The 112,088-nt window shown below is 44.8% G+C and overlaps 1 protein-coding gene across 4 annotated transcripts; it reads left to right on the top strand.

Annotated features, from left to right (window-relative positions):
• Positions 1-851: 851 nt before the first annotated feature.
• On the top strand, positions 852-100,154 carry SPAG1 (sperm associated antigen 1). 4 transcript variants are annotated; one of them, XM_077270908.1, is made up of 19 exons: positions 852-1,001; positions 4,235-4,358; positions 6,294-6,453; positions 9,363-9,473; positions 11,990-12,054; positions 25,047-25,162; positions 27,602-27,707; positions 40,610-40,740; positions 41,732-41,838; positions 43,637-43,769; positions 62,507-62,896; positions 63,094-63,193; positions 85,126-85,278; positions 87,243-87,388; positions 89,695-89,836; positions 91,234-91,360; positions 93,443-93,589; positions 97,582-97,914; positions 98,519-100,154. In XM_077270908.1, the coding sequence occupies exons 2-19, from the start codon at positions 4,237-4,239 to the stop codon at positions 98,648-98,650; spliced, it is 2,721 nt and encodes a 906-aa protein (XP_077127023.1). In that variant the 5' UTR covers positions 852-1,001; positions 4,235-4,236; the 3' UTR covers positions 98,651-100,154. The 4 variants fall into 4 exon arrangements, with proteins under 4 accessions (XP_077127023.1, XP_077127026.1, XP_077127025.1 ...); XM_077270911.1 differs by having other exon boundaries at positions 918-1,001; positions 4,185-4,358; XM_077270910.1 differs by having other exon boundaries at positions 946-1,065.
• The last annotated feature ends 11,934 nt before the right edge of the window (positions 100,155-112,088 follow it).

Below are 112,088 nucleotides of genomic sequence, written 5' to 3' on the forward strand. Positions count from 1 at the left end.
GGGGGGGGGGGGTGACAGGTTCTTAAGGGGTTAATAGTGTGCTTAGACACACACTGCTGAGAGGAAATGCACTTTATCCCCCCAGCAGTGATTGATATTCAGTCACCCGTGTACAGAGAGTGGCCGCTGTAACTACACCCCGGCACTGACTGACAGCAGCTCAGCGTTAGGGCCGGCTGTCAGTGCCACGGTCACTCAATAGTAATTGGAAGGCAAAAAAAAAAAATGTCTGGGAGGCACCTGGGTGTCAGTTTATTTATCTATTTTTTTTCCCCCTCAAAAACCTCTTCTGCTTTATTAATTTCTTAATAGATTTTGAAAACGGCAAATAAAGACCCCGAAATGCAAAAAAATCCCCTCTGGATCAGAAAACGCCGGCTAAAAGCAGCGACTTGGAGCATTTGCTGAAAGGTTTTTGATCGCTGCATTTTTTTTGTGGCCCCTGGATTATTTGGCTTTATCGCGATCCATTTTATGTGCTTATTACAGGCAGGGAATATTGTACAGTGAAATCTGAAAGCGTTTTTTTTCCCAGCATAATTTTCGGATTTTGCAAACAATACACGTCCTAAAAACTGTAGTGATCAAAACCACATTGCAAAGTCACAGAAAAATGCCAAAGAAAGAAGAAAAAAAAGAGAAGGAAAAAAAAAAAACCAACCCTCCTCGCTTTCTGGCTCTTGGTCGTTCAGCTCGATAGAACTTTGCGGCACCAGAAGCAGCCTGTGATAAGAGCTCCTGACACTAGAGGGCGGTATTCTGATCACAATTCACACGTGTTCTTGTCTTCGATCTCCAACAAAATGGCGTCCGTCCATTCACTCCTATGTGTCCTCCGAAGCTCCTCTTCTGTCGTTACACGTACTTCTTTCCCCTAGTAACCTGATGATCTGCTCCGCTATTGGCTGAGGCAGAGTGGCTGTTGAATCACCATAGCAACGGCAAGCGGCCGCCACTTGTGTTCTCGCCGTGTGTCCTGGACTGTCCCCGTCTCCACGCAGGTAAATAGATGGGAATACACCGGAGCTGCCCTGCGATCCCTTCTGCCGCTGCTGCTTGTGCTAGGTACTGTTATGTTACCATTTGGGAGGCTATAGAAAGTCCCGAAGTTTGGGTATTTCCTCCTTGTTGTGCTTACCGTATGCAGCCACTGGGTGGCGCCAGACTCACAGCTCGGAGTGACGTGTATGTCCAGCAGCTTGTGTGCGGGGTGCTGCTGCCGGGCCAGACTTCCTGCAGATCATGGGTCTCTATGGGAAGGTGCTGGAGGACTGGAGTTGTTCCCTTGTTCCTAGTCGCAGGCCGGGGCATCTATGAGTGACAACATGGCCCCCGCGCATGACCATGGAGAGCTGCAGTTGTCAGCACATGCAGGGACACTGAGGCGAAGCTGGAGATCTGCAAGATCACGCCGCTAGATCAATGACTTGCCTAGGTTATTGGCCACTCTCTGACGCTGCTATAGTGTGCAGCTGGTTGCCTAGGTTACCGGCTACTCTCTGACGCTGCTATAGTGTGCAGCTGGTTGCCTAGGTTACCGGCTACTCTGAAGCTGCTATAGTGTGCAGCTGGTTGCCTAGGTTACTGGCCACTCTTGACACTGCTATAGGGTGCAGCTGGTTGCCTAGGTTACCGGCCACTCTGACGCTGCTATAGGGTGCAGCTGGTTGCCTAGGTTATCGGCCACTCTCTGACGCTGCTATAGTGTGCAGCTGGTTGCCTAGGTTACTGGCCACTCTGATGCTGCTATAGTGTGCGGCTGGTTGCCTAGGTTACTGGCCTCTCTTGACGCTGCTATAGGGTGCAGCTGGTTGCCTAGGTTACAGGCCACTCTGACGCTGCTATAGGGTGCAGCTGGTTGCCTAGGTTACCGGCCACTCTGATGCTGCTATAGTGTGCGGCTGGTTGCCTAGGTTACCAGCCACTCTGACGCTGCTATAGGGTGCAGCTGGTTGCCTAGTTTACCAGCCACTCTGACGCTGCTGTAGGGTGCAGCTGGTTGCCTAGGTTACCGGCCACCCTAACACTGCTAAAGTGTGCAGCTGGTTGCCTAGGTTACCAGCCACCCTGCAGTCTCAATAGTTGGACAGTTACCTAGGTAAGGATCACTTGGCACAAGCAGGCTCTGGGTCTGACCAGCCTCAGTCTCCCAAGCTGCACTGGCAAAGCTGTTTCTGCTGGGAGAGAGATCAGCGACATGACTGTTCTGAGTGCGATCTACTGAAGATACAACTTGAGAAACCCCCTTTAACTTTGCATTTAGGAAACAAGTAAAGCAATTTTATAATAAAAATGTGCAACATTCCCACACAATTGAAAAAATTTAAGTTTTTTTAATTTTTTTTAAAAATATATTTTTTTATTTTTTAAATTTAGATTTTTTTATTGATAAAATAAGAAATTTCATTAACATTTTAAATTGTTTAACTATTAAAAACACTAGGGGGCGCAGCTGCTGAAATAACAATGAAAACCTAGTGTACTGCTGCTAGCTCGCTTTACGACTACAGTAAAAGTGTGGGCTCTGCTCATGTGTGTGATGTCACTTCTCCCCTCCTGCGTGTGCAACAGGATAAGTGAGGATGAAGTTTAGGAACAAGGAACACAATGCAGAGACATCACTGGTGACTACTAAGTGATACTGAGATGTGGACAGTCACTGAGGACGGCCGACAGCACTGATTCTGTTACAATAAGCAGCGCAGCGCCATCTATCACACGTGATAGGATTAGGTACACGGCCTCTGTCACGTGATAGGATTAGGTACACGGCCTCTGTCACACGAGATAGGATGAGGTACACGGCCTGTGTCACTTGTGATAGGATTAGGTACACGGCCTCTGTCACGTGATAGGATTAGGTACACGGCCTGTGTCACATGTGATAGGATTAGGTACACGGCCTCTGTCACACGAGATAGGATGAGGTACACGGCCTGTGTCACTTGTGATAGGATTAGGTACACGGCCTCTGTCACGTGATAGGATTAGGTACACGGCCTGTGTCACATGTGATAGGATTAGGTACACGGCCTGTGTCACTTGTGATAGGATTAGGTACACGGCCTCTGTCACATGTGATAGGATTAGATACACGGCCTGTGGCAGACGATGGGATTAGGTACACGGACCATGTCACATTTGATAGGATTAGGTACACGGACCGTGTCACATGTGATAGGATTAGGTACACGGACCGTGTCACATGTGATAGGATTAGGTACACGGACCGTGTCACATGTGATAGGATTAGGTACACGGACCGTGTCACATGTGATAGGATTAGGTACACGGACCGTGTCACATGTGATAGGATTAGGTACACGGACCGTGTCACATGTGATAGGATTAGGTACACGGACCGTGTCACATGTGATAGGATTAGGTACACGGACCGTGTCACATGTGATAGGATTAGGTACACGGACCGTGTCACATGTGATAGGATTAGGTACACGGACCGTGTCACGTGATAGGATTAGGTACACGGACCGTGTCACGTGATAGGATTAGGTACACGGACCGTGTCACATGTGATAGGATTAGGTACACGGACCGTGTCACGTGATAGGATTAGGTACACGGACCGTGTCACGTGATAGGATTAGGTACACGGACCGTGTCACACGTGATAGGATTAGGTACACGGCCTGTGGCAGATGATGGGATTGGGTACACAGACTGTGTCACATGTGATAGGATTAGGTACATGGCCTGTGTCACATGTGATAGGATTAGGTACACAGCCTCTGTCACACGTGATAGGATTAGGTACACGGCCTCTGTCACACGTGATAGGATTAGGTACACGGCCTGTGGCAGACGATGGGATTAGGTACACGGTTAGGGAAACTGCATCACTCATGATGTTCTTAGATACAACGTTAGCGTGGAAGACATGACCTTCGCAGTTCTCCTCTCACCGCTCAGAACATGGCGTATTTGCGTTGTGTGTGGTGCGCAGACATTTACACAACTGCAAGTCTGCATCAGATATTCAGGGGTCGGCCTCAGATCATGGTTTATTCCACGGTAGACACAACTGATTTTTCCTCAGTGACATCCGTCGTTGACTGTTTTCTGCAACATATTGGAAAATGCGCATTATGTGACTGCCAGGTGCCATCGCCGGGGGGAAGCTCGCCCCATGTTTTTACCTTTAGACTGTAAATTCTGCTTTTCAGTGTTTGTGAACCCAAAGAATTACCGTACTCAATTTTTCCATTTATCCAAGCCATGAGTGGGATCTACCAAGGAACGACCAAAACCTGTGATGTCCCAGTGGAGCATCTCGATTACAAGTTCATTGAAGAATGTAAGGACATCAAACACCTTGAAAAGATTTTGCGAGTGTTGAGGTAACGCTTCATCTATTCACCTAGACTTGGTTTAGACGTGCGCCCTCGCTGTGATTTTCACAGAGCACGTGCCCATTACAGTTTATGCGGTCATTGAGTTGTTTGTGTAAAATATATATATATGGACAGCATGTGTGCAAACCCCCCTCTACACCCCAAAAATGGAAACATCAGCTTTTATATAGAGGAATTGTCTGTCGTTTCAAGCTAGTTTACTAACTACTAAAATAATCTTATATACAGATTGATAGAAATATGTCACTGAGATATATAATCAGTGCTTTGCACGTGTAGTTATCTGTACATGTATTAAGCTAATAAATCAATAAATAAAAGAAACCTTTTTTTCTGGGGTCCTCCTTATTTTATTAACCAGCTGATGGAAAGCAGACAGCTGAGATGTGGTGAAAATAGTCTGGGAAAGGAGCAATGCATTTGAAGCTTCCCAGGCTATTAATATCAGCTTAAAGCTGTCTACTTAGCCTTTACTGGTTATTAAACAGGATGGACCCCCCCCAAAGAAAAAATGATGTAGGGGTCCCCCCCTATTTTTAGTAGCCAGCAAAGGCTTAGCAGACAACTGCATGCCAATATTAATAGGCTGGGAAGGGGCCATTAATATTGGTCCCCTACCAGACTAATAACACCAGCCCTCAGTCGCCCCAAAAATGGTGCATCCATTAGATTTGTCAATTCTGGTGCTTAGCCTCAGCTCTTCATGCTTGCCCTGGTGCTTTGGCAAGCGGGGTATTTGTTTTGGGGTTGATGTCAGCTCTGTAATGTCAGCTGACATCAAGCCCAAAGTTTAGTAATGGAGAAGCGTCTATAAGACATCCCCATTACTAACCCTGTAGTCAAAAGCAATAAACAGAAAAATCCTTTACTTGTAAAAAACACTACCCAATCCTCTTTTTTCCAATTATTACCTCTAAAAATTAAATCCAAAGGGGTCCGCCATAAATCCATCACATGTCCCACGAAGATGCCCAACTATGCTACATCCAGATGCAGTGCTGAGCGGTGACATCAGTAGTGTGACCGCTCAGCACACCAGCCAGAACACACTGACAGTAGCATGTGAATCCGGCTGCTACGACGAGCGATGACGTCACTAAGGTTATCGCAGTTCATAGCTGATGAACTGCACGGTAACCTTACTGATGTCAGGGCTCGTAGCATGAGAAAGTTGTCTGCTTAGCCTTTGCTGGTTATTAAAAGTAGGGACAACCCCACATCATTTATTTTGGGATCCTTTTTAAAAAATAAAAATAAAAAATAACAGTAAAAGGCTACTCGGGCAGTTGTGAGCAGATATTAATAGCCTGGGAAGCTTCATGGATATTGGCCTCTTCCCAGAATAATTACACCAGATCTCAGCTATCTGCTTCCCCTCAGCTGGGTATTAAAAATAAGGGGGACCCCACATAATTTTTTTCTTTCATTTTCTTTATTAGCTAAATACATGTACAGTAAGCAGCGCACACACTGCACTAATTATATATCTCACTGGCATCTATCTATACTATTCTGACGGGTCACGCTGTGATTTTACTGTACTCGGCTGTTGAAATGTTGGATTTCCTATGAGATGAGTGCGTAAAGATCGGACATCACTTGCATGGTCCATGTGCCGCGCAATTTTTTTTTTCTCTGACCTATTGGCTTGCATTGTGGAGTCTCATCTGATACGCGCGGATCGCACTTGTCTGATTTATACGCAGATGAGTATGAGCCCTAAAACAAAATATCTGAAGTGCTCGACAACACCTTTAAACTGTTTCTTTGTCTGTGGAGTCCTTTGTTGGGATCGAAGGTCTCCCAACCGACGTCGCACCTGGTGAGGTGGTTGGCACATGCCAGCAGAGAATGAATGGAGAGGTGCCCTTAGGGGAAACAACGTAAATTACGGACCCTGAGTGTATTGTCATTGTGCAGGTTGGGAGAGGAAGGCCACTACCCGGATCTGACAGCATTCTGTGAAAAGAGAATCAGAACTCTGTCTCCAAATAATCGTGAATTAAGGAAAGACAAACCGCCCGCTACCACTGCCGACTTCTCTCTGGAAGACTGGCAAGAGATCGACAATGATCTGAAGGTAGGCAGCGCCATATTATCAGTGAATGCTAACTCATATGTAGGATGACAAACACACGGCCATACCAGGGCTCGTTTTTGGCTTTTTTGTAGAACGAGCTGTAGTTTTTAATGACCTGATTCACCATTTTGTGATATACTGAAATCGGGAAAAAATTCCCAAATCAGGTGAAAAAATGCGATTCAGTCATCATTTTTTGGTACTTTGTTTTTACATTGTTTATTGTGTTGTTACAACTACGTGGCAAAATGATTCCTCAAGATCAATACGTCTGGCATTTTCATTTTATTGATTTATTTTTTCTTTATAGTTTTTACCGTACTGGTTAAATAATTCCATATTTTGACATATTGAACTCTTGCAAATGCAGCAATACTGAATATATATATATTTTTAATTTCCATATGTTTAAACTGCGAAAAGAAGGGTAATTCGAAAGTTTGTGTGTGCCTAAATGATTTTTTTTCCCCCTCCCCCACATTTGTCATACTTGTACGGCACAAGATGTAAGCGGGTGTATGAAGCAGGCTCGCTAGATGAGCCGTGTCCATACCCAGCATGTAGTGGCTGCTTGTCACTGCTAGGATCTGCATCTAACAGCCACAGGTGGAGCAGGACTATGTCCGCCAATGTTAACCTAATATATGTCGCTGTCAGTTTCTGACAGCAGCATTAACAACAATCTGACATGGAATGTGTATCTCTATGCTCCCATTGGCCTCCCCGCTCCCATTGGCTTCCCCGCAGCGTGATCGCAGGGTGCCGATGGGCTGCTGTGGCAGCCCGGGTTTTTTTTTTTTAAACCTCTCATTCCTGCCATCATGAAGACTCATTGAAGCCCAACCTGTGGAATTGAAGTATTGCTCTATATAGTACAAGTGGCATGATACCCTGAGGGAACTAACAAATACAGTAAGGGTATGTGCACACGTTGCGGATTCCATTGCGGATTTTACAGAATCCGCTGGTAAAATGACCTGCGTTTTACCTGTGGATTCCCTGCAGGTTTTCTGCGGATTTTGCCTGCGTTTTTACACTTGCGGATTCCTATAATGGAACAGGTGTAAAACGCTGCGGATTCCGCACAAAGAATTGACATGCTGCGGAAAATAAACTGCTGCGTTTCTGCGTGGAATTTTCCACAGCATGTGCACAGCGGATTTGGTTTTCCATAGGTTTACATGGTACTGTACACTGCATGGAAAACTGCTGCAGATCCGCAGCCAAACCCGCAACGTGTGCACATACCCTAAAAGTAGCAACAAAAAAATTAAAAAGAAAAAACAAAATTAACAAATTTCCAATTTTTGTTTTCATCCCTACAGTATTAAAATAAGTGGACAAGTTTGATCTCACCTTAATCATAGTGACATAGGACAATTCCAGATGCCAGATCATTTTTAGCAAAAAAAATGTCAAAATTGCATTTTTATTTTTTTGCAATTTTGCTGCAGTTGGAATTTTTTCTCCTTTTCCAATACATTATGTAGTAAAATGTAGAGTCATTCAAAAGTACAACTCGCCCAGCAAAACATAAGCTCCATACATCTATGCGGACAGAAAAGTTACGGCTCTTGGACAAGGGGAAAGAAAGAAATAAAGTGCAAAAATGAAAATTAACCATGTCAGAAAGGGGTTAAAGATTTTTTTTTTTTAGTTCCCTTTAGTGACTTCAGTCTGCATTAGAGCTTGACTGCTGCATTTATGGGGTTAACAGCAGAGATCTGGATGCCGGTTTTATAACACAGCTGACATCCGCCCTGTGAGGAGCAGGCTCAGGTCCTGAGCACAATCCCATACACATGTCACACATCAGAGGGGGTTAAGGTTACGTTCACATAAGACAGAATGTAAAATTTGTGCAGATTTTGGGACAGATTGGTCTGTGGATTTGCTGCTGCAGAAAGGTTAAAGGGAATCTGCCAGCAGGTTTTTCTTATGTAATCTGAGAGCAGCATGATGTAGGGGCAGAGACCCTGATTCCCGGAATGTGTCACTTACTGAGCTGCTTGCTGTAGCTTTTATAAAATCCCTGTTTTATCATCAGGAGATTATCATTAGAGGACTAGTAAAATGGCTGCTATGAAGTCCTCAACATCCATGATCTCTGTATATCCACCCTGGCCAATCAGCGGTGTGAGCGGGGTTATACAGGGCTCAGCAATCAGAGAACTGCTAAATCAGCGTCAGAGAAGACTGTTTTCAAATGGCATAGCCAAAATCTGACAGCACATTTCCTTTTAAAAGTGGTTGTCGCCTTTCAGGAATTTTTTTCCTATGACTCCATTAGTACTAAAATACAAATAAACAAACTTACTTTTCTCACCCTCCCCGGGTCCAGTTGCTGGTTCTAAGTTATAAGAAGTATTAGTAACATACAATTCTGATTGTTGGTTTTGAAAACTGTCGACAAGCGTGTTGTCAGGAACATATCGCTATCCCCCGCAGCTGAGCTACTTACAGTCCAGTGCACGGGGTCCATTTCTTATTTTAAAAAAAACCAAAAGATTTTCCAGTACTTAGTATAATGTCACGTTCACACATTCAGTATTTGGTCAGTATTTTACCTCAGTATTTGTAAGCCAAAACCAGCAGTGGGTGATAAATGCAGAAATGGTGACGTGTTTCTATTATACTTTTCCAATGATTGTTCCACTCCTGGTTTTGGATACAAATTCTGAGGTAAAATACTGACCAAATACTGAATGTGTGACCGTGGCCTAAGGGCCACACTTCCCAGTATACAAATAGCCAGTGCCAGGTCTGTGTGGAACTGAGCAATCAAGTAAATCTTACCAATGTTAGCTATGAGCGCTGCAGAATCATGAGTGCAGCTCCGGACTATACACAGGGATCTCACATTATATTTGTCGGTTCTTGCTACATCTTTGTTTCTTATTTTCTTTCAGAATTTTTTAACCGACATCAAACTTAAAGACCAACAAAAGACCGTCCCAGAGCAAAACACTGATATTCTGCCACCCATCCGCAGTTATTCTAAAAGTCCAGCAGCTAACAAGGTATCATTCTCCTAATGTAATGGCTATATATACAGTACAGAGCAAAAGTTTGACCTAGAAGGAGAGTGATGGGGTACTACGCCAGATGACCTGGCCTCCACAGTCACCAGACCTGAACCCAATGGAGATGGTTTGGGGTGAGCTGGACCGCAGAGTGAAGGCAAAAGGGCCAACAAGTGCTAAGCATCTCTGGGAACTCCTTCAAGATTGTTGGAAGACCATTCCCGGTGACTACCTCTTGAAGCTCATCAAGAGAATGCCAAGAGTGTGCAAAGCAGTCATCAAAGCAAAAGGTGGCTACTTTGAAGAACCTAGAATATAAGACATAATTTCAGTTGTTTCACACTTTTTTGTTAAGTATATAATTCCACATGTGTTAATTCATAGTTTTGATGCCTTCAGTGTGAATAATGTACAATTTTCATAGTCATGAAAATACAGAAAAATCTTTAAATGAGAAGGTGTGTCCAAACTTTTGGTCTGTACTGTATATATAGAATTATTTGATCCCTTGCTGATTTTGTAAGTTTGCCCACTGACAAAGACATGAACATAATTTAAAGGTAGGTTAATTTTAACATTGAGAAATTGAATATCAAAAATAAAATTCAGAAAATCACATTGTATAAATAATATAAATTTATTTGCATTTTGCAGTGAGAAATAAGTATTTGATCCCTCTGGCAAACAAGACCTAATACTTGGTGGCAAAACCCTTATGGCAAGTGCAGCAGTCAGACATTTTTGTAGTTGATGATGAAGTTTGCGCACATGTCAGGAGGAATTTTGGTCCATTTCTCTTTGCAGATCATCTCTAAATCATTAAGATTTTGAGGCTGTCGCTTGGCAACTTGTAGCTTCTACTCCCTCCATAAGTTTTCTATGGGATTAAGGTCTGGAGACTGGCTAGGCCACTTCATGACCTTAATGTGCTTCTTTTTGAGCCACTCCTTTGTTGCCCTGGCTGTGTGTTTTGGGTCATTGTCTTGCTAGAAGACCCAAACACAACCCATTTTTAATGTCCTGGCGGAGGGAAGGAGGTTGGCACTCAGGATTTTTTTACAATACATGGTTCCATCCATTCTCCCACTGCGGTGAAGTAGTCCTGTGCCCTTAGCAGAGAAACACCCCCAAAACATAATGTTTCCACCTCCATGCTTGACAGTGGGGACGGTGTTCTTTGGGTCATAGGCAGCATTTCTCTTCCTTTTAACACTGCGAGTTCAGTTAATGCCAAAGAGATCATTAACAAGTTCCCCCTGTGTAGCTTTGGGCTGATCTCTCACCTTCTGCATGATCAAGGATATCCCACGAGGTGAGATTTTGCATGGTGCCCCAGATCAGTGTCGTTCGACAGTCATTTTGTATTTCTTTCATTTTCTTATTATTGCACCAACAGTTGTCTCCTTCTCTCCCAGAGTCATACTTATGGTTTTGCAGCCCATTCCAACTTTGTGCAGGTCTATGATCTTGTCCCTGACATCCTTATAAAGCTCTTCGGTCTTGCCCATGTTGTAGAGGTTGGAGTCTGACTTTTTAATTGAGTCTGTGGACAGGAGTCTTTTATAAAGGTGACTATGTAAGACAGCTGTCTTTAATGCAGGTAACGAGTTGATTAGGAGCGTCTAACTGGTCTGTAGGAGCCAGAACTCTTAATGGTTGGTAGGGGATCAAATACTTATTTCTCACTGCAAAATGCAAATAAATTTATATAATTTATACAATGTGATTTTCTGAATTTTATTTTTGATATTCTATCTCTTAAAATTAACTTACCCTTAAAATTATAGACTGTTCATGTCTTTGTCAGTGGGCAAACTTACAAAATCAGCAAGGGATCAAATACTTATTTACCCCACTGTGGGGCCCCTGAGGAAGTTAACACGAAACGTGCGTTGGGGTGGAGGGAAGCACCGCCAGTCCCCGCAGCAACACGGAGGATCTATTTTGTCTCCCTATACCAATAGGTAAAAATTCCTTTATTTTCTTGTTATTTCACTTTTTCTGACATCCATATATACTAATATATAATTGATTTAATTGTAATTAATGCACTTGCACTTTTCTTTCACTTGGCTGTCTTTGCACATAACCTATTGATTTTTGCATATGAATATCCCAATATGATCCGCTCAAATATTATATCATAATTCTATTAATATAATGTGGGGTTTACCTGGCATGCTGTCACTCACACAAGAGGCACATTTTTGTGTTTTTGTCTTATTACATGTATGATTATATGTTTTGTGGATTTTAAATCTGACTAATAAAATATGGTTATTTTAAAATATTTTCTGTATAAGTGGTTATCTCTGTATACCTCTTCCCCCTGAAGGGGATTCATTTGGGGTTATACTTTTGATTTGAATCTCTGGTAAAGCTATAGTCTTGTTTTTGGAGTCCAGGAACAAGTTGAAATTAATGCAACAAAATTAAGAAAACCTGTGCATATATCCCACAACCTAAAATTGTTCTGCTAAAAAAAAGTAATTTTTTTGTAAATAATTTTTCAGCATAAAGAAAAAGAATTTCAATCGTCTGGATCTAAGGTTCCTAGAGATTACCGAGACTGGGACAAGTGAGTAGTCCGCTTTTTTCAGTGTTATTTTATGTATTTCCCATTGGTTAATGCAAGTTTCTAAAAAGAATATATACCATATTTTTCGGACTATAATACGCACCGGACCATAGGACCCACCTAGGTTTTAGAGGAGGAAATTAGAAAAAACAATTGACTCAAAAAATGTGGTCAATTCTATACTTAATATTTTTACTATTTATTATTATAACGCCATTTATTCCATGGCGCTTTACATTTGAGGAGGGGTATACATAATAAAAAACAAGTACAGTAATCTTAACAATACAAGTCATGACTGGTACAGAAGGAGAGAGGACCCTGCCCCGCGAGGGCACAAAATCTACAGGGGATGGGTGAGGATACAGTAGGTAATATCCCCCTTCCTGGTATGCATGGCTCCCTTATCTCTATCCTGGTATGCAGGACCCCATCTATGTCTTGGTATGCATGGCCCCCTCATCCTTATCCTGGTATGCAGGGGCCCTATCTCTGTCCTTTTATGCATGGCTCCATCCTTATCCTGGTATGATTGGCCCCCATCCCCATCCTGTTATGCATGGCCCCATCTGTATCATGGTATGATTGGCCTCCATCCCCATCCTGTTATGCAAGGCACCATCCTTATCCTGGTATGCAGGGACCCCATCTCTTTCCTGTTATGCATGGCCCCATCCTTGTCCTGGTATGCAGGTAACCCATCTCTGTCCTGGTATGCATGGCCCCATCCTTGTCCTGGTATGCAGGTAACCCATCTCTGTCCTGGTATGCATGGCCCCATCCTTGTCCTGGTATGCAGGTAACTCATGTCTGTCCTGGTATGCATGGCCCCATCCTTATCTTGGTATTATTGGCCCCAATCCCTATTGTGGTATGCGGGACCCTCATCTCCATCCTGGTATGCATGGCCCCAGCAGAAAAAAAACAAACAAAAAATATTCTTATCTTCTCTGCGCTTCCTTGAAGCGTCCTGCTCTGTGCCTGCAGCGGCTTTATTCTTGTAAGCAGCGCTTACAAGCCGCCAAGGACAGCTACCGGAATACTCATTGTTCTCCATGGTGGGACTGTGTGCGTGGAGCGCAGTGAGTATTCATTGCTCTTTAGTGAGCACAGTATCAGCCGCTGGGTTCCTGCAGCTGCCGGGCTTTCACGTGTGAACGCTGGGCAGCAAGACGCCAGCTGCTGCGGATAACACTCTGCTAGCTATTAAAGAGAAATGAATATTCACTCCTTTCCACGCCCATGGGCGTGGAATGGAGTGAATATTCATTTCTCTTTAGCAGAGGGCACAGCAGTTGGCCGCAGCCGCTCCCCCACCTCCCCACAACAGCCAGTTTAGAGACATCCGGACTATAAGACGTACCCCCCATTTCCTCCACATTTTTGGAGGAAAAAAGTGCGTCTTATAGTCCGAAAAATACGATAATTGCCATTTTCAGAATGGAATATGCATATACAAGTGCTTCTCATTAAATTAGAATATCATCAAAAAGTTAATTTATTTCAGTTCTTCAAAACAAAAAGTGAAACTCATATTATATAGAGTCATTACAAGCAGAGTGATCTATTTCAAGTGTTTATTTCTGTTAATGTTAATGATTATGGCTTACAGCCAATAAAAACCCCAAAGTCATTATCTCAATATATTAGAATAATTAACAAAAGACACCTGAAAAGGCTTTCTAAGCGTTTATAAAGGCCTCTTAGTCTGTTTTAGTAGGCTACGCAATCATGGTGAAGACTGCTGACCTGACAGATGTCCAGAAGGCAGTCACTGACACACTCCACAAGGAGGGTAAGCCACAAAAGGTCATTGCTAAAGAAGCTTGCTGATCACAGAGTGCTGTATCCAAGCATATTAATGGAATGTTGAGTGGAAGGAAAAAGTGTGGTAGAAAAAGGAGCACAAACGAGAAAAAGAAATCATAACGTCAGAATTCCGTTTTTTTTGGTCACCGCTACATTGCAATAAAATGCAATAACGGGCGATCAAATGATCGTATCTACACTAAAATGCTATCAATTAAAACGTCAGCCCGACACACAAAAAGTAATCCTTCATCCAGCCCTAAATCACAAAAAATGGAGACGCTACAGGTCTCGGAACATGGTGCCATTTTTTTGTTAACCAAAGTTTGGATTTTTTTCCTCCACTTAAATTAAAAAAGAACGTAGACAAGTTTGGTGTCTATGAACTCGCAATGATCTGGAGAATCATAATGGCAGGTCAGTTTTAGCATTTAGTGACCATGGTAAAAAAAAAAAAAAAAAAAAAAAAAAACAACTCAAAAAAACAACTGTGGAATTGCAGTTTTTTTTGCAATTTCACCACACTTGGAATTTTATTCCCGTTTTCAAGTACTCTATATGTTAAAACCAATGGTGTCGTTCAAAAGTACAACTTGTCCTGCAAAAAACAAACCCTCACATGGCCATTTTGAGGGAAAAATAAAAAGTTATGGCACTGAAGAGAAGAGGAGCGAAAAACAAAAAGCAAAAATACCTCTGGTCATGAAGGGGGTTAACAGAAATGAACACTTGAAATAGATCATATATTATAATGCACCTCTCATAGTCATCCATATAGTATAATGCTCCCGCCATAGTCCTCCATATAGTATACTGCACCTCCATATATGATGCTGAGCCCATAGTCATCCATGTAGTATAATGCAGGGCCCATAGTCATCCATGTAGTATAATGCACGGCCCATGGTCATCCATGTAGTATAATGCACGGCCCATGGTCATCCATGTAGTATAATGCACGGCCCATAGTCATCCATGTAGTATAATGCACGGCCCATAGTCATCCATGTAGTATAATGCACGGCCCATAGTCATCCATGTAGTATAATGCACGGCCCATAGTCATCCATTTAGTATAATGCACGGCCCATAGTCATCCATGTAGTATAATGCACGGCCCATAGTCATCCATGTAGTATAATGCACGGCCCATAGTCATCCATGTAGTATAATGCACGGCCCATGGTCATCCATGTAGTATAATGCACGGCCCATGGTCATCCATGTAGTATAATGCACGGCCCATGGTCATCCATGTAGTATAATGCACGGCCCATGGTCATCCATGTAGTATAATGCACGGCCCATGGTCATCCATGTAGTATAATGCACGGCCCATGGTCATCCATGTAGTATAATGCACGGCCCATGGTCATCCATGTAGTATAGTGCACGGCCCATGGTCATCCATGTAGTATAGTGCACGGCCCATGGTCATCCATGTAGTATAATGCACGGCCCATGGTCATCCATGTAGTATAATGCACGGCCCATGGTCATCCATGTAGTATAATGCACGGCCCATGGTCATCCATGTAGTATAATGCACGGCCCATGGTCATCCATGTAGTATAATGCACGGCCCATGGTCATCCATGTAGTATAATGCACGGCCCATGGTCATCCATGTAGTATAATGCACGGCCCATGGTCATCCATGTAGTATAATGCACGGCCCATGGTCATCCATGTAGTATAATGCACGGCCCATAGTCTTCCTTGTATTAGTATGTCTATTGAGTACTCACTGATTTAAAAAAAAAAAAAAAAAAAACCTTCCCTCTGCTCCCCTGCCGCTCGGAGCCCTTTTCTGAAGCCATCAGCTGACTTCAGCGTGCAAGCGACGGCAGTGTATGACATCACTGGCATGTGCCCCTGGTCACGTGCACACCTACATCAGCTGCTGCCCACTGATTGGCCAGTAAACTATTAGGGAAGGGAAAGGGGAAAGATGTGAATAAAAATGAACTTTTATTGTATTGTTAATATTATGATGTATAGATTAAAATATACATACATACATCCAGTAGGGATGTATGTGAGATCACAGCTGTAGGGATTGAAAACATCACTGTGTTCCACGAAAAAAACATGGATGATTTAATAAAAGTTAATTTTTATTCACATTTTTCCCCTTTCTCTTCCCTAATATTCTACTAGCCTTTTGGTGGTGTGCACCTATGTGAATAACGTCCAGTGAGATATAACAACCTGAATATATGCCACTGATTGGCCAGCAGCGTGTATTGCCATGCACGGACCAGACAGGTCTGTGCACTGCAGTACATTTCAGCTGAATGCGCATCCACCTGAAGCAATTGCTGCCATCAGCGGGTCCCTCCTCCGCCAGGCACTGTAGCAGCGGTAACCGCTGTAGTTACGCCCCTGGGTGGCAGAGTGGCGCCCGGTGCCCCCTGCTGAAAATCTGTTCTCTGTGCTGGCAGAAGTGCTTGGTTGCAGAGATGCGCAGTGGCTGCGGCCGGGTACTGCACATCCTTTTCAAATTAATAGGTGGCGGATGTGCAGAACACAGCTGCGGTTACTATACAGTAGACGGGGCTGTGCTGTGCAGCTGCACATCTGAGAACCTCTGCCCACCGCTAGCACCAGGAACAGCTGATCAGTGGGGTACCGGGTATCGCTCTCCCACCCATCACATATTGATGACCTATCCTAAGGATAGGTCATCAGTGCAAAAGTCACTAGCAAGCTCTTTAACCAATGGGTAATGTGTGCTACAATTCTGTGGAAAATAAAGTCTCCTGCAAAAAGAAAGACCTTCATAAAGCCACATTGATGTGACCATGGAAGAACAGTTTTCTATGAAAAATGCAATTAATATGCAAAAATAGTTTATATTAACAGCTATGTTTATCTGCCAAAATGTTATGACCTCAAAAAAGAAAGCTAAGAGAATAAAACAATGATTGAGTTGTTTCTTTTCTATGCGCAGTTGTAGATAAATATCTTAGCTATTTCTGAGGTTCCAACTACATTGAGTGCAGGTCATGTGAATTGGCCAGAAGCATGACAGGCACATGACTGGCCCAATAAATGCATGACAAGTGGGCCATGGACTCGTGGCATCTGGGACTGATCCGGCTGTGCTAGCTCTCACTCCTGGAATATGACGGCGGGTTGTTAATTTAATGACGGAGCCAATTTTGACCTTAATAACCAGGCCAAATTTTACAATTCTGACCAGTGTCACTTTATGAGGTTATAACTCTGGAACGCTTCAACGTATCCCACAGATTCAGAGAATGTTTATTCGTGACATATTGTACTTAATAATACTGATAATGATATTATTTGGGAAAAAAATTATTATTTTTTTTTTTAAATTTAACAATTTTCAAACTTTTAATTCTTATGCCCTTAAATCACAGAGATATGTCACACAAAATAGTTAATCAATAACACTTCCCACATGAGTGCAATTTTGGAAACATCATTTTTTTTTGTTGTTGTTAGGAAGCGACCAGCGATTTCTCATTTTTTCAACAAAATTTACAAAATCATTTTTTTTCGGGACCACATCACATTTGAAGTGACTTTGAGGGGCCTATATAAAACAAAGTACCCAAAAGTGACACCATTCTAAAAACTGCACCCCTCAAAATGCTCAAAACCACATTCAAGAAGTTTATTAACCCTTCAGGTGCTTCACAGGAACTGAAGCAATGTGGAAGGAAATAATGAGCATTTAATTATTTTCACAAAAAATTTACTTTAGACCCAAACTTTTTATTTTCACAAGGGTAATAGTAGAAAATGGACCCAAAAACTTGTTGTGCAATTTCTCCTGAATACGCTGATACAGTATTTGTGGGGGAAATCTACTGTTTGGGCGCACGTCAAGGGAAGGAGCGCCATTTGACTTTTAAAATTTGCTGGAATAATTAGCAGATGCCATATAGCTTTTGGAGAGCCCCTGATGTGTCTAAAAAGTGGAAATTCCCCACAATTTACCCCATTTTGGAAACCACAGCCCTCAAGGATTTTATCCAGGGGTGTAGTGAGCAGTTTGAACCCACATATACGACACAGAATTTGATAACATTATATGGTCAATTTAAATATGTTGTCATTAGTGTTAAGCACAAGTGTTTGCTACTCCAGTTTGCATTGGGAGCTTGGGTATGCACCAAATATTGTAGGTGCTGGCATATTTTGTGGCTGTTAGACACGCCAAGAAAAACATGTGGGCATTTGCGATACTCCGTGCATACCTGTTGCAAACTCAAGTAGCAAGCACTTGTGCTCAACATTAAGGTTGTACACATTAAGGTACTGGTGCAAATAGTCCTCGCCCATTTCCTCCTGCTCGCTTCAACCCCCCTTCCCCCCCACACACCTTGCGCACGCATGGAACAAAGATGGAGCAGAAGATCTTCTCCTCCAGATACAGACTATTGATGGCTCAATCTTCAGGACAGGCAATTAGATCTTCTCCTCGCATCCAGCTGTGTTGCACTAGCTCTAGGCCCATCTTTGCGGTACTCATCCCCCTGTCTTTTTCTGGTTGTTCTTCTTTTTTTTTCATTTTCAGCCTTCTTTCTTCCCCCTGGATTCCCTTTGGCTTTGCCACCCCCGTATGGGCCCCCTCCCACCTGCGAACTCCTGATGCCTCGGCTGGGATTGGGGCCTAGCTAGTCCCGGCAGGCCATGCCCTCTTCCTCCTTACAATCAGACGATTGCACAAGCGATCCTTCCACTCATCAGTATTCGCAACCACTATTTCCTCAAAACTACAGCATTCCTACATTACCCCTCCTTTTCTTATTCTATTACTGTGTCTGTTGGGGGACACAGGAGCCCCATCCCCTTGTGACTTCAGATGACTGCTTCCCAACATCCCTGCCTCCAGAGCTCCCCGCGACAAGAACATGTCCCCTCCACCCTGGGCAATTAAACTCTCAGTCTGTTGCAGATTTGACCAAGGTATCACAGACCTGGTCACTATCATGGAGCAAATGCACATGTCTACTACCACACTGGGGTGCTACGACCATTTCCTAGAGGGGGTGAGACACACCACCCACTTTATACCAGCATGGAAGAGCACATCAACGGTCTAGGCCTAGAGTGAGTTCTTCATCCTGATCTTCATCTTTCTCCATGACTCCGAGACTGCTCTCACCATCACGCTTTTGTTCCCCAAGGATAGATTACCTCAAGTATTGGATCACAACTCTGATTCAGATTTGGATCTGGATTCTGATCAGCCTATACAGCTGAATGACATGGTTGATAATCTTGTTTGCGCTGTACACCAAACCTTCTACATGAAGGTAGCGGATCCCTCACTCCCTGCATACTCCATGTCATTCAGGAGGGTCAGATGTACAGCCAAATTCTTTTCTTATCACTCGAAGTTCAATGATGTACTGGACAATGAGTGGGCGCAAACCGAAAAGCATGTTCATAGTCAAAAACATAAGAAAATGTTGTTTCATTTTCCTGCTGATCTCATTGCCCACTGGTCCTCCTATCTCTTGGTGGATCCTCTGGTGTCCTGACCAGACTGTCATAGTCCATGATTCTACCACTCTTTGACGCAACGTCTCTAAAGAATCTTGAAGATCGAACGGTAGAATCCATCATCAAGTCCGCACTTGAAGCTGCAGGATCAGCCCTGTGTCCAGCTCTTGCGGCTACCTGAGTTGCTAAGGTTGTCACAACCTGTGCAAAACACCTCTGACAAGGCTTATCTGGGTCTCTATTATCTTTATATACTGGCAGATCTTGCAGATCAGATTGACCATGTGAGTAAGCATCTTTGTTCTGTTTCTGTTGAAACAGCCATCTGTTATGCCCAAGCTTCAAGCAAAAGTGTAGCTACCTGACAAATCCTCTGGTTTAAGGCGTGTAACACGGACCATGCATCCAAATGGTTACTCATGAACCTCCCCTTATGTGGCTCTTGTCTTTTTGAAGAGAAGCTGGTTTAGATCATTCAGATGCTACAGGTGTAAAGAGCACCCTACTCCCACAGATGAGACCATCTCAGTTTTTATTGAACTGAAAGCCTCCTTATTTTCACTCCTTTCTTCAATTCCGGTCTATCTGCTAAGAGAGACCTTCCATCCTTAAAGATAAGAGGAGACAATCGTTCAAGGCGACTCCTTCATGGCGTCCACACAATCAACCAATTCTCACGGACCAGAAGCAACAAGTTCTCCTTTGTAAGGCGGGACACCCCAATCTGAGATAATCACTGGTTGCTCACTATAGTCAACAACGCCTGGTCAGAGAGACCATCTTTTTCTGCTATCATCCAATCCCTATGCCGCCTTTCTCATTTTCATGTCTGCTTCTGCATTAAATGTGCTAAGCCAGATTGTGGCGGCTATTGAAACTATCCCCTTTGCTCAGTTACGCACTAGGCCTCTGCCTCTGGCCATGTTGTCCCGTTGAGACAAATCTGTTCTCTCATTGACTCTCCAAATCCTTCTCCTTGAGTCAGACAGTCTGTAATCTGGTGGCGGGACTTTCCCTCATCCTTCTCGGTCCTTCCTTCCTATTCATTGGCAGATTGTGTTGAAGGACGCCAGTCTTCTCCATTGAGAAGCAGTGTTCCGGAAGTTTACAGCGCAAGGTTGGTGGAAAAGTCTTGAAGCCTTTCTTCTTCCTATCAGCATCCTGGAAATCAGAACAATTCGCCTTGCACTCTTACATTAGCAAGGACAACTGACAGGTCTTCCAGTCTGAAGATACCAACATTGTGGCTTACATCTGCCATCAAGGAGGGACTTGGAGTCGTCAAGAAATCGCGTAAGGGAGGTCTCACAAATTCACAACTGGGAAGAACATAGAATCCTAGCAATTTTAGCGGCGATAAACTTCCTAAAGGTAGGCAACGGGGCCGCTGACTTTCTAAGACGTGAAGAATTAACCGTGTAAGAGTTGTTTATGCAGCTGACTCTTCTATCAGATCTGCCTACAGTGGGGCACTCAAGACGTCGACCTGATTACATCCAATCACAATCACACGTACTCTTACCCTCTAGCGGTTGAATCCAACACTTTGACGATTCTTTGGTCTCAATTTATTCTCCCTTATCTGTTTTCTACACTATCTCTGTTACCCAAGTTGCTCAAGATGATCAAATCAGAGGGAATCCCAATCATCTTCGTGGCCCTGGACTGGCCCAGAAGATCATGGTACGCCAAAGTAGTCAACCTCCTCCCAGACGTTCTGTGGAGACTTGCGGATCAACAGACATTCACTCCCAAGGTACTCTATTCTACTAAAATCCTCGGTTTCTCAGTTTAGCGACATGGCTGTTGAAGTCGCAGTTCTAAAATCTTCAGGAGTTTCTGATTCAGTTGTTCAGACAATGATTAAGGCATGGAAGCCATCCTCGTCTTGTATCTACTATCATACCTGGAAGGCTTTTTCCATTGGTGTGAATCTCATGAAGTCTCCCCTAAGGTTTTTTCCTTCCTTCCTTTCTCTCTTTCCTACAGTTGCCTCTTGTGTCTGGCTTAGTCCTCAGCTCCCTCAAGTGCCAGGTTCGGCCCGATCTGTTTTCTTCAAGATGTAGGTTCCAAACCTCTAGTCAGGATTCTTCTTCAAGGTGTGGCCCACTCTGTTCTCCCTTTCTGGCCTCCTTTGGATCCCTAGGAGCATAACCTGGTGCTGAGCGCATTACAGTGTCCTTCCTTTGTACCTAGCATTTCTCTAGCTTTTCTGAAAGGGGGTGGTCATACTTTTATTACTTTCATCAGGCAAGTATATAAACTTGTGGTTCTGTTCTGCCATTCTCCATTTTTCGTCCTTCACCTGGAAAAGGTGGTGTTGCTTCTGGTGCCTTCTTTCTTCTCAAGGCAGTTTCTTCCTTACACCTTAACTAAGAGATCGTTCTTCCTTCATTCTGTTCTTCCCCTTCTAATCCTACAGAGAAATCGTTACATTGTTTGGGTCTGGTCAGAGTGCTGCGCCGCTACCTGACAGTGGACAGCCTCCTTCAGATGTTCTGACTCCCTGTTTGATATTCCAAAAGGACCAAGGACCTCGCCAAAGTCCCTCTACCTCTAAGGCAACCATTGTCTGCTGTATTTGGTCTGCCATTCTGGATGCTTATAAAACTAAGAGCATTGCTCTCACTGGGGGGTCAAGGATCATTCTTTTCGGCAGTGGGGGATTCCTAGACTATTTGCCATCAGGCATCGGCCTTGCTGCTTTGTATGGCTGCAACTTGGTCCTCCATTGACTACTCAAAATTCCTTCCCCAATTTTGGTGGATGCTAGTCTGAGAAGACAGGTGCTGCAAGCGACAGTCGCTGGGGTTAATACTTGAGGGATTTTTCTTAGACATTTATACATATTTCCTGCTCTAGGGACAGCTTTGTGAATTCTCATGGTTTCCTGTATCCCCCAATGAAGCACCCAAAAAAAGAGGATTTTTGGACTTTTCTCGTAGCCTTCATTGGATTACACCTCACCCACCCTTTTGTTCAGTTTGCTTTCTTGGGCGAGTGTGTGCATTAATTAGATTTTCCTCCTTCTACTGCTTCCCTTCCTAATTGAATAGCTTGGTTACCAATAGGCAGGTATAGCCTAATGGGGAGGAGCTGACTTTTTTTCTTAAGGTTGTAATTCTCAGTGTCAGCCTCCTCCTGGTAGCAGCAGCATACACCCGTGGTTTCCTGTGTCCCCCAATGGAAGGTGCAAGAATGGGATTCTATGGTGAGTACCAAAAATCCTATTTTTAACCCCAAATACATACATTTAAGTAAGGAAAACTATATTGTCTCCAATGGTGGACAACTCCTTAAACTTGAAAAAAATGGTTGTAAAACGTCCAAAAATCCTCTTTTCTCGGTTGCTTCATTGGGGGGGCACAGGAAACTATGAGAAGTCACAAAGCAGTCCCTAGGGCGGTAATTTGTAAAATTATGTGAGGCAGATCCCTCAAGTAGTAACCCCAGCGACTTTTGCTTGCAGCACCTGTCTTCTTAGACTAGCATCCACCAAAGGTGGGGAAGATGTGAACCTTGTGAAATTTTGAGCTTTAAATGGAGGACCAAGTAGCAGCTTTGCGAAGCAGCAATGCGGAATCTATTGGGCTTGTAAGTGCTGTAATGATGCAGGACAGTGCACTGTTACCTCCTTATCCCAGCTAGCCTCAGTTCTTCAGCGCAGTGCTTACAAACTAGACTGCAGTGGTGGTCGGTCTCCAAGGCAACGAGCTGTAAACAATGGAAAAGTGTTAATATCTCATTAATTGGAGTTTGCATGTTAATGGACTGATGGAGCGCATAGCAGTCGGCTAATCGAGCCTGTGGCCTTCACCAATGTAAGCTTTATGGCATTTTTGAAGTGAATCTCTGCCTACTGCACTCATATCATTCCCTGTATAAATATAAAAGGCTACAGACAGCAATATTCAAGGGCAGACATTCACTTTGATCATTTTATCCTCTACGTACCAGACTAGACATGCAGATCAAGAAACATGGTTAAAAGAAAGATCTTGTATAAATAAATGGTTTCTTTTTGTTTTATATTCTTATATCATTTGGTCATTGACCACCAAAAAATCATTTGGTCATTGACCACCATTTTCTGACTCATTGAGAAATATGATAGGACGTCTTCCAGAGTCACAGTCCCCCCACTGATCACTAGAACATAAGGGGTCATTAAAGTGTTTCTGAGCTCTGTACCCCTTTTGTCTGTACGTTATATAATGCTTTCTTTTAAATCAGATATATTTTAATTTAATTTATTCATCCTTGTTCCAGACCACATATCAATTAGCAAGTATCTTATTATATTAATCAGCATATTTAAGCTGAATACGGCAGTCTGTACACTCATGTGCAAATAAACATTATGAAAGATAAGTCCCCAAACTCCAAGTTCTTTATTTTTCACCTGAAACAGGAAGGACATTATGGAATCAGATTTTATTTGCATCACTCCAAGGACCTTAACCGGACATATCTCGCTCGACTCAAGTAATTATATTACCTAGCACCCCCAAGTAAGGACATAATATCCATTCCTTGGTGAATTTTCCAGTCTTAACATATTTTACAGAATTTATGGAGGGCTCTCCTCTTTTTATATACTGTACTCCTTCTTCCAGACGTAGCAGTAGATTCATTTTTCCATAAATTCAATAAACGTAGTTGCCTCCCTGTCCAACCAGTATGCTGCTATAATTTTCCTGCCTTGACATAACATTCTTTTAAGTGGCCAACCTTATATTTGCATCTTCAGCAACCCCGTCCACAAGCCCAAGACACAAACCAGAGGGTGCGTAGGAATCACAACTCCAAACACCATATTTATGTGGTCTGTGACTTGTGTCCAGATGGAACCACATGACCAAAACATATGTAGCAAATCGGCAGGGCCCGAACCTCATCTCAGACACAAGTCATCCTCTCTAACCCCAATTTTATGCAGGAATTTGGGAGTCAGGTACATCTGTGACAGCCTTTGTGCCTCATTAGAGGACAGCTGGGGAATCGAGGATAATATGTCATCCCACTGCTCATCGTCAATTACCCCCAACCTGCGTGTCTCAACTGTAGGTACTAAAAAAAAATACTTATGTGGTAGCTGGAAATCATCTCTTAACTGCTGAAAACTTTTAAAGACTCCATCCCACTAAATTGATCTATAAACAGGATCCCTGCTTGTCGCCAGGGGCTAAAGCCCTCTAACCTGAATATTTCCAGCAACTTTGGGTTTTGCCATATGGGAGTAGCTGGAGTAAATCCATCAATATTAAGGAGTTGCTTAGTTTTTTCCCAGGTTTTAATCATAAAGACTAGAGTAGGGAGCTTCATCTTTTTTATTTTCCCCCCCAAATAACCTGCTTCCAAAAATGAGATAATTGGGTTTCCCCTCCGCATACCCCTGGACAATGGACGCTGTAGAGCCCTGAAGCAGCTTAAGCTGTTGCAATTGGGAGGCAAGAAAATAAAGCCACGGGTTAGGGGCAACCAATCCTCCCTCCTCCTTCCCCCTCTGTAATGTGTCATATTTAATCCGAGCTGTGCCTTTTTTCCAAATTAATTCTCTGAACATGGCTTGAAATTTGTAAAAGTGTTTCAGAGGAATCCACACCAGGGCGTTATGGATGACATATAACAGCTGGGGCATGAAAATCATTTTAACCTATTTAATGCTTTCTAAACGTTTTCTCTTTTTTAAAATTTAGATTTGATATTGAAAAAGAACTCTCAGAAATTGACAAGAGGAAGGAGAACAAAGAGCAATCAAAGACGGCAGTAAAGACGACAGCACCGAAAATAAAGAAGACTGTCGATACAATGGGTGAGAAGTGCAGAACTGTTATAGAGGAGCTGTATTTTCGCCTGACATATTAGCTATAGTAAACACTTATCCCCATGACATATCAACTCTGGAGCTTGTTTTCCTACAAATCTATGTTTTGTCACTCCTCTGTTACCCCTCATGGCACTCTATGAATATATTGACATCTGTGCGTTACCATTCCCTTTGTCAGTAGAGTGTGTCATTAGAAATGAGTTTAGAAAAAAAGTCATACTTATTTCACAAATCCCCTGAATCTTCCATTCCGGCTGCAGTAATAATATCTGTCACAGGTACAGCTGAACACTGCAGACAATCATTGTTTGCATCAGTGAGAAAAATAAACTGCACAGATCCATTCACTCCCATCATACAACACAAGATCCTCCTCCTAGTCGCAGGAGATATCTCTCCCAACCCCTGCCTTTGTAACAGTAAGCCGAATCCCTCCCCTACTAAACCCGGAAACCCTACAAATCTCCTTAATATTCCCTGCATACCTTCTGTTTCGTTTAACTGTGCCCTCTGGAATTCACACTCAGCGTGTAACAAACTCTCCTTCTTTTTGATTCTCTTCTGGCTCTTACTGAAACCTGGATCCAGCAGTCGGACACAACTGCCCCTGGTGCTCTTTCGTATGGTGGCCTCCATTTTTCACATACTCCCAGAACTGAGAGTAGACAATGTGGAGGTGTTGGTCTTCTCTTTTCAACAAAATGTACTTTTCAGGTTATGCCCCCAGTACCCTGCGTTGGCTTTCCTTCTTTTGAGGTCCATGCTGTCGGATTCTACAGCCCCTTTTTCCTTCAAGTCGTGGTTGTGTATCGCCCTCCGGGCCCCTCCCTTCAATTCCTGGATCACTTTGTCACCTGGCTTTCTCACTTTTGATCCTGTGACATCTCCACCCTCATCATGAGGAACTCTAACCTCCCTCGGCCTTTCACAGCTTGCTAGGTCTTCTACACATGAAGACGGAAATACGCTGGACCTGATCCCGGCTTTGCTAAGTGTATGATTTTACTAACTCCTCTCTTTTGCTCTCTGACCACAATCTTCTTTCCTTCTCTGTCAGTAACTGTCACCCCGCTCAGGAGACCACAATGTCCACACTTATAGAAATATACGTGCCATTAATACCCATAAAGTTATGAAGAATTTGCAGTCATCATTAACACCAGTTCCCTCCCTTTCATGTCCTGATCCTGTACTGAAATATTAAAATGATACATTGCAGAGTGCCCTGGATGAAGATGCACCTCCTACACACAGAACAACTCAGCACAGATGATGGCAACCCTGACACATGCTGCAAACATATTTCCTTCTGTGGTGCTCCAGGTGCGCTGAACGTTTGTAGAGAAAAGCCAATCTGGTCGAAGATTTCATCCATTATAAGGTTATGTTTAAAATGGGCAACACTGCCCTTCACCTCTCCAAACTTACTTCATCAACCTCATCACCTCTCTTTCCAGCAATCCTAAACGTCTCTGACACTTTTCATTCCCTCCTCAATCCAAAAGTACAGACCCCGACCACCGACCTCAGCGCTGACGATTTGGCCAATTATTTTAAATAAATATTTCCCTAATACCATGCACTGTGCTCCATCCTGCACTGCATATAGCTCACTCTCTGTCTTTGAACCAGTCATAGAAGATGAAGTGACCCGGCTCCTTGCATTTTATCGCCCTACTACCTGCACCAGTGACCCTCTTCCCTCACATCTCCTCCAGTTCCTTTCCCCATCTCTCACCACACACCTAACAAACAGCGGGAAACAGGTAGCAGGGTTACTGGAAGCTGTAGACAGACAAGGGATGTTCTGAAACCGCAGACAGGTATCGTAGTTACTGGAAGCCGCAGGCAGACAAGAGACGTCCTGGAAGACCGCACATAGGTAACTCGGGGACTGAAAACTATAAGCAGCCAGGAGAAGTCCTTTAAACCACAGACAGGTTCCAGAGATACTGAGGAATTGGAAGTCGCAGGTAGACAGGAGACATTCTGAAGACCGCAAGCAGACAGATGAGGTACTAGAAACCAGGTGCAGGCAAGTTGTGATACTGGAAACCATAGCCAGTCAGGAGAGGTTCTGGACACTGCAGACATGTTTCAGAGGTACTGAAAGCTGAAGACAAATACCTCAGGGACTGGAAACCACAGACAGCCAGGAGACGTCCTGAAGACAGCATGTGTGCACAGACAAACTAAAAGTCTAGGCCTAGGAAGTTCAAACGCATAGGATCACGCTGGACTACTTGTAAAGTGCGACATGTAGTCCTAGAAATTCTAGCTGACTGGGATGAGGGTATGATAGCACAGATGTAAGACATTTATGGAGGTGTGCAGACTTGTAAGGAGAGATCACAGATCTTTTTTTTTGCCTTTCTCTTAAATACATCATTTGCTCATTGAACACACTCGGCTTTCATCTTCTAGGTATTGGACCAGAGCAAAAGAGGTTCCTTGGAGAACGTGAGAAGGAAAAGGGGAATGAAGCCTTCAGATCTGGGGACTATGACGAGGCCATATCTTATTATAGCAGGTAAGTCAATTATTGATATAAATATTTTTTAGCAATAAATTTACATAAGGCAAGCAATGTATGTTGGTTGACTACCTACCATAGTCAGGAGAGACACATGAGCCAAAAGCTAGCCACGTCTGAAGACTATCTAGTTATATTACACTGTACACATGGGCTGCTCTTACAGTGTCCGCAGTTCGGCCTCATTCAGGCATCCGTGTCTCCATTATCAGTGTCTCAATTACATGTTATATTTGTGTTGTTCACTCATACATGTACTCATTAAAATCTATCGGGCTGTCCACATCAAACTCACCCATTTAAATCTATGGGTCTGTGAAGAACTCAGATCACACTAGGATGACGTCCTGGTTGCATCTTTTCTGATTTTTACTATTTGCTAAAACAAGTTTGAGAAGCCTCCAACAGTTCATTTTTTTGCATACAGAAAGAAATAGCAAAATACTCATGGGAAAAACTGACAGACTGACCAAACAATGATGGAAATTATTCCATTTATTACCGTATATACTCGAGTATAAGCCGAGATTTTCAGCCCAAATTTTTGGGCTGAAAGTGCCCCTCTCGGCTTATACTCGAGTCACGGTCGGCGGCAGGGTCGGCGGGTGAGGGGGAGAGGGCGCTGAGGCATACTTACCTGCTTCCGGGGCTCCTGGCGCTGTCCCTGCAGTCCCACGGTCTCCGGGTGCCGCAGCTCTTCCCCTGTTCAGCGGTCACGTGGGACCGCTCATTAGAGAAATGAATATGGACTCCACTCCCATAGGGGTGGAGCCGCATATTAATTTCTCTAATGAGCGGTAACGGTGACCGCTGATAGAGGAAGAGGCTGCGGCACCGAAGACCAGCTGTCCGGGGGAAGGAGCGGGACGCCGGGAGCAGGTAAGTATTACACATTCACCTGTCCGCGTTCCACACGCCGGGCGCCGCTCCATCTTCCTGGCGTCTCTCCGCAGTGACTGTGCAGGTCAGAGGGCGCGATTACGCATATAGTATGCGCGCCGCCCTCTGCCTGATCAGTCAGTGCAGAGAGATGCAGGGACGGGACGCTGAGGAGCTGCAAGCAAGAGAGGTGAGTATGTCATTTTTTTTTATTGCAGCAGCAGCAGCAGCAATGGCACAGCTTTCTATGGTACATCTATGGGGCAATAATGAACGGTGCAGAGCACTATATGGCACAGCTATGGGGCAATAATGAACGGTGCAGAGCACTATATGGCACAGCTATGGGGCAATAATGAACGGTGCAGAGCACTATATGGCACAGCTATGGGGCAATAATGAACGGTGCAGAGCACTATATGGCACAGCTTTCTATGGCACATCCTATGGGGCAATAATGAACGGTGCAGAGCACTATATGGCACAGCTATGGGGCAATAATGAACGGTGCAGAGCACTATATGGCATAGCTATGGGGCAATAATGAACGGTGCAGAGCACTATATGGCACAGCTATGGGGCAATAATGAACGGTGCAGAGCACTATATGGCACAGCTATGGGGCAATAATGAACGGTGCAGAGCACTATATGGCACAGCTATGGGGCAATAATGAACGGTGCAGAGCACTATATGGCACAGCTTTCTATGGCACATCCTATGGGGCAATAATGAACGGTGCAGAGCACTATATGGCACAGCTATGGGGCAATAATGAACGGTGCAGAGCACTATATGGCATAGCTATGGGGCAATAATGAACGGTGCAGAGCACTATATGGCACAGCTATGGGGCAATAATGAACGGTGCAGAGCACTATATGGCACAGCTATGGGGCAATAATGAACGGTGCAGAGCACTATATGGCACAGCTATGGGGCAATAATGAACGGTGCAGAGCACTATATGGCACAGCTTTCTATGGCACATCCTATGGGGCAATAATGAACGGTGCAGAGCACTATATGGCACAGCTATGGGGCAATAATGAACGGTGCAGAGCACTATATGGCATAGCTATGGGGCAATAATGAACGGTGCAGAGCACTATATGGCACAGCGTTCTATGGTACACCTATGGGGCAATAATGAACGGTGCAGAGCACTATATGGCACAGCTATGGGGCAATAATGAACGGTGCAGAGCACTATATGGCACAGCTATGGGGCAATAATGAACGGTGCAGAGCACTATATGGCACAGCTATGGGGCAATAATGAACGGTGCAGAGCACTATATGGCACAGCTATGGGGCAATAATGAACGGTGCAGAGCACTATATGGCACAGCTATGGGGCAATAATGAACGGTGCAGAGCACTATATGGCACAGCTATGGGCCAATAATGAACGGTGCAGAGCACTATATGGCACAGCTATGGGGCAATAATGAACGGTGCAGAGCACTATATGGCACAGCTATGGGACAATAATGAACGGTGCAGAGCACTATATGGCACAGCTATGGGGCAATAATGAGCGGTGCAGAGCACTATATGGCACAGCTTTCTATGGTACAGCTATGGGCTAATAATGAACGGTGCAGAGCACTATATGGCACAGCTTTCTATGGTACAGCTATGGGGCAATAATGAACGGTGCAGAGCACTATATGGCACAGCTATGTGGCAATAATGAGCGGTGCAGAGCACTATATGGCACTGCTATGGGGCAATAATGAGCGGTGCAGAGCACTATATGGCACAGCTTTCTATGGTACAGCTATGGGCTAATAATGAACGGTGCAGAGCACTATATGGCACAGCTATGGGGCAATAATGAACGGTGCAGAGCACTATATGGCACAGCTATGGGGCAATAATGAGCGGTGCAGAGCACTATATGGCACAGCTATGGGCTAATAATGAACGGTGCAGAGCACTATATGGCACAGCTTTCTATGGTACAGCTATGGGGCAATAATGAGCGGTGCAGAGCACTATATGGCACAGCTATGGGGCAATAATGAACAGTGCAGAGCACTATATGGCACAGCTTTCTATGGTACAGCTATGGGGCAATAATGAACGGTGCAGAGCACTATATGGCACAGCTATGGGGCAATAATGAGCGGTGCAGAGCACTATATGGCACAGCTATGGGGCAATAATGAGCGGTGCAGAGCACTATATGGCACAGCTTTCTATGGTACAGCTATGGGCTAATAATGAACGGTGCAGAGCACTATATGGCACAGCTATGGGGCAATAATGAACGGTGCAGAGCACTATATGGCACAGCTTTCTATGGTACAGCTATGGGCTAATAATGAACGGTGCAGAGCACTATATGGCACAGCTTTCTATGGTACAGCTATGGGCTAATGAACGGTGCAGAGCACTATATGGCACAGCTTTCTATGGTACAGCTATGGGGCAATAATGAGCGGTGCAGAGCACTATATGGCACAGCTATGGGGCAATAATGAACAGTGCAGAGCACTATATGGCACAGCTTTCTATGGTACAGCTATGGGCTAATAATGAACGGTGCAGAGCACTATATGGCACAGCTTTCTATGGTACAGCTATGGGCTAATAATGAACGGTGCAGAGCACTATATGGCACAGCTATGGGGCAATAATGAACGGTGCAGAGCACTATATGGCACAGCTATGGGGCAATAATGAACGGTGCAGAGCACTATATGGCACAGCTATGGGGCAATAATGAACGGTGCAGAGCACTATATGGCATAGCTATGGGGCAATAATGAACGGTGCAGAGCACTATATGGCACAGCTTTCTATGGTACACCTATGGGGCAATAATGAACGGTGCAGAGCACTATATGGCACAGCTATGGGGCAATAATGAACGGTGCAGAGCACTATATGGCACAGCTATGGGGCAATAATGAACGGTGCAGAGCACTATATGGCACAGCTATGGGGCAATAATGAACGGTGCAGAGCACTATATGGCACAGCTATGGGGCAATAATGAACGGTGCAGAGCACTATATGGCACAGCTATGGGCCAATAATGAACGGTGCAGAGCACTATATGGCACAGCTATGGGGCAATAATGAACGGTGCAGAGCACTATATGGCACAGCTATGGGACAATAATGAACGGTGCAGAGCACTATATGGCACAGCTATGGGGCAATAATGAGCGGTGCAGAGCACTATATGGCACAGCTTTCTATGGTACAGCTATGGGGCAATAATGAACGGTGCAGAGCACTATATGGCACAGCTATGGGGCAATAATGAGCGGTGCAGAGCACTATATGGCACAGCTATGGGGCAATAATGAGCGGTGCAGAGCACTATATGGCACAGCTTTCTATTGTACAGCTATGGGCTAATGTTGAACGGTGCAGAGCACTATATGGCACAGCTATGGGGCAATAATGAACGGTGCAGAGCACTATATGGCACAGCTATGGGGCAATAATGAGCGGTGCAGAGCACTATATGGCACAGCTTTCTATGGTACAGCTATGGGCTAATAATGAACGGTGCAGAGCACTATATGGCACAGCTTTCTATGGTACAGCTATGGGGCAATAATGAGCGGTGCAGAGCACTATATGGCACAGCTATGGGGCAATAATGAACAGTGCAGAGCACTATATGGCACAGCTTTCTATGGTACAGCTATGGGCTAATAATGAACGGTGCAGAGCACTATATGGCACAGCTTTCTATGGTACAGCTATGGGCTAATGAACGGTGCAGAGCACTATATGGCACAGCTTTCTATGGTACAACTATGGGGCAATAATGAGCGGTGCAGAGCACTATATGGCACAGCTATGGGGCAATAATGAACAGTGCAGAGCACTATATGGCACAGCTTTCTATGGTACAGCTATGGGCTAATAATGAACAGTGCAGAGCACTATATGGCACAGCTTTCTATGGTACAACTATGGGGCAATAATGAGCGGTGCAGAGCACTATATGGCACAGCTATGGGGCAATAATGAACAGTGCAGAGCACTATATGGCACAGCTTTCTATGGTACAGCTATGGGCTAATAATGAACGGTGCAGAGCACTATATGGCACAGCTTTCTATGGTACAACTATGGGGCAATAATGAGCGGTGCAGAGCACTATATGGCACAGCTATGGGGCAATAATGAACAGTGCAGAGCACTATATGGCACAGCTTTCTATGGTACAGCTATGGGCTATGTCCTGATCTCTGCAGGCAGAGATCATAGCAAGCCTATAGAGGGACAAGCTCTCGGAAGATGGAACTATACTGACCATGAACTAAGCCTGCCGCGCAACTAGAAATAGCCAGGTAGCATTTCCTATTTATCGCTAGATGCCCAGCTCTGGCCTAAGACCTAAATAGCTAGCAGAGGGAAATATAAGACCTGGCTCACCTCTAGAGAAATATTCCAAAGAAGACAGTAGCCCCCCACATATAATGACGGTGAGTTCAGATGAAACTACAAACGCAGCAGGAAAATAGTCTTAGCAAATTTGAGGTCCGCTTACTAGATAGCAGAAGACAGATAGTATACTTTCATGGTCAGCAGAAAAACACTAACAAAACACCATCCAGAGATTACCTTAAACTCTGGCATTAACTCATAACGCCAGAGTAGCAATCCCTGATCAACGAGAGCTTTCCAGACACAGTAACAAAACTTCAGCTGTGAACTGGAACAAATAGGCAAAACAAAACATGGACAAAAGTCCAACTTAACTAGTAGTTGTCTAGAAGCAAGAACAAGCACTGAGAGGCATCAGATAACATTGTTGACCGGCAAGAAACCACCAGAGAAATGAGCTTAAATAGCGACACCCACTACTGATGGAACCAGGTGAAACAGGAAAGAGGATGACAAGTCCAATTCCACAAGCGGCCACCGGGGGAGCCCAGAATCCAAATTCACAACAGTACCCCCCCCTCAAGGAGGGGGCACCGAACCCTCACCAGATCCACCAGGGCGACCAGGATGAGCCCTATGGAAGGCACGAACAAGATCAGAAGCATGAACATCAGATGCATTGACCCAAGAATTATCCTCCTGGCCGTAACCCTTCCAGTTGACCAGATACTGGAGTTTCCGTCTGGAAACACGAGAGTCCAAAATTTTCTCAACAACGTACTCCAACTCACCCTCAACCAACACCGGAGCAGGAGGCTCAACTGAAGGTACAACAGGTACCTCATACCTGCGCAATAACGACCGATGAAAAACGTTATGAATGGAAAAGGACGCAGGGAGGTCCAAACGGAAAGAAACAGGATTAAGAATCTCCAATATTCTATAAGGGCCGATGAACCGAGGTTTAAACTTAGGAGAAGAGACCCTCATAGGGACAAAACGAGAAGACAACCACACTAAATCTCCAACACAAAGCCGAGAACCAACACGACGATGACGGTTGGCAAAACGCTGAGTCTTCTCCTGGGACAACTTCAAATTGTCCATAACCTGCCCCCAGATGTGATGCAATCTCTCCACCACCGCATCCACTCCAGGACAATCCGAGGATTCCACCTGACCGGAGGAAAATCGAGGGTGAAACCCCGAATTACAGAAAAACGGGGACACCAAGGTGGAAGAACTGGCCCGATTATTGAGGGCGAACTCTGCCAATGGCAAAAAAGCAACCCAATCATCCTGGTCAGCAGAGACAAAACACCTCAGATATGTCTCAAGGGTCTGATTAGTCCGCTCGGTCTGGCCATTAGTCTGAGGGTGAAAAGCAGATGAAAAAGACAAATCTATGCCCATCCTAGCACAGAATGCCCGCCAAAATCTAGACACAAATTGGGTACCTCTGTCAGAAACAATATTCTCAGGAATACCGTGCAATCGGACAACATTCTGAAAAAACAGAGGAACCAACTCAGAAGAAGAAGGCAACTTGGGCAGAGGAACCAAATGGACCATTTTAGAGAAACGGTCACAGACCACCCAGATGACAGACATCTTCTGGGAAACAGGCAGATCTGAAATAAAATCCATCGAGATGTGTGTCCAAGGCCTCTTAGGAATAGGCAAGGGCAACAGCAGTCCGCTAGCCCGAGAACTACAAGACTTGGCCCGAGCACAAACGTCACATGACTGCACAAAGACTCGCACATCTCGTGACAGAGAAGGCCACCAGAAGGATCTTGCCACCAAATCCCTGGTACCAAAAATTCCGGGATGACCTGCCAATGCAGAAGAATGTACCTCAGAGATGACTCTGCTGGTCCAATCATCCGGAACAAACAGTCTATCAGGCGGACAACGATCCGGTCTATCCGCCTGAAACTCTTGCAAGGACCGCCGCAGATCAGGAGAAACAGCCGACAAAATTACTCCCTCCCTAAGGATACCTGTGGGTTCAGAATTACCAGGAGAGTCCGGGTCAAAACTCCTAGAAAGGGCATCTGCCTTAACATTCTTAGAACCCGGTAGGTATGACACCACAAAATTAAAGCGAGAAAAAAATAAAGACCAGCGCGCCTGTCTAGGATTCAGGCGTCTGGCAGTCTCAAGATAAATCAAATTTTTGTGGTCAGTCAATACCACCACCTGATGCCTAGCCCCCTCGAGCCAATGGCGCCACTCCTCAAACGCCCACTTCATGGCCAAAAGCTCCCGATTCCCAACATCATAATTCCGCTCTGCGGGCGAAAATTTGCGAGAAAAGAAGGCACAAGGCCTAATGACGGAGCAGTCGGAACCTTTCTGCGACAACACTGCCCCAGCTCCGATCTCCGAAGCGTCAACCTCAACCTGAAAAGGCAGATTCACATCAGGCTGACGCAACACAGGGGCAGAGGCAAAACGGCGCTTAAGCTCCTGAAAGGCCTCTACAGCATGAGGGGACCAATTAGCAACATCAGCGCCTTGTCTGGTCAAATCAGTCAGTGGTTTAACGACATCCGAAAAACCAGCAATAAATCGGCGGTAAAAGTTGGCAAAGCCCAAAAATCTCTGAAGACCCTTAAGAGAGGAGGGCTGAGTCCAGTCACAAATAGCTTGCACCTTGACGGGATCCATCTCAATGGAAGAGGGAGAAAAAATATACCCCAAAAAGGAAATTTTCTGGACCCCAAAAACGCACTTAGACCCCTTCACACATAAAGAATTAGACCGCAGAACCTGAAAAACTCTCCTGACCTGCTGGACATGAGAGTCCCAGTCATCAGAAAAAATCAGAATATCATCCAGATATATTATCATAAATTTATCCAGAAAATCGCGGAAAATATCATGCATAAAAGACTGAAAAACTGAAGGGGCATTAGAAAGACCAAAAGGCATGACCAAATACTCAAAGTGGCCCTCGGGCGTATTAAATGCGGTCTTCCACTCATCCCCCTGCCTGATCCGCACCAAATTATACGCCCCACGAAGATCAATTTTAGAGAACCACTTAGCACCCTCTATACGAGCAAACAAATCCGTAAGCAATGGCAATGGGTATTGATACTTAACAGTGATCTTATTCAGAAGCCGATAATCAATACATGGTCTCAAAGAGCCGTCTTTTTTTGAGACAAAGAAAAACCCAGCTCCCAAGGGAGAAGAAGATGGACGAATATGTCCCTTTTCCAAAGACTCCTTTATATATTCCCGCATAGCAGCATGTTCCGGCACAGACAAATTAAACAAACGACCCTTTGGATATTTACAACCCGGTATCAAATCTATGGCACAATCGCACTCACGGTGCGGAGGTAACGACCCAAGCTTGGGTTCGTCAAAGACGTCTTGATAATCAGAGAGGAACTCAGGGACTTCAGAGGGAATGGACGACGAAATAGAAACCAAAGGTACGTCCCCATGAATACCCTTACATCCCCAGCTCAACACAGACATTGCTCTCCAGTCCAAGACTGGGTTGTGAGACTGCAACCATGGCAATCCCAGTACCAAATCGTCATGTAAATTATACAGCACCAGGAAACGAATAATCTCCTGGTGATCCGGATTGATAAGCATGGTTACTTGTGTCCAGTATTGTGGTTTATTATTAGCCAATGGGGTGGAGTCAATCCCCTTCAGAGGAATAAGAGTCTCCAAAGGCTCTAAATTAAAACCACAACGATTGGCAAAGGACCAATCCATAAGACTCAGAGCGGCGCCAGAGTCAACATAGGCGTCCGTGGCAATGGATGACAAAGAGCAAATCAGGGTTACAGACAAAATAAACTTAGACTGAATGGTGCCAATGGAAACAGACTTATCAAGCTTCTTTGTACGCCTAGAGCATGCTGATATAACATGAGTAGAATCCCCACAATAGAAACACAATCCATTCTTCCGTCTAAAATTCTGTCGCTCGCTCCTGGACAGAATTCTATCACACTGCATACTTTCTGGCGTCTTTTCCATAGACACCGCCAGATGGTGCACCGGTTTGCGCTCCCGCAGACGCCTATCAATCTGAATAGCCATTGTCATGGACTCATTCAGACCTGCAGGCAAAGGGAACCCCACCATAACATCCTTAACGGCATCAGAGAGACCTTCTCTGAAAGTTGCCGCCAAAGCGCACTCATTCCACTGAGTAAGCACAGACCATTTACGGAATTTTTGGCAGAAAACTTCAGCTTCGTCTTGCCCCTGAGATAGTGCCATCAAAGTTTTTTCTGCCTGAAGTTCCAAATGAGGTTCCTCATAAAGCAAGCCCAAGGCCAGAAAAAACGCATCCACATCGCGTAACGCAGGATCCCCTGCTGGCAATGAGAAGGCCCAATCTTGAGGGTCACCCCTGAGCAAGGAAATCACAATCCTAACCTGCTGAGCAGGGTCTCCAGCTGAACGAGACTTCAGGGACAAATAAAGCTTACAATTATTTCGGAAATTCTGGAAGCTAGCTCTATTCCCTGTGAAGAACTCCGGCAAAGGAATTCTCGGCTCAGATACCGGAGCATGTACCACAAAATCTTGTAAATTTTGTACTTTCGTGATGAGATTATTCAAACCCGCAGTTACACTCTGGAGATCCATTATTGTCAGGTGCACACAGAGCATACAGAGATTAGGAGGAGAGAGAGAAAAAAGACTGCAGCAAGGCAGAATGGAGGAAAAAAAAAAAAAAAAAAAAAAATTCCAGCAGACTTCTTATAACTCTCCTTTCTCAACCTGGGTCTTTAACACTTTATTGGCCGGTCAAACTGTCCTGATCTCTGCAGGCAGAGATCATAGCAAGCCTATAGAGGGACAAGCTCTCGGAAGATGGAACTATACTGACCATGAACTAAGCCTGCCGCGCAACTAGAAATAGCCAGGTAGCATTTCCTATTTATCGCTAGATGCCCAGCTCTGGCCTAAGACCTAAATAGCTAGCAGAGGGAAATATAAGACCTGGCTCACCTCTAGAGAAATATTCCAAAGAAGACAGTAGCCCCCCACATATAATGACGGTGAGTTCAGATGAAACTACAAACGCAGCAGGAAAATAGTCTTAGCAAATTTGAGGTCCGCTTACTAGATAGCAGAAGACAGATAGTATACTTTCATGGTCAGCAGAAAAACACTAACAAAACACCATCCAGAGATTACCTTAAACTCTGGCATTAACTCATAACGCCAGAGTAGCAATCCCTGATCAACGAGAGCTTTCCAGACACAGTAACAAAACTTCAGCTGTGAACTGGAACAAATAGGCAAAACAAAACATGGACAAAAGTCCAACTTAACTAGTAGTTGTCTAGAAGCAAGAACAAGCACTGAGAGGCATCAGATAACATTGTTGACTGGCAAGAAACCACCAGAGAAATGAGCTTAAATAGCGACACCCACTACTGATGGAACCAGGTGAAACAGGAAAGAGGATGACAAGTCCAATTCCACAAGCGGCCACCGGGGGAGCCCAGAATCCAAATTCACAACAGGGCTAATAATGAACGGTGCAGAGCACTATATGGCACAGCTATGGGGCCATAATGAACGGTGCAGAGCACTATATGGCACAGCTATGGGGCAATAATGAGCGGTGCAGAGCACTATATGGCACAGCTTTCTATGGTACAGCTATGGGCTAATAATGAACGGTGCAGAGCACTATATGGCACAGCTTTTTATGGTACAGCTATGGGGCAATAATGAGCGGTGCAGAGCACTATATGGCACAGCTATGGGGCAATAATGAACAGTGCAGAGCACTATATGGCACAGCTTTCTATGGTACAGCTATGGGGCAATAATGAACGGTGCAGAGCACTATATGGCACAGCTATGGGGCAATAATGAGCGGTGCAGAGCACTATATGGCACAGCTATGGGGCAATAATGAGCGGTGCAGAGCACTATATGGCACAGCTTTCTATGGTACAGCTATGGGCTAATAATGAACGGTGCAGAGCACTATATGGCACAGCTATGGGGCAATAATGAACGGTGCAGAGCACTATATGGCACAGCTTTCTATGGTACAGCTATGGGCTAATAATGAACGGTGCAGAGCACTATATGGCACAGCTTTCTATGGTACAGCTATGGGCTAATGAACGGTGCAGAGCACTATATGGCACAGCTTTCTATGGTACAGCTATGGGGCAATAATGAGCGGTGCAGAGCACTATATGGCACAGCTATGGGGCAATAATGAACAGTGCAGAGCACTATATGGCACAGCTTTCTATGGTACAGCTATGGGCTAATAATGAACGGTGCAGAGCACTATATGGCACAGCTTTCTATGGTACAGCTATGGGCTAATAATGAACGGTGCAGAGCACTATATGGCACAGCTTTCTATGGTACAGCTATGGGCTAATAATGAACGGTGCAGAGCACTATATGGCACAGCTTTCTATGGTACAGCTATGGGCTAATAATGAACGGTGCAGAGCACTATATGGCACAGCTTTCTATGGTACAGCTATGGGCTAATAATGAACGGTGCAGAGCACTATATGGCACAGCTATGGGGCCATAATGAACGGTGCAGAGCACTATATGGCACAGCTATGGGGCAATAATGAACGGTGCAGAGCACTATATGGCACAGCTATGGGGCAATAATGAACGGTGCAGAGCACTATATGGCACAGCTATGGGGCAATAATGAACGGTGCAGAGCACTATATGGCACAGCTATGGGGCAATAATGAACAGTGCAGAGCACTATATGGCACAGCTTTCTATGGTACAGCTATGGGCTAATAATGAACGGTGCAGAGCACTATATGGCACAGCTTTCTATGGTACAGCTATGGGCTAATGAACGGTGCAGAGCACTATATGGCACAGCTTTCTATGGTACAACTATGGGGCAATAATGAGCGGTGCAGAGCACTATATGGCACAGCTATGGGGCAATAATGAACAGTGCAGAGCACTATATGGCACAGCTTTCTATGGTACAGCTATGGGCTAATAATGAACGGTGCAGAGCACTATATGGCACAGCTTTCTATGGTACAGCTATGGGCTAATAATGAACGGTGCAGAGCACTATATGGCACAGCTATGGGGCCATAATGAACGGTGCAGAGCACTATATGGCACAGCTATGGGGCAATAATGAACGGTGCAGAGCACTATATGGCACAGCTATGGGACAATAATGAACGGTGCAGAGCACTATATGGCATAGCTATGGGGCAATAATGAATGGTGCAGAGCACTATATGGCACAGCTTTCTATGGTACAGCTATGGGGCAATAATGATCGGTGCAGAGCACTATATGGCACAGCTATGGGGTCATAATGAACAGTGTGGAGCATCTATTTTTATTTTTGAAATTCACCGGTAGCTGCTGCATTTTCCACCCTAGGCTTATACTCGAGTCAATAAGTTTTCCCAGTTTTTTGTGGCAAAATTAGGGGGGTCGGCTTATATTCGAGTATATACGGTACATCTGCAAAAAAAAAGAAAGAAAAAAAAATAGATGACTAATTGAGGCCTTTTATAGAGGAGGCCTGTTTCGCCCTATCGGGAGATTCTTTTAGGGTTTCCATTGAGGTAAGCTTCTAGCTGACCACATGATGTTACTAGTCTTGTTATCAATTTTTTTCTTTCTTTTTTCTCCAGGAGTTTATCCATATTACCCTCCGCAGCTGCCTATAACAACAGAGCCCAGGCTTGGATTATGCTGAAGAAATGGCAGAATGCTGTAAATGACTGTGAGCAAGCGTTGGACGTGGAGCCTGACAACGTAAAGGGTAAGATGGACATAGAGATATGTCAGACAGATGCAGATGATTTGGTAATTACACATTGCCTCTTAAAGGGCTTTTCGTGTCTCCAAGATCCTACCCCAATATGTAGTAGATGTATTAATAAATATTAGCAAATACCTTCAATTAGAAATGTAGTATAGTTCTTCTGATTCACCATGTCGCTTACCTCATGTGTACTGCATTGCAGTAGCGTAGGTGTCCATGGTTATAACCATTCTTATAGTGATAGTTAGTTAGCTGTTAGTGGTCGTTACCATGGATACGAGAGCTAGTACAATGCCCTGTACATGGGGTAAGTGACATAGTGAATCAGAGGAACTATACAGCATTTCTAATTAGAAGTATTTGCTATTATTATTATTACTACCACTACTATATATTGGGATTTGATCTTGGAAATGGGAATGCCCCTTTAAAGAGGTCAGTATGTAGAATTTTCTACTTCTGAAAACAACCAATCTTCTGTACAACATACAAAGAACTCGGTTTATTTCCTGCTGGTTTGTTTCATTGTTGTGCTAGGGATCTACTGATGGGAGGGCAATACTTTACGGTATAAGCCAGGGGCCGGACTGTGGCCTCTTGTTGTGTAATACATGTCTGCCCATTACATCATGTTTTGTATACCGACAGGCAATAACGCTTGAAATACTATGTATTCTAAGGCATGATGTAAGAAGCCAAAGGAAAAATGTAAACTAAGTTCAATAACTTTCAGTAAAATAATTATCCTCCCAAAAACAAACTTTTTTTGTTAAAAGATTTTTATTGTTTTTGTAAATAGTACATGTAGAAGTACGGTATATAGTACTGTTGCCAAGTTACCAACCTGTGAGAATACATATTAAAATTTGTTATGAATTTTAAGAAAAGCCCCCACCGGTGACCATATCCTTTAATATAGGTAATTGTAAATCACAGGTCTGATGTACGTGCAATATTTTTTCATATAATTTTTATGTAATTTTTGCAGCTCTTTTTCGACGTGCTGTGGCCAACAAACACCTTCGTAATTTCCAGGCTGCGTCCAGTGATCTGAAGACTGTTTTGCTTTTTGAACCAGAGAATCCAGCAGCAAAGGTATGGAGTCTTAGATGCATCAATTAGAGGTTAAATAATTGCCATAACAGGGTTATGTGATCCAAAACTCCACAGTGAGGACAGCAGTAGTGGATAATAATTCAATAAATGTATAGATAAACGTAAAATTGGGGAAAACTGCATATAACGTACGTTTAATAGATCCTGCATTGCACCTTCAGCTTTACTTTTGCCGAACACCATTAGTACATGTAGAATCTAGCCTCTTGTAAATGGCTAATTAGTGACACTAGTGATGAGTGAAAGTGTTATCTGAGCATGCTCGTGTCCTTATCGAGTATTTTTGGCATGCTAGAAAAATATGCTTGAGTTGCTGTCGTTGCTGTTCAACAGCCGCAACACATGCAGGTACTGCCGTGAGACATGCAGCTGCGGAGACTTGAGCATATATTTCGAGCACGCTGAAACTACTCGATTAGGATACGAGCATGCTCATATAACACCTTATCCGAGTTTACTCGCTCATCACAATTTATTACCTTTTTTATTGTGTTCACAATCTTTAGATTATTTTTGTTATAAGATCTCCTTATTCCTGCATGTAAGGATACTTTCGCATTGCATTCTCGCCCACATTCGGTGGTCCCATCGGGGCTTGCGTACGAACCCCCCTCAAAACGGGATCTGGGTGTATGTGCGGACGGGGCAATTGACTATAATGGTGCCGATAGAGTCAACGTATGCTCTGTTGTGCATAATTTTCGGGAGTACACTCTGACGGACTCTCAGACGCATTGTACTATGTCTGGGTGTCTGCCTCCGATAGACATATACGCCAGAAACGATGCGCGACAGAGCACATGGTGATTCCATCTGCAACATTTTAATCAATGGCCCTGTTGAGGCAAACGCCCAAATCCCGTTTTGTTGATGGTTCCCAATTTGCACTCACAACAAAATAACTGAGCTGCCCTTCCAGGCACAGCCATGCTCGTGTATGTATTGCGGTGCTCTGCACTGAGCTAGTTGGATGGATACTATAGCTCATTGATGACGGATACTATGGGTATAAAGCCTCAGAAGCAGTCAGCGGATAATTGTGTCGCTATGCTGCCCTTCCACATGAGTCCTATATAATCCACCATGGATGAGCTCAGCAGCCAGTAAATTTCTTACTTTATCAATAATTCGAATGGGAGGAGACAAAGGGCATTAGTAGCAACGTTCGTTTCGCCTTAGCTCAGACTTCATCTGGTGTGTAGAATTTAAATGCACTTTTCGGGTTGTCATGGTAACTATTAACAATGTATGTACTGGAGAATGCTGCATATTACAAAGTTAATTTTAAAGTTGATTTTAATCAATACATCTTGGAATAATAATAATTTTCACAGTTGGATGTGTTGAAAAAAATGTTCCCGTGCTGAGATAATCTTATACATGTGCCCCTGCTGTGCAAGAACATGGTCTGATCATATCACAATTTATTTTATTCCAACATCTGTTGATTAAAATGAACTTTGTTCATGGGACAACCCCTTTATGGGTTAGTCCTGGTCCGCTCACTTCCAGTATCGACAGGTATTGTGTGCAGGTGATGTCTGCTCTTATCTGGTGCTTCATTACTAATTATCATTCCTCTGTCCTATTCATGTCAGTTTTCGGCTTAATGTCCGGTTCCATCGGGTTCATGGTGGAGCTGTATAGACCCAATTATACCCGGTGGCAGTGTATCATAGAAGTCTCATTCCTGATCATTACTATACTGTGGCATGAATGTGGCACACACGTTCTTTCTTCACAACTTATTTTATTTCTCTAAATGTTGCCCCTGTAGAAAGTTCTGTGTGAAGTAGATGAGATTCTAGAAAAAGAGAGAGAGGAGACCGCTAAGAAAGGGAGAAGAATTATTATTCAGGACATTGAGGGCTCAGATGAAGAACATCCAGACACATCCGGGGATGAGAAAGGTAATGTCAGTGATTGTCCAGCCAAGGTCACACAAGGTCACTCAGACACACAATGGAAGGAGTGACGCGTTAGTGCATCTGTTGTCTTCATGTATGAGACCTCAGAAAGCTGCAGATGATTATCAATATTCTTTGCAAGTGTTCGTGGAGTATGAAACAGCCGCTGTGCGTCCAACCACAAACAATATGTTTGCATCCAGGACAGTCCAGAATAATGTGGCAAATATTTTGCCCTGTCTGTAAAAAAATGTAAGGCGTCCGTGCACGGTGGCTCAGTGGTTAGCACTGATGGGGTTTAGCGCTGGGGCCCTGTGTTCAATCCCACCAAGGACAACATCTGCAAGAAGTTTGTATGTTCTCCCCGTGTTTGCGTGGGTTTCCTCCGGTTTCTTCCAACGCTCCAAAGACATACTGATAGAAAATGTAGATTGTGAGCCTCAATGGAGACAGTGATGATGAGGTCTGTAAAGCGCTGTGGAATTAATGGCGCTATATAAGTGAGTAAAATAAATAATGTAAATAAAAGGAAGCAATTTGCCTCTTCAAAGGGGGAAGAGACTGGAACTCTAGTGTCACCCCTTGGAAGTGGCAATCCTAAAAGTCAATATCAACCCTTTAAAAAGCCTAGCCACATGGCTTAGGGTACCGTCACACATTGAAATTTTCATCGCTGCGACGGCACGATCCGTGACGTCGCAGCGATCGTATGAATATCGCTCCAGCGTCGTAGACTGCGGTCACACGTTGCAATCACGGCGCTGGAGCGATGCCGAAGTCCCCGGGTAACCAGGGTAAACATCGGGTAACTAAGCGCAGGGCCGCGCTTAGTAACCCGATGTTTACCCTGGTTACCAGCGTAAACGTAAAAAAACAAACAGTACATACTCACCCGTCGGTGTCCTTCAGGTCCCTTGCCGTCTGCTTCCTGCTCTGAGTGCAGCCGTACAGTGAGAGCAGAGCGCAGCACCGCTGTGATCTGCTCTCACTTTCCGGCCGGCACTCAGAGCAGGAAGCAGACGGCAAGGGACCTGAAGGACACCGACGGGTGAGCATGTACGGTTTGTTTTTTTACGTTTACGCTGGTAACCAGGGTAAACATCGGGTTACTAAGCGCGGCCCTGCGCTTAGTTACCCGATGTTTACCCTGGTTACAAGCGAAGACATCGCTGGATCGCTGTCACACACAACGATCCAGCGATGTCAGCGGGTGATCAAGCGACGAAAGAAAGTTCCATACGATCTGCTACGACGTACGATTCTCAGCAGGATCCCTGATCGCTGCTGCGTGTCAGACACTGCGATATCGTAACGATATCGCTAGAACGTCACGAATCGTAACGTCGTAGCGATGGAAATTTCAATGTGTGACGGTACCCTTAGGATAATAAGCCAGACAAGAAACTCCATTAACAAACACATGTTTCGGGTTGTTTTCCCCTCATCAGTACAAAGCAGCAGATTTTATTTAGCTGGATGAGAGGCCTCTCCCAGGGTGTGTAAAGGGAAATATTTCTCATATTGATGATCACCAAGCCGGTATAAGTACTCAGGGGGAGAAAAGGAACTTTATCACCACCTATTGGAAGATGAGTTATCCTCAAGTCATATGGAAAGGCCTTTTAACGGGTCGGTTTTGACCTTTATGATTACTACTTCCAATAGGTAACACATGTTCCCAAGATAAAAAATAAGGAAATACCCGTCTATTTTTCCAATTTTTTTTGACCCCCTAAAAGACCACTAAAATATATCTTAAGTTATGTTCTCCTTTCCATAGCAATTATTTTTATGTATTGGACATTTTTGTTTTTTTGTTTTTTTTCCTTTTACGGGGTCAGGGCTAAATACAGCCATTCAGACTGGCAGTGGCTTTAGTTTTTTTAATTGATTTAGTTTATTTCCTGCATTTATTTATTTAATTATATATATTTTTTAATTTATTCTACACATTGTGCCCCTCATAAGGAGGCAGGCCTACTGCCTGCACAACAGACCTTATCTTGGTCTGCTAAGACCCAGCAGCATCTGCTTCCACCCAGTACACAGTGATCGCATACTAACTGGGACTGGCATAGAAAGCGCTGTCAGCAATTCCTATACTTGTAAGCAAAAACAGGGCTGTGTGTACAGTGATTAGATAGGCAGAGATGGTTATAAACCACCTCTGCCTTCTGTGTGGGGATTCGGCCCTCTCTGATAGCCTGCACGCTTCTTCTGCTTACTCTACAATGACATTTTAAAATGTCATAACAATTCTATATGGATCAAATCAACTTTTTGGGCAAATACAATTCTGTTTGCCTCTTCTATTCTGCAACAATATGGCTTATAACCTATACATTGTATACATCCCTATTCATTCTGCACTTCGGAGTCCATGAGCTCCTATTAAGTGTATCCCTAAATGAATGTGTATAGAGATAGCTGTCAATCACTAAGTAAGACCCGCCCACTGGACTCCTCAGGACAATAGGGATTTCATAAAGTCCAATGAAATACTGATGTTTTTTATACCTCTAAAGTTATATAAAGTATTTATCTGTTCAGTTCATTGTGCTCTACAACATGCTGGCCACAGATAAGACTGCATGTATAACGTGACTGGTCTGTTTTAAGTAGATTTGTCACCAGGTTGCACAATACAACTGCTTACTTTATTAAAGGTAATATGTCACAAGGTTTTTTACTATGTCCTCTGAGAACAGCATGAGTGATCCCGATTCCAGCAATGTGTCGCATACTGGGCTGCTTGCAGCAGTTTTTATAAAATCAGTGTTTTATCTGCTGCAGATCTAGCAGACCTCTGACTGCTGAGCTCTATATAACAACACCTACACCACTGATTGGCAGCTTTTGTGCATACAATGTGCATAGGCAAATAGCTGCCAACCAGTGGTGGTGGTGAGGTTATACAGAGCTCATAAATGTGGAGGACTACATGGCACAAGTTTACTAGTCCTCTAGTGATAATCTCCTGCTGATAAGTCATTACATTTTTTCAAAACTATAGTAAGCAGCCCAGTAAGTTACACATCACTGGGATCAGGGTTTCTGTCTCTACAATATGTAGCTCTGAGATTAAGTGACAGATACCCTATAAATAGATTGTTTAGACTTGGTGAAGCTTTGTGTGCTTACTTTAAAAAATCCGTCATGGCTGAATAATCCTGATAAAATCAGTCCAATTCCTGATTACACAGTCATTCTGCCATAGATTTTCACAATAAGTACACCAGCTTCATTAGATACAAGAAATCTATGACATCATGTATACCATTTGCATTATGAAATTTGGTACCAGATCCGCTCTAAAGTCTTTGATTATTGACCATAAAGTATACATCTTGTATGAGAAGCTTTAACAAAGTACCTGAAAGATTGGAAAAGGAGAATAAATAGCTTTGTGAGTTATCTATGGCAGAGCAGAGCACGGCGTTGTGTCCTGCACATGTAATCGCCACTTGCAGAGCAAGATTAGTGTCGAGTCTTCATAAGCTTCATCTGTCACGTGAGGCTTTAATGACATCTGTGTAACAAGTGACAGCACCGTGAGTGTGACCTCGGTAAGTCTCAGAGTACAGCTTAACTTCATCTGCCTGTCTATCTATCTATCTACAGTTGTGTTCAAAAGTTTACATACCGCTGCAGAATTTTTGCTTTCTTGGCCTTTTTTCAGAGAATATGAATGATAACACAAAACTTTTTCTCCACTCATGGTTAGTGGTTGGGTGAAGCCATTTATTGTCAAACTACTGTGTTTTCTCTTTTTAAATCATAATGACAACCCAAAACATCCAAATGACCCTGATCAAAAGTTCACATACAGAGAAGTTGACACAAATGAGTTTGACTGGCTACTAAAGGTAACATCCTCACCTGTGACCTGTTTGCTTGTAATTAGTGTGTGTGCATAAAAGCTGAGTGAGTGACTTGTAGGATCACTACTTCCAACAGGTGGCGCTATAGAGTTCATCTCCTCTTTCTCCACAAGGAGAAACCTTACCCCTTAGACCTGGTATCCAGACAGACTCTTGCATCTTTCATCCAGCCAGACTCTTGCATCTTTCATCCAGCCACTGACGTTTCTGGATTGTGAGTCATGGGGAAAACAAAAGAATTGTAAAGGGATCTACGGGAAACGGCAGTTTAACTGTATAAAACAGGAAAGGGATACAAAAAATATCCAAGGAATTGATAATGACAGTCAGCAGCGTTCAAACTGTGATTAACAAATGGAACATCAGGGTCAGGTAGATCAACAAAAATGTTGTCCACAACTGCCAGGAAAATTGTTCAGGATGCAAAGAAACACCCCAAATAACATCAGCTGAAATACAGGACTCTCTGAAAATTAGCGGCGTGGCTGTTTCAAGATGAACAATAAGGAGGCTCTTGAAGAAAAATGGGCTACATGGTCGAGTCGCCAGAAGAATTCCACAAAATATCTCACCTTCAATACGCAAAACAGCACAGAGACAAGAATCAAAACTTCTGGAACAAGGTAATTTGGAGTGATGAGACCAAAATTTAACTTTTTGGCCACAACGATAAACGTTACATTTGGAGAGAGGTCAACAGCATTCCTACTGTAAAGCATGGAGGTGGATCACTGATGTTTTGGGGATGTGTAAGCTACAAAGGCACAGGATACTTGGTCAAAGTTGAAGGAAAGATAAATGCAGCACGTTATCAGCAAATACTGGAGGCAAATTTGCACTCCCCAGCCCGGAAGCTGCGCATAGGACATACTTGGACGTTCCAACATGACAACGATCCAAAACACAAGTCCAAGTCGACCTGTCATTGGCTACAGCAAAACAAAGTGAAGGTTCTGGAGTGGCCATCTCAGTCTTCTGACCTAAATATCAATGAGTCAGTCTGGAGAGATCTCAAGCACACAGTTCATGCTAGACAGCCCAGGAATTTACAGGAACTGGAGGCTTATTGCCAAGAAGAGTGGGCAGCTTTACCATCTGAGAAAATAAAGAACCTCATTCACAACTACCACAAAAAACTTCAAGCTGTCATTGATGTTAGAGGGGGCAATACACGGTATTAAGAAATGGGGTATGTGAACTTTTGATCAGGGTCATTTGGATGTTTTGGGTTGTCATTAGGATTTAAAAAGAGAAAACACAGTAGTTTGACAATAAATGGCTTCACCCAACCACTAACCATGAGTGGAGAAAAAAGTATTGGTGTTATCATTCATATTCTCTGAAAAAAGGCCAAGAAAGAAAAAATTCTGCCGGGGTATGTAAACTTTGGAGCACAACTGTATCTATCTATTTAGCTAGCTATCTGTCACATATCAGTTCAATTCAAATGGGCTTTATTAGCAGGACTAAAGGCCCCGTCACACGTAGCGATTTACCAACGATCACGACCAGCGATACGACCTGGCCGTGATCGTTGGTAAGTCGCTGTGTGGTCGCTGGGGAGCTGTCACACAGACAGCTCTCTCCAGCAACCAACGATCAGGGGAACGACTTCGGCATCGTTGAAACTGTCTTCAACGATGCCGAAGTCCCCCTGCAGCACCCGGGTAACCAGGGTAAACATCGGGTTACTAAGCGCAGGGCCGCGCTTAGTAACCCGATGTTTACCCTGGTTACCAAAAAAAACAAACAGTACATACTCACCATCTGATGTCCGTCAGGTCCCTTGCCGTCTGCTTCCTGCTCTGACTGAGTGCCGCCGTACAGTGAGAGCAGAGCGCAGCGGTGACGTCACTGCTGCGCTCTGCTCTCACTGTACGGCCGGATCTCAGTCAGAGCAGGAAGCAGACGGCAAGGGACCTGACGGACATCAGATGGTGAGTATGTAGTGTTTGTTTTTTTTGGTAACCAGGGTAAACATCGGGTTACTAAGCGCGGCCCTGCGCTTAGTAACCCGATGTTTACCCTGGTTACCAGTGAAGACATCGCTGGATCGGTGTCACACACACCGATTCAGCGATGTCAGCGGGACCTCAACGACCAAAAAAAGGTCCAGGCCGTTCCGACACGACCAGCGATCTCACAGCAGGGGCCTGATCGCTCTTACGTGTCACACATAGCGAGATCGCTACTGAGGTCGCTGTTGCGTCACAAAACTTGTGACTCAGCAGCGATCTCGCTAGCGATCTCGCTATGTGTGACGGGGCCTTAAGTTTCACTTTCCTCTTTCTCCAGTAGTATAGGCAGTTTCTGTTCCTCCACCAGGGAGGTGAAGTCTTGGAGGAGATTAGACAGTCTCCTGAAATGAATGTCCCTCACTGCAGAGTATTTGGGGCACCTCAGCTAGAAGTGGGCCTCATCCTCCATGGCCTCCTAAGGGCACGGCTGGCAGAGTCTGCTCTCTCGCGGTGCCTCCCGGATTCGATGAGTAGTCTGCGGGTGCTCAGTCTGTACAGACTCATGATCTGTCGCTTTTTGGGGTTTACTAGTTTCACAAGATATGGGGCCAGTTTGTATTCCCTCTAGGTTCTGATGTAACATCAGTTTCTGTGATTTGTTCATGTCGTTCCTCCAGACGCTGAGATATTCCTCTTTGCCTTTGTGTACCGTCTTCTCGATTTTGCCTTTTGTCAGGCCATGCAGGTTGGTGGCTTTGTCAGGCTGGTTTGGGGTGATTTGTGTTGGGGGGCTTTGTTTTCCTAGGGCTTCCTTGTCTAGCAAGGCTTTGTGATGGTAGGAACTTAGACTACTACTTTGTAAATGAACCTTGAATGATAGCGCCATCTTCTAGATTGCAATGTGTAGTGGGAGTCTGCCCAGCTCAGCAGGCGCTATTTGATGTGCTCCAATGCACTTGGAGGAGGTGTTTGCAGAACCCTAGGTGGGATATTTCTGTTGGCCCAGCTTTCCACGTTGACCAATTTGGGAATGAGACTGGACCCCAGACTTCGCTGCCATACAGAATGATTTGGGCAATGATGGTATCAAAGATTTTTATCCAGACGGTTACAGGTGCCTTAAGGTGGTACAGACGTCTTCTGATGGCATAGAAGGCTTTGCACGCCTTATCTTTCAGCAACTCTGTGGCTTGCTTAAAACTCCCTGATTGAGTTCTAGGCCCAGGTAGGTGTACTTTGTTAGTTTCCATAAGTGGACAGCTGTCTATTATGAAGGGGGATGGCCGTCTGGTTTCTGCTTTCTTTTCTGGAACACCATGATGTTAGGTTTCTTCCGGTTGGTTTGCAATGCCCATGTGCTGCTGAAGGTCTCTAGGATTTTCAGATTATCTTGGAGGCCTTTCTCATTTGGTGATAACAGTACAAGGTCATCAGTATACAGCAGAAATTTCAGCTCTGTGTCATCAAGGGTGAGTCCTCGTGCTGAGGAGGACTCCAGAGCTACCACCAGCTTGTTGATGTAAATGTTGAAGGGTGTTGAACAGATGCCGCAGCCCTGTGTCACTCCTCGTCTCTAATGGAAATAGGCCTTCCTCCTTCCATTTACCCTCACACTGAAGATGTTCTCTGTGTAGGCGCTTCGGATGACATCATATGTCCTACCTCCTATTCCGCTCCCCAGCAGTTTTAGGAATAGCCCTGGCTGCCACACTGAGTCAGGGCTTCTTGAAGTCCACATAGCAGGCATAGATCCTTCCATGCTTTGTATTGCGGACGTGGTTCTTGATGCAGCGTTTAGATGTGATCCGTGGTGCGATGGTTTAGCATGAATCCTGCTTGACTTTTCTGAGGACGTTGTGTTGGGTGAGGAAGGTGAGGGTCCTCTTGTTCAGTACACAGTTGAAGAGTTTCCCTAGGTTGCTGCCGACACATATTCACTGGTAGTTTGCTAAGTCATGCTTGTCCCCATTTTTGTGTATCGGGGTTATGAGTCCTTGGTTCCAGTTTTTGAGAAAGTAGCCAGCCTGCTGTACAATATTGAATAGTTTTGCTATATATGGCTGTATTTCAGCAATTTTTTTATTATTATTTATTTATAGAGCACCATTGATTTCATGGTACTGTACATGAGACAGGGTTACATACAAAGCACAGATATCACTTACAGTAAACAAACTAACAATGATAGTCTGGTACAGAGGGGCGAAGACTATGCCCTTGCTGGCTTAAGGCTGAGTCACACATAACGATATCGTTAACGATATCGTTGCAACGTCACGCTTTTGGTGACGTAGCAACGATCCCGCTAATGATCTCGTTATGTGTGACAGCGACCAACGATCAGGCCCCTGCTGGGAGATCGTTGGTCGATGGGAATGATCAGGACCTTTTTTTGGTCGCTGATCACCTGCTGTCATCGCTGGATCGGCGTGTGTGACGCCGATCCAGTGATGTGTTCACTTGTAACCAGGGTAAATATCGGGTTACTAAGCGCAGGGCCGCGCTTAGTAACCCTATATTTACCCTGGTTACCATTGTAAAAGTAAAAAAAAAAACAGTACATACTCACATTCTGATGTCTGTCCCGTCCCCCGGCGTCCACAGGGTTAAAACTGCTTTCGGCAAGAGCGCTGCTAATATGCATGCGCTGCTGCCGAGAGCTTCCCTGCACTGACTGTGTCAGAGCCGGCCGTAAAGCAGAGCACAGCGGTGACGTCACCGCTGTTACTGCCGGCGCTGACACATTCAGTGCAGGGAAGCTCTCGGCAGCAGCGCGTGCATATTAGCAGCGCTCTTGCCGAAAGCAGTTTTAACCCTGTGGACGCCGGCGGGGGACATGACAGACATCAGAATGTGAGTATGTAGTGTTTTTTTTTAACTTTTACAATGGTAACCAGGGTAAATATCGGGTTACTAAGCGCGGCCCTGCACTTAGTAACCCGATGTTTACCCTGGTTACCCGGGTGCTGCAGGGGGACTTCGGCATCGTTGAAGACAGTTTCAACGATGCCGAAGTCGTTCCTCTGATCGTTGGTCGCTGGAGAGAGCTGTCTGTGTGACAGCTCCCCAGCGACCACACAACGACTTACCAACGATCACGGCCAGGTCGTATCGCTGGTCGTGATCGTTGGTAAGTCGTTTAGTGTAACTCCAGCTTTACATTCTACAGGATGGTGGGGAAGAAGACAATAGGTCGGGGGTTGCAGTAGCTCCAATGATGGCAAAGTGGTCATTGCAGGTTGTAAGCTGTCTTGAAGAGATGGGTTTTCAGGTTCTGTCTGAAGGATCAGAATGTGGTGCTTAATTGGACATGTCAGGGCACAGAATTCCAGTGGATGGGGAATATTGAGGAGAAGTCTTGGAGGCGATTGGTGAGGAACGAAAAAGTGTGGAGGAGAGAAGGAGGTCTTGTGAAGACCGGAGATGACGTGAGAGAAGACTACGGGAGATTAGCTTGGAGATGTACAGAGGAGAAAGGTTATGGATGGCTTTGTTGGACAGTGTTAGCAGTTTGAAGTGGGAGGCAATTAAGGGATTTGCATTGTGGGGAAGTGGAGGAGTAGTGCTAAGAGAGATGAACTAGTTGGTCAGCAGAGTTAAGCACGGACCGGAGAGGTACAAGAGAGTTAGCAGGTAGGCTGCAGAGGAGGATGTTAAAGTAATCGAGGCGGGAGATGATGAGAGCATGCACAAGCATTTTGGTAGAGTGAGGGTTGAGAAAAGGATGGATTCTGGAGTTATTTTTCAGCTGGAGTTGGCGAGATCTTGGATGTGCGGTTTGAAGGACAGGTTGGAGTCAAGGGTAACTCCAGATTTCTGGTACAGGGAAGAGTGTGGTGTCATTTATTGTGATGGATAGATTAGGCAAGGAATGTACATGAGATGGACGAAATATAATGAGTTCAGATTTGTCCACATTGAGCTTGAGGAAGCAAGACGTGAAGAAGGAGGATATGGCTGATAGATACTCTGGGTTTCTGGACAGCAGAGAGGTGACGTCTGGGCCCGAGACGTAGATCTGAGTGTCATCAACGTAAAGATGGTACTGGAAGCCATAGGACTTAATGAGTTGTCCCAGGCCATGGGTATAAATAGAGAAGAGTAAGAGTCCTAGGACAGAGCCTTGGGGGACTCCAACAGAGAGAGGGCGGGATGAGGAGGAAGTGTGGGAGTGGGAGACGCTAAATGTGCGGTTGGAAAGGTATGAGGAAATCCAGGATAGGGTAAGGTCTTTGACCCCAAAGGAAGAGAGGATGTGTAGTAGGAGGCAGTGGTCAACTGTGTCGAAGGCAGAGGACAGGTCTAGAAGGAGGAGTGTAGAAAATTGTCTGCTGGCTTTGGCTGTAAGTAAGTAGTTAGAAATTTTGGTCAGGGCAGTTTCAGTGGAATGGTGGGGGCGGAAGCCAGATTGCAGGTTGTCGAAGAGAGAGTTAGATGAGAGGTGGGAGGAAAGTTCAGCGTGAACATGCTGCTCAAGGAGTTTGAAAGCAAATGCGAGCAGCGATATGGGGCGATAGTGGGACGTAGTGGTTGGGTTGAGGGATGGTTTTTTGAAGATAGGCATGATTAGGGCATGTTTGAAAGCAGAAGGGAAGGTACCAGAAGTTAGTGATAGGTTGAAGAGATGGGTTCGGAATGGGATAGGTGTGGTGAGGTTGGGGAGAAGATGGGATGAGATGCGGTCAAGTGCACAAGTCGTGAGGTGTGATTTGTTGAGGTGACAAGTTAGATCTCTTTCATTGATTTTGGATAGGGAAGTTATGGGGTTAGAGCATTGGTCTGGTAAACAAAGGGGTTGTGGTGGTCGAACAATAAAGACTTGCCTTGCTTGGTCGATTTTATTTATGAAGTGTGTGGCAAAGTCCTCAGCAGAGATGAGGGAGGTTGGAGGGGGCAGTGGAGGGCGAAGGAAGGAGTTAAAAGTTTTGAATAACTGTTTGAGGTTGTAGAATAAAGGCCCCGTCTCACACAGCGACGCTGCAGCGATACAGACAACGATGCTGATCGCTGCAGCGTCGCTGTTTTGTCGCTGTGTGGTCGCTGGGGAGCTGTCACACAGACAGCTCTCTCCAGCGACCAACGATCAGGGGAACGACTTCGGCATCGTTGAAACTGTCATCAACGATGCCGAAGTCCCCCTGCAGCACCCGGTAACCAGGGTAAACATCGGGTTACTAAGCGCAGGGCCGCGCTTAGTAACCCGATGTTTACCCTGGTTACCAAAAAAACAAACAGTACATACTCGCCTTTCGGTGTGCAGGTCCCTTGCCGTCTGCTTCCTGCTCTGACAGTGCCGCTGTACACTGAGAGCAGAGCGCAGCGGTGACGTCACTGCTGTGATCTGCTCTCACTTTCCGGCCGGCAGTCAGAGCAGGAAGCAGACGGCAAGGGACCTGGACACCGAAAGGCGAGTATGTACTGTTTGTTTTTTGGTAACCAGGGTAAACATCGGGTTACTAAGCGCGGCCCTGCGCTTAGTAACCCGATGTTTACCCTGGTTACCAGTGAAGACATCGCTGGATCGGTGTCACACACACCGATTCAGCGCTGTCAACGGGGCCTCAACGACCAAAAAAAGGTCCAGGCCATTCCGACACGACCAGCGATCTCGCAGCAGGGGCCTGATCGCTGGTACGTGTCACACATAGCGAGATCGCTACTGAGGTCGCTGTTGCGTCACAAAACTTGTGACTCAGCAGCGATCTCGCTAGCGATCTCGCTATGTGAGACGGGGAAGATACCAGACTTGTGAAATAAGCCTATTTGCTTTTGCTTAGCAGAGGTGAGTGCTGATTTGAATGCGAGTGTTGCCTGTTTGAATGTAGTGAAGTCATCTTGCGAATGTGTTTTCCTCTAATGCAGCAGGGGAGGATGCTAGCTATGTTTCTGTGAGGCCCATGAAGGAAAAATTGTGAGAGGTAAAAAGGTTGTGAATCACATGGAGCTTATTGGAAGTGGATCCGGTGTTCCAGAGTGCTCCAGAACTGGGATCGAGTGGTTGGGCGTCAGGGGCACGGGTTTTACGTAGGAGAGATTGCAGTAGTTCATATTAGGTAGGAAGCAATAGGAGGGGGAATTAATAGGAATTATCAGCTGTGGGGGGTCCAGGATTGGGAAATATGTTGCCAGCAGTGAGGAAAGCTAAGAGGAGAGCAGGTGGGAGAAGAAAAGTGGCTGGCCTGTTTTATGTTTTAGTAGGAGAGATCTGAGATTGAGGAGCAGGTCAGCAGAGGAGGACAGGTGGGGAGCTAAGGGGGAAGGAGAGATACTGTAATTATTTGGTTAGAGGATGCTCAGGTTTGAGGACAGTGAAGGAGAGTATTAGTGGAGCAAAAACTGTAAGGGCCCACGTAAAGATGGTGAAAGAGTAAGCGCGGGAAAAAGAGAAGCTAAGAACATTTAATATGCAGTGGTTACTCGTACCTTCTTCTGGTATATTTCTGCTGTGCACGTAAAAAATCAGCACTTTAATAAGTTGCATCAGAAACTTCTCTATATTTAGACAATTTTAATTGCACCTGAAAACTACCAACTGAGAACAGAAGGGAGGAGTCACAGGGAGACAGGTAACACAATTAGAGCAAGAATCAATTAACAGACAGGAGTGAAGACAAAACTTTGCTACTTCCCTGCTGTGTAATTAGCAGACATACCACAGACAGGAGACGTGTAAATAGACATCAATAGTTGAGGGGAATATTCATCAATATAGGAAACAGCATACCTGTGAATGAGAAACGGATGGCTGGTCAGTTCAGAGATGGTGGTGTCATTAAAGAATGTGTACCATTCTCAGATTTCTGGTATATTTGTAATATGCAGTTAAAAAATCACTTCAATAAGCTGCACCAGAGAGCATTTCTGGGAGTATCCCATCAGGGCCGCTGGCTTTTTTACCTTTTATCAGTGTGATCCTTTCTGGCAATGTAATTGTTGTGTCCAAAGGGTTTGAACTTTTCCTCCATATCCCTCAGTTTGTTCACAAGCTCTTTTTGTGCCGGGTTCAGGTCTTCACTTGGGATGTCTATGTAAAGGTCCTTGAAGTACGGGAGCCAGATGTTGCCACTCTGGAAGTGGAGGGGAGGTTGTTGCTTTTTTGGTTGAATCCTAGGTGGTTCCATGGTTCCCAGAAAGCTGTTGTCTTCAAGGGCATCTTGGAGTTGGAGGAGTTTGATGGAAATGTGGTTTTGTTTTTTCTTTTTCAGGATGGATTTGTAATGTTGTTGTGTGGTGTCGTAGGCTGTGTTTTTTATTTGAGGCCGTTCCTTATTGTTTTACTGTCAAACCAGTTGTTGGGATTTAGTTTACTTGGCCTCTTGTCGCTGCATCTTTTCAGGTTTGACATTTCTGCCATGGCATAGAGTATGTCGTTAAGGTCCCTTACTGCTAGGTGTACTCCTTCTGGGTTAAGTTCATACACTTTATTATGGAAGTGTTGGAGCTTCTCATTGATCTCTGGTCTGTTGATGGCATCTGTATATTTTGGGGCCGTCATCTTGGATCATTTGAAGGATGGAAGCAAGCTAAAGAGTTCAGTCTGCTGCGGAGTTTGTGAGGGTGATTTGTTTGTGGATTTGATCTATGGAACAGTTGGTTGTGGTCTGACAGATGTGTTTGTGGGGTGACTATAAAGGCGCCAATGCTTGTAGGGTCCATATCTCTGATGGCATAGTCTCTCACGCTGCTGCCCACATGGGAGTTTAGGATGTGTCTTCCCAATGAGTCTCCTTGGTGAAGCCTTTAAGAGGATGATGGATTGTCACAAGCCATCAAACAAAGAAGAACTGCTTACATTTTTGCGCCAGAAGCAGCGTGAAAGACTGGTGGAAAGCATGCCAAGACGCATGAAAGCTGTGACTAAAAATCACGGTTATTCCACAAAATATTGATTTCTGAACTCTTCCTGAGTTACAACATTAGTATTGTTGTTTCTAAATTATTATGAACTTGTTTTCTTTGCATTATTTGAGGTCTGAAAGCACTGTTTTTTTTTATTTTGAACATTTTTCTTAGTCTGAAAACCAAAAAAAAAAAATTATTGCTTGGAAATTCGGAGTCATGTTGTCAGAAGTTTATAGAATAAAAGAACAATTTACATTTTACTCAAAAATATACCTATAAAGAGAAAAATCAGAGAAACTGAATATTTTGCAGTGGTCTCTTAATTTTTGCCAGAGCTGTATATCTATCACATATCTATTTGTCTATCTATGTGTCTAATATTTAAATATATTTTTAAAAGCGTCTACAGCAGAAATCTGAGTCCGAAGCTCTGATTTCTGGTGTTCATGCGTACAGTGTATCTGTACATGAATTATGATTGTGGCGATCGATCAGTTATTCACAAGTCAGATGAAAAATGTACTAAATGCCGATGATCATGATACTAAATCTCCATACATGTTATACGAAAACTGACTGCACGTGACGATTTTGATATGATGTGCCATGGGTATGGAAGGTCACATGGCAATCAAAGGACAGCGTAGGTGTCTGGCAGCTGCTTATTAATACAGTATATTGCTTATTCTCCCTATTGGAATAAACATGCATGCTCACCCAAACTGAGCATGCTTGTCTATGGGGAACCAAGAATAAACTTTATACCAACAATGTGTTAGGAGCTACATATAGGTTGGTTCCAAAAAGAAACAATACAAACTGGTTTGTCTCATATTGATTTTAGGAGCACCCTGCTTCCCACTTCCCGTGGCAGAGTGTCAAAATCGTAGATTATTGTCATTGATTTTTGGGTTTTCAGAACCGTATAATGCTGAAAGTGTGCCTCCAATTACTTGGAGGAATGATTGTAGTCCATGAGTGTGCAGAATAGTTTTCTAAATAATAGTGGGATCCAGCCATGGACTGTGCTGGGGCCGGGCCGCTCATATCTGTACACTGTGGTGTTCTGCTGTGTCCCTAGACTCAGTATTTCATCCATCGCTGTGCGATGTCATGTGATTCCTGGACATTCCCTTTAAGGAATTATCGGAGCGTTCTTCTGATTGTGGTGTACAGACTTGTATGTCTATATCTGGATTACATTATGGAATTTGCACTGATTATTCCTGCTCGCACTCATCAGGAGACAGCAGGCCGCCACTTGTTTCATGTGTGCTGAGCACTGCAGGAGGAAAATCTCCTATTACTGGGATTTTCAGGCTATTTTAACTCTTACATTGCTTTTATTTTATCTGTTTTTGGATAATAATCATTTTTTGTCCTCTTGAAGACTCTCAGAAATAATCTTGATTCATTGATACCTTTAAGAATTGCAGTAAATAACTCCTCGGTCCATAGTACAAAGGTTAAAGCATTTATTAAACCCTTTTATGAGTGGCGTTACTTAACTGGTCACCACAAAGGCATGTGTATGACAGTAGTCCCTTACATAATATTAACTTGAAAGGACTGGTGGCCCTAGGGAACCACGGAGCGTCATTGCCATGATCATCGGCCACTTGTAGATCTTTGGCGGTAGATATTGGGTGGCAGGACCTGATGTGTCACACACCGATCAGCCCGAGGTTGCGGTCTCATGTAGTGTTCAGCTTTCCACTGTATAATTACTGACTAATTATAAAGTGCTGCTTATTGTTAACGGCAGCTCAGTCTGCAAAACAAATAAACAAGAAATAATTGTTATTATTGGCCTGGGCAATGTTCTGCTAAGACGATTTGGGCCTTGGCCTTCATGCGGATGTTACTTTGACATGTACCACCTCCCTGAACATTGTAGAAACCAAGTAAAACCTTTCATGACAGGAATATTCCCGAATGGCACTGCCCTTTTTCAGCAGGAGAATTTGCCTGCACCCCTGCAAAAAATTGTGCAGTAAAGTACCGAGGAACCTGACAAGGTTCATGGTGGTAACTTGGTCTCCAAATTACTCAGGTCTCAATCAGATAGAGAAATTCTGGGATGTGCTGGGAAAATTGTTCCCATCCATAATGGCTGTGTTTCACCACTTTCAGGATCTAATAGGGTCTTCCAGTCTAAACAAGGATGGGTGAGAACTGGTAGATTGGTGAGGGTCTCACTGTGGTAACGAAGGAGTCGTGCCGCCCGATTCCTCGACGAGTTGAATGGTGACACATATATTAAAGTCTGTGCAAGGACGAAGAAGTTGAAGTGCAACACTTTCTCGTGTGTAGGGTGCATGTGTAGCCTGCCACACCATTCAGTTCCTCCTGGCTGGTGGCCGGGGAGAACAGTGTTTTAAATTCTGACTATATCAGGAGGTTTCCTCGCTGGGACTAACAGTTATCAGCTGTCCAGGGGATTGGCCATTACTTGTTTAGGCTAAAATATCCCTTTAAAGGGGACCTGTCACAAGGTCAAAAGGGGTCATGTTTGTGCTCTGATTTTATTCCTGCTGCTCCATCAATTTGCTTTTATTTTAAATCTGCCATTTGGCTGCAAAATTTTGGGCTTTTAGTTTTAATGCACATTTTTATGGTCTTTGCAAAGGAGGCATGGCTCACAAGATTCTCGGGGGCGTGTGTTTAAGCTGCTCTGCATAATTACCATGTGAGCCACACCCCCTTAGTAAAGACCATAGACGTGAGCACTGAATAGAAAGGTCCATATCTCTGGAACCCTATGAGAGAGTAAAAATAGACAGAAATGTAAAATTCAGATTAGCAGCAGGAATAAAAGAATAAAAAAAATGGCCACTTTTGACCAGGTGAAGGTCCTCTTGAAAGAATCTGCTGGTAATGTTTAGCTGCCAGATACCGTGGGACAATCAGGTCTTGTGCACTTCACAGGACAGAACTACAATGGAGGCTGAAGCCCACCATACACTTTAGATAACCATCATTCTGTCGGCAGAGATTACACAGGAGCGCTCCCTCTGCTGAGGGATGAGATGAGAGGGCCGGTGTCAGACTTCTCTGGCATCGGCTTATTTCTTAGGGTGCTTTCACATTGCGTTCTCTGTCCCCATAGGGGTAAATGTCCGAAATCCCCTGCAAAACGGGGTCCGGACGCAATCACCGATGTGGTCCTAGACTGTAATGGTGACGACGTGTGCTCTGCCGTGCATCATTTTAGTTTTCAGGAGTGTACGCCTATAGGTGGTAGACACTCAGATATAGTAGTCTGCATCTGAGTGTCCTTCTTCTGTAGGGGTACCCTCCCAAAAAGTGCACAGTACAGTGAAGGCGAGCTCTGCCGTCACCATTACAGTCTATGGCACCATTTTACGTGGGATCTCGGATGTATGCCCCTATGGGGACACAGTACGCACCCTTACAGAACAAAAAGATTGACAGATTTCCGGCATGTCCGATTTCAGATCTCCTGCGACATAATCTGTTGGGACCCCCCACACATCAGACTGTTACTGAACCTGACAATATCGGGGGCTCATCTGACGCTGGCCTAATGTGCATAGGACCTGCATATAATACTAGGCAAGCGGTCTAATGCTTTGGCCGGTCAATATTTGGTTCTTCAATTCTGAAAACCGCTACTACTGTTGTAATTCACGTCACACCAGCTGGCAGGTGATCCTGGTAACTGTAGTTCTTCCAGACGTGTAGGTCCACAAATGATCTGTGATATTGAAGCCCGTTTATGATATGAGTAAGGACCTGCATAGGATCTGAAATGTGTAAGTGATTGTATGATTGTTTACTATGGGTTTTATATGGATTCAGGAAAAAATATATTGTCCTGGTTGTGCCTGGTGCTGCCGCTCACAGCAGCTTAGTGCCATTCATGTGAATGCAGAGGAAAAAGTGTGGATCTAACCCCAAGTGCTATATACAGTAAATAAATATATAATTATCATATATATATAGCCGAGATTACACTATAAACTAGTATTCTCCTTTATCCATACAGTATTCTTATTATTCATGGTTGTCTATACCCCACTAAGGGCTAATTCACATGACCGTATAGCGGCTGCTCTTTTTAATTCACATTATGTCCGAAACTCCCAGCCCGTCCGTGGGTATAGTGGCCCAAATTAACTATGCTACTTGGGACTGATTTGACGTGCGCACTGCAGATCTATTCTAATGGGGATAAAAGTTCCCCGTTCTGCCAATCAGTGAGGGTCCCAGCGGTCGGACCCCTATCGATCAACAAGTTATTATCCCCTATCCTATTGTTTGAACCAGACGGTCCCTTTCATATAATGGCTTTAGCAGTGGAGCATTGCAGGCAGTTGCTTGCACACGTTTTAGATGATGATAGCAGATTTATTTTACAGATTTTGCTGTGCTTTAATCTCACAACATGCATTGCAACGGGCAAAAATCTGCTGTGAAAATCTGCAGCATGAATTGCCACGGAGTGACATTCAAGACCATTTGTGCCTGGATTTTCCCTGCAGTGTGTGGATGAGAGTTTATAAAACCCTTTGTAGTGCCCGGGTGACATTTCTTAAAATCGCAGCCACTGCAATACAGATTTTCAGCCTGGTAAATCCGGACAGCACACACCTCTTAGATGCTGCGGATTTTCTGCTCGGAGAACCTGCAGCATATCCGCCCTGTGTGAACACGCACATAGGTAGGACTGCAGATTAGGTCCAGTATTAGTGTATCCCATGCTGTGTCAGGATCTGACCCTCCCTGCCCCTGACTGCTCCAGCATACAAATGGTCAGCCTGAAGAATGACTATTGTGTTTGGTGTGTAAATTGCTGAGCTGGCAGGGGCCTGGCTGCCGATATATGGCGTATACCGCATATACGCCTGTGACATTGCCCCGGTGTGCAGGGTGCAGGGCACTAGCCGGATTTGCTTTTCCTTGCGTGTGTATTTTCCGTGCTAGGCCAGCTGTATTGCTCGGCTATCCTCCCGGGTGACTACATCACACCCCTCCTGTAGGCTGTACAGTAGTTTGCTCTGATGATGTCGATACTAAGCCTGTAACTTCCTTGTAGAAGCCGGTGTGACAGCGGGAGGAGGAGAGACTGCAGCCGAGCTGATTGAAATGGGGAATGCTCAAAAAAAGTTTTCTCCTAAGAAAGGCAATGAAAAGGAAGAGATCAACCAGACTCCCCGGTACAGCACCCCGAGCGCTCAGAACGGAGTAAAGAAGGAGAGCAATGGCAATCCTAAAAACCTCGTCAAGCCGCAGGGAAAACCCGAGCAGCCCGGCGGTAAGGCTAATCAGAAGGCTCGGACTGGCAGCCAGGAAGCCAAGCTGTCATCACAGGCGCTTCCTCTTGCTGCACAGCTGAAAAATGAGGGCAACCAGCTTTTTAAGAATGGCCAATTCGGGGAGGCTTCAATCAAGTACTCGGAGGCGATCGAGAACCTCAAGGGCACAGGTCAGTTCTGTCTGATCCTCGTAATGTCGATTACTAGTGTAGTGTTCTGGCTCAGCCTCGGCTTTTCTTAGTGGTGCGGTTTACATTATGTGCCGTCTTCTGGTGCTTGCACTACCTGCGCTGAGCTACTGCAGTGGTAGCAGCCTGTGCTGCAGTGCTGCCTGCCTGCTAACGAAAGCTTTCCTCCTACTCTCCAGGTTCAGGGGATGCAGAAGAACTGGCGATCTTGTACTCTAACCGAGCGGCGTGCCAGCTGAAGGACGGGAACTGCGCAGACTGCATCGAAGACTGCAACAAGTAAGTTATTGATTTACAATGGGGTCAGACCTGGCTGTGAGGGGTTAATGGCTTGTGCTGCTAATAAGCGTAAGTCCCAATGTGCAATCGTCACCTCCAAGGTCCTCAAATTGTTACAGGATCCCTGGGATCAAAAGTCAAGGTAGGAGCAGAGAGCGAGATCTGCCGATGTCCCCCGGCGGCCGTATACCTGCAGATGACCTCTGTGCAGTCCCATCCTCGGCTGCTGCTGTTAATAGTTTATATTAATATCTGAGTCACATGGTAATGACGGAGGGCATGGTGTGAGCTGTCAGCATTCCTGCTTAACTAGTACCCACAGCGCATCGGGTCAGAAGGGCCATCCGTTATTACATGCAGGTCAGCATGGGCCCGAGCCTGCTGCAAGGGTTAATCAGCGTCACAAGCAGAGGCATTTTATACAGGGTAGGTGTGTGCTCACATTCCACTTACCGGATCCACTTTGCTGAAATGCAGGTCAGTCTGGTTTGCTGAGCAAAAAAAATGTAAAAGTACAATCTGCAGTGTAAGGCTACTTTCACACTAGCGTCGGGAACAACCCGTCGCTGTGCGTCGGGCCGACGTTCCCGACGCTAGTGTGTTCTCCGCCGCACAACGGGGGCAGCGGATGCATATTTCCCACGCATCCGCTGCCCCATTGTGATGTGCGGGGAAGTGCGGGGAGGTGGGGGCGGAGTTCCGACTGCGCATGCGCGGTCGGAAAAAGCGGACCGTCGGGAGCAAAAAACGTTACATGTAGCGTTTTTTTTTCCCGACGGACCGCTACCATACGCCCAAACGCCGCCAAACGCATTCACCGTTTGGAAATGCGTCGCAAATGCGTCGCAAATGCGTCGCTAATGTTACTCTATGACGAAACAACGTATCCAGCAAAAACTTTTGCTGGATGCGGCGTTTCGCAAAAACGACGCATTTGCGACGTATTGCAGTTAACGCTAGTGTGAAACTAGCCTTATTTTGCTGGTCTCAGTTTATTATATCAAAAGGGCGGCTCCAGATCATAGACGTCTTATAGGGGCACATAGCAGCAGCACTCTGGTGTAGTATTACTGATTGGTCTGGTACTGGGGATGTCACGTTTTGCTCGTTCTTTGGGGAATCGAGAGCTTAAAAAGGCTGATTATCAGGAAACGAGCGCTCCTAAATAACGAGCAACCAGAGTAAATGAGATGAATATTAGCCTATTGTTGTTCTGTGTGGGACTGTCCTGAAGAAGGGGTCACTAAGACCCTGAAACGCGTTGAATAAACCACCATTACTACCTCATCAAGCTTGGAAAAACAGACAAACCCAACAAGACAAAATACCAAAAACCTCCTATAAAGCAGTGCAGCACCCCCCTAGAGGTATCTGCTGACATTATCAGATGTCCTCCCACAGGATATAAATACAGTAGAGGGCTGGGAATATCACACCGTCTATTGCACAAAAATAACTGGCTCGGATATATAAAGGTGAATGTCTGCAATCCCACTGGAAGTGGATTATGGTAGTTGCCTTCTAGGTTTATATAAATGCCCCCTACATTCCCCGGTGTCCAGTCTGGTCTTCCGTGCACCTGGTAGCCTCGGCTGTCCAGCACTTACTAGGCCCCACCATGCCATGACTAAGCCTCCCATGACTTCTTGATGTGGTAGGGTCTACTAAGCGCAAGAATACCGGCCTGAGGATTCTGGGTGCTGATGGGAAGATTGGCCACCACGGAGTACTCAACTGAGCCCTGGACAAGGGCAACGTGAATCGAAATTGCTCATATTTAGTTTTATTACACGTTTATGGTGTCCATTACTTTTCTTCAATCCTTTATCTAAAGGGTAGTTCCACTGCAATGATATTTATGACCTACCCACAGGTCATCAACGCCAGATCAACAGCTTCATCAACCATTTTGTGGCCAGTGCCAAGGACTGCAGATCCCTTCCTAGGGAATAGGAACAAATCTGTGGCCATTAAACAGTTGATGGAGCTGTTCTGTTCGGCGTCTGAGCTACTTCTATCCGACCACAGCTGAGACCAGCTTACCTGCTGGGGGTGCCGGGTGTTGGACCACCACTGAACAGATATTAATGACCTATCCTAAGAATAGGTCATCAATACCTTTTGTAATGGAACTACCCTTTGAAGGGGCTTTCCAATACTTGTAGAAACGTAGATATAAACAGGAAATAGGGTGAATAAAACAAAACGATACTCACTTCCTCATCTTCAGGCGGCTCCAGCTGCTTCTGCCAGTGATTAGCTGCAGTGGTCATGTGAGTAATGCACAGCATGTGATCACTGCAGGAAATAAGCAGGGAGAGGTGGGTTGTTTCTTCTTAACTCGTTCCCTGCCCTCTGCCACATGCTCATTAATATGGGAAAACCTCTGTAATATTACTATTTCCGCAGAAGTGCACAGTAGGCCTCATTCAGACGTCCATATTGCACGTACGCGTTGTATCACATGTTCGTTGTTTTTCAGACTGTTTTTTCGCAATATAAACGCATCCATTAAGCATCCTATTAATAGAATGCAATCCGCAATTTTTGTGCAAATGTTGCGTTTTTTTCCGCGAGAAAAACACATCGCGGAAAAAAGCGCAGCATGTTCATTAATTTTGCGGATTTTTCGCGGATTTCCCGCTATTTATTGCATTGGGAAGCTCCAGAAAAAAAACGCGAGAAAAACGCGCAAAAAAGACGTGTGGATTTCCTGCTGAAAAAGTCCGGTTTTGTTCAGGAAATTTCTGCAAATAATCCTGACGTGTGCACATAGCCTCACAGTGGCTTACGAAAGTATTCACCCTTTTGGCATTTTTCATGTTTTGCTACCTTGCAACCTGGAATTTCACTGTGTTTTTTTGAGGGTGTGCATCAGTTTATGTAAAGAACATACTTACAACTGTGAACATTTGGTTTCTATTTCTTGTGATGCAAACAACAAATAGTACAAAATAACTGAAAACTTCAGTGTGCATAACTATTCACCCCCCTAAAGTCAGTACTTTATAGAGCCTCCTTTATGTGCTTTCCTCGTCTTGCCACTGGGATTTTTGCCCATTTCTCATGACAATACTGCTCCAGCTCCTTCAAGTTAGATGGTTTCCTCTGGTGAACCGCAATCTTCAGGTCTGACCACAGATTCTCAATTGGATTAATGTCTGGGTTTTGACTAGGACTAGTGATGAGCGAATATACTCGTTACTCGAGATTTTCCGCGCACGCTCGGGGGTCCTCTGAGTATTTTTTAGTGCTCGGAAATTTAGTTTTCATTGCTGCAGCTGAATGATTTACATCTGTTAGCCAGCATAAGTATATGTGGGGATTCCCTAGCAACCAGGCAACCCCCACATGTACTTATGCTGGCTAACAATAAAAGCTAAATTTCCGAGCACTAAAAAAAAATACTCGGAGGACCCCCGAGTGTGCTTGAGAAATCTCAGGTAACGAGTATATTCGCTCATCACTAACTAGGCCCCTCCAAAACATTTACATGTTTCCCCTTAAACCACTGCAGTGTTGCTTTAGCAGTATGCTTTGTCATTATCTTGTTGGAAAGTGAACCTCTGTCCTAGTCTCAAATCACTGACAGGTGGAAACCGGTTTTGCTCAAGAATATTTCTGTATTTTGCACTATCCATTTTAACCTCAAATAATTTTCCCTGTCCCTGCTGCCAAAAAACATCCCACAGCATGCTGCTGCCACCACCATGTTTCACTGGGGATGATGTTCTTGGGGCGATGAGCTTTGTTGGTTTGGCGCCAGACATAGCGTTTACCTTTGTGGTCAGAAAATTCAATTTTGGTCTCATCTAACCATAGCACCTTCCTCCATAGATATGGGGAGTCTCCCACATGTCTTTTGGCAAACTCAATATGAGCCTTATAATTTTAGTGTGCAAGTAAAGGCTTTTTTATGCCCACTCTTCCATAAAGGCCACCTCTATGGAGTGTATGGCTTATTGTGGTCGTATGGACAGATACTCCAGTCTCTGCTTGGGAACTCTGCAGCTCCTTCAGGGTTACCTCTGGTCTCTGTGCTGCCTCTCTGATTAATGCCCTCCTTGCCTGGGCTGGGAGTTTTAGTGGGCGACCCTCTCTTGTCAGGTTTGTTGTGGCATCATGTCACATAGAGACAAGGAACTGTGGGAACCTACACAATCCCTGGAACTAGGGGCGCCCTAGGCTATATCCCTGTCCCCCGGATTGCCCCGGATGATGGAGAGACTGGGTGCTATGCTCCTATCTTACCCTTATCTTTTCCCTCCTCCACCTAGGGAGGTGTGAGGCCGAAGTGTATAGACAAACACTAATGAGACAGACAGGGTTAAAAGAAAGCCACAATCATACATATAAACTCACAAACCAACAGAGTGGGAAACGTGAGGAATAGGAAAGAATTAAACAAATGGGAGAGGGTAAGGATAAACATGTAAGGCTACGTTCACATTTGCGGTGTGCGCCGCAGCGTCGGGCGCCGCAGCGTCGCATGCGTCATGCGCCCCTATATTTAACATGGGGGCGCATGGACATGCGTCGCACTTGCGTTTTGCGCCGCATGCATCGCTGCGGCGCCCGCGTCTGGGCGCAGAGGACGCAGCAAGTTGCATTTTTGCTGCGTCCAAAATCAATTAAAAAAAGGACGCATGCGGCGCAAAACGCAGCGTTGTGCATGCGTTTTTGCTTGCGTTGTGCGCTGCGGCGCCGACGCTGCGGCGCACAACGCAAATGTGAACGTAGCCTATACCAGCTCCACTCAGCAATCTCCTGAAAAACTCTCCAACCGCCTACTCCAAACACTGACCTCTCCCCTTTAGGGTATGTGTCCACGTTCAGGATTGCATCAGGATCTGGTCAGGATTTTGCATCAGTATTTGTAAGCGAAAACCAGGAGTGGGTGATAAATGCAGAAGTGGTGCATATGTTTCTATTATACTAATTGTTCCACTCCTGGTTTTGGCTTACAAAAACTGATGGAAAATCCTGACCAAATCCTGATGCAATCCTGAACGTGGACACATACCCTTAAACTCCAAACCAGGTAGTGGTCACTATCACTGGCAAGGACAGAAGCAGGGAGGTGGGTTCTAAGGGTGAGTGTCCACGGTCAGTAAACTCTGCTTGTTTGACGCTGCGCAGAGCTGCAGCGTCAAACACGCAGCGTCCAGATGTTCCAGCACAGTGGAGGGGATTTTTTGAAATCCCGTGTCCACTATGCGTGGAAACCCGCACGCGGCGGCCCTGCGACTCCGGACATGCTGTGCGTCTTTTCAGATCGCAGCATGTCCGTGCTACCTGCGGCAACGCTGCATCGCCGCAAGTAATATCACAGGGCCCTATGGCGAGGGGTGCGATGATCCCAGATGTGTACAGTACACATCCGGCATCATCGCGTCCCAGAAAGGGGACGGGGCTTCGCCGCTCCAACGATACCGCCGGCCATCCTGAACGTGGACACGCACCCTTAAGGCCCCGTCTCACATAGCGAGATCGCTGCTGAGTCACAAGTTTTGTGACGCAACAGCGACCTCAGTAGCGATCTCGCTATGTGTGACACGTACCAGCGACCAGGCCCCTGCTGCGATCGCTGGTCGTGTCGGAATGGCCTGGACCTTTTTTTGGTCGTTGAGGTCCCGCTGACATCGCTGAATCGGTGTGTGTGACACTGATCCAGCGATGTCTTCACTGGTAACCAGGGTAAACATCGGGTTACTAAGCGCAGGGCCGCGCTTAGTAACCCGATGTTTACCCTGGTTACCAGCGTAAATGTAAAAAAAACCAAACAGTACATACTCACCATCTGATGTCCGTCAGGTCCCTTGCCGTCTGCTTCCTGCTCTGACTGAGCCGCCGTACAGTGAGAGCACAGCACAGCAGTGACGTCATCGCTGCGCTCTGCTCTCACTGTACGGCGGCACTCAGTCAGAGCAGGAAGCAGACGGCAAGGGACCTGACGGGCATCAGATGGTGAGTATGTACTGTTTGTTTTTTTTGGTAACCAGGGTAAACATCGGGTTACTAAGCGCGGCCCTGCGCTTAGTAACCCGATGTTTACCCTGGTTACCCGGGTGCTGCAGGGGGACTTCGGCATCGTTGAAGACAGTTTCAACGATGCCGAAGTCGTTCCCCTGATCGTTGGTCGCTGGAGAGAGCTGTCTGTGTGACAGCTCCCCAGCGACCACACAGCGACTTACCAACGATCACGGCCAGGTCGTATCGCTGCTCGTGATCGTTGGTAAATCGCTATGTGAGACGGGGCCTTAAGGCCTGCTGGGAGTACCAAACTCAGAACAGCTGATACAACCCCAGACAGAGAACTCCAGGAGTCCAACTAAGCCATTTAACCCTTGCAGCACCAGAGCAAAGAAAGCTAGAACTGCTAATAGGGCGGTGAAGCTGTGCTAACTACCGCAGATGTATGTGTCACTAGGCTCTGTGATCGTCTGATGCCACTCTGTCGCTGTATCTCAGTGACACATGTTCTTTCCATTCGGTGATAGTGGATTTGATGGTGCTCCATGGGATCATCAGAGATTGGGATACTTTTTTACTTCTCAACAACGTTGTCCCTGACGTGTTTGGAGATCTCCTTGGTCTTCATGGTGTTTGGTTAGTGGAGCCTCTTGCTTATTGGTGTTGCAGCCTCTTGGCCTTTCAGAAAAGGTAAAGTGTATATACTGACAAACATGTGACACTTAGATTGCCCACAGGGGGACTTCTTTCCACTAAACATGTGACTATTGTGAAGGTAATTGCTTGCAGCAGAAATTTTTAGGGGCTTCATAGCAAAAGGGGTGAATACATATGCACATGGCAATTTTTAGTTACTTGATCCCATAAATTTAATTTAGGCCTATATTTTTCTCACTTCACCGACTATTTAGTGCTGATGAATCACACACAAATCAGATTTCAAAAATATTTAAACACAGGTTGTAACGTAACAAAATAGGTAAAAAGTCAAGGGGGTGAATACTTTAGCAAGCCACAGTGCAGTCATATCCATAAATTGCGAATGTGACGTCATCTGTGTGCCACTCTGTCCATCAGCCATAGATCGGAGACAGGCTGACGAGTCGTGTGTTATTTGGCGAAAGGAGGAAGTGTCTAATTCCTGAAACAGATGAGCGGAGTGCAGCGGTCAGCGGTGACGGTGTGCGGGACACTGTGTGTGCGGACTGTGTCATGTATGGCTGAGGCTGGGAGATGTGCTCATGGTACAAGGATTAGGCCTCATTTACATTACACTGGACAATCCCTTTAAGGAAATATCCTATTTATATCTGGCAGGTGCGCGGTTTACGTACCATTGTGGAGGTGACAGCTTTGTGTGTAGATCCCAGTGTCACCTGGACTTGGAAAATTGCTGTCGTACACATCCTAGAATAGGGAGCTTAACCCTCTGTGGGATTGATTGCATGACACGAAATGTGATTTTTCTGCAGCTCTCGCCCTAGGGACCTGGCTTGTACATCATCCATGATGACAAATCCTTAGTGATCCCATTTTTTGAGTTTGTCTTTTATAATAGTAAACATGATTTTTAAAAAATAGAATAAAATAAAACCTATCTCTATTGATATATACAATATGTATATATGTCTTTTGCATGCAAGAAGAGTGAGCCATTCCTTATTGCAGGCCTGCCAATACCTGGAGTTCTTGTTAGCAGGGCTGAGGAGTCAGTAAGCCAAACCTCCGACTCCTCAATTTCCATGACACCAACTCTGACCATCAAAAACTCTATAAAACTTTGTAAAATTATTACAAGAGAGGAACCTGGAAAAATGACCTCAAAAGGAGGAGAGGTGATTGTCATTTGGTTCTGCTAGTAAAATCTCAGCCCTAAATCTTCCCTGATGACAATGGCTGGGCATGTAGGGGTCACAGACTCAGCATTTTATATGTCTGTATGCAGTGAGCGCCCCCTAGTGATGGCTAGGGGCAACCAGCATGTATCATTTACCTCTATGGTTGTGTGCAATGGAGGAGATTTGTAAGGCTACTTTCACACTAGCGTCGTGCACTGCACGTTGCAATGCGACGTTGCGACGTACCGACGCATACTGTGGAAGCGCCGCACAACGGGGGCAGCGGATGCTGTTTTTCAACGCATCCGCTGCCCCATTGTGAGGTGCGGGGAGGCGGGGGCGGAGTTCCGGCAGCGCATGTGCGGTCGGAAATGGCGGACACGATGCACCAAAAAACATTACATGCAACGTTTTTTGGTGGCGACGGTCCGACGTAACCGTCGCACGACGGTTGCGACGTGTGGCAATGCGTCGCACTGCGTCGCTAATGCAAGTCAATGGAGAAAAAACGCATCCTGCAAGCACTTTTGCAGGATGCGTTTTTTCTACAAAACGACGCATAGCGACGTGCAGTGCACGACGCTAGTGTGAAAGTAGCCTAAGGTAAAGGAATTGGGAACAGGAAACCATTGTTAGAATATTTATGTTCAGATTTCACATGTAACAGGACCTTTTCTTGGAAGCAAAACTTTTTTCGCTGCCCCTTTTCCATGCAGTGGTGAGAACTCTCAGATTGCAGTCACGTAGCATTGTTATTGTAGCCTGGTCATTGTGGCAGTGCTGTTTTGGAGGCGTTCAATATTTTGTTTTCTGTCCACATGACCAGTCCACCACAGATGTGCCTCAAATGCCCCCATTAAGGTTATTAAAATCTGCATGTAAATCCCCCAATAACTAAATATACTGTCACCTGGTTTCTCACCATACTGCAAAACTTGTATTTCTATGTGCTTTTTTGCAGTAAAGTTCGACACAATATTCCTTGTGTATCCTCAGCCCTAGACGTTCCATTTCTATTAATGTTAGTGTGTAGACAAGGAATGTGGAGGCGGCCACCAGCTGAGTCCTGCTCAGACACAACTTCTACCTTAAGGCATTGAAAGTGAAGCGTCACCATTGGCTTTGTACTCGGCACATAGAAAAGATATGTGATATTTTATGTTCCCATGAATTCTCTTACAGTTTTACTCTGTCACTGAGAAAAAAAGATTCTATGATTCCTACCTGAACATTATCAACAAACTGCTGTTGACGGATCCTTATTCTCAGGCGCCTCTAGGAAGATTATTTATTTACACACTTATTAATTCTGCAGCGCTTTACAGATATCACTCACAATCTAGATTCCCTTGTAGATGTTTTCCTTGGTGGAATTTGAATAAAGTGACTGTTTTATCAGCAGGAGATTATCACTAGAGGACTAGTAAACCTGCTTCCATGTAGTCCTCCATATTCATGCTCTGTGTAACCCCGCCTCCCACCACTGACTGGCAGCTTTCTGCTTCTGCACAGTGTACACAGAAAGCAGCCAATCAGTGGTGTGGGCGGGGTTATACAGCTCAGTGTGTAGAGAACTGGTAGATCTGCAGCAGACATAACAGGGATTTTATCAAAACTACGGCAAGCAGCCGAGTAAGTCATACATCGCTGAAATCAAGGTCTCTGCCCCTACATCATGCTGCTCTCATATGGGGAAGGAAAAACCTGGTGACAGATTCCCTTCAAGGTCTGTTGCATCTGTATCTCTAAGGCTTTGTTCACACATAGTTTTTTTTTTGGCTCATAAATAGCGGTTTTTGGGGTTTTTTTACACAATTTTAGAATATCAGAGTCAGAACCACTATGTGTGCACACAACCCGAGAGCAGTAATGGTGGATGACCCTTTAATGAATGACTAGGAACTGATTCCAGTGGGATGTTGTTTATTATTATTATTATTATTATTATTATTATTATTATTATGTAAGCAATGTACGCTATTGTCCTATTCTTGTTTATAAAGGCTTTAACCCCTTCATGACCTTGCCGTTTTTTGCAATTCTGACCAGTGTCCCTTTATGAGGTAATAACTCAGGAACGCTTCAACGGATCCTAGCGATTCTGAGATTGTTTTTTCGTGACATATTGGGCTTCATGTTAGTGGTAAATTTAGGTCGATAATTTCTGAGTTTATTTGTGAAAAAAACGGAAATTTGGCAAAAATTTTGAAAATTTCGCAATTTTCACATTTTGAATTTTTATTCTGTTAAACCAGAGAGTTATGTGACACAAAATAGTTAATAAATAACATTTCCCACATGTCTACTTTACATCAGCACAATTTTGGAAACAAATTTTTTTTTTGCTAGGAAGTTATAAGGGTTAAAATTTGACCAGTGATTTCTCATTTTTACAACAAAATTTACAAAACCATTTTTTTTAGGGACCACCTCACATTTGAAGTCAGTTTGAGGGTTCTATATGGCTGAAAATACCCAAAAGTGACACCATTCTAAAAACTGCACCCCTCAAGGTGCTCAAAACCACATTCAAGAAGTTTATTAACCCTTCAGGTGTTTCACAGCAGCAGAAGCAACATGGAAGTAAAAAATGAACATTTAACTTTTTAGTCACAAAAATGATATTTTAGCGAAAATTTTTTTATTTTCCCAAGGGTAAAAGGAGAAACTGGACCACGGACGTTGTTGTCCAATTTGTCCTGAGTACGCTGATACCTCATATGTGGGGGTAAACCACTGTTTGGGCGCACGGCAGGGCTCGGAAGGGAAGGAGCGCCATTTGACTTTTTCAATGAAAAATTGGCTCCAATCTTTAGCGGACACCATGTCGCGTTTGGAGAGCCCCCGTGTGCCTAAACATTGGAGCTCCCCCACAAGTGACCCCATTTTGGAAACTAGACCCCCCAAGGAACTTATCTAGAAGAATAGTGAGCACTTTAAACCCCCAGGTGCTTCACAAATTGATCCGTAAAAATGAAAAAGTACTTTTTTTCACAAAAAAATTATTTTAGCCTCAATTTTTTCATTTTCACATGGGCAACAGGATAAAATGGATCCTAAATTTTGTTGGGCAATTTCTCCTGAGTACACCAATACCTCATATGTGGGGGTAAACCACTGTTTGGGCACATGGTAAGGCTCGGAAGGGAAGGAGCGCCATTTGACTTTTTGAATGAAAAATTATCTCCATCGTTAGCGGACACCATGTCACGTTTGGAAAGCCCCTGTGTGCCTAAACATTGGAGCTCCTCCACAAGTGACCCCATTTTGGAAACTAGACCCCCCAAGGAACTCATCTAGAGGCATAGTGAGCACTTTAAACCCCCAGGTGCTTCACAAATTGATCCGCAAAAATGAAAAAGTACTTTTTTTTCACACAAAATTTCTTTTAGCCTCAATTCTTTCATTTTCACATGGGCAACAGGATAAAATGGATCCTAAAATTTGTTGGGCAATTTCTCCTGAGTATGCCGATACCTCATATGTGGGGGTAAACCACTGTTTGGGTGCACGGCAAGGCTCGGAAGGGGAGGCGTGCCATTTGACTTTTTGAATGGAAAATTAGCTCCAATCGTTAGCGGACACCATGTCGCGTTTGGAGAGCCCCTGTGTGCCTAAACATTGGAGCTCCCCTACAAGTGACCCCATTTTGGAAACTAGACCCCCCAAGGAACTTATCTAGATGCATAGTGAGCACTTATAACCCCCAGGTGCTTCACAGAAGTTTATAACGCAGAGCCGTGAAAATAAAAAAATAATTTTTCTTTCCTCAAAAATGATTTTTAGCCCAGAATTTTTTATTTTCCCAAGGGTAATAGGAGAAATTGGACCCCAAATGTTGTTGTCCAGTTTGTCCTGAGTACGATGATACCCCATATGTGGGGGTAAACCACTGTTTGGGCGCACGGCAGGGCTCGGAAGGGAAGGCACGCCATTTGGCTTTTTGAATGGAAAATTAGCTCCAATCATTAGCGGACACCATGTCGCGTTTGGAGAGCCCCTGTGTGCCTAAACATTGGAGCTCCCGCACAAGTGACCCCATTTTGGAAACTAGACCTCCCAAGGAACTAATCTAGATGTGTGGTGAGCACTTTGAACCCCCAAGTGCTTCACAGAAGTTTATAACGCAGAGCCATGAAAATAAAAAATAATTTTTCTTTTCTCAAAAATGATTTTTTAGCCCACAATTTTTTATTTTCCCAAGGGTAATAGGAGAAATTGGACCCCAAAAGTTGTTTTCCAGTTTCTCCTGAGTACGATGATACCCCATATGTGGGGGTAAACCACTGTTTTGGCACACGTCGGGGTTCGGAAGGGAAGTAGTGACGTTTTGAAATGCAGACTTTGATGGAATGCTCTGCGGGCATCAGGTTGCGTTTGCAGAGCCCCTGATGTGCCTAAACAGTAGGAACTCCCCACAAGTGACTCCATTTTGGAAACTAGACCCCCAAGGGAACTTATCTAGATGTGTGGTGAGCACTTTGAACCCCCAAGTGCTTCACAGAAGTTTATAACGCAGAGCCGTGAAAATAATAAATGTGTTTCCTTTCCTCAAAAATATTTTTTTAGCCCAGAATTTTTTATTTTTGCAATAGTAACAGGAGAAATTGGACCCCAAAAGTTGTTGTCCAGTTTCTCCTGAGTACGCTGATACCCCATATGTGGGGGTAAACCACTGTTTGGGTACATGCCGGGGCTCGGAAGGGAAGTAGTGACGTTTTGGAATGCAGACTTTGATGGAATGGTCTGCGGGCATCATGTTACGTTTGCAGAGCCCCTGATATGCCTAAACAGTAGAAACCCCCCACAACTGACCCCATTTTGGAAACTAGACCCCCAAGGAACTTATCTAGATGTGTGGTGAGCACGTTCAACCCCCAAGTGCTTCACAGAAGTTTACAACGCAGAGCCATGAAAATAAAAAATCATTTTTCTTTCCTCAAAAAAGATGTTTTAGCAAGCAATTTTTTATTTTCACAAGGGTAACAGGAGAATTTGGACCCCAATATTTGTTGCCCAGTTTGTTGTGAGTACGCTGATACCCCATATGTGGGGGTAAACCACTGTTTGGGCACACGTCAGGGCTCGGAAGGGAAGTAGTGACATTTGAAATGCAGACTTTGATGGAATGGTCTGCGGGCGTCACATTGCATTTGCAGAGCCCCTGATGTGCCTAAACAGTAGAAACACCCCACAAGTGACCCCATTTTGGAAACTAGACCCCCCAAGGAACTTATCTAGATGTGTGGTGAGCACGTTCAACCCCCAAGTGCTTCACAGAAGTTTACAACGCAGAGCCGTGAAAATAAAAAATCATTTTTCTTTCCTCAAAAAAGATGTTTTAGCAAGCAATTTTTTATTTTCACAAGGGTAACAGGAGAATTTGGACCCCAATATTTGTTGCCCAGTTTGTTGTGAGTACGCTGATACCCCATATGTGGGGGTAAACCACTGTTTGGGCACACGTCAGGGCTCGGAAGGGAAGTAGTGACATTTGAAATGCAGACTTTGATGGAATGGTCTGCGGGCGTCACATTGCATTTGCAGAGCCCCTGATGTGCCTAAACAGTAGAAACACCCCACAAGTGACCCCATTTTGGAAACTAGACCCCCGAAGGAACTTATCTAGATATGTGGTGAGCACTTTCAACCCCCAAGTGCTTCACAGAAGTTTATAACGCAGAGCCGTGAAAATAAAAAATAATTGTTCTTTCCTCAAAAATTATGTTTTAGCAAGTAATTTTTTATTTTTGCAAGGGTAACAGGAGAAATTGGACCCCAACAGTTGTTGCCCAGTTTGTCCTGAGTACGCTGGTACCCCAAATGTGGGGGTAAACCACTGTTTGGGCGCACGTCGGGGCTTGGAAGGGCGGGAGCACCATTTGACTTTTTGAACGCAAGATTGGCTGGAATCAATGGTGGCGCCATGTTGCGTTTGGAGACCCCTGATGTGCCTAAACAGTGGAAACCCCTCAATTCTAACTTCAACACTAACCCCAACACACCCCTAATCCTAATCCCAACTGTAGCCATAACCCTAATCACAACCCTAACCCCAACACACCCCTAACCACAACCCTAACCGCAACACAACCGTAACCCTAATTCCAACCCTAATCCTAACCCTAATCCCAACCGTAACCCTAATCCCAACCCTAACCACAACTGTAACCCCAACACACCCCTAACCCTATCCGTAACCCTAACCACAAGCCTAATCTTAACCCTATTTCAAACCCTAGCCCTAATTCCAACCCTAACTCTAATTCCAACCCTAACCCTAAGGCTATGTGCCCACGTTGCGGATTCGTGTGAGATTTTTCCGCACGATTTTTGAAAAATCTGCAGGTAAAAGGCACTGCGTTTTGCCTGCGGATTTACAGCAGATTTCCAGTGTTTTTTTGTGCGGATTTCACCTGCGGATTCCTATTGAGGAACAGGTGTAAAACGCTGCGGAATCCGCACAAAGAATTGACATGCTGCGGAAAATACAATGCAGCGTTTCTGCACGGAATTTTCCGCACCATGGGCACAGCGGATTTGGTTTTCCTTAGGTGTACATGGTACTGTAAACCTGATGGAAAACTGCTTCGAATTCGCAGCGGCCAATCCGCTGCGGATCCGCGGCCAATCCGCTGCCAATCCGCTGCGGATCCGCGGCCAATCCGCTGCCAATCCGCTGCAGATCCGCGGCCAATCCGCTGCCGATCCGCTGCGGATCCGCGGCCAATCCGCTGCCAATCCGCTGCAGATCCGCGGCCAATCCGCTGCGGATCCGCTGCCGATCCGCGGCCGATCCGCTGCAGATCCGCGGCCGATCCGCTGCGGATCCGCTGCGGATCCGCGGCCGATCCGCTGCGGATCCGCGGCCGATCTGCTGCGGATCCGCGGCGATCCGCGGCCGATCCGCTGCCGATCCGCTGCGGATCCGCGGCCGATCTGCTGCGGATCCGCGGCCGATCCGTGGCCGATCCGCTGCTGATCCGCTGCCGATCCGCTGCGGATCCGTGGCCGATCCGCTGCGGATCCGCGGCCGATCCGCTCTGTGTGCACATGCCATAACCCTACCCCTAACCCTAACCCTACCCGTAACCCTAACCCTACCCCTAACCCTACCCCTAGTTCTAACCCTAGTTCTAACCCTAACCCTAGTGGAAAAAGAAAAAAAAATATTTTCTTTATTTTATTATTGTCCCTACCTATGGGGGTGATAAAGGGGGGGGTTTATTTATTATTTTTTTATTTTGATCGCTGTGGTAGAACCTACCCAGGGCCGGCTCCAGGTTTTTGAGGGCCCCGGGCGAAAGAGTCTCAGTGGGCCCCCCCCCCCCCCTTTAACATATACCACGATTCATGATGCCCAGATACAGCGGAGAAATATAGGTATAGTACAATGCCAGATTTCACTTCTTACATGAGTGATAGCTATTGTAAATTCTGCAGTGTATATATACAGGACAGGAGGGGTGGTACTGTGCAGTGTATATATACAGGGTAGGAGGAGTGGTACTGTGCAGTGTATATACAGGAGGAGTGGTACTGTACAGTGTATATATACAGGGGAGAGGTACTGTGCAGTGTATATATACAGGAGGAGCGGTACTGTGCAGTGTATATATACAGGAGGAGAGGTACTGTGCAGTGTATATATACAGGGGAGAGGTACTGTGCAGTGTATATATACAGGAGGAGCGGTACTGTGCAGTGTATATATACAGGGGAGAGGTACTGTGCAGTGTATATATACAGGAGGAGTGGTACTGTGCAGTGTATATATACAGGAGGAGAGGTACTGTGCAGTGTATATATACAGGAGGAGTGGTACTGTGCAGTGTATATATACAGGAGGAGTGGTACTGTGCAGTGTATATATACAGGAGGAGTGGTACTGTGCAGTGTATATATACAGGACAGGAGGAGTGGTATTGTGCGGTGTATATATACAGGACAGGAGGAGTGGTACTGTGCAGTGTATATATACAGGACAGGAGGAGTGGTACTGTGCAGTGTATATATACAGGAGGAGAGGTACTGTGCAGTGTATATATACAGGAGGAGAGGTACTGTGCGGTGTATATATACAGGGGAGTGGTACTGTGCAGTGTATATATACAGGAGGAGAGGTACTGTGCAGTGTATATATACAGGAGGAGTGGTACTGTGCAGTGTATATATACACAGGAGGAGTGGTACTGTACAGTGTATATATACAGGAGGAGAGGTACTGTGCAGTGTATATATACAGGAGGAGAGGTACTGTACAGTGTATATATACAGGAGGAGTGGTACTGTGCGGTGTATATATACAGGAGGAGAGGTACTGTGCAGTGTATATATACAGGAGGAGAGGTACTGTGCGGTGTATATATACAGGGGAGTGGTACTGTGCAGTGTATATACTTCAACAGCCGCCCAGCCCAGGCCCCCAGCACCTGTCCTGTATATATATTATATACACTGTATCTATACAGGCTGTGCTGGGGGCCTGGGCTGGGAGGCTGCTGTAGTATATATATATCAGCTGCAGCCGCCCAGCCCATGGCCGCCCCAGGTCACCCAGTCCCAGACTGTCAGAACATACAGCGATATAGCATTGCACTCACTCAGGTGCTGGTAGGAGCTCGGTCTCCTTGATAAGTTCAGCAGTGCACACAGTCAGGAGATTCAGAGCAGGAGAACTCTCCGCCCACAATGTCACGCTGGCTGTGTCCTTAATTAACCCCTATGTGTGCCTGGCCCTGCACTGACAGTGAGAAGATGCTTGTGCCAGCGCAAATTGAAAGGGTAGAAAGGGTTAAAGCAGCCAGATGGCTCTATGACTGTGTGAGTGGGCCCCCCTGTCTCGTCAGGGCCCCGGCACTTGCCCGGCTAGGCCGGGTGTTGACGCCGGCCCTGAACCTACCACAGCGATCAAAATGTACCTGTAACGAATCTGCCAGCCTGCAGATTCGGCGGGCGCACTGAGCATGCGCCCGCCATCTTGGAAGATGGCGGCGCCCAGGGAGGAGACGGACCGACTTCGGGAGGATCGGTAAGTATGAGGGGGTGGTGAGGGGGTGGATCGGAGCACAGGGGGGGGGATCGGAGGACGGGGGGAGCGGACAGGAGCACGGGGGAGCGGGCAGGAGGACGGGGAAGCGGACAGGAGGACGGAGAGGACCGGGCCACATAACGGACGACTGGGGAGGAGATCGGGGGCGGTGGGGGGGGCCAGAACATGATTTCCAGCCATGGCAGATGCTATTGCAGCATCGGCCATGGCTGGATTGCAATATTTCACCATTTTCATAGGTGAAATATTGCAAATTGCTCTGATTGGCTGTTGCACTTTCAACAGCCAATCAGAGCGATCGTAGCCACGTGGGGGCAAAGCCACCCCCCCTAGGCTGAAGTACAACTCCCCCTCTCCCTGCAGATCGGGTAAAATAGGAATTAACCCTTTCACCCGATCTGCAGGGATGCGATCATTCCATGACGCCGCATAGGCGTCATGGGTCGGGAAGGGGTTAAGGGAGGGGGGAAGGAGGGTGGGGAACTGGGGGATTGTTTCAGAATGTTTGTAAACATGTTTATTCTCCTTTGCTGACACAATTGTGTGTAGTTGTCAATTTGAATATGTTAATAAAAATTATCTGATAAAAAAAAAAAAAATTAATGTCTAGGACACCCTTTCTCTTTTGCCCAGTTTTGGCACAGACTATGGTACCTGCTCCTTTTGAAAGTAGCGCTGTTGGACCCGGCTTTCAAATACTTAGAAGTTACTTTTCATTAGTCTTATGTTCAATACAGCCATTGTCAGGGGTCACCTCATGTACGGTGTAGTCATTGTTGGGATCACCTTCCTGTACGGTGTAGTCATTTTTGGGGTCTTCTTCCTGTACAGTGTAGTCCTTGTTGGGGTCACCTTCCTGTACGGTTTAGTCATTGTTGGGGTCACCTTCCTGTACGGTGTAGTCATTTTTGGGGTCTTCTTCCTGTACGGTGTAGTCATTGTTGGGATCACCTTCCTGTACAGTGCAGTCATTGTTGGGGTCACCTTCCTGTACGGTGCAGTCATTGTTGGGGTCACCTTCCTGTACAGTGCAGTCATTGTTGGGGTCACCTTCCTGTACGGTGCAGTCATTGCTGGGGTCACCTTCCTGTACGGTGCAGTCATTGCTGGGGTCACCATCCTGTACAGTACAGTCATTGCTGGGGTCACCTTCCTGTACAGTGCAGTCATTCCTGGGGTGAGGAATGAGGGGTCCATCTGCCTATCCTGAAGATTGGTAATCTTCGGTTGATCGGATTATGATCGGCAGTGAATATTGAATTTTCAATATTCGCCAAACACAGCCGAACATCTTTAGAGTCAATGGGAGTTGAAATGAACTAATATGTTCGGACCCGATCTTCAAACATAAATACAGCACTAATATGATAAATTCAGATTTGACAATCATTTCCGAACATATTCGCTCATCTCTATTCCTCTTCTCCGGCTTGATCCTCTCAGTCTTTGTTCCACTCAAGCACCTGCTCTGGGGACCGAGTTGGGCAGGAGAAGGAAAGGCACGCACCGTCCGCACCCTACGTGGTCTCCTGTGTCACACAATGAATGCTAAGAGAAAGATTTTACAGCAAATGCAAAATTCCTCTTTTTATGGTGTTTTGTCTCATGGCCCATGTATTTTTTTTATACTAGTGTAAATAAATGTCTATGACTTTTACCACATGTGGATCTTTGCTCCCTTTTTCTGACTTACCTTCATGTACGGTACAGTCACCCTAATGTACAGTACAGTCATTGTTGGGGCACCTTGATGTAAAATACAGTCATTGTCGAGGGCACCGTAATTGTTGGGGTAATGTACGGTACAGTCATTTTGGGGGTCACCTTATGTACGATATAGTCATTGTCGCGTGTCACTTCATGGTACCGTACAGTCATTGTGGGGGTCACCTCATGTAAGATATAGTCATTGTCAGGGATCACCTCATGTACGGTACAGTCATCGTTGGGTGTCACTTCATATATGGTACAGTCATTGTCGGGGGTCACCTTATGTATGGTACAGTCATTTTGGGGGTCACTTCATGTACGGTACAGTCATTGTTGGCTGTCACTTCATATACGGTACAGTCATTGTCGGGGGTCACCTCATGTGTGGTACAGTCATTGTTGGGATCACCTCATGTGCAGTACAGTCATTGTGGAGGTCATCTCATATACAGTACAGTCAATGTTGGGGTCACCTCGTGCACAGTATAGCCATTGTCGGGGTCACTTCATGTACGGTACACTCTTTGTAGGGGTCACCTCATGTACAGTACAGTTATTGTTAGGGTCACCTCATGTATGGTACAGTCATTGTCAGGGTCACCTCGTGTACGGTACAGTCATTGTCAAGGTCACTTCATTTACCAGGAAAGATCTTTGAGCAAATTATTAAACAGCATGTATGTAAGTACTTGGATAAGAGTACAGCAATTAACCAGAGACAGCATGGGTTTGTAGCAAACAAGTCATGCCAGACTAATCTAATTTCCTTCTATGATGGAGTTACTGACTGGGTGGATCAGGGAAATGCGGTAGATTTAGTATATCTTGACTTCAGCAAAGCATTTGAGAAAGTATCTCATACTATCCTTATTGAAAAAAATGACCAAGTATGAGATTGTCAAGGCTACGGTTAGGTGGATTCATAATTGGCTCAGTAGTCGTACTCAAAGAGTGGTAATAAATGGTTGCACATCCAATTGGAAGATTATTTCGAGTGGGGTACCACAAGGCTCTGTCCTGGCCTGAAAAACACCAAAAAAGGAAAAATTCAAGAAAACACACCAAAAACAGGCAGAGATGCTTACCTGTCTAAATAGGCCTCAATACAAATGCACAAGCAGGGTGCAGCGGACCCAAATAAAATAGCAGATGCACAGGTGCAATACCTAATGAAACAGCCAGCCTTCAATCAGGGATTGGCCGTGTGGTACACCAATGCACTAAGATACATACTCTGTATGTGGCGTGTTCACACAAGGAATGCAAGCATCTGTACCACACGGCCAATCCCTGATTGAAGGCTGGCTGTTTCATTAGGTATTGCACCTGTGCATCTGCTATTTTATTTGGGTCCGCTGCACCCTGCTTGTGCATTTGTATTGAGGCCTATTTAGACAGGTAAGCATCTCTGCCTGTTTTTGGCTCTGTCCTGGCCCCAGTGTTCAATATTTTTATAAATGATTTAGATAAGGGAACTGAAGGTAAACGAATTCAATTTGTAGACAATGCAAAACTAGGAGGGATAGCTAACACTAGGTTAAGGCTGAGTCACACATAACGATATCGTTAACGATATCGTTGCAACGTCATGTGTGACAGCGACCAATGATCAGGCCCCTGCTGGGAGATCGTTGGTCGTTGGGGAATGATCAGGACCATTTTTTGGTCGCTGATCACCCGCTGTCATGGCTGGATCGGCGTGTGTGACGCCGATCCAGCGATATGTTCACTTGTAACCAGGGTAAATATCGGGTTACTAAGCGCAGGGCCGCGCTTAGTAACCCGATGTTTACCCTGGTTACCATTGTAAAAGTTAAAAAAAAAAACCAGTACATACTCACATTCTGATGTCTGTCACGTCCCCCGGCGTCCACAGGGTTAAAACTGCTTTCGGCCGAGAGCTTCCCTGCACTGACAGTGTCAGTGCTGGCCGTAAAGCAGAGCACAGCGGTGACGTCACCGCTGTTACTGCCGGCGCTGACACGTTCAGTGCAGGAAAGCTCTCGGCAGCAGCGCGTGCTTTAGCATCGCTCCTGCCGAAAGCAGTTTTAACCCTGTGGACGCCGGGGGACATGACAGACATCAGAATGTGAGTATGTAGTGTTTTTATTTTTTTACTTTTAGAGTGGTAACCAGGGTAAATATCGGGTTACCAAGCGCGGCCCTGCACTTAGTAACCCGATGTTTACCCTGGTTACCCGGGTGCTGCAGGGGGACTTCGGCATCGTTGAAGACAGTTTCAACGATGCCGAAGTCGTTCCCCTGATCGTTGGTCGCTGGAGAGAGCTGTCTGTGTGACAGCTCCCCAGCGACCACACAACGACTTACCAACGATCACGGCCAGGTCGTATCGCTGGTCGTGATCGTTGGTAAGTCGTTTAGTGTAACGGTACCTTAAGACATAGATAGGATTGAGAAGGATCTAGATAAGCTCGAACAATGAACAGTGACTAATAGAATTAACAGGGAGAAATGCAAGATTCTACACCTGGGCAAGAAAAACTAAAATTACATCTACAGAATGGGAAGAACAGAACTAAGCAACAAGCACGTGTGAAAAAGACTTGGGTATACTGATATCTCACAGACAGCACATGAGTCAGCAGTGTGGTGCAGCAGCAAAAAAGGCAGACACCGTTCTGGGATGTATTAAGAGAATCATAGAGTCTAGGTCACGTGAAACAATTACCCCCTTCTGCTCCTCCTTGGTCAGGCCGCATCTGGAATACTGTGTTCAGATCTGGGCATCACATTTTAAAAAAGACATTGAAAAACTGGAGCAAGTTCAGAGAAGAGCTACCAGGTTGGTGAGCGGACTGCAAAGTATGTCCTCTGAGGAACGGTTAAAGGATCTAGGAATATTTAGCTTGCAAAAAAGAAGGCAAAGAGGAGACTTAATAGCTCTCTACAAATATCTGAAGGGATGTCACAGTGTAGAGGGATCATCCTTATTCTCATTTGCACATGGAAACACAAGAAGCAATGAAATTAAATTGAAAGGGAGAAGATACAGATTAGATATTACAAAAAAATTTTGACAGTGAGGTTGATCAATGAGTGGAACAGGCTGCCACAAGAAGTGGTGCATTCTCCTTCAATGAAAGTCTTCAAACAGAGGCTGGACAGACGTGTCTGAGATGGTTTAGTCAATCCTGCATTGAGCAGGGGGTTGGACACGATGACCCTGGAGGTCCCTTCCAACTCTTAACATTCTATGATTCAATGATTTAAATGGTACAGTCATTGTTGAGGTCACTTCATGTACGGCACTATCATTGTGGGTTTATTAGAGTCCTGTTTAGCTTTGGATGATGGAATGTTGTGTTTCTGAATATTAATTCCATTTTTTCTCCACGTAGGGCCCTGGAGCTTCAGCCGTTCTCACTAAAACCACTCTTGCGACGTGCAATGGCAAATGAGTCCCTGGAGAAATACAGACAAGCATATGTGGACTATAAGGTTGCCCTTCAGCTAGACAGCACAATGCTGCTTGCTAATGACAGTATCAACAGGTAGGTTGTTAAAAGGTTGGATTTACTGACCTCCGCAAATAAACCAACCACACTCTGTGTTCTTCATGACCATGATCATGTCTCAGCAGTATCATGCAGTATTAATTGAATTTCTTTTTAGAGAAGATCTATCACCAAATTTCACAATACAAACTGCATACATTATTAAGTAGATCTTATACCTGAAGACACTGATGTACTTACTGTAAAAATCCAACTGAATTCAATTAATGCTCGTCTTGATAACAGGATTATTTGGCCATTTTGACTTGGCTTTTCACAGGAAGTATACCAGTCTCATCAGGTCTAAAATATCTACACTGTTACAGTGTAAAATCATATGTAAAATCTAAAATCATGTACACTGTTACAGTGGCATGTAAAAGTTTGGGCACCCCTGGTCAAAATTACTGTTATTGTGAACAGTTAAGCAAGTTGAAGATGAAATGATCTCTAAAAGGCCTAAAGTTAAAGATCACACATTTCCTTTGTTTTTTAAATAAATATATATATATAATTTAATTTTTTAGGATAATGGACTGATGCAAATGTCTGGGCACCCTTGGAGATGTGTATGCTCAAATAACTTTGACCAAGGTTTCAGCCCTTAATTAGCCTGTTAGGGTTATGACTTGATCACTATCATTATTGGGAAAGGCCAGGTGACGCAAAATTACCAGCTTTATAAAAATCCAGCCTCCTCTAACCTTGTGCCAAAAAACAGCAGCCATGGGTTCTTCTAAGCAGGTGCGTAGCACTCTGAAAATGAAAATGGTGGAGGCCCACAAAGGAGGAGAAGGCTAATAAGATAGCAAAGTGTTTTTAAGTTGCCCTTTCCTCAGTTCGAAATGTAATTAGGAAATGGTAGTTAACAGGAACAGTGGAGATCAAGATAAGGTCTGGAAAACCAAGCTAAATTTCAGTGAGAGCTGCTCGTAGGATTGCTAGAGATGAAAATCAGAACCCCTGTAAAAGACCTTCAGAAAGATTTAGCAGACTCTGGACTTGTGGTACATAGTTCTACTGTTCAGAAACACCTGCACAAATATGGCATTCATGGAAGAGTCATCAAAAGAAAACCTCTCCTGTGTCCTCACCATAAAATGCAGTGTCAGAAATATGCAAAAGAACATCTAAACAAGCCTGATGCATTTTAGAAACAAGTCCTGTGGACCGATGAGGTTAAAATAGAACTCTTTGGCCACAATGATCAAAGGTATGTGTGGAGAAAAAAGGGCACAGAATTTCAGGAAAAGGACATCTTACCAACCATTAATCATGCTGTGGGGTTGTGTTGCAGCCACATTTTTTAAAATGGCACACAAAGTTGATGAATTTTGTACAAAGTGCTGTTTATTTTTCTTTTCATCCTGCTTTACATTGCTGCATTTTCTGCTGAAATATTGCAATATCTGTACCAAATATCTCACATATATAAAATCACTTCAGGGGGTACTGGATGACATTTATACAAAAATGTTGTGACTTTTTAAAACAACGCAATTGATGAACCGACTGTAAACATATAGAAACCCAAAACTCTAACCCCAATGATGAACGTTAAAAATAGTAAAGCCAATTGGGCAAACACATATAAAGTAGACTTTAATTAGGGCGGAAATTAAAAGAATAAAATGGAACTGAAAAACACCCACAAAATAGACAGGGCACAAATGCAATCATGAATTGAACCCAAATGTAGCAAATAGTTGGAAAGCGTTGCATAATACAGATCGAACTTTACTTATGAGATTGGAAGCCCCTTTAAATTAAAGCTTGTGTTTGACGAGGGTACGACACAACAAGGTCATCCCTAATAATAAGTATCACTAATTGCTGTATAAGAAGCTGCGGTCTAATACGATTTTGCGCAGTGCATTGTGTTGCACCCCCAGTTACCCCTCTAATGTCAGGGTCGGGGTATCTGTCGCCTTACGCTGATTGTCTTCTTTGTTTACCATCAGAATTACAAGAACATTAATCGATCTGGACGGGCCGAACTGGAGAGAGAAACTTCCCCCAATCCCATCAGTGCCTGTGTCCACCCAGTTACAGCATCAAGAAAAGAACATGGCCGCCACAACTAATGCACGCCCAGAACGTGGTACAGGTACGCCGCCATGCTGATACCACCCAAGACTGTGATTTCTAAAAGCCGATATCGGCTCGTGTTCTTATTTCATTTTAAAGCGAATATGTCACCAGGTTTTTGCTGCCCAATGAGAGCAGCTTTGTATATTGGCAGAGACCCTGATTCCAGCAATGTGCCACTTACTGGGCTGCTTGCAGCAGTTTTGATAAAATCAGTGTTTTATCTGCTGCAGTTCTTTGAATGCTGAGCTCTTTATAACTCCGACCACACCACTGATTGGCAGCTTTCTGTGAAACCGTGCATAGGCAGAAAACTGCCAAAGAGTGGTGAGGTCGGAGTTATACAAAGCTCATGACTATGGAGGACTACATGGCAGATGGTTTACTAGTCCTCTAGTGATAATCTCTTGCTGATAAAACTGTGATTTTTACAACTAAAGTAAGTGAGATATCGCTGGTATCAGGGTCTCTGTCTCTACATCATGCTGCTCTCAGATTCGGGTTAACATAAATGTACAATAATATCTAGGAACAGCTATCCACTGCCTGTTTTCTGTAGCCATGTAAATACATCTTCTATATTATATATTGTAGATTTTTCCTAATATTCTTTCTTTTGCCTCCCCACTTGACTATTGACTCGTATATTAGTCTAATTTATCTTCGGCGATATGTAGCATTTATATCACATACGGCTGTTTAATGTATGTGATTATACGGTACAAAAACAATCGCGTTATTAAGAGCCCTCAATATTAGTAACGAGGTTATAGACTGTCAGCCTTTATCTATGACACCCGGATGTGTATATCCTATTTGCATCTGTAAATATGTATCTAAGAACTTTATCTTAATGATGGCAGTTTTTCCCATACAGTCACAATGTCGAGTCACCATTTCGAAAATTAAATTTTAAGGCATCTCCTGCACAGGCGCGATAGGGCGTCTCCTGCACAATCGCGATAGGGCGACTCCTGCCCAGGCACGATAGGGCAATTCCTGCCCAGGCACACCAGGGCGACTCCTGCCCAGGCACAATAGGGCGACTCCTGCCCAGGCGCGCTATGGCGACTCCTGCCCCGGCGCGCTATGGTGACTCCTGCCCAGGCGCGCTATGGCGACTTATGCCCAGGCGCGCTATGACGACTCATGCCCAGGCACGCTAGGGCGTCTCCTACACAGGCACGATAGGGCGACTCCTGCACAGGTGCGATAGGGCGGCTCCTGCACAGGCGCGATAGGGCGGCTCCTGCACAGGCGCGATAGGGCGGCTCCTGCACAGGCGCAATGAGGCGACTCCTGCACAGGCGCAATGAGGCGACTCCTGCACAGGCACGATAGTGCGACTCCTGCACAGGCGCGATAGGTCGGCTCCCTCACAGGCACGATAGGGTGACTCCTGCACAGGCGCAATAGGGCGACTCCTGCACAGGCGCGATAGGTCGGCTCCTGAACAGGCGCGATAGGGCCTCTTTCCTACTCCTTTTCAACCTGGCGTTTTGGACTCATTTAACACGCTGCAAAACCTCATGTTGAATAATCAGGAAGGAGATTACTATTCATTATTGATTGATATAAAAAAAAAATCAAAATAAGATCTGCAGGATCTGATGTGTATTATGATGTTTAAAGGGATAATGGGATTCTTTGTAACGTAAAGGTTATGGACACCCTGGCAATTGTTTTTTTACCTAATTGTATGCATATTGAGCTAAACATAATCTTTCATTAATAATTTTACACTGTTTTCCTTCTATAGCCCCAGTGTTGCACTCTCTATAGCTGCAAAATCGAGTTAAATAAGAATCCATCAGTGAGCTCCTTCTGACGGGAGAGGTGTAACTCTTATCTGTCTTTTACTGAGCTCTTCATTGATTTATCATCACATACAAGTTCATCTTTCCCTTGATGGTCGCACAGAGGAGCTCAGGAAAAGACACATAAAAGTGTTGCAAACTCTTCAATGAACAAGCTCACTGATGGATTCTCAGTTGACTAATTCTGGAGCCTGCAATGAGCAGGGAAACCAAAAGCTTTAGAGGTGAAACTCTTTAATTGATCCCAATTCTAAAATGTATTTTTTATCCCAAAATACATGTGTATATATCATTTTATAATTGTGATATGTCATCATGCCGGTGGGAGTTCTGATCGGAGCCCCCTGAGCTATTGATAAAATGAAGGGCAGCAGCGCTCAGCGGAGCGATCTGTCACCTCCTGAGCGGCTGTGTGCAGCTGCGCATGTCATAGGGAAATCGCAGCAATGGAGACCCGCTCTCCCTGCCCGAGCTGATCTATGTCACCTTATTATGTTTGTGATCCTAGGGGAATCCATAGAAGAGCGATTCACGTCCCTGAAGCAGGAGGGCAATGCCTGTGTGAAGAAGAGTCAGTATAGAGAAGCAGCGAAGAAATATACCGAGTGTCTGCAGATAAAGCCGGAGGAGTGCACCATGTACACCAACAGGTGAGGACAGCCCGCGGCATCCCGCCAGCAGAGACCACGCTTTATGGCGTGCTGCGACACCTCTGGAAATGTATTACTTCCTTTGTGGTCACAAACCTCCAACTGTAAAAAGGAAGAAGACCTTGTAACATTCCCTGCCGCAATGATGCTGCGTCACCGTCAGACCGGGCACGCTGTATACGGCAGATTGTGGTCTGTATACCATTGTTTGGTAAGCACCTCCACTGCCATGCTGGAATCAGCACCCGCAGCAGTGTATACAAGGTTGGATAAAGGACGCAGCAGAGCTGAGTGCACCCCAATCTGATAATATGGCTGCGGGACACTTGAGCTCACAGCTAAAATCCTTAAAGAGGATCCGTCACGTCCCTAATAATGACCTATAATCCATGGGGTTATGTTGCGTTGTTAGATATCAGACCAATACTAGTCGGACAGCCTGTAATAAATTGGTGAGACGGCAGCAATCACAAGGGAATGTCCATCAGCCATAAAGTTAAAGGTGTTTTCCAAAACTCATTAAGTCCCACAACCTTGACCACAGTACAGAGCTCCAAACTTCCCAATATCTTCAGTAACTGTATTGTGGTCTTTCCTGTGTCTCGCTTTGTCCAATATTCACTTCCATGGGTCATCAATCATGGTGGCATGTGACCGGCTGCAGCACGTAGACACTGGACCAGCGATACGACACCACAGCTGTCAGCTTTGGCCGCTGTGATGGCAATGACGGCTTTTGCTGGAATGCATCCCAAGTCTTATGGACGCTGGTCGGTAATCGGGAAGGAGTGTTCCTATAGACGCTCGTTCCCCAATTATCAGCCAGTCTCAACTAGCCGAGCAAAACGCTTGTTCGTCGGGTGAAATGATTTTTAAGCTTCTCGGCAGCTCATTGTCCTGTGCTAGCATTGTGATATTCTGCTGTTCTGTGCACATGGAAGTGCAGTGGGTCGGTCTAAATCTTCAATTAAAGCTTGTCTGTAGCCAGACAATGCAGACCAGTATAAATGCATCCTTAGAAATCACCTCTACTGGTGGCCATTACTAAGGGGGATATTTAGGAGATTACTAAAGATAGGGTTAATATTGTGTTCAATGAGAGATGTGAAAAGTCCATTTTCGGTAACCGCCCCTTAGTGGTGGCTGCAGGTACTTAATATACAGAAATGTAAGACTGCGGCAGGAGATGGACAGATGTGATTGCATAAAAAAGTACAGGGAAAACAATCTGCACACAAATGGAGACTTATTATTTAATTTTTTATCTAAAAAAAACAATAATAACATAATGGTAAAAATGAATTTGTGAAGGCTGAGTAACACATGTTGTATGCAGTGTGGCTGTAATGTGAGAATCGTAGCCGTGCGTTTAGCCGACACCACATTTTGCTTTGCAGAGCGCTGTGCTACTTGAAGCTGTGCCAGTATGACGAGGCCAGGCAGGACTGTGACTGTGCCCTGCAGAGGGATGCCGCCAACATCAAAGCCCTGTACAGGCGGGCGCAGGCCTACAAGGGATTAGAGGTAAATGGGGGGTATTAACTAACAAAACATTAGCCCTCGGCTGCCCCTGAATTTCTGCCACACAAGCATCTCACGTCCTTAGTCTGGTGTACAAATCGTCTGCAGTCCGGGGAATGGTGGTGACATGGGCAGGCGCGGCTGCAGGGAATTCCAGACACGTGATAAAAACTTGTTAGTCACCAACTTAACATCACATGTGCAGTCACAGGAAAAGTTACGTGGTTTATTAGCAAAAGGTACAAACATTCTTCTGTGGCAATAAAGCAATCAAACAAGAACAATGTAAATGGCTCAACACAACGAATAGAACAAGCGGTTTCTCCAAGTTCTACACAAAATGTCACTTTTACTGACTCCTGCAGTCTCAAAATTATCTAACCCCTTAATAGAATCCCTCATAAGAGCACACATTTGTCTGAAGGAGACCTGATGTAATATTCAAGGGCATCATTAGTGGCATTAGGTTTGTTTGGGATAAAACAGATCAAATACCCGGACCAGCTAGGGCGTTGTTGAATGTGACGTTAGATTGCAGGTTAGACATATGGCTACTTCAAAAGAGTGGCCTGAAAAGCTAAGAGAAGAGATCAGTACCTTCTACAAGGAAGGAAAAAAAAAATATATAGTAAAGGCATTAAATGTTCAAAGTTGGATGTGGTAGAAAGAGTAAGCCGTCACTGGCTGCCACAAGATTACTGAGGAGTTCAGTGGTCAAAAACGCTTGAGTGACCGCAGAAGACCTGCAGCAAGACATGGTGGCAGCAGGAACAGAGCTTCCGGCCTAAGGGTATGTGCGCACAACATCTTTTTAAGGTGGGTCCGCCTGGAATACTCCGGAAAAAACGCTGAAAAGGAACAAAAAGAATACACATTTGTGTAATAATGTCAAAACAACTTGCAGTGCACACGTTCAGGCTTTTGTTTAACTTCTTTTAATAGCATCAGGCTTCCAAAGTTGCAAAAAAGACACTTGTCATGGATGGCTGTAATAAATCTAAGACTGCAGTACTCAGAAAACTGGCATTGGTTCTGAATTTGGAGAATTCTTTTGTTTTATTAGTTGTGTTGAGTTTAGCGATGAGCGATCGTGCTGGGATAAGGTGTTATCTGAGCATGCTCGGTGCTAACCGAGTGACTTCAGCATACTCGAATATGTTGGAGTCCCCGCGGCTGCAGCATGTCTCACGGCTGTTCGACAGCCACAACACATGCACAGATTACCTAACAAGCAGGCTATCCCCACATGTTTTGTGGCTGGCCAACAGCCGTGAGACATGCTGCAGCCCCGGGGACTCGAATATATCATCCGAGCACGCTGAAGTCACATGTTTAGCACACGCTCATCATTAGTTGAGCTATTTAAATGTCGTTTTGCTTCGTTGGTTTATTGCAAACAGCAGAAAGGTTGTAAATTTGGCTAATAAACCAAATTTGCAACAAGGACTGAATAACTGTGATTGCATCTGTGCAGCAGGGGGAGAGGATCGGGGTACGGACTTGTAGTCCCCGCCACCTGTAGTCTGCAGATACATCATATATTCTGCATAATACGCCAGTCACTTATAGACATCACCGAGCTATATAATCAGGTAAATGATGATGTGACTATATCTTCGCTATATTATATTGGTAAATAAAAGCCTCTTTGATGCTCTGATTTAGAGGTGCTGTACACGGTTTACAGTCCTATGTTGTCAGAACGAACGGTGCCCCTAAAAGTACGCTGATCATCCCACCAGTGATCCGCTGTCAACACAGCAGCAAGCGTTCCCTACAGCGCCTCCAGTGTACTCATGCAGCATTGCAATGCGGTGGGCTGCTGGTGTAATGCATGGATATGCGGGGTGCATATTCGACTCCACAATTCATCTAAAATCCGCTTATAAACTGTTACCCATTGATTGTAATGGCTGATTGTAAATCAATGTCATGGAAAATAAGTGACACTAATTAAGCAGATTGGCGCAAAAAAGATGGCAAATTACATCAGGCAGATTAGTCCTTGGTAAAACCTGGTGCTGGTTGAAGTAGAAAACCCAATCTTTTTGTGCAAGTTTTAAACCTTTTATTTCTCCATTTTAGAAATACCAAGATTGTGCCAGTGATCTCCGAAAGCTTATCACACTTGATCCAGGTGTCACAGAAGCCAAAACGTTACTAACAGAAATCACTCCCTTCCTATCACCCAGTGGAGAGGAAAAGCAAAGGAAGAAAATCCTGATAGAAGAGGTACAAGGGGGTCCTCTGTCTGGGGATGTGGATGATGGGACGCCTCTGTGCTTGGCCTTATGTGTAATGTGAGGTTCCCCAGCAGAGGTCACAGAAGGAAAAAACTATCCCTGGCTCATGTGCTCTTACAGCAATTACTACTTATATTGTTTTCTCTACAGTGAAGTCTAATTTCCATCCTGACCTGGAGATTTCTGCAGGAACGTGTGGGAGATTGTCACCCATTATGGGCAGGACTTTGCTCATACGGCGACTTTTCACGCATCATAAAAAGTCTTTTAGGCTATGTGCACACGTCCAGAATTCCTGAACTCCCTGCTGCAGGAAAAACGCATGGAATAGGCATGCGTTTTCCCGCTAAACACTAGCGTTTTACAAGTGTAATTAGCTTGCAGAATGCTAACGTTTTCCAAGCGAACTGTAGCATCGCTTGGAAAACTGATTGACAGTGTTTGTCAGTGTTTGACAAGTGTGACCATCTTTTTACTATTGATGCTGCCTATGCAGCATCAGTAGTAAAAAGATATAATGTTAAAAATAATAAAAAAAATAAAAAAATCATGATTTTCTTACCTTCCGGCGTCCCCGGCAGTCTTCCTCGCGATGCTCGTGTTCCCAATAATGCCTAGCGGCAATGACCCCAGATGACGTAGCATCACTCGAGACCGACGTCATCACAGGTCATTTTCGCAATGCATTATTGGGAAATAATGCAAGGAGCGGGAAGACTGCCGGGGACGCCGGAAGGTGAGAATATCATGATTTTTTATTTTAATTCTTTTTTTTAAACAATTATATGTTTCCCAGGGCCTGGAGGAGAGGAGGAGAGTCTCCTCTCCTCCGCCCTGGGTACCAACCGCACATGATCCGCTTACTTCCCGGATGGTGGGCATAGCCACATGTGGAAAGTAAGCAGATCAATGTATTCCTATGTGTGCGGAATCCCCGCGATTCCACACAAAGAATGAACATGCTGCGCTTTTTTATGGAATGCGATTCCGCCGCGGAAAAAAACACAACGTGCGCAAAAAATGCGGAATGCATTCTCATAGGATGCTTAATGTGTGCGTTTTTATAGCGAAAAAAACGCAAAAATTCCTGAATGTGTGCACATTTTATTTCGGTGCCACTTTCATAGTTTTTTTAGTGTTTTTTTTTTTTTTTTTTTTTTTTTTTTACTTTTTCAGTTTGCTTTTTTGTCCAGTGAAAGACAAATCCTAAACTGGAAACCATCAACAAGCTGCTGTCAACTGATCTTTAGTTCTTCTCCTGTATCTCTATGTAAAAATGGCGTTAATAATAATAATAATTTTATTTATATAGCGCCAACATATTCCGCGTTCTGTTGTAACTGAGCAGTGTGTCTAATTGTCGCAGAAATTGATTGTTCGAGGTATTCACACAAACCATATTTAGAGTAAAAAGAAAGCCGTGCTAGGATCTATGCATGGTATGTAACCTGCTTGCTGATGGTTTCTATGTGGCACCGACTGACAGCCGGCTCTATTGCAGCTGTAGGCAGTCAGCAGTTTTATACTGGGAATATTGCATGGTCCCCCATATAACTTTTAGTCATCTGAGTCCACCAGAAGGGCAGGTACCCTGAAGGGGATTTTTCTTGCTTCGGCCATGTGCACATGGAGTTTTTGTGGAGCAGGTTATTTCCAAGAAATGCTTGAAAGACTATTGATTTCTATTCAAAAACCGCTTTGCCTGTCTTATGTTCAGTCTGTTGAGTGATTTTTCTTCTGCTTACGGACTTGAAAAACTCCTAAAGTTAGAAAAGAAAGTGCATCTCACTGTTTCGAAGCGTCTTCAAACAGAAAACGCTCCGAACTAGGAACTGTCCAATCACAAGACTGCAACAACAAAAAATCATCCAAATCTTATTCAGAAATGAAAAAAATCCTCAAAAAACTTCCCAAAGAAGAAGCATTTCCTGAAGTGGTTTTCACTAGAAAACTTGCTGTTTTTGACCAACTTAAAAAAAAAAGCTCCATGTGCTCCTACCCTAATTGTCTCCATTCCTGGGTGGACGCCTCCGTCATATAAGGAATAATGAGTTTACTGTGAACGTCAGACTTTGGCTACTTTTGGGTGTTGGTTACTGTGAACGGATTGCATTTCATGCTGAAAATAGCAAGTGCCATAAGGGTCCGGCCACTCCAGCTCCTGCCCATGTGAGTCTCCTGCAAGGCCAGAAATCACTCAGCTGTCACTGACACATGCTGCGCTCTAAGTAATTCACATGTTTACTATGACTGGAATATCTACACACAGGAAAATAGCAAGATAGTGCAGAATTGGGGTCCGTGACAGTGGGGGGTCTCTGAGTTTATGGCGTGCACTTGTACAAGTTGAAGATGACATCATCTTTTTCCTTTGTATTTTATGCAGAAAAAAAATATATTGTCATTTTGTTCATTTTAAAAATTACAAAAAGGAAAATGGGCCGATGCAAAAGTTTGAACACCCTTGGAGATTTGTGTTCTCAAATAACTTTGATCAAGGTTTGAGACCTTAATTATCCTGTTATGGTTATGACTTGTTCACTATCATTGTTAGGAAAAGCCAGGTGATGCAAATTTCCCAGCTTTATAAAAACCCAGCCTTCTTCTAAGATTATGCCAAAAACCAGCAGCCATGGGTTCTTCTAAGCAGCTGCGTAGCACACTGAAGATGAAAATGGCGGAGGCCCACAAAGGAGGAGAAGGCTATAAGAAGATAGCAAAGCGTTTTCAAGTTGCCCTTTCACCAGTTCGACATGTAATTAAGAAATGGCAGTTACAGGAAGAGTGGAGGTCAAGATAAGGTCTGGAAGACCAAGCAAAATTTCAGTGAGAGCTGCTCGTGGAATTGCTAGAGAGGCAAAGACCTTCAGAAAGATTTAGCAGACTCTGGAGTTGTGGTACATTGTTCTACTGTTCAGAGACTCCTGCACAAATTTGGCCTTCATGGAAGAGTCATCTGAAGAAAGCCTCTCCTGCGTCCTCACCATAAAATTCAACGTCAGAATTATGCAAAAGAACATCTAAACAAGCCTGATGCATTTTGGAAACAATTCCTGTGGACCGATAAGATTAAAATAGAAGTCTTTGGCCCCAATTATCAAAGGTATATGTGGAGAAAAAAGGGCACAGAATTTCCGGAAAAGAACATCTCGCCAACCATTAAGCATGGGTGTGGCACAATCATGCTTTGGGGTTGTGTTGCAGCCAATGATACAGGGAACATTTCACGGGTAAAGGGAAGTCTGAATTCAATGAAATTTCAAGAAATTCTTGATGCAAACATAACTCCATCTATAAAAAGCTGAAGTTGTTGAAAAGAGGATGGCTTGTACGAATGGATAAAGATCCTAAAGACACAACAAAATCCACAATAAACTACCTTAAAAGGCATAAGCTGAAGGATTTAAAATGGCCCTCATAGTCCCCCTGATCTGAAAATCATTGAAAATCTGTATCTAGACCTCAAAATAGCAGAGCATGCAAGACGACCCTGGAACTGGAAGAATTTTGCAAGGAAGAATGGATGAAAATCCCTCAAACAAGAATTGAAAGGCTCTTGTCTGGCAATAAAGAGTTTACAAGCTGTGATACTTTTAAAAGGGGATGCTACTAGATACCTAGCCATGCAGGGGGCCCAAACTTTTGCAAAATGTGTCATCTTTAACTTTAGGCCTTATAAAGATCAGTTCATCTTCAACTGTTCACAATAACAGTAATTTTGACCAGGGGCGCCCAAACTTTTACATGCCACTGTGTATATGTAGAACACTTCCCTATAGATCAGAGTTCAACGCCATGCTGGATTATCTGATATGTACGTCATTTCTCACACTGTCATGGTCACTACATCGTGCTTGCTAGACTCTGGCTCGGTATGGAACGGTAAAGGGTACTGCGCTGTCACAGGTGACTCCATTGTCTGTACCGTAGCAGAAAGTTATGTTTCAAATTTTTATACAGTTTTTTCTTGTCTTTCTGCAGGTGGATGAGAAGGAATCTAATCATGATAATGTCAATGGACATGATAATAACAAGTCACCGAGGAAGACGACAAGTCCTCACTTCACAATGCCCACTAATGCCCTGGAGTTCGAACAAGTCATGAATGAGATGAGGGCAGGGAGGGATATGGAAGGTTGTGCCCAACTACTTTACATCATAGACCCAAAGGACTTACCAATGTTCCTAAGTAACAAGCTGGACTCAGAGACTCTCCTGCTGATTGTACAGTCACTGCGGCACCATGTCCTGGAGCAGAGCCCTGCCCTGGTATACCAGCACCTGGCACACCTCAGCACAGTGGAGCGATTTGGGGTAAGAGACACTTTGTCTTCTCAATTTATGGCTTCCTTCATCCTTCACATTGTGGTATCATCGAATATTGCCTGTATTACCGATCTTCAACATAGAAGTAGCGAATATATTCAGATTCTCACTGATGCTGAGAACAATGGGGTTTTCGTTCTACGCATTAGTTTGGACCCCTATTTGCATACTGATAGGTGGCATAAGTGGCCCGCTGTTTCTGAGTGCTTTTCCCTCTATATATCTAAACTCTAGTGCCACCTACTGGAAGTAGCAATTCTAAAAGTCAATATCAACCCTTTAACGAGCCTTGCAATATGACTTAGAATAAAAGCCAAACCACAATCTCAATTTGCAGACACGTGTTTCGAGGTTTTGCCACTCGTCAGTGTAGAGCATGAGATCTGCTGTAGCTGTATGAGAGGCCTATGACTGCATTACATGGCCTATAAGTCTCCTTACACTGGCATGTCACTCTCCAATGGAGAAATGTTACTCTTCCTTCTATCTATTACATTGCATCATGGCACACATGGACAATGCTGTGGAGTGGCCTGTTACCCCTGTGTGTGTGGCACAGCCTTTGACTTTCTAAATGTCACCTTCTCTTCAGGTGGTGGTCCTATTACTCAACAAAGATGAAAAAGACCAAGTCCGAAACCTCCTCACGAGTCTGTCAGGAATGGAGAATGAGAACTTTGACCAAGATGCCATCTCCAACCTCACAAAGACATATGGACTCTGAACCTATGGGTTATATGCACGGTTTGATTGATCATATCATTAAAGATTAACTATGCAAATTGTAATATATGAGCTGACTGGTAACCTATGCAGCATGGCGGCAATTGTCATTCTCGTACCAGCTCACATCCCGGATGAGAGAATCAACAGTGGAAGAAATGCTTTCATCTGTCCATGATGGGCAACTCCCCCAATGACTTGTTGTTATGGATAATATCTGGTAATTATGACAAATAATTGCCCCCATTAGTGACATTATTAACAACATGAAGGCCGCAGTCTGTATTGTGCGTACAATAGCATATTAATGTGGTGGGTGCACTATGTGGCGGCACGGTCACCCAGATGCGCTGTGCAGCAGTTTTGTGTTTTATGTTAAAATATCCCATAAACTCCCAGTCAATTAATTGCTGTGTACTTCTGGCTGCCTTAATGCTCGTCCATCTGCATGGGTATCTCAGTGTCTGTCATCGATATTCACATGCGATCTACCTCAGTAGACGGCCACCATTGTGAAAGCAACTTCAGTACAATGTTCATATAGTTCCCGTTTCAGTTTAACAAATTTATGGTTAAAGAGAAACCATTAACCAACCACAGCGTCATAGAGGAAAAGCCCCTTCCAAAATAAAAATAAAGTTCTCAATAAAAAAAGTGTGCAGAGTCACGTGGGTGGTCCAGGCCTCGGGGGAGTCATGCATTCCCATGTCCTCCTGGCCATACGGACGACCCACAGGCCGGGATACAACATTACAAGACATCCGGCCCATGCATGTGTGGCCATGACACCGTCCGTCACCGCACAGATGTCACTATCAGGAGACATTATAGAAAGCCCAATCCACTTGGCACAAACATTTCTCACTGCCGAGAAAGCTTCAAAGCCTAGAAATAGCCACAAGATGGCAACTCAACACTGAATCACAGTGTGAATAATATACATATCCTTAGAGGTCACATTACGTCTCCTCATCAGGGGCCAATATGTAATGGTCACTACAGGCTCCATGTTGGAGAGACTATGTTACTGTCTCCGAGCATGGAGCATGTGTGTATATATATATATATATCCTCGTATTCTGTGATGGAGCAGTGTATGAAGGCCTGAATGTAAGGCCATGGTCACTATCAGTATTTGGTCAGTATTTTACCTCAGTATTTGTAAGCTAAAACCAGGAGTGGAACAATCAGAGGAAAACTATAAGGGTATGTGCACACGTCAGGATTTCTTGCAGAAATTTTCCTGACAAAAACTGGACATTTCTGCCAGAAATCCACATGCGTTTTTTTCGCGTGTTTCATGCGTTTTTGACGCGTTTTTTTCCAAATGAATAGAATAGCGGGAAAAACGCGGAAAATCCGCAAAATTAATGAACATGCTGCTTTTTTACCGCGATGTGTTTTTTTAGCGGAAAAAAAAAACGCATCATGTGCACAAAACATGCAGAATGCATTCTAAATGATAGGATGCATAATGTATGCATTTTTAATGAGTTTTTATAGCGTTTTTATCGCGAAAAAAACGCGAAAAAACCTGAACGTGTGCACATACCCTAATAGAAACACGTCCCCACTTCTGGATTTATCACCCACTCCTGGTTTTGGATACAAATACTGAGGTAAAATACTGACCAAATACTGAACTTGTGAACGTGGCCTAATTCTGATCATTGAGATCCTCAGATGTAACTATAGGGACAGCGATTATAATGACTTCCTAAAATAACAGCTCCACATATGAAAAGCTATGGAACCTAACGGGTGCAATGATGGTCAGGTGTGAACGCCTCCCTAGGGCCGGTATTACCAGGTTTACTATAGGTGTGTAGTAAAGAGATTACTCAAGATGTTAATAAACAATGCTTTGCTAAACCTGTAAAGTATGCTAGACATGCCGAGTAGTTGACTTGCGCCTATAGATTGTGCTGTTTGGGGTAAAGTCCGCCTTCGTAGTATATTTTTCTTTTTAATGTTGTAAAGTGGGAAAAAATGTATTTAAATATCATCTCCAGCTACTGTGAGGCCCTGTCCGTCTCAGAGTCCCTGTCCATCTGAGGTCCTATCCGTCACGGAGGCCCTATACGTCACTGAGGTCCCTGTCCATCTCTGAGATTTCAGACTGCGAGCCCCATAGTTTAATCCTGTAGTTATAGGTTTGAGTTCAGAAACTGTACAACTCTGGCTGGAGGCATCTGCCCTGTACCAATATGTCTGCCTTGTGCTGATCTGCATCCTGTAGGCGACACATAGACATCCATGGGCGTCAGTTAACCCATCTGTATCCTGTGACAGAAGCCTCTGTATAACATCCGTCACTCATAAGGGCCCCGCTTATACATAAGATGAAATATGTAGACACATGCCAGCCAGACAATGGCTATAAGGACACGTTCAGGACGTGTGGAGACCTATGGGGTTATTGATGTATACAGCAGCCATATAGGCCTTACGAGTTTGGGAAGGAAAAGGATCCCACAAACAAACCATAATCAATGGTGTTCCAGCATTTCTTCCAATAGTGCATATCCTTGCATGGTGCATTGCACAAGGCTGATTCTCCAATGGACAGGGTGGTACATCAGCTTTTGATTGTATTTTTTTTTTTTTTTTTTTGTTCTCTCATACATTCCACAGAATGCTCCATTACATCCGGCCTCGTGCATAAAAAGTGGCCTTGTTGCCCTTAGCGACCAGCATTCTGCTTTCTGTCTTGTTGCGATCGGCAGTGCGGCCTCCACTTCATGCACAAAGCGGAGTTATTATTTTGGTTTCATCATCTTCTGTCCTGTAAATACTTCATGTTGCTCTACAGGAGATCTTTCTATGGAGCCGGATGACTTGTACAGTAGTGAGAGATGATTGTAGCGTTTGTTTACATGGATTGCTTACAGCGTAATTTATCACACCAGAAACTTTATTAAATATTTTTTCATTCATGAAATTGGAGTACGACCATTATTTCTGTGTCATGTCGCTATCCTGGATTTCTACTCAGTCCTGGAAAAATAAATTATGAATGTTGATTCCCATTTACCCATCATGAGGCCCACACACCGTTAGTATTAATGTACAGGCGCACAAATACACACACAATGCAATTAATGAATACATGAAATCCAATATTGCGATAAACGTTTTTTTCATCAAATAACGCAAAAGCCATCAAAGCCGGACAAAGTGCATTGAAATATGGATGGTCCCTATCACTAATGTCCTGCCTCTCCACATGCCTTGCCAGGCCTCAGCTTAAAAGGGAAGTGAAAGGAAATTAATTAAAATCTTGTTTGGTAAAATATGGGTGCCAAGCCCTGGAGGGGGCCACCCTGCACCCCGAATGTACACTACAAAAATAAAGGGCCCAAATCCCTTTAGTATTAAATTAACATACAATATGCTGACACAGTGTGTGTATATTGGCCAGAAAGCAAATTTGTGCGTGCACCTCTTTTTTTCATGTATGTACATTGGAGGTTGTGGCCCCCTCCAGGGCTCAGCATCCCCTTGATGGATATCTTTCCAAAACAAGGTATTAAATATGAGCTGCAGCTTTTTTTTTTTTCTCCTTTTACTTCCCCAGTTCAGATGGGGCCTGGCTTGACACAAGGATGGGTTGGACATTAGTGATAGGGACCATCTATTACAGGTACACCTTGATGTGTTTGGATGGATTTTGCACTTTTTGAGGAAAAAACAACACAAGTATCTTAGATTTTTAGGGTGTATAGCAATAGCGGAATTCATGTACCACAAGTTTCCCCACTACTCTGCCTGTGCCGGAGGTCCACCAGGTGACACCCATCTTTTAACAATTTGTTTGTACAGTGGATACCAAGGAGATCCACTCAGTTTTTTCCCTGAATTCTGCAGAATAGTATTTATCAGTACCTTTAAAATGGTTTACCGTAGCAACAGACATCCACTTGATTTTCCTTAGGCCCACCTGTATCGCTGTCTTATCTGGATGGAAAAGTTGGGAAAATATGAAGACAAAGTGCTTTCGGACATTGGGGAAAGAACAAGATAACTGATGGATCCCCCAACGAGAAAAAAAAAAAAAGGCTGATGTGTACAACATCTTCCCATATTGGCACCTGTTAGCCGTTCACCTAAGAACATAATTGGGAAGCGAGGGTAAAGTGTGAAATACCAAACAGGGATTTTTGTGTTCTCACTGTAAAATCCTTTTCTCCGAGCCACTCATTGGGGGACAAATGGACCGTGGGTGTATGATGTTGCCACTAGGAGGCTGACACTAAGTTAATACAAAGAACCTTAGTTCCTCCTCTGCAGTATACACCCTCCTGCTGGCTCCTAGAGAACCAATTCAGTGCAAAAGCAGTAGGAGAACATTAATAACATATAAAAGTACATGGTAAACCAACGAAAAAACACCAGCCATTAGGTTAACAGGGTGTGCGCTGTGTCCCCCAGTGAGTGGCTAGGAGAAAAGGATTTTGCGGTGAGTACACAAAAATCCCCGTTTCTCCTTCGCCTCATTGGGGGACCGTGGGACGTCCCAAAGCAGCACCACTGCAGCCTGCAGAATTCTTCTGCCCAGCCCCGTATCAGCCAAAGCTTGGGTATGAACATTATAGTGCTTCGAGAAAGTGTGTAGGCTGGACCAAGTCGCGGCTTTACAGACCTGCTCTGCCAATGCCGAATGGCCCAGGAAGCACCCACTGACTGAGTGTAGTGCACTCTGATCCCTGCTGGGATTTGCTTACCTCTGATGTGGTAGGACTCCTGAATGGTGGAACGAATCCACCCAGCTATCGTGGCCTTTGAAGGGACTAGGCCCTTCCTGTGTGCCCCCAGAAAGCACAAACAAAGAATCCGACCTTCGATACGTACCTTCTCAGAGCTCTGACTACATCCAGAGTATGGAGAGCCCTTTCCACCCTGTGGACTGGAATCGGACAAAATGAAGGAAGAACAATTTTCTCGTTAAGGTGGAAGGATGAGACAACCTTGGGCAAAAATGATGGGGATGGCCTGAGGACAACCTTGTCCTGATGGAAATTAAGATAAGGCGCCCAACAGGACAGAGCCGCCAGCTCCGAAACCCGCCTGATTGATGTGATTGCCACAAGAAATGCAACTTTCCAGGACAGAAAGGTGAGCGAAATGTCCTGAAGCGATTCAAAAGGAGCTTCCTGTAAGACTCCCAAGACCAAGTTAAGGTTCCAAGGGTCTAAAGGCCTGCGATAGGGGGAAGCACATGAGTAACCCCCTGAATGAATGTCTTCACCTGAGGTTTTTTCGCAATCCTACGTTGGAGTAAGACCAATAATTGGCCCTTGAGCGAGCTGAGCACCAGGTTTGAGTCCAGATCGGTCTGTAGGAATTCTAAAATTGTGGGAATAGAGAAGATGAGGGGGAGACGTCCACGAGCTTTGCACCAAGCAAAAAAATGTCTTCCAGGTACAGTGATTAATGCCTACCGACGCAGGCTTACGAGCACTGATCATTGTGGACGCAACCTGTTGTGAGAAACCAGCCTGGATCAGAATCCAGGATTCAACTGCCAAGCTGTTAAACACAGGGCCGCTTAGTTCTGGTGGTAAATCGGCCCCTGGGAGAGCAGATCTGGATGATCCAGCAATCGCCAGGCGACAAGGAGCAACAACTCTGTGAACCACACCCGGCATGGCCAATCCGGAGTAACCAGGATCACTGGAACCCCTACTGCCTTGATCTTTCTGATGACTCTTGGAAGAAGCGGCAGCGGGGAAAAATGTATGGAAGACAGAACTGTTGCCACGAAAGAACCAGAGCATCCACTCCTATGGCTCTTGGATCTCGCGACCGAGCTATGAACCTCGAGAACTTGGCGTTCAATCTGGATGCCATCAGATCCACATCTGGTGTCCCTCAACGAAGACAGATCTGTTGGAAAACATCCAAAAGAAGTTCCCACTCCCCCAAAGCGAGACCCTTGCGGCTGAGGAAGTCTGCCGCCCAGTTTTCCACGCTTGGTATGTGTACTGCTGAGATTACTGAGTGGTTCCTCTTTGCCCATCAAAGAATGCGAGATACCTTGCACATGGCCGCCCTGCTGGTTGTACCCCCTTGAAGGTTGATGTATGCCACAGCCGTGGTGTTGTCCGATTGAATTCGGATGGGGTGACCTGCTAGGAGATAAGGAAACTGCAGTAGCGCTAGCCATATCGCTTGGATTTCCAAGACTGATTGGAGTTTCGATTCCTGAGATGACCAGTGGCCCTGAGCTGTGTGGTGACAAAAAAACTGCTCCTTAGCCCAGAAGACTAGCATCGGTAGTCACCACTATCCATTGAACTGGGAGAAAGGACTTTCCCTGGTTGAGGGAAGAACTCAATGTCCATCATCTGAGAGTCTGCCTGACCCACAGGGATAGGCGGCACCGGCAGTCGAGGGAGAACAGGTTCCTGTCCCAAGCTGCTAGAAGAGCATGCTGTAGGGGACGGAGGTGCATCTGTGCAAAAGGAACCGCTTCCATTGCTGCCACCATTTTGCCCAGTACCCTCATCGCAAAGCGGATGGAATGAGGGTATAACTGAGAAAGTGCGTGGGCTCCTTGCTGAATGGCTAGGACCTTGTCTTGTGGGAGAATCACCAACACTCGAGAGGTGTCCAGGGTCATGCCTAAAAAGGATATCTGCTGAGCTGGAATGGGGGAAGACGTGGCTAAGTTTATCAGCCAACACAGATGAGAAAGAGTATCGCAAGTGATATGAACGGACTCCACGCAGTCGTGGAAAGACGGACCCTTGACCGGAAGGTCATCTAGATAGGGTAGTATGACCATGCCCCGAGAGTGCAGGATGGACATGACAGCCGCCATGACCTTTGTGAAGACCCTGGGAGTGGAAGCAAGGCCGTGAACTGAAAATGCTGTTCGTGAATGGCGAAATGCAGGAAATTTTGTTGGGGGTCAATCAGGATGTGCAGGTAAGCATCTCTAATATCGATGGATGCTAGAAACTCCCCTTTTTCCATTGAGGTGATGACCAAACACAGAGACTCCATGTGGAAATGATGGACCTTGACAAACTTGTTTAGAAGTTTGAGATCTAGTATGGGTCTCACTTTTCCGTCCTTTTTTGGGACAACGAATAGGTTGGAGTAGAATTCCTCCGAACCTTTCATTTTCTGGAACCGGGACAATGACGACATCGTGGCGCAAAGTCTATGGCTTGGGAAAGAGCCCTTGCCCTTGATGCTGGAAGTCGGGAAGGAAAGAAACAAACCGGGGGATGCAAAGAAAAATCGATTTTGTATCCGTAAGACACCAGCCATTCGTCGTGAAAGACAGAGCCAGACCTGGTGAAACAGAAATAGGCAACCACATGTGGTTGTAATAAAATTTATATTGGGCTGACATCACGTCAACTAAGAATCCGTACCTGAGAACATGTACGTGACATCATTGCATCAGCTAAAATTACTGATGTGACTCTGCTGAAAACGATACCAAAACACTACAAACAGTTCCACCATAGTAACCCGAAGTCTTTCATGGTCAGAGGCATCCAGCATATCCAGAGTGGGATACGTGGTGGGGACATTAAACGGATGCTAGCCCAAAAAGAATGTAAATGGATCACTATCTTGGGCACAATGTCCCCCTACGGATTAAACGAATCCCAGGGTTTTGCCTCATTCCTCTGAGCTGGTTATTGCACTGACCTATTACAAATTATTTGTCTCATGCTCTTTGCTGACTTTCCCGCCATCTGATGTTTTTAGGTTGGCTTTTAAGTGTTTTTATTAATATGTGTTGTTTTTTTCTTGCTTCTATAGTGCCTTTATGTAATGCAGCATTGTATACTCAGATTTGGTATGTCCGGAGTGGATATTGATGTCCGTTTGTTCTGACGTGTCCAAGATACAAGTGGATTCATTAAGAGGAACCTTGCCCTGGAGTCAATATGGACATTTTTTTTTTTTTTTCCTTCTTCTGGTTTGTTTGTGCTGCATAAATAATCCAGGAACTGCGGCATCGTCCCGACACTATAAGAATTATATGATGGAAGTGCGATATGTTATGGAACTGACTGGGATGTTTACCATCAAGAAGCTTATGTTGCAGTGCTTATGGACTTTAATTTTTATTATACTTTATCTTCTGGGATCATCCTTGTACTGTATGGAATATATGATGGACATGCTTTAATTATTCTACATATAATTTATGCTGCATTATTTGCGGCCGCTGGACTATCACTGCGGGAGCCTCTATATGTATATTGACATGTCGGTTCTGTCTGCGCATGCGCACAGCCGCCTTACGTGAGGTTCCGACTGCACAGCTGTGTTTCCCCTTGTTTGCCTTGGTTGCGTGGTGACGGCCAGGCGCCGGCCACCCCACGTGATCTTGTGTCAGTGAAGGGATCCGCCTGTGTAGATGGACGGCGTTCGGTGGGCTCTGCACGTGTGCGGGGGATTTGCTGCTATTGGCTCTCTGTGACCATGTGATGCTAGATGCCGGGTATATAGGGCGGAATATGTCACCAGCTAAGCCACGCCCCCTGAGGAAGGAATTTATATACCGAAACGTGCGTTGGGGAGCGAGTGCTGGCGCAATTACCAGTGGCAATGATGGGTAACTAACACCTTTATAGCATGTGCTGTCTTTCTATTTGTATTTACGCTGCCATGTGTGTTTACTGAGCTAAATAGATTGAGTTTGTTCCGTGGGTTAAGTCTAATATACTGGGAGGGCAGCTTTTGCTGCTGAGGTCTGATGTCCACTAGGACGTATATCAACCTGGGACTACATTTAGTTACTCATTGTAGCTCCATACGTTTGTTTGGCAGTGGAGATTTGACATACTATGCATGTGCTATATAATACCCTTTTGTTGTGCTGGTATTTTTTGCATCAGCACTTAGCTTGGATTCATCTATGAACTACCTTGCGCCAAATACACTTGTATATGCGCTATATTGTTCTCTGTGCTCCTTGGTTTTAATATTTTTACGTGTGATTTATTAATAATAATAATAAAGCTTTTTCACTTTGCTATATACCAGAATTGACTCCTTTTTCTCCATGGTTTCATATGCTAATGAGTCGTTTTTTTCTGTCTTCACGGCATGCAATGTAGCATGTGTAGGCAAACTTTTGCTGGGTAATGTATTTACCTTTTCTGATATAAAAATGCGTTTGGAATTAATTTTGCAAGAAATAGGCGACCGCCTACCCTGCTGGTGTCGACCGGATAACCCCATGAGTCATTGGAAGGAAGATCTGTGGGACCTAGATCCCTTAGATCCATACTAATTAGGTCCAATCAGCGATGGAAGGGCTGGCCCAAAAGATTCCTGGGGTCCTCTGTTAAGGCTCATATTCACTTGCGCGAGACTCGGATGAGTCTCGCACGGCAATACCCGGTGCTGCTGCCGGCACTCAGATCGCAGCTTGCGGCCGCATAGGAATACATGCAGCCGCACGCTCCGCTCCTCTGTGCCAGGTGCAGTGCCAGGTATTGCCGTGCGAGACTCATCCGAGTCTCTCGCAAGTGAATATGAGCCCTTAGAGCGAGGAAAGCATCCTGATCCTGAAAAGGTAGTGGTAGTGGACCAACCCTGATTGGCGCGAAAGGATCGGAAACGGATTTGTTGTTGACACTGAAAAGGATGCCTAAGCCTCTGCTGGGGAAGAAATTTGCTCTTTCCTACCATAGCATCCGAGATAAGCTGATCCAGCTTCTCTCCAAACAAACACCCATTCTGGTAAAGAAGGGATGTCAGAGACTTTTTTGATGCAGAATCCGCCTTCCATTCTCTGAGCCATAAAGATCTTCTGATCATGATGGCATTTTCCGTCGGTAGAGCCGCACAATTGGCCGCATCCGAAGAAGCATGTACCAGGTAATCTCCTGCCTGAGAAATTTGACTAGCCAGCTGTGCTGCCTACGGAGGAAGATTACTGCTCTGAATGGAATTAACCAAGATCTCCGACCAGGAAACCATTGCTTTAGCTACCCACGCTGCAGCGAAGGAAGGATATAGAGCCGCACCTGAGGCCTCAAAGACAGATCGAGACAAATTTTCTATCTGGCGGTCTGTGGGATTTTTAGTAGATGATCCATCTGGCAGGGATAGAAGGGTTTTGGATGCCTGTACAAGGCCAAAGCCAGGGACTACATTTTTACCCAGGCTCGAAAAACAGAAAAACGTTCCCCTGACAGGAAAAGTCTGTTGCCTGTGCCCGGCCTGCTCATAGCCCCCCGCCTCAGCGCTTACCAGGAGAGGCTGGAGATGTCATTCGGACGATGCTGCAGGTACCTCTGTTGTGCAGCTGCTGTCACTGGTGATTTTTTTTGGACGGTGCAGGGATAAGGTTAAAAACCCTCAATCCACTCTCCCTTTCATAGGAACATGGAGAGGAACCGTCTGCCTCCTTGCTTCATCCGCTAGACAGTAGTGGAGCAGTAGGGGCTGCACGGACGCCAAAAACGGCGGGTGCCTCTGTGCATCCAAGGGGTTTAATCCTGGTGGACAGGGCTGGTTGTCCGGCATTAGGCCTGGCTGCAGAAGAGGGTACATGGAGGCGACACTCCATGTGCTCGTCTGTTGATGGTGCAGGGAGATCGGTGCCCTTTAAGAGACCCGTTGCCCCTAAAAATCAGCCCAGGTGTGGCTTCCCACGTCGCAGGAGAGGATACGTGGAGGTGACACACCACGTGCTTGCCTGTTGTTGTTCGGGGAGAGCGGAGCCTTGAAAGGATCTGTCGCCCCTTCGTCCAGGTAAAAAAAATCTTAAGAATTAAAAGTTAAAATAAAAAGAGTTTTTATTCTGAATAGCAGATCCGTGTTCCTCCTACGGACACTAAGAATAAACTTGTTCTCTTGGAGCCAGCAGGAGGGTGTATACTGCAGAGGAGGAGCGAACTTTCTTTGCATTAACTTACTGTCAGCCTCCTAGTGACAGCAGCATCCACCCATGGTCCTGTGTCCCCCAATGAGGCGAAAGAGAATTGATTCCTAAACGCGTTTATACATTTAAGAATGTGCACGTCACCACTGCCTACTTCTGGCCTTTGAATCCTATTTTTTGGGCAGCAGAAAACTTCCCTTTTCGCACAGAAAATCAGCAACAAAGTGAACACAGTAGACTCATACTGGTTGCAGGGTATATATTTGTCACTGTACATATTACACCACATCCAAAATGCTCAGGGTACAACCTGAACCGGATGAAGGCCCCAAATGTCACAGGACATTGCCCAGAGATTAGGGGATGATGGGCCCAAGGTGTTCACTTCCTGTACAGATGACCCCAAGACTTTATTTACCCTGAACAATACCAAAGGACTGTAGCTGGATTATTCCTCAGCTCCTGTCTACTGCCCAAAAAGATGTGACCACACTTTGGACGTCGTCAGAGAGTACCAACCATCTCGAAATGGAAATCGGAGGTAAACCTTTCCCTCGCTTTAAAAAAAAAAAAATTATCTCCATACGCCATAAATGTACTGGAACATTAAAGTAAAAAAATAAAATGAGGTAGACTGATTCCACCCTGACTTCCTGTCCAGAGGGGACCCACCGTGTGTGTCTGTGACTACATCGATATACTATCAGATATCTGACATCATTAAGCTAAGCAGCAGACCGTAACAAAATGTGTATTTACTCCTGATGAACCTCGGTGGTGAGGGGAAACGCGTCGAGCTTTATTCTATACACATTTTCTTGCAAAATGTTGGGCTTAAAAGATATGGTTGTTTTGGTACTAAGTATCCCTAGGGGGAGATTATGTCCCAGGTTGTGATCCCCTTTTCTATTTGTGTTGGCAGAATATATCTTTATATTTATTAGTGGGATCATGGTTATGAAAATTGCTAGATAACCATGAATGCATTCTTCCAGCAACTGTAAGCCCATTCTTTTTTGCTATATTAGTTTTTGCACCTCAGCACTTTAAGATCTATTTATTAGGGTCAGTATTGGGATAGCTGTCGAGGAGTGGGGGCGCCATGTCGTTGGTAATTTAGAGTGCCAACCCCCGCTGTTAGGTAGGATCAGAGTAGGGGCATTTAGCATTTTTTCTTGGCCCCTAAAAACTATATCCTATAGCCCACAGCCTCTTATGCTAAAATAAGGTGTTACATGTTCCTTCTACCCCTTCCTTATAGGGATTACAAAAGGATAGCCGACGGTGAGCGGGGGCGCCATTGTGCAGGAAATAGGGTGCCAACCTCCGCTGCTAGGTAGGGTGCAGGAAAGTGGTAGGCCCATAGGGGTAGGCATCACCCCCCCCCCAAGGGCCTTTCTCTATTCGATGTTGTTTTTCTTTGGTTATGGTTCTGTGTGCACCAGCTCTTATAATAAAAGGTAATTTTAAATATTTGAGATTTTTTCTATGAGCTGAACCCTGCCTTCCTGTTTGAAGGGTGCACAGGGGTGGGGCGGTGGCAATAGGTTGATAGAAGAAAGTGGCCCAGAGTCCCTCCTTCCTTTATGTGATCTTTGAACCTGCCCTTTATTAAATCTCACTAAACAAAAAGAGACAAGCAGCAACGACTATGATTTAACTTAGTAAACCAAGTATGATTATCAGTTTGTGATATTCTCTTCAAGTTCTCTTTATCATTTCTACATTACCTTTAACGCAGTTGCTACCGAATGTTTACATTCTTTCCTGGTAATGATTTATTGGACACCAAATCTGCAATGTGTGATCCTCTATATCTCTTCAATGTTGTTTGGTTTAAAAAAAAAAAAAAATCTGCAAAGCGTGTACGGTAATTAGAATTAATAAACCTGATATACTTCAAATTAAAGTAGCCAAGCGCTGGATCATCTAATGTCGGGGGCTCCCTCCTCCCCCCCAATGAATAATTTCAGTGGAGTCAGACTGAACGCAAACGCTTTTGTTCTCTAGATGAAGCGACTTCCCCTCTTTCCTCTCACATGAACATGAGTTATAGGGGAGTCGGGAGAGAAACTTTACTTTTGGCCTAAACCAAAGAAAAAAAAAAATAATTCTGCGTGTTTCATTATAGCCTTAAACAACAACTACAGGGGGCAAATAAACTGAAAATACTGCATTTGGAGGACAAGCTGCCCAAAAAGTGCGGTTCTGGAATTTTATGGGACCCCTATCAGCTTTCTCTTTAGTTTTCCTCTGGTCTTAAACATTTTGAGGTTACAGTCTTTTAAAGTCTTGTAGACCGCTCAGAGCAGCAACGTTCAGCAGACTATGAGTTCATACAACCCTGTGTGTTTTCTGAGCGCTTCTGTCCTGCTGATCCATCAGCAGAGGTCTCAGGACTCGGACCCCCAGGATCAAGAAGGATTTTAAAAGGCTAAAATATATATTGTTACACTTTAAGGCACCACTCCAGCATTTTTTTCTATTGCAGTTCTGGAGTGGTGCAACTAATCTAAGTTACCTGTCTGTAGTCTTTTTTACTTACCAGCCATAGTCATCGTGTGTTCTCAGCGCC

This window comes from Ranitomeya variabilis, chromosome 6 (assembly GCF_051348905.1).
Source record: "Ranitomeya variabilis isolate aRanVar5 chromosome 6, aRanVar5.hap1, whole genome shotgun sequence".
Taxonomy (NCBI): Eukaryota; Metazoa; Chordata; class Amphibia; order Anura; family Dendrobatidae; genus Ranitomeya; species Ranitomeya variabilis.

Coding starts and splice junctions, on each gene's coding strand:
- SPAG1 (XM_077270907.1), top strand. CDS start 1,010: ATGGGAATACACCGGAGCTGCCCTGCGATCCCTTCTGCCGCTGCTGCT. Junction 40,741..41,731: donor GGAGCCTGACAACGTAAAGG/GTAAGATGGACA, acceptor TAATTTTTGCAG/CTCTTTTTCGACGTGCTGTG. Junction 63,194..85,125: donor TGCATCGAAGACTGCAACAA/GTAAGTTATTGA, acceptor TTCTCCACGTAG/GGCCCTGGAGCTTCAGCCGT.